The sequence below is a fragment of the Rissa tridactyla genome, chromosome 3, assembly GCF_028500815.1.
Source record: "Rissa tridactyla isolate bRisTri1 chromosome 3, bRisTri1.patW.cur.20221130, whole genome shotgun sequence".
Classification (NCBI taxonomy): Eukaryota; Metazoa; Chordata; class Aves; order Charadriiformes; family Laridae; genus Rissa; species Rissa tridactyla.
In genome coordinates, this window is record NC_071468.1 from 78,006,708 (window position 1) to 78,116,794 (window position 110,087).

The 110,087-nt window shown below is 40.1% G+C and overlaps 3 protein-coding genes across 8 annotated transcripts; 1 reads left to right on the forward strand and 2 right to left on the reverse strand.

Annotated features, from left to right (window-relative positions):
* Positions 1 to 10,421: 10,421 nt before the first annotated feature.
* On the reverse strand, positions 10,422 to 23,873 carry QRSL1 (glutaminyl-tRNA amidotransferase subunit QRSL1). Of its 2 annotated transcripts, XM_054194813.1 has the most exons (11): positions 23,727 to 23,873; positions 23,310 to 23,469; positions 22,036 to 22,134; positions 20,544 to 20,640; positions 18,610 to 18,786; positions 16,211 to 16,386; positions 15,973 to 16,085; positions 14,224 to 14,416; positions 13,709 to 13,826; positions 11,373 to 11,578; positions 10,422 to 10,879 (listed from the first exon to the last, which is right to left on the reverse strand). In XM_054194813.1, the coding sequence occupies exons 1-11, from the start codon at positions 23,748 to 23,750 to the stop codon at positions 10,668 to 10,670; spliced, it is 1,575 nt and encodes a 524-aa protein (XP_054050788.1). In that variant the 5' UTR covers positions 23,751 to 23,873; the 3' UTR covers positions 10,422 to 10,667. The 2 variants fall into 2 exon arrangements, with proteins under 2 accessions (XP_054050788.1, XP_054050789.1); XM_054194814.1 differs by lacking the exon at positions 23,727 to 23,873 and having other exon boundaries at positions 23,321 to 23,450.
* Positions 23,874 to 23,920: 47 nt separating this feature from the next.
* On the forward strand, positions 23,921 to 48,773 carry RTN4IP1 (reticulon 4 interacting protein 1). Of its 5 annotated transcripts, none has more exons than XM_054194815.1 (9): positions 23,924 to 24,323; positions 26,316 to 26,467; positions 27,277 to 27,345; positions 27,587 to 27,711; positions 32,897 to 32,945; positions 34,498 to 34,634; positions 36,688 to 36,871; positions 38,242 to 38,334; positions 44,550 to 47,369. In XM_054194815.1, the coding sequence occupies exons 1-9, from the start codon at positions 24,065 to 24,067 to the stop codon at positions 44,697 to 44,699; spliced, it is 1,218 nt and encodes a 405-aa protein (XP_054050790.1). In that variant the 5' UTR covers positions 23,924 to 24,064; the 3' UTR covers positions 44,700 to 47,369. The 5 variants fall into 5 exon arrangements, with proteins under 5 accessions (XP_054050794.1, XP_054050790.1, XP_054050792.1 ...); XM_054194817.1 differs by lacking the exon at positions 44,550 to 47,369 and adding an exon at positions 47,382 to 48,628 and having other exon boundaries at positions 23,925 to 24,323; XM_054194816.1 differs by lacking the exon at positions 44,550 to 47,369 and adding an exon at positions 48,640 to 48,773 and having other exon boundaries at positions 23,926 to 24,323.
* Positions 48,774 to 51,430: 2,657 nt separating this feature from the next.
* On the reverse strand, positions 51,431 to 91,504 carry CRYBG1 (crystallin beta-gamma domain containing 1). The gene is made up of 22 exons (XM_054195693.1): positions 90,223 to 91,504; positions 85,076 to 85,126; positions 83,177 to 84,641; positions 82,915 to 83,091; positions 81,466 to 81,513; positions 81,236 to 81,354; positions 79,739 to 79,901; positions 78,542 to 78,681; positions 75,661 to 75,787; positions 75,296 to 75,331; positions 74,744 to 74,886; positions 74,362 to 74,488; positions 74,125 to 74,270; positions 67,736 to 67,862; positions 67,509 to 67,541; positions 65,642 to 65,751; positions 65,241 to 65,370; positions 61,366 to 61,505; positions 58,878 to 59,001; positions 57,536 to 57,694; positions 54,549 to 54,711; positions 51,431 to 51,661 (listed from the first exon to the last, which is right to left on the reverse strand). The coding sequence occupies exons 1-22, from the start codon at positions 90,969 to 90,971 to the stop codon at positions 51,573 to 51,575; spliced, it is 4,566 nt and encodes a 1,521-aa protein (XP_054051668.1). The 5' UTR covers positions 90,972 to 91,504; the 3' UTR covers positions 51,431 to 51,572.
* Between the last annotated feature and the right edge of the window lie 18,583 nt (positions 91,505 to 110,087).

Below are 110,087 nucleotides of genomic sequence, written 5' to 3' on the forward strand. Positions count from 1 at the left end.
TACGACCTGCTTCAGCAGAATAGCAAGAGAAATTATTTATCACAAAGTGATGTAAGTATTGGTCTTACCCTTGTAATGCTTCATGAGGCTCCTGGAAGGCAACCTCAAGTCTGATGGCTGATCAAGCTTTCAGAAGGGGTGCCACGAGCACAGAGCCAAGTCAGTTCTGAAAAAGATCCGTTTGAAAATTATATCTTTGGTTTCTCTGTGCAGCTGCTCTTCCTCACCAAAGCAGAGAAAACCGGTGCCTCCTACCTACTGGTAAAGATTAATATATTGAAAAATAGAAAAACATAACAGATGCTATAAAAGTGGCATATGGGTAGGGACCTGACATTGTCAGACTTATACAAACCGGTAGCTATCTCCAAAGGCTGTTCATGAATAATGAAGCTAATTTTCAGATTTCATCTTCATGTTCAGAGAGTTCATAATTCTTCAGAACTGTTTCTTGCCAGTGTTCCTTAATGGTAATTACAGATAAAGGTTAGTGCTTGCAGCAGGTCTTAAAAATGGAGTAGATCAACAGAAAAATTAAGCAGTATTTAGTCTTCCTGTCCCCCACCCATCCGTTGTGCTAACTGATACTTAAGGCAATGAAAGCAATTTCTGACTATAAGAACTGGAGTTTGAGACGAGTTAAATTCTCATATCTCAAATAAGATTGAAATATGCTCTAAAATGGCTTCAAAGTGTTGCTAATTCAATAGCACATTCACTCTCGTAATACTATACTGCATGGAAATGTGGCGTTTGCTTAGTGAGTTTGAAAGCCACAGGCAACGGTTTAGGGAACATCTGTGCTTTCAGAGTGAAGAATGGCAGGAGAAGAAAGTTTTGGACACCTTTGTTAGGCAAACATGCACATTACTATGTTTACTGAGGTGTCTTCTTGACAACAGCACATCCATTCCATTTACACTAAGTAGAACCAGTTTTCTTTTCACTTTCGAAAGGTTTCCTCCACCATCTCTGGTCTAGAAATGAATTCTATGTTTATTGGCCAAATTTATTAAGAAATCTTGTTTTTAAATAGAATAAACTTAGTGGCAAGGAAGTGTCAGACTGGAAGAGCAGGAGTCAGAGATGCTCTACATGAGAAGCGCAAAGGTTGCACAGAGAAGAGCAACAGTTCCCTTAAGTTCCTCTATGCCATAACTTGTCTCAGGGTCTCACTTTTAAAGAAGAAAGGGAAATAATTATCTCCTTCATTTTCAGTTAGGGCGCTAGTTCAGCGCGAGTTCAGCTGAAGTCTGTTTTTCACCAGGTTCGAAGCATGTTAGATCACGTCCTAACACTTCAGCGCTCCAATTCGGTCTCACTGAGATGATGGAACTGGAGCAACGCACCTCCCTTTCATCAGGCTGTTTGCAAATGTAACTGTGCTTGAAGAATAAATGCATTAGGATATTTTCCTGACTTGCTTGCAAAAATAATTTTCTCCTTTGGCATTCCATTTTGCCTCCCCTCATTTCTTAAGGCATGCTCGCAAGTGCCCCACCACCATCCTTTCCTCTTGTAGCATGTACTAGAAAAGAGGAATCTGATTTTCAAGAAAAACATGCCAGGTGGGAGAAATAAACTCGGTGCCTGCAATGTCTCAGTAAACGTTCTGGGGACAAAACAAAGAGCATGTTTGTCTGAGAATACTGCGTTTCACTGAGTTCCTCCCCCGGGAGAGATATTAGGAGGTACAATCTCCTCTCCCTTTGGCTGCAGATCAGTACGGTCCCTTTGCTCGTTGTGTGAGGGTGTCCCTCCTGCCTGGATGTGCTGTGGTCCTGCTGGGCTGCCCTCACGTGAGAAGGTCTCACAGCAAAGGTGTGCAGCAGTGTTGGCTACAACACAGAGGGAAGGGGTTTTTTTGGCTTTGAGGGTGATTCTGTCAACTGGATGCTGTAAGTCCCAAATCAAACCGGCATGAGCAGAGGTGGGTTCTTGTTCCTTCCTACCTGAGGGTGTTTCGGCTTGTTCCCCAGGGCAGACCCCATGCCTTGGGATGTGTTATCATCTCAACTGCATAGTCAGTGTTTCACATAGCCCTCAGGGCTTTTATACATTCTTCAAACTCACCGTGTGCATGCTACTATGGGTGCTTTGAACCTTGCGATTGATTCAAGACTGGGATGGGAAATGAAGAAACACAAATTTATCATTGAGTCCTCAGAAGCTGAGAAGCCTAAAAAGTCACTATCATTGCTACGTTTGAAAACTGGAAGTACAGATCTATTAAAAACCCTGTCCTGAGAAATGCCGCTCTCCTAAACTTGATATTAACTTTCCTATGGTCAATACTTCTGGAGAGGCACCAGGTCTGCCCTCAGGTCTCTCCAAGGACAGCCTTTGCCCTGGTGTGTAGTGGGCAGCCCTCTCAGGGGCAGCTTTTTCTCCTAAATATATATTATCTGACTACCTGTGTGACCAAGCTGATGAAGCCCAGCAGGCAAGCTGGTGTCCTTGGGAGCAAGCAGATTAACTCAGAGCCAATGCCTCCCCCTGAAAATCTTTCTGAGGTATTTCGTGCTCTCCCTGAGCCAGGCGGTATCGGCAAATTCTGTATTGTCAGCGCGGTTGTGTAGCACAGGGGACAGACGCAAGTATGACCCGAAATGGAAGACCCAGAACGAAGCGTAACTTACAGCTCAGTTCAACAACATGGATATCCCCCTGCCTGTCGCATTCCTGACCGGGGCTGCAATGGAGGATTTTGTGGTTTGTCTGTTCAAATACTGTGAACTTTTCCTCTATAAAAGAAATGACACTGTTTTACATGCTGTATGAAAAAAGCACAGCATAAACTTTGCAACACAATTGTGCTTTCCCCCCTTTTTTTTTGAGTTAATAACTGCCAAAGTGCTATGACTTACAGTATCTTTTCAAAGTGGTAACATCTTCCCTGTTGAAGCGATGCCAGAATTTTCCTCCATGGTTTATCCTGTCCACTCCTCTAGGGGTAAGTCTTAATTTTAAGCATTAAACAAAATTCTACACTTTGTGTATGAACAAGAAAGTAAGATAATGCTCCCCCCACCCTCCCCCTTCTAGCCCCAGTTGCAGTGACCATCTGGAGACTTCCCCGTTCAACTTTGGATGAACTTCAGCTGAAGTACGAGAGCCAGTTTGGCTCCACACAAGCTGTTCCAAGCCTCATTGTTGCTATTAGCAGTTTGTCTTAGTGACAAGGCTGCATTTTGCCTATTGAAGGTTTGGTTTTAGTGATTCAGCGTGTTCCCATTGTTTGCAATTGAGAGCAGATCATTCAGGCTCTTATGCTTCCAGTGCCGTGGATACAAAGCAAAAAGGCAGCTCTTGTTCACAATAGCTTATTATCCTGGGGTGGGTTTTTTGTTGTTTTTATGGGTTTTTTTGGATAGATGCACAATAGTTGCAAGCTCTTTTCAGGGGCAGGTTCTTTTCTTGATTTCCTTGTACAGTGTTTATTGCAACGGGGCTCTGTTTGCTTGTAGCCTTCAAAGCAAGCCAGTTATGGCATAAGGTGAGGACCAAACCCCCAGTTTTTTGTTAAGGGTGGCTGCAGCCTGTATCTAGCTGTTGTCAACAGGCAGTGCATTGTCACCATTTATCAGGGCACAGGTGACACTTGCAGAGGCTACATAGGAGAAGCTGGATTTTATTGTTCTCTAAGTACATTGGCAACAACAGCTTGGAAAATGATTGCAATGAGGATAAAATTATGGCAATAAACAAAGTTATTCCAAGGATACATTCTTTGCTTCTGATTACATGAAGCTGGGAGTTACTGTCAAAACAGCAGAGTGGTATTCTACAGGAAAAACTGGAAAACACAGATAATTTGAATAACAGTAACAAGAAGGAGTGTAGGGTCATGAACCTAGAAGCTTAATAATGAGCTCTCAGCTCATACCAGAAATGCTTATCTGTTGTAAGCAATGGATACAGAGAAAGCCCCGAGTGCATTGGTTAATCATAAATTGGCTTTGAGCTACCGCTGTGGTGTAATGTGGCTGAGTAAAAGACAAATGCAACTTCAGAGCGTTCGGGGGAGGAATTTTTCGAGAACGACGGGGAAATAGAATCATAGAATCACAGAATGGTTAGAGTTGAAAGGGACCTTAAAGATCATCTCGTTCCAACCCCCCTGCCATGGGCAGGGACACCTCCCACTAGACCAGGCTGCTCAAAGCCCCATCCAGCCTGGCCTTGAACACTTCCAGGGATGGGGCATTGACAGCTTCCCTGGGCAACCTGTTCCAGTGCCTCACCACCCTCACAGTAAAGAATTTCTTCCTGATATCTAATCTAAATCTACCCTCTTTCGGTTTGAAGCTATTACCCCTTGTCCTACCATTACACTCCCTGATAAAGAGTCCCTCCCCATCTCTCCTGTAGGCCCCCTTCAGGTACTGGAAGGCTGCTATAAGGTCTCTCTGGAGCCTTCTCCAGGCTGAACAAGCCCAGCTCTCTCAGCCTGTCCTCATAGCACAGGTGCTCCAGCCCTCTGATTATTTTCATGGCTCTCCACTGGACCTATTCCAACTGGACGTGTTCCAACAGATCCATGTCCTTCTTGTGCTGAGGACTCCAGAGCTGGACACAGTACTCCAGGTAAGGTCTCACAAGAGCAGAGTGGAGGGGCAGAATCACCTCCTTTGACCTGCTGGCCACGCTTCTTTTGAAGCGGCCCAGGATGTGATTGGCCCTCCAGGCTGCAAGCGCGCATTGCCTGCTCATGTTGAGCTTCTCGTCCACCAGCACCTCCAAGCCCTTCTCCTCAGGGCTGCTCTCAAGCCATTCTCTGCCCAACCTGTATTTGTGCCTGGGATTGCCACGACCCAGGTGCAGGACCTTGCACTTGGCCTGGTTGAACTTCATGAGGTTCATACAGGCCCATCTCTCAAGCCTGTCCAGGTTCCTCTGGATGGCATCCCTTCCCTCCAGCGTGTCGACTGCTCCACACAGCTTGGTGTCGTTGGCAAACTTGCTGTGGGTGCACTCAATCCCACTGTAACGCTGTTTTGCTTGTAAAACTGCACCTGGAGTTGTCTTTACCATATTTTTCACCCATGTTGGAAGACAGATGAATTCAGCTGGAGCAGGTGCAGCGAATGCCAACAGAGATTAGCACTGGACAGTCTTAATATACAGGAGTAAACTGGAAGAGCTTGACTTATCCATCCTAGCAAAATAAAGGCTAAGGAAGAATGCAACTGTGCTCTATAAATACAAGAGTGAATTAAACACAAGGAGTGAGAAGGCATATTTCAACAAAGGAACAATATTGCCTTGAGCAAATAGGTGTGTATGGTTTGCCTGTGATCAAAGTTCCTAAGAAAAGGTTCTGGAATACTAATAGGAGAAAGAAACTAAAACACTCTTCAGATAGATTTTAATACATTTATGGAGCTGTCTGTATGAAATAGTTACCTATAAAGAGAAATTGAAACCACGGGGTCCCTTTTACATTGTGTTCCTAGGGTTCCTGAAGTAACTTGTTAATAACATGTTTTAATTTTGAATTTTGTTAAGCAAGTATTATGCCAGGCATTATGTGTGCCTGAATAGCACTCACCTTGGGACTAAAAGCTTGCAGTTGCAAGTCTTAAATATTCTGGTCTTAGACTAAATCAAGCAGACTCTCTAGTTTAGAGAGGTAGAATTCATAAATGTACCCACCTTCAAAAAATTTCAACTTAGGAACATGAAGTTGGAGGCCCCTCCTTCACCAGAATACTTCTGCTTCTTCATCCCTGTGTCCTTTCTCTCTTTGGTCTTCCTAAGTCTCTGGCTTCTTGAATGAGTTACCAGTTCCTATGACACTTAATCCTTCCCCTCTTGCATGTGTTTTCTGCCTCCTGGTGTTTCGCAGCCCTCCTAGACAACCATTCTGTGCTTCTCTGTGTCTCTTCCCAAGTAGAACTGGTCCCCTCTTGGGTCACGCAACGAAGCGCCTGGTGCTCTTACTCCATACACTGTGGTGCAGGAGCTTGTCTCTCCGTTGGGATTAGTGTTGGCAAACTACAGTGGCGACCCAGCAGCTGTCCCAGGTCACAGCACAGTGCAGGCAGGTGCCTGGCTGCTGCCAGCCAGCGCTCCCCACCTCTGCTCCTGCTCCCTCAGTGCTGCATCTTTTACACCCGCCTGCAGCAGCCTTTCAGCCAGCCTTTCCTTTGCCCCGTAACTCCAAGCCCTTTTTCTCTCCCACCGCCCTGCACCCTCTCCTGAAGAGGAGAGATCCATCACACGCCAGCAGCAGTGGCGGCGAGGCAGGCCACACAAATCTGGTCACCAACCAACCAGCGTCACCAGTGACATGCAAGAACAGTCCCCCTAGGTAAACAAATATCAGTTCCCAGCACTTTGAAGTCCACTTCATCACACGTAGTCTGGAGAAGCGAAGGCTCCACAGAGACCTTATTGCGGCCTTTCAATACTTAAAGGGGGCCTACAGGAGAGATGGGGAGGGACTCTTCATCAGGGAGTGGAGCGATAAGACGAGGGGTAATGGTTTCCAACTGAAAGAGGGGAAGATTTAGATATCAGGAAGAAATTCTTTACTGTGAGGGTGGTGGGGCACCGGAACAGGTTGCCCAGGGAAGCTGTGGATGCCCCATCCCTGGAGGTGTTCAAAGCCAGGCTGGATGGGGCTTTGAGCAGCCTGGTCTAGTGGGAGGTGTCCCTGCCCATGGCAGGGGGGCTGGAACTAGATGATCTCTAAGGTCCCTTCCAATTCTAACCATTCTGTGATTGTACGTTGTGCTGCAGCAGTTGCTTGTGACTCTCAACAGCATTTACACCCTTATTGTACCGGTATGGGACCACAGAACAGGCTGTAGAACTGCACACAGGACCAAGCAGAGCCACCTGGTTGGGTTCCTGCTGCTTTCTCTGAACGCCCTGTACCACTGAGCTAAAAACTGAGCTAAAACCACTTTTTATTGCTGTTCAACGGTGAGCATGGGAGGATGCCCATGCTGGGTGGGGAAAAGCCTTTCTTCTGTTTACAAAAAAAAAGGTTAGCTTGGATTCCCTTAATTGAATCTGGACATTAGTCAAGCAAAGGTGTGGTAAGCTAATTAAGATGGTTGCGAGTGTTTTTAATTTCCTGCCTCTTTCTAACATTCCTGTAATTGGATGCCTTCCTTTTTATTTGAGAGACATACTGAAAAATGAGCAACTTAGATTAACCTTTTTTGCTTTTTTCCTTTTTTTTTCCTGCCCTCTCTGATGGCATTGCGGGCACCAGTTTAACATGAAGTATGACTGCTGTATAACCCTAGCAGTCTCTTAGAATTTTAGACGGGCTGTGCCCACATCTTCATCCTTTTTCAGTTCCTCGTCTCCTGTATGCGAGTTCAGTGGTATTGCTCTCAGTATCCTGGGGGCCAGAGCTGAAGGGGGGTGGGGGTGGGGGGCTGGGACACCCCTTTCCCCGTTGCAGCTTTCCAGATAAATCAGTTCCTAGATGAATCATAAAATTGATGGAGAAGTGACTAGCACTGTGGAAGGGGAAGCTACAATGAAGTCGCAGTAACTATTTGTCATGGTTTGGGCCAGACAGGCCACGGAGACTGGCCCAACGCCTAAAAAATGAAAAATGTAGGAATAAAGTAGCAGCAGTCAGCTTAAATTTTGCTTTGACTTTCTTCTTACCCTAAGTCTGTTAAGGAGGGTGAGGGAAAAAACACATATATGGAAACTGCATAAACTGCAACAGCGGATGGCAGTTGTATTTAAAAACATCTTACAGCAAAAGCAATGTCCTTAATGGTTTCTCAGTGCCTGAAGAAAAAAAAATTTGCGACCCCAAACTTTTAAGCAGATTGCTCATTTGCTAAAGCTCTAGCTTTTGTTTCCTTCAGGAAACACTGGAATTACCTGGGCTCCCTGTGTGCGAAGGTTACACCCACCCCCTGCCGTGGCTAAGCTGCAATGCCATAAAACTTTCAACTCTATCATTTCAGCCAATTGTTTTCCAAGGGAGCTGTACAAAATGTTTGTGTAGGCAGGGTGGGTTTTATCTTTTTTTTTTTTTTTTTTACCCCGCAGAACTTCCTGTTCTCTGGAATTCCTCTACTTCTGTAACAAGGGGTTTTGAGAGTCTAATTATCCATCACGGAAACTTCAGTTTATAACTCCGCAGCCATGACTTGACACTGGTGGCAGCTACATAAAGCTCTGCTCAGAGTTTCCCGTCACAACCACGATACCTACAGGTAAGCCAGGGTGTTAAGCTACTTCAGGAACTGCTGAGGGGGACAAAGTCAACTACTTCAAAATGGTTTTCTAATATGAAGACAGCAAAAATCTCTTAGATACCCTCTTGAACAACTCTTGCATACATCCTGAAGCTGCTCGACCATCCTGGTTTCCAAGCTCTCACCTCTGGCTTGGTGAAATTCCAGCATTAGATAGGAGAGGGCAGAAAGAGCATCAAGCCCCCCAAAAAGCAAAACAGCTGGGCGTGGGAGCAAGATGGGATCCTTGTTGGGGCTGCCTTGAATCTAATAGCCCAGAAATTAAAGTATCTACCCAGGAGTTTTGTTTTCAAGGCTTTACAACTTTGAATTCAAAGACGGGTCTCAAACACTAACATGCAGTTATGAACTTTCAGAGTTGCAGAATGGATGTCCGCTTGTCTGGTTTGTACCTTCCCTACTGCTTATTTCACTGCACAGTTATTCTACGGTCAGAAATCTTCCAACAGAAGGAACTCTGAAGGACCTGTGTCAGAACAGCCAATCGCTCTGATCACCCGAATGCTCGTTTAGAGGATGCTGGAGACTGGAATCAGAGCCCTGCTTTAAAAAAACCCAGAAGTAGTGCAGATATGGGAACAGTGCCCCTTCACCTACCCCTCCTCTACCTGCCTGGCAAACGTGGAGTGGGGATCTTTGCTTGATCCAGTTTTTCCATCGGATTTCTCTTAATATCAGGGGAAGTTTAAAGAGAAAGATTGCCAACCATAAGCAGGCATGTTCCTCTGGGACAGAAGTCGGGCCAGAAGTCAGGCCAGAACTAATTTCCAAGGGAGAGCACAATTCTCCGCCTCTTCTCTTCTGTAACACTCCAAGGCTCCCCACATCCCTCTGGGAATGCTCTCCACAGTCAGCCTTTTATCTCAAACTCTGGGCAAAAGATACTCACCCTTACTTTTAGAAACAGCGAGTGGCAGGTCTGGCTTTGGGATGTGACTGAATCAAAGAGCAGGTATTCCAAGCATAGGTCCAGGTATTCCAACTTGGACAATGGATAACCTCACCAAGAGCTCTGGTCAGTAAGCTGCTAGAAGACAAGATGCGCACAGTGACAGTATGATTAGAGCATACCTCAATTATTGAACAAGACAACGGTGAAAATAGTCTGTTGGAACCCCCACTAACAGAAAAAGCAAGTTTCCAGAAAACCGTTCTATGAAAAGCCAGATAGCATCAGACTAGAGAAAAAAATGTATACCTTGTTTTTTTAATATTTAAATTAAAATTTTAATTTTACTTCTCAAATTTTAATCATGTGGTATTTTTAACCATGTACCATTTTAATCATGTGGGAAAGGTATTGGAACAGCTCACTTTGAGGTGTGGAAAATTCACCAATTCACTTACGATTTTTAGAAATAAGGTGTTGGGTTTTTTTTTTTTTTTATATAGGTGACAGTATGGTCTAAGATAAGATATAATTGAGGAAGATTCTGTATGTTACCATATTGGACTACATCTCAATCGTTTTCACTGCCTTACATTTTTTACATTTGTGCAAGCTGTAAACTATGACTGAAAGCAAATCTGATGCAAAATCAAACTTACCAACTTACCCCTCATTTTTTTTTTTTCAACTTTTGAAAAATGGAAATTACACCATTCAAACAGATTATTAGCTGTTTAGTAGATCGTCCAGTCTACCAACATTATGGTTTGGAAATTTGATTCACATTACTATTGTGCTGAATGGCCATCCATGAAGGAATAGGTAGCAATTACTCTTATGGAGAGTTACACCGAAGAAGATAAAATGAATACTTACTAAGAAAAAAAATTAAGTGCTGATTATAAAGACCGGTGACAAAGGAAGAAGAAAACAACTACTCAAGGACTAGTAGACATCTTTCCCCAGAAGAGTAATCTGCATGATTTGTAAACCTGGAAGTTATTTCACCTCTTGCATGAGATTGTGAGAAGGGATTTTATTTTTTTTTTTTAATTAACTATCTATATGTTATTCTCATTTCCTTTTTTATTTATCTGTTGGTGCATGGATCCTTGATACCTTTGTTCCGTTAGAGCTTGTCTGATTGCTCCATTACAAAAGTCTACGCTCCAGAAGGAAACCAGCCCTTAGGCAACAATGCAATTTTCACAGGAAAGTTCAGGTCAGTTCTTTAATGGGTCAGAGACCTTACACACCCTCTGGGGATGGAAAAAAGCACTTCCACAGACATAAGATACATAATTTCAACTTGGTGTTTTTAATATCAGTTAGAAATGGTTCTTAATAACAGACATATTTACTTAATGATTCACTTTGCCTTGATTACATAGTAACAAGAGCTGTGACGATTCCATCCTGCATTACTGTATATGGTCTTCTTAAAATGGATTATTATTTCTGCATAAGAGAATTAACTGTAGGGACACATTTCTAGACCATCTCCACAGCCTTCTTGCTTTAGCTGAACAGCAAGTCCCATGTTATGAAAAAGACGCAGATTTCTGATGCTGAAAGACATCGTGGTTGTGCCTCTTCACTTCTTCTAGCTGGATCATTGGGAATTTTACTTGTTTTTCAAACCATTTGGCTACAGTGAGAAGCTGCTTCTCCTGGAATGAACGTCCAATGAACTGAAGCCCAATGGGCAAGCCCCTCTCTGAAAGAGCTGTGGGAACATTTATGGCTGGCAGTCCTGAAAGAAAAAAAGAAAAGATACACATGCAAACACTTACTAATAAACAAATCCACTTGGAGTATTTTTTGTAACAATTCTACTCTTAGAATTGTTTTTATGTAGTAGAAGAAGAGTAGTTAAAAATAATTTCAGTCAGTGAACTAACGATACTGCCAAGTGATCACAAGAAATGAATCAGAGTGATTTAAGGAGTCAGCATCCTCTGAAAAGACACTCAACTCTCCTAAGAAAGAGATTTTGGTCTCTGGAACTTGAAGGGATTCATCATAGCAGCCCTTATCCAGCTCCCAGGTGCCTCATTTTAAAATCTCGTCTTACATTTCATAGCGTTTCATAAATAAGCTATCCTTATACCAGGTTATTGCTGTTAAGATTACAACACAGAGGGGAAATATCCTGACTCTGAAGAAAAGGTTAAATAGCTGAAGCGAATGGATATTAAAAATGACTAGGCAGGGGAAAACGTAGTTGAATTCCTGTCCCTACTCACCAGCCATGTTTGCAGCCTGTGTTAGGATGTCATCTTGCGCGCTGCGGGTTCTGTTGTCTTCTTTGATGAATTCCCTATATGGTACTGCGTCACTCAGAGTGGTAGGAGTGAGTAAAATATCAACACCGCCCCCGAAAACCTTCAAAAAGTCATTCGCAATGAGACGTCTGACTCTCTGTGCCTTGATAAAGTAATTTTCATAGTTCCTAGAAAGAAATACGGACATGAGGGCCTGAAACTAACTCAAAAAATACAGAACTTAATTTCTTAGTTACTGTAAAAAAGACAAGGCCAGTATTCCTTCCAGTCAAAAGACTAACGCTGGTACTTGAGTTTTTGATATGCCAGAAGCTTAGTCATCAAACATGGTGTTTTATGCTCTCATAGCAACGAAGCTGTTAGAGAAGGAAGAGAGGAGGGCATACTGCTGAAGAAAGGTGAAGGGAAAACAAAACCCTAGTTTACAATAACTAACTAAAAATGAAAACAATGCTTTTATCACCTTTCTGAAACTAAACCGTGGATTGAATTTCACTGCAGGGCAGCACAGCAAAGCCTAGGAACAATACGGAACTAAGCAGGCTTGGAAAATAGCATTAATCATTTAGGATTCAATCCAGCAAGATACTTAAAGCATGTGAAAAAGCCCCATCATCTACGGAGGTCTCCATGTGGTCTATGATCTCTAAACTGTCTCTACACAATTCTGAAGCAGAAACAAATTAGTCAGTTTTATGTCTGCTGTTCCTTTTAACTTCATAATGCAGAACTGGTAAACGTGGAATCCTTAAATTCAGAGAAGTTCAGTTTCAAAAGCAATTGCCACCTAAAACCACAGCTATTCTAAAGAAAAAAAAAAAAGAGGGAGAAGTATTAAAAACTGCTATATGCCAGAGTTTTTTTAGATAACACAACTGAAACTGCCCATAAGCCACTTTGTAAGAGTAATCTAAGGATTTATGTTTCTGAAAAACAGCAATTAAAGTCATTATAATCAATAATAGACATGAGATTCAAGGTAAGAAGTTGTGTCATGGGAATTAGCCTTTTTTCTACAATCATTTCTGAAATCATCCTAGCTGTTAACTTCAGAAAAACAGTAAAAGGAACAAAATGGACCTCAAACAATATTTTAAACTGGAAAGACTATTTTGGGCTTAAATGAAAAAATACTGTTAAATCAAACACATGCTCTCTGTTAATTCTGATACAATGTTGACAAGCTTCCATTGCTTCCTCAACAACCACCTAGTTATTTTACAAATTTCAAAAAAAAAAAAAAAGTGCAAAATGCAGTATTTGCAAGAGAGACAGGTGTTTTTTCTCCACTATTTATTCTAAGAATGCTTTCTGAACCCTGGGTTCTGTTCTTCAAAAGTAATTTACTGTGGACAGGAACAGGACTCTCCTGTTCAATCTTGATGGAAGCCAATTGTATATTTCTTCACAGAAGAGTGAACTACCTGAATTTTAAAGCAGCCTTCGGAAATCTGATCGGGACAGTTGTAACCAGAAGGAGCACACTTGGCAGGAATATCGGCATTCCATAAAAGATGATTGTTACATACTGACTGACAACATTCCTGTCTCTGAGAGCAACTAGAAGCCACATGCGATAAATACTCTTGCTGACAGAGCTCTTTCTGTAGCGCACTTGCTTTGAGACTAATTACACGACTAATATTTCTGTTAGTATCTGAACAACTTAAGACATAGAAAAACAGCAGTTTCACTAACATAAATTAGGAATGTTGGATAAGGAGTGAAAACTAGGAAAAAAAAAAAGTCAAACTGATCCATGCACCAGCTTCTCTACGTGAGCTGGATAAAATCCTGTCTCCTGTAAAGACATCAGCTCAGGATCTTTGCCACAGCACCTTCCTTTCCCTGTATACTGAGGCAAAGAACTGTGGTTAATTTAATTGCCGTATCTTCTGGCTTTCTCTGGAACAGCCTCAGTAGAACGTACCAGCAGTTTTCCTATGCAGTTTTAACGAGACTAGCAGCTACAGAACTTTTAACACTATGACAGTAATGGCTTTAGTATGATTTCAATGGAATACCATAGGATAGATTTTTGCTTAATTTAACTAATAGGTGCCAACAATACTGTGGTAGGGGAAAAAAAAAAAAGCTCACTGGTAAGACTAAGGGAAAACATTATTTTTCACTATTAACAGTTGACTAGGTATTATATAGCTAAAGCAATAATAGTAATACAGGTAGCTACTAATATAAGGACAATTTTTTTTTTCATGTCATCATGAACGATTCATGACCATTTGCTTAAAATATCGTTAATTTAGCAAATTTGAGTTTCAAGATGTTCTGCTTACTGTTTCAATAAGAAATAGTTTCCTGACAGAATTCTTCCTCTTACAACATCATTAAAGCCTTCTCTTCGTGTTGCAGCATACATACTTTCTGTGGACTTGTTCATGTCAGAACGGTGTCCTGAAAACAAAAACCAAATTGGAAATTAATACTTTTTGTAATCCTTAAGATTTGACAGCATTAGGTAACGTTATACATAGTAATAAATAGGCCACTGTTTGCTGCAGTCTGACACGCTCCTATTCTGGAAAAAAACCAAAACACATTCCTGTTTTATTACAGAAATATTGAACAGATTTTAAGCCCAGACACTTTTGTGTCTAGAAATGAAATACATTACAATATCTATTTATTTACTCTTTTTTATTTGGACAGGTTTTTCACTCTATTCCATCTTGGAGAAATAACACCAAACATTCAACCATGATAAGCACCTCTACTAAAACTAATAATTTTTAATGGCATCCAGCAATGTTTCTATTGTCTGAGAAAAAAATAGTTTTTTCAAAGGCCTTACCATATTCCAGTCCATCAAACCTGGCCATATTTGATGCCACTTCTGCTGTGCACAGCACGTGATAGCAGACAATTGAGTAACGAGTGTGTGGTAGACTCACTTCAATTACTTTAGCACCCGCATTCTTAAAGAGGTCGGCAGCCTTTGACCAGAGAGCCAGAATTTCACTAGAAAGCCCTGGTGCATGATATTCCTTAGAGAAAAACAAGAAGGGGAGTGATTTTACATATTGGATTACTTCTAATGGCAACAAAAATGCAAATACTCCTTGCTAAAATACACTGAAACTATTACCTCACCACTATATGATTTAAAGTACTTATTAAAGCTTCTTGCATCTATTAAGTATTATACAATCCAGCGGTATTAAATTAACAGGATTCAGCCTTCTTAAGAATATTATGTTCATCTCAGTAGGATTAACCCACGTACCACAGACCGTGGAATTTCAACAGTTTCTTCTGAGGAAGAAACTGCCCAGTTGTCCACTTATTTGTCTATTCATGGAGACTACACTGCCCTTTTCTGCAATTCGTAGGTAGAAACTCTTCAGGTTTAAATCCTAAATACTAGGGCTACTGTGAAAAGGAAAGATAAAAAGAAGTTACGGCCACAGTGTATCAGTAGCAACTGGCATGAAACAAACAAAACAAGCCACCAAAGAACTACAATCAAGGGGTTGGGAGAAGACTTAGAAAAGCTACGTTCCTGTTTAAAAGGTAAGTTAAAAATATTCCATTCAAATTCTCTATTTTTGAAGATACTTGCTTTAGTTCTAACCCACAATACCAGGGTCATAATATTCTCTGATTTCTGAGTAGCTGTGACCCATGTTTAGTATATGAGTGTATGTGTTTAGGAGAATCTGTAGTAGTAGAAAGCAACTGTCCAAAGGATATGGATAATGAACCAATACCACTATTTTAGATTTATCAAAATCTAACCAGTATGCAGCTACTCTGTTTTCTAGGCATACATTTTTTGCATTTCACAGATCCTGAATAATTAATTGGTCAGTGGACATCTCTGTTTACCAAATTAAATCTTTTGGTATACCTATTCTAGCACAGGATTAAATACGGAAAATCAAACTAATAAATGTTATTCACATTGTCTCTTTGAAGGCAGAGCCTTTACTAAATTACAATAGGCAATTAAAAATTGGCTGAAGTCCCACAGGTTGTGCCTAAATTACAAGTATGCTTATAGTTACAAACACAATTGAATTGCATGCATCAGAAGCCAGATTACAGTTGTCTTTCAATCCCTATTAGAGCTCTACAAACCATAACTCCTTGTGCCACTCGATTGCCTTCAAAATTCTGCTTCGTATTAACACAGTGCCATTTAGACAAGTATCTCACAGTACCGCACAAACCAGTACTAACGTCACTGTACGAGAAGGCACTAAACGCAACTTTTTTGAGGTTGTACAGGTGACTGATGAAAGAGTCAGAGAGATCAGACTGATGAAGAAACAAGAGAGAACCAAGAACTGAAGTGCCCTGTTTCCCTTGGAACTTCCCGAAAGTGTTTCCCACAACGATGACAGAATGTGCATATGCTCACTCCGAATCGCCTGCACAGACAACAGAGCACATGCTGCTCTTTTCCACGAGCTGCTTGTACTGTCTTCTCTGTTTTAAATGGTGAGAAACTGAGAGGGGGTGGGCAAGACACAAATATTTTTTTGTTAGGTGTCCTACTTGCTGTTCCTGTCCACAATTGTTGACAGGATTTAAATGTTACCTTTGGAATTCCTATCGAGAGCTTGCTGACGTCAGGCAAACTGGGTAGTTCAAATGGCTTAAAGTTGTCCTGAATTGTGGTAGAGTCTTTAGGATCATGTCCAGCAAGTGAACCTGAAATATGACACGACATATGAAGAACAGAAAAAAGCACACTGGGTAGCCAGAATTCAACTTGTTTTGAGACAATGTTGTAAGCAAAGACATGTTGTATACAAAGACATATGAAGTAGCAATACCTAACACAACTGCTGCGTCATCCACACATCTGGTTAGGATTCCAGGCACATCCATGGAATTCACTAGAGGAATGAGACCATGTCGAGAGATCAGTCCATATGTTGGCTTTAAACCTACTACACCGCAGTGAGCAGCAGGGTTTCTGGTAGATCCTCCTGTGTCTGACCCTAAGGCTCTATGGTTTCAAAAGGATTATCATTAGTAAAATAATTCAGAACACTTCCAAATAATAAAAATGCCTTTAAGATGCATGGATTTAAAAACATGTGAATTCTTCCACATTAAAAGTCATAACCCCACAGCCTCAATTTTAGTGTGCTCCCTATGTGTGCTTTATCTTTTTTCTCTTATTTTTCTTAGGGCCTCTGAATTAGTCATCAGGAGAGCCCACTTCTTTCCACAAAGCAGAGGCAGACAGGCAGAATTTAGGCCATCTGTATGTGGCCCTAAAGATCTACTTCTGCCTTCTCTGATGGTCTGTTCCAATTCTGTGGACTCCAAAAGATATGTCTCATATGATTTAGCAGATACATTTCAGACACTAATATCTTATTTATTCAGTAGCCAATACACTCTGAATACAAATCAATAGCAACACAGTACACTTTATGCTCCTAACAATAGGCCATACTTTTCAAAGTCTAGGATGTTTTTCCTGTTTCCAAATTTACAAAGCATAGCATCAGAACTCCCAGTTTAGAGTAGCTTAGGTGTGTTTTTAGAACGTGGTATTTAATTTTTTTTTAAGTTGACTTTTTTTTTTGGTTGTTGTTCTTTCACAGGGGAAAGTTTGTTCTATCTAAACTGAAATGTTTATAAAGAACTGTAATGGAATTGGAAATTCATATTGAAATGAAACTTGCTCTTCCCTTGTTTTGAATAATTTTAATTCAAGCACCGTTAAAAAAAAAAAAACAAACAGCTTTCATCCAAATCTTTGCCAAAAATAAATCAAACTTCGGAAGGAAGTATAATTTTTATTGAAGCGGATATGTAACTCTTCCCATAGGAATCTGTTTCTGAGATGGCTCAACCAATTCAATTGACTTTGATGAAGTGGAAGTTTTTCAAAGCTTTTGTGTTGATATAAAACATCTTCAATTTTGTAGCATTTCTGTACATCCAAATCTCAAATTGAAAAAGACAAAGACTGGCAGCATTCCTGATGCTTGAAAGAAACTAATAGAGTGGATATACAATAGGTTACAGGCAATGAAATAGTTGGATGAAAAATCTCCCTGATCAGACAAAGTGCTGAGCAGTACAAAATAGGAGTTCAGCACACAAAAGATGCCAGACCATATCAGGATCAGGCCAGTCTTGCTCAAGACAAGGACCAGCAGTCCTTGAGAACGGCTGCACCGAGTTCAGTTTCAACAGTATTAAAATATTGAGTAGACTACATCTTAGCAAAGGGCAATGAGATGAAGAGAAGGATCATTAAAAAAAAAAAAAGAATAAAATAAATTGAGTTTTGTATATAAAAACATTGTATTTGTTTTACAAAAAGCTGTAATCAACATTAGCAAAAAAGTCTGTGCGTAAACAAGGACACAGTAACTAAGGAGCATTCTTGAACATCTTCCAGTTAAGAGCACAACTGAAACCATCTTCTATAAAATGTGCTCCACTATGTAGCTCTAAAAACCTACATAAAATGAAAGGTGTAAAGCTTTAAGGATCAGATTTTTTTTTAACAGTTGGGTGGGGAAGACACAGACAACTGATTTGCTAAATAGTGTGTTGTTATTCTGTGCAGGTAATAATAGTTGTAAAAAGAAAAAAATATTATTTTGGCTTGTTTAAATACCTTTAAAATAAAAAAAAAAAACCACCACAACACAAAAACCTAAAACTGTCTTCTAACTTTTTAAAACAGACAAGTTTGTAAGTATCTGTGTATCCTTTTGTTAAGTCAGTGATTTGAAAGCTTTCATATTCCGAATCTCATGTATTATTACATAACTCTGCTACAGAAACAAAGGAGGGGAGGAAAAATTCTTCCCATTTGCTGAATTACATTTAAAGCAGGTATTTGTGTAACACACTGAGGAAGAGGATGCATCACAAACTCCATGTTAATTTTAAGAGAGTACGTGGGAATAACAATAAAACTCTCATTCCTTTACTGCCATTATAATTTTATTTCACAAAGTGTAAAGTGGTCACATCAGTATGCTGAATAACACTCAAAATGAACAAGCCTAAATGTGCCTACATAGATTGATTCTGGCTTCATGATATGCCACACAGAAACTAGGGATGCTGAAATAAGTTCTTGCACGCCAGTGCAAATATCCCTCACGTTTCAAAATAGATAATAAGAAAACTATAAAATTCAAACCTTGCATCATATTTTGAGACATTTAATAAAAAACAATTTTAAAAAGCCTCTTACGCAAAACATGTGAAAGATGACACAGCAGCCGCACTGCCTCCTGAGCTCCCTCCTGTTATTACCCAGTTAGACTCTTCGTCCTCAGAATGCGATTTTGAGACAGATTTTTCCTTGTACTGTCTTGAATAACTCCAGGGATTTCTGACTGGTCCAAACACCCCATCCGTACTCCCAGATCTGAGATAAGTCAGATAGGACAAATACAGACAGAAGTGACAGACGACACACTGCATTCACCAAGTTTTTTTCTTTATCCAATTCTTCATGCTTCAACCTAGCAAATTCAATTTCAACACAAAAGGACTGGTGTACATAAACCCTTGTGGTATCAACTTCGACAATGTTACACAGAGCTGTAAAGTTTATAGATCTTCACCCCTTTCCGACACACAACCTGAACTCTCTTTCTAACTTCTGTTAATGCCACTGAAAAGAATGTAATCACAAAACCATAAAACTGATTTAAGCTACGTAACAGTAAAGCTGCAGGTCTGCTTCAAAACAAAGGTCTTCTGGTTTCCTAACCCTGCATTTGGAAAAGGCAAAAGAAGATGACCAGAATCTTGTGGAAAACCATGCTGCTAGAGAGAGAGGGGAAAAGCCCCGCACTTTTCTGTAAATAACACACTATTACTCACTCTGTAGCCCTCTCCTGAGGCCACAGTTAGCTGGTTCAGAGCGCCAGACTGGCTTCTCAGAAACTGGTTTTAGTCAGCTTGTGGTCACCTAAGTGAGAGCTGCCACCAGAAGCAAGGGTGGGAGTACTTTTCTCCTTCCTCACAACCTTTACCCCATGTTCCCCCGACGCCACGGTGCCAGTGTTATCAGCCAAATCATCAGACAGAGCAGGCAGTTGACACAGCAGTTGAAAACTAACCTTATTGAGACATCATTACTTTTGAGCTGGATCAGCTCCCTGATCAAGCTCATGGTGCAGCCACGTTGCTGATAGCACAAGAGACCATGCAAACACACACCAGAGATGAGAGGCCAGCAGTGGGAGAAGCCTTTTTAGGAGTATCCTGTGCTTTAATGAGCTTAGACCAGTTGTGATACTGCACAATCAGTTTTTTCCATGCTTTTTCCCTGCTCTTCCTCTAAAGAGTGTCTCTTCAACACAGAAATTACTTTATCCAATACAGCCAAAGTATTTCCACCCCATCCATGTGAATTCCCAACCAAACCTCTGTCTTCGGTTTATGTAAAATAAAAACAAAACCAAAACACAACAATTATCATTTCTCATATGTAACTGAAGTCCCAGACATTCCTTTCCAGAACCCACCAGTTGTAGTGACAGAGACGCCCATCCATAATGGCCCAATGCTATTCCCTGCTATAGCTTGGCTGCCTTCACTGATTTGCTGGAGAATTAATTTGTGAGAGCATTTCCCAACATGCTCCTGACAAAAAATCATCAACACTAGCTTAGGCAATTTAAAGTGCTGCTCCAGATTAGCCTGTTTACAGCAAATCAGCCGGTACTCGTACAGATTACTCCAGTGGCTGAACGGCAGAGGCAGTGACTGCCATTGGGGGCATGACAATAATTAGCTAAGGGCAAAAACCACCAGTAAAGAGAGAGAAAAAGGCAGCAATTAACTGGTGTTTTAACCAATTCTACTAACACACTACTGGATCTGGAAGAAGTCAGCTCACCCTTTGCCTTCTGCAAAGGCTATACCACCTCCTTCTCCTCAAACACAACTATAGTCAAACACTACGTTCATAAAACTCAGCATGTATATAATTAACACAACAGTATAAATCCTCAGTGACAAACTGATGCAGCTCTGTATACACTTCACAGGTAAGTATTCGTTATTTTCTAACCTCACAGAAAGAGGAGTTAAGGATTACAGGTAGATCGGAACAGACGGTGTGTACTCTATTTAATGTGCAATCACACATTAAAAATAATAAACATCACTCACCCCATTGCAAATTCATCTAGGTTTGTTTTTCCTAAAAGCACAGCTCCCTGATCCAGTAACTTCTGAACTACTGTAGCATTGTAAGGAGAAATATAACCTGAAAACAATGAGAACAATTAAGATAGTGATTGGTGAGATACAGCTGTTGTCATTATTTGTGCGTAAGAATTGCCAGTTCACAGTGCCATATTTTTGCTTCAAGATAATATGAGGAATTTACAAAATCTAGCAAAAGTAAACCAAATGCTGTTTTGTTTGCAATGTCTTTTTTTTTTTTCCCTCCAAAACTTTCAACACAATAATTTCTAGAGTGTGGAGCTAAGACTTCACATAAACAAGTTACCACAAGGGTTGCAAATTACTGCATTCAGCCAATTTGCAGGAACTGTCTAAAATTAGAAGAAATGAGAAACAGCTCTTTACAGAGAAGCGCTAAGCTATCTTGAGTTATCTCCCATTGCCATGATATATAGAAGCATATGGTTAACCACAAGCTGAAATACTACCTGGCTATCCTGTGATCAAACGTGTGCACCCTTGACCACTTAGACCTTACGTAAATCAGGATGAGAACCATGCCACTTACACGAGATCCCTAGATAGCAACCTTTCGTGAATATTGACAGGGGTTTCTCCACCCCCACCCTCAACAGGAATAACAAGGACAACGTCGCTCGTAATACTCAGCCATGACATTCCAATCAACCACAGTAGCTCTGAGAACATGCTTTAAGGAAAAGCATCTCAACTAATACAACACTTTTTTAAATGGCAAACTCATATTTTGTCTTCTTCTACTATTAAAAAACCCCATAATCAGATTAGCATTCTGCTAATTTAATTGAGCCATCTTCCACAAAACTTTTCAGGTTTTGTGCAGAATAAAAGAGATAAGGAAAGTTTTCTACTTTTTCTTTTACTATGAAAACATTCTAACACCTTGAAAATGTCCATGGCATGTTAATAGAAACAATGAGCTTAGGAAATTTAAAATATTAAAAAAGCCCTATAGAATGTGTCTGTATATCAGGAACATAGAGAAAATAAATGTCTAGTCTTCCTACAGCCATATGAAAAAATACTTAAGTCAACAATTATCAACAAAACAAAAAAAAAAAAAAAAAAAGACTGTCTTTGCATTTTGCTAGACAGAACAGCAGGAAACAGCTCTCCCGTGGACCTAAAAGTACCACGAAGCAAAATGTGAACTACAGACCAATTCTATTTTAGCATATGGAGTATAATAAACATCGCATTGTTAAAAGCATGTAACTATATGAATAGAGGAGATAATGTGCTTACACAAGAAACAGATGCATCTGTAATGCCAGATGAGCTTGGCAGAAGAAATTAGATAAACATATTTTCTCAAATGAGTTCAGCTCATTTTTTGAAAATAGATTTCTGGAAGACTCCACTCCATAAACCTTCTAAAGAGAAGAGCAAGAGCTCTGAAATGAGATCTGACTTTACATTAAAAGCTCTACTGTACCTTTTAGCATGTTTGATGCACATGTTGTCTCAATGCCAGCTGTATTAAAGTTGTCTTTTACTGCAATAGGAATTCCATCTAAAACACCCAGTGGCTGACCTGCATTAGAAATTATTGCAAAGACAACAGAGATTAAAGCAAAGCGTGCTATACGTATAGTCTTCTTATCAATTACAATTTATTTTACCTGTCCCTTCGGGTGTTTTTTGGAAGCAAGGATGCTATCCACTTCGCATTTTAATGGTTGTCTATTACATTTTCAACAACAATCTTCCATTCTAACTCTAGCATTGAGCATTCTACCCAGCCCAGACCTGACCCCACAGATCTGCAAATGTGTCTAAGCCTGAAAGACAGGCAGCTGCTTTCATGTAGGTTAGTTATCCCAAAGGAGTGCTCACCTCTTCAAAAATGACTACGTAATGCTTATTTGAGCCATAGGTGCTGACTAAATCTACTCCATCCCTAGGCTGGGAGACATAAATTCTGCCTACCTGACATACACAGTAGCTATGATCTAAAAAAAATTACTGAAGCAGAGAAAATCTTCCCTAGATGATCAATTATCCACCATCTAGAAAAAAATTAAAATAAAATCACAACACCTATGTCAGGAAGAAAACACTCTGGCTGGCAATTTTCTTAAGCTGTCAGAGGACGGCAAGTGTCACCCAGGACAGAAAACAAGTACCCTATTAGGTGAAAGTTTCCCTTTTCTGTCTTCTGGGAAACACAAAGAAAAATGAGAATGCTCAGCCTCTAAATGCAGGTAACAGGGTTTAATGCTGTTCTGTTCATCAACAAATAACTGCAACTAATGAAGTTGCTCTACTTTCATTTGCTTTCTTAATTTAAAACCTGACAGGCTGAGCCAGATGTCTGTCCACCTCAGCCAACAGGCCTGCAAAAGACCACTGCATCCTCCTGATCGTGGTAACCATTGGCCACCAATTTAAAATAAACTGCTGAGGGAAGGAGGAGGCAACCTGTAGCAGTACTGTTGAAGAAGCACAGAGCCTGTTTAACGTGCAGTAACTCCCTGGTTTGGTCTAGATCTTTGACTTCTGAAGTGAATACACTGCCGAGTGCCAAGCATGTACCCACAAGCATGTACCCACCAGCATGCACCCACTGATGTCTTGTCCACAACCCTCAGCCCCCAACAGTCTGCCGAATACACTTACTTTAAAAAGAAAATTTGCTTCATCTAACACAAAGAGCTCCTCCGCAACAGTCCTTTTAAAGGACCTGACACCAAGTACGCGCGAACGTACCTCTTTTGTACCTTTTCTCTGACTCTTCAGCCTGCTTCAGAGCTGCTTCCTCCGCTACAGTAATGTAAGCATTAAGAAACCTGGTGCTTTTGATGAGGGCAAGGCACCTCTGGCAGAGCTCCGTGGGAGTGACATGGCCTTCCTTCAACGCCGACGACACCTGAAAGCGCCAAACCAGCTGACGCATCCCACTGCGGGGCGTTCAGGGGCTACAGTGCTATCCCCGACGCCGTTTCGGGACGGGCTCCCCCCCGGTCCTTGCCGCGCCCGGTCCCCCGCCGCCCTAGGGATGGTGGACGCGAAGGGGACGCGGCGGTAGGCCCACTCGCTCCGCCGGTCACCTTGCGAGCCCGCCCCCCTCCTCGTCGTGCCCTCCCGGCACCGCGGCGGTTCGCAGGGAGGGCTGACACCGCTCACCTCTCGGAGGGAGGCGCGCAGCATGGCGAACCCCCACACTCCCCGCCGCCTCACGCCCGCCGGCCCGCCGCGACCCTTCTCCCGGGACGCCGGCTGGGCGCCGCCATCTTGCCGCAACACCCAGCGGCGCCATTGGCCGGGCCAGCAAGAAGGCGGCCCCCCATTGGCCGCGGGTGCCGCCGGGGCGAGGAGGAGGGTAGGGCAGGCCGAGCCGGGTCTCTGTGACTGAGGGCGGAGGGGAGCGGGAACTGCCGCGTCCCAGACCGATTCCGCGCGGGTGCCCGCTGCGTGGCTCGGACCGGCCCGGCCCGGCCCGGCTCGGCTCGGCTCCCCCAGCCATGCTGTCACGGGGGGCAGCGAGCGGGCGGGCGCTGCGCGGAGCGGCGCGGGCGGGCGTGCAGTCGCCGCCGATCCGCGGCCTCCGCGCCTCTCCGCGGGCGCGGTCGGCCATGCCCTCCTGGGTCATAGACCGGTACGGCCACAACGACGTGCTGCGCTTCACCCGGGACATGGTGTTCCCCACCATCCACTTCCCCAACGAGGTCATCATTAAGGTTCACGCCGCCAGCCTGAACCCCATCGACCTTAGCATGAGAAGTAAGTGCCGGGCCCGAGGGGCCGGGGCCTGGCTGGCGTGATGGCAGAGGGTGTGCTTAGGAGCACGGTTTCCACATGTCCCCCGGCGTCCAAAACTGTGGAGACATTGTCACCAGCCTGCCCCGGGAGGCACCTGTCGCGGCGGTGTCAAGAGGGACCCCCTTGAAGCACTTGTTGCCCCCTGTCCCTGTGGGAAACCCATCTCTTGGACACTTACTTTCCCAAGTTCTTAGGATAAAAACGGTACAAAAAGCCTTTCTGAAGAGGAGAGTGTGTGTATTGCCGGGGGAAGCTTTTAATCTGAGTGACTAATTGCTGTCCTCTGCAGGCTTGAAGTTCCCAAGTCAGCTTCCCTTTGACAGTAGCATAACCATGGCAGGGTTTGCCTCCTGGCCTTCTCCCCTGTCCCCACCATCTGGGTGGTGGCACTCTCTTGACCAAGAGACTCGCCCTTCCAAGGAGCAGCCATTTCCCCTGAGATGTCCTGGATTTTCCCATCTCTTTGAGGTGAATGGGACTGAAGGTCAAAGTTGGCTCAAAGATGGCACGTGTGACCTAGTCCAGACCATGCTGTTTGTCGTCATGTGTCTTCATCCTGAATTGTCATCTGAGTACCTCCTGTCCTCTACATCTTTGACTGACTCTTTGTATTTGACCCATTTAACCAGTTTTTTCCTCGATTTCAATGTCCAAAATAGAAGAAGGAAGTTGCAGTAGTAGACAACCTTATATTTCATGTTGAGAAGTAATCTTGCATATCAAATAAGATTCAGGAGCGCATGCAGAGATACCTGCAGGCAGCCTACCGACAGAGCTGTAATTTGTGTTTGGGGTCTCTACATTTTTAAAAATCTTTGTATATGGTTGTGGGTTTGATTATGGGACATTTGCTGTCTGAGGATTCCTGTTGAATGACTCACTTGAAGTGCAACTAGTATTTTGAATCTGTAAAAGTATTTGGAAGAAACTACACTTTGATCCTGCTTTCAAGGTGCCTGCTTTTGTGTCTCTCTCTTTTCTTTTCAGTATTAAAACTCTAGCGTAATAGGGCATCTAGGCAGACTTGTCCAAACACTTGAAAGGGCATACATGCCCGAATGCAGACTTTTTTTAGGCTGAGCAGAGTTTTAGATGGGTAATTCTGAGAGTTCACAGCATTTAGCTATTGCTTACTGGGCCCCAGCCAAAACTGTGCCACGCACCAGGCTAAAAACTGAGCACTGCAAATAGCTAAGTACCAGTGCTCAGCCTGTGCCCTGGACCTGTTTAGTTTACTTAATTCCCTTCAGTGGTGCCCAGTGACAGGACAAGAGGTAACGGGCACAAACTTGAAAATAGGAAGTTTCACCTAAACATGAGGAGGAACTTCCTTACTTCGAGGGTGGCAGAGCACTGGAACAGGCTGCCCAGAGAGGTGGTGGAGTCTCGTCTCTGGAGACATTCCAAACCCACCTGGACGCGTTCCTGTGCAACCTGCTCTGGGTGACCCTGCTCTGGCAGGGGGGTTGGACTAGATGATCTCCAGAGCTCCCTTCCAGCCCCTACCATTCTGTGAACAGAAGTTCAGGTTACTCATCTTAGGGGATGTGCCTTAATATTTTTTACAGTGTTGCTCATGTTGCTTTTTATAGTACTTTATTTGAAAAGACAAATGGAGTTCTTGGATTTGTTGCTTGGAGTTCTTTTGGATTTGTAGCTACATGATGCTGTTGGAAAATAGAGTATTTCCAGCAGATTTAGAATTTCTGACAGTGTTCACCATACTATATATTTTTATAATGGAGAGCCGTTTCATGAACAAATAAGCCAGAATGAGATTTGCTCTTTAGTTGTAAACTCTGTAAAAATATAAAGTATTGTGGATTTTTTGCATGCTTAATGTATAACAGAAATGAGGCACATTAGGTACAGACAATGCTTTCTAATTGCAATTGTCCAATTAACAAATGAAAACACAGTGTGGTGTGTCATGGTTAATTTCATGTTTTGCAGGTGGTTATGGTGCAACTGCACTAAATATGAAGCGAGATCCCCTGAAAATCAAAAGCATGGACACTGAATTTCCACTAACACTTGGTCGAGATGTCTCTGGTGTTATTATGGAATGTGGACTGAGTGTGTCTTATTTCAAACCTGGAGATGAGGTGGTACTTCCAATATCTCTTTTTCTAAAATGTATAGATAAAATATGCTATAAGATGTTCAGCTTTCATTTTCCTCTTAAGAAAATTCTTTTTCTTTAATGTTGTTACACTCTGAATGAGGACAATCTGGCAGTAAATTTCTAGAATGCTTTCTTCCCTACTGTTTTTTCTCTGAAAAATGTGGTCTTTCCCAAACTTGCTTCTGCAAGTTAATTTCCCTTCTGTTTTTTAATTTTTGGTCCATTTCAGTGGCAGCAAGAGAGGAATTTATTTATTTATTTATAAGTGCACACTCAAGATGCTCCTTCATTTTTGACTCAAGACAGAATTCTAACAGGAAGGGATTAGTTGTTATTTTTTTCTTGAGTAACTTAGGATAGGAACTCTGGCATAACCCAAGAACCACTTCATGAGTCCCCACATAAATACTGTTATTGTTTGCTTTCACCTTCACCAGTTTGCTTTCACATTTCACCAGTTTTAGTATAGAAGTTCTGATTCTGCTCCCGCTAGCCTCATCCCCTCCAATGTGGGCTTTCTTGGCATGGAAGTAGTTTGGGGTTTTTGAAAAATTATGTCTTGTACACAGTGTATAGTACAATTTATTTACACAGCTCTGCAGTCCTTCATTTAGTCAGTCTTGTGATGTCTTTTGTGTAAAGAGTAAGCTAAACTGGTTTCTGTTAAGCAATAGTAAAGACATTCTGCAAATTGGAAAAAAGATTATTTTAACGGAGAAGACTTTTCTGTGTAGGTATGATCATGCGCTACGTCACAAAAATTCATAGTTGTTTTCTGTTTGGTTTTAGGTGTGGGCAGCAATTCCTCCATGGAAACAGGGCACTCTCTCAGAGTTTGTGGTAGCTAGTGGAAACGAGGTAAACCTTCATAAATGTGGCTAACAGACAAAACCCCAAAATTTTAGACTGGCATTTTTTTTTCTTCATTGTCTAAGTAACTGTTTATTTCTTAGTGCTTGGATTGATTTAGACTCCAGGTAGTTATGAAGATAATTGAAAATGTGGAATACACAATCTGCAATACAGTAAAGCTTGGTTGAATATTTCAGTGTCACGTAAGATCTGCTGTGTGACTTGGATACGGTTGCTTTTATTTCAGGTGTCTTTCAAGCCAAAGTGTCTCAGTCACACAGAAGCTGCCTCCTTACCATACGTAGGTCTCACAGCCTGGTCTGCAGTTAACCAAGTTGGAGGACTGAACAAAAGTAATTGTGGTGGGAAAAGGTAAGGAAATAGTTCTGATGCTAAAACTTAGTGTTTCATTTTTACACTGATTAGCTGCTTCTAAAACATGTCCAACAGTGATGAAGACTGTTATACCATGATATTCACAAAGACCAGCTGGCCTGAAGATGCTAGGTTCAGTCTACACAACTGCTGAGGGAGGCTTCTTTCAAGGGAAGTTCAGACAAGGACCCTCACTGAAGTGTCTCTAGTCACTTGCTGCTCTCCTTCTCTATATAGTGACTACACAGAGGTAGTCCAATGTGTATCTAATGTATAGGACTATATAAAGAATTTCAGGATGGTATCTCTAGGAATTTATAGGGACTTTGCCTTTCTGCCTGCTATGACAGCTCTCTAAATGCAACATCCTCTCTTTGAGTTATTTTGGCAGCTCACAAAAAGTCCTCTCAGCCACAGAGGTGGGGTTCACTCAGTTCCTACATATGTGGGCCATTTGGAACAGAGTGGTTTTCCAGCTTTTTAGAAAAAAATGAGCAGGTGACTGTGTCTCATTTGACCTGTAGAAGTTCTCATCAGAACTTTGATGAGGTCAGGAATGCAGAAGAGAAGAGGAAAACGTGCAAGATGAGCAGCCAAATCAAATAGAAAAATTGGCTTTGTTTATCGGCCTGTTAATCTGACAATGGCAGATGGAGGACAGAAGAGAAAAAATGCATTGAAAAGATTGGAGCAGATACCATTTTTTTCCTGATAATTGAAATTTGCAGTTATTTTGGCCTATGGATGTTTGTATAAATAGATAGCAAAATGTTCAGAACGGAAAGAAGGGCAAAAGTAAAAATACTGGAATTGAAAAATAATCATGAAAATTACTATGCTGCACCAAAAATTTAGGTCAGAGAGTAATTACTGGTCAGCAGGACATATATGCCTGACCTCTTATCTTAGGTGTTACTGTTGTAGTGCAACACATTGCAAAGGACACTAGATCTATTTAAATTCTTCATCCGCATCTTCAGCAGATAATTGAGTGAGTGGTTGTTCATATGTCACGGTAAATTTCATCATGAAAATATCAAGTTATTGTTTGTTCTAAAGATAAACAATGCTTTGAGAAAATGAAATTGCAAAATTTAAAGCAATTTCAAAGAAGCGTTACTGAAATTACCTTCCAGCTAGTGACAAAATTCTAGATACGTTGCTGCCTTTTTTATTTTTCAGTATTTTGACTTTTTTATTACCTTAGGTTTCACATGTAAATAGAATTAACCTAAAGATATGTTGATAAGCTAGCCTTGTTTAAAGTATCTTTCCAATCTTCAGGTAAGTGGTTAGATTGTTAAAAGTGAAATTCAAACTGCATTTATATCGTGTCTTTACATTTAACATTTACTTTTATGTTCCAAATAAATATTTAGTTGCTCTGTCGGCAAAAAACAGTTTAATGTACTTACAAAATTATGATGTTTCCCATCTAGAAGTTTTGAATTGTAAAAACAGCAGAGCTGTATAGCAGAGCTATACATTACTCTCTCAAGGCAATAATTTTAAAATACAAGAATTTACATAATGTTTCTTAATTTCTTGAAATAATTTAATGTTTGGTAAGAAGTTACCTACATATGTGATTTTATGTTGGTCTTTTTGTCTCCTGTAGGTGTATGTAAATAGCTATGTAGAAGGGTGTGTATACACACAAGAGTGTGTCTTATTTTGAAAGAGCAGCTGTATTCCTTGATGAAAGCTACTTCACTGATACTTTATTGCAGTGTTAAGACATCTTAGAAACAGCGAGATTTTTCTATTGGTGTGTATTGTTTTCTTTGCCTCTTTAAGGTGGAAGGGTGGGCTAACCAGACATACTCGCTATCAGTCTGTATGTTGATCTGGCAGGAGTATCTGCTGCATCTGCGCACACTTTCACAAATTTTGTTTTCGCAAGTTACCTGAAGTGTGCTCACATTGTTCCTGTCTCCTACTTCACTGTAACTCCAGTCATTTCTCCATAACTTTTATGCTGTGCAACTGTAATTTATGTTGGTATTCTTGCACGAGCCGAAAGTGAATGTTCTTGTTATCCAAAATGTTCAGAATGACTCTGTTATTTTGGAGTTCTCTGTGGATAAGGAGAGCTTCTCATATGTGCCACTGTCCAGATTCAGTAGAAAAGAGATTGTTTGTCCAACAACAACTGTTAAATATCTTGCTTGCTCTATTCACAAAAGGCATGATAAAAAACCCCAAACCTGACAGTTTGAGAAGTTCTTGAAAACATTTATATTAATATTATGTAGAGGTCTTTTACATAAATACAGAGTCAGTATTTTATTTGTTTAAGTATGCTGGAGAGAGGTGCTGGATTTTGTTACTGTAAGCTATTAAATGTACTCCTGGTTTTTATTGTTGCAATGAAAATTTGAACGATATAATACCTCTAGAAAATATATTTTTTTAAAGTCTATGTGTCATTTCATCATTTTATCTGTTGAGAAGTACAAAGTGAGTGTAGATCGTAAAACTTCTTGATAGGATAAATGCTTCTTGATACAGGAATAAATCTCTTAGGGACATTTTGTTGGCATAATCAAATGCAATTTAATTTTATATTTATATATACAAATTTATATAATATATGTTATATATAAATTTATATACATACACAATTGATATATTTATTCAATAAATATTTTTATTTGGCATGTAGCTGAGTCACTGAAAATTGTTACTTGTTTATAATCTGGAGGAAATGTTAGTCCTTGATCTGTACACCCACTGCCCACCCCCTGTGTCTTTTGGTGGAGGGGAGACACCGGGAGCTGAAAGTGCTCCTGGCTCTCTGACGCTAGTTTCTGACCACACCATAGTTCCAAGCAGGGTCCAGGCAGAAGGGCTAAACTCTCAAATCCCATGGCATGCTCATCTGGAGAGATCTGCTGACTCTCTGATTATTTCAACCGCCAGAGCCTCATATGGGGCTTTTTGAATGCTGGCTTGAATTATGTGCCTCTGTCAAAAGGGAGCAAAGCCTAGGGTATGAATGTTTGTTTTGTTCTTTCGAGAGAATTGGTTCTGTTGGATCTCTCTTCAGATCAAATATTTCATTAGTTTGTTCCCTCGTGCACATGCTTATATATTAGTTTACTCCTGACCTCACCTTTGCAGTGAAACAAGTAGTTTATCTGATATGTTTTCTCCTGGCTGTGTTTTCCCCAGGCAATGCGAACAAAACTGTGCTTTGGCACTTTCCACCATCTGTGGTCCTTCAGTACCGTCCTAAGAGGTCCTGCACCTTCAAACCCTTCCCCACTTCCTTGTGTTGTGCCAAACAAAATGTCTTGCTGTCCTCAGTGCTGTAAAAATGCTGATCTGTTGAGCTGCAGCACATGGACCTCCTGTGCAGACGTAGTTTGTCTCTGAAGCAAAGAGCTTTCTTAAAGTCACAATATACGGAGAGGGTTTTAAAAATTAGAAGGTCTGGGAGAAAATAGCCCACATAACATAGGATCAAATCAGATCTGGAAAGTATTTCTACTGAAGAATCTCAAGGGCTTTTATTGAAGGAGAAAATAAAAAGAAGTCCTAGCCAAGCAGCCTCCCAAAACTGATATTGTTACCTAAATCCTTGAGCAAAGAGTACATTTTAAAATGACAGCTTTCTCCCAAATTTGTAGTGGAAGAAATGCCCTTTTAAGCATGGAGTAAAATTGGAAGGGCAGTTTGACAAGGTTTTTTTGAAAGGATTTAATTGTAGCTGTCCTTTGTAAGGATAAAGATGGGCTTAACCCAATATCTTGAGTGTAGCATCCCTGAGCCTTTTCAAGTATCACAAAATTTAAATATGAATGTTGCTTCAGGCATGTGTCCTTAGAAGCATGGTTCTGAGGATAAGTGCAGATTTAAAAGCTGCGGGCATTGTGGTTTCAGATTCTTAATCTGAATTTTGCAGCTTGGATCAGTGAAACAGGAGGGAACAGAATCTGATCAGTTACAAAAGAGGATGCATTTTTAAATGGATACTGTGACCAAAGCCAAGTCTCTTAGGTTACTTCAAAGAATTTTTGTAAACTGAGACTCCAGGTTGTATATTACAATTTTGCACTGTGAAAAGCAATTTCCTTCAACATCTAGCACAGTAAGATTTAAAACAGGAACACCAGCAGCTTCTGAAGATACTGAAATTTTTCTGGCAAACAGAAGTTCTGAGAAACATGATGTTCCCCAAGCCTATGCCAAGACTTCCTCTTGGATCTTCCTTTTGGCCTAGAATTAGCAAATGGGCCCAAAGTCCAAGTACTGTTAGTAACTTCGGCAGCAAGGCTTTCTTACTAATTCACTTTCTGAAGTTGAGTTATTTAATAAAATATCCAGATGAAATTTTAGAACAGTGATTAGGCTGCTAGCAGTAAGGTTCTCACACAACTAAACTTGCATTAATTTTTATGACATTTAGGGTAGTGCGTGCAGTTAAAATGAACTCTCACTTGCTAATAATTTGGTAATTTCCTCTTTCATTTTCTTCCTTGTCTGCCAGTTTCCACAACCTGGCATTTACAGGGTCTTGTAGAGATGTAGTGAACTAGAAAAATTCTACTGCCTTTTTTCTGAAGAAAAAGGCAGATATCTTCATTTAATAGAACTTAAACTTGATTATGGTGTTGCTACTTCGTTGCATTTTTGTCTTTCTGTTAGATAAATATTATGCAATATGGGAAAATTATGTTGTATGTATTCTGAAGTTCCCAGTCTCCCTAAATAATGTGATACTAAACTACTTTTAGCTAACAACAATTTGTATAAAATGTTGGTGAATCAGATTTTTTTTCTTTAGGAGATACAGCAGTGGAGTCTGGGAGACAGAAAGACTCGTAATTGATTTTGTCCCAAACTGAACAATTATGTTTGAGCAAGTGAGGGACAGGGGTTTTGGGTGATAAATGTTACTGCCTGACAGCTCCCCTGCCTGGATTTAGTGGAAAGCACATACAAGGAAGTCTCTTTGGCTGTGCTGAGGTAATGCTCTTGGCATAGGAAAGATGATCAACAATGTTAAGTCACATTATTGGTTATCTGAAGAGTTAACCACTAAGTAACATTGAATGACAAATACAATCTTTTGCTTAAAATAATTTGGTGTCAGCGATGTATAAGAAGCATTAGAATACATAGTTACTATCGTGTTTATTTAAAGAACTTTTTAATATATTTTAATTTTGTTTTACAGAGTATTAATATTAGGAGCTTCAGGAGGAGTTGGTACTTTTGCTGTACAGGTAATATAAACCAGCATGCCCAGGATCCACCTTCAAACTATTCAATATGAAAAAAAAATTTAACAGAAGGGAATTGTGAGAAGGAATAGTGAAATAGCAAGCTACTGATCGATCTGTCTGATACATCTGATCGATATTTCCAAAACTGAAATATTTTCAGGTTTATTGCTTTTGATTTGTTATGTTTTATTACTTTAAAGTAGGAAGCAGGGACTTTCAAAGAAAAGAGTGGTGAATGTAGGTAGTGAAAGATCACATTTCACAGTTTGCGTGCAGGAAGTCTGATTGGTCCAACTTGAAATATGTAGCCTGTTTCCATTATCTTTCAGTCCGCTCTGCTCCATAAATATGAAAAGAACTTGGTGTATGCGTAGATTGAGAATGTATCATCTACCATAACTGTTGTAGGTGGTCAAATGATATGAGAGGCACCAGGCTTTTATGTGCAGTATATGTAAAGAGCAGTGGTTTAAGATTAACTTTCCCTCACTGTCTTTGCCCTGCTGCCCTTTTGGCTGTCTTCATTCCAGTAGCTTTCAACTTTGGAGAGTAAACGTGCTCTTTTACTGATCCATTTGTTGTGGAACATCCTCTTTTCATGATGTCGTTTAATTTGGGGATTTTGATCCTAATTGCTGTCATCTTACGCTGAAACATCTTTCTCTTGAGAATAGGAAAAAAATGTAGAAGTTCGGCGATTGCATCACTGTGTTACATGTTACTAGACCGTAAACAGTTGTTTTAAAGAGGCTTACAGGAGAGTTTCCAGTGGTATGCTGTTTGCCTGATCCATGGTAAAGCACGTGGCTAAATTAGATCAGTACGAAAGGCTGACCAGCCACTGACTAGTTGTGATTTCTACCTGATTAATTGTGAGTAAGCTACATTAATCTTTTTTACATTTATTCTGGATTAATTAACGTGAATGAAAAATGAGATTACAAAAGAGATAAATAACTAGAAAAATCCTTCACTTTGCTATAGCTTTTGGAGTAGAAGATAATCTGACATCCTCCCTGTGGTAAATCACAGATGACTTCCTTCTTTTTCTCATTATTAACATTTAAGCTATTGAAAGTGAGATAGATATATGAAATACTTAATGAGCAGGTAGGAATATAAAATATTTTAATTTGAAATATTTAATAATATTTAATGGTTGATCTGGTGACAGTTTTGTGGATTGGTATCTTGGGCAATACCTCTTGGTATACATTTAGCTGTCAGATTCAGATGGTAAACTGAGTATTTTATTTAAAGTCTTATTTATCCAGAGACCTGATATCTGTAAGTGGCACTAAAAAACCACCCTCCTTCCACTACACCAACTCCCCCCTCCCCAAAACCTCCTTAAATATTGATAAATTCTAACCACTGTTTGTCTGTGGGATGTGTGACAAGTTACCCTGTGTTGGAGCCTAGTCTCCCCACTCCCTACTAAAGGTCCTCATTTATTATATAAATATAATGAGACTTTGGCTTTTTAAGTGGTTCTCAATGTTTCACTCAATTTTAAACTCTGGACTTTTGTTTTTTTTATACTTGTTTTTAGCTACTGAAGGCCTGGGGTGCTCATGTAACAGCAGTTTGTTCTCATGATGCCAGCACGCTGATGAAAAAGCTTGGAGCAGATGATGTGATTGATTACAAATCTGGAAATCTGGAAGAGCAACTTAAAACATTACCCTTGTACGTGTTTGTGTTGCTTATATTGAGATGAAGGAGTTGGTGGTCAGACCTTCTGCCTTTTGGTTACTTGACTCCAGTCTATCAGAACTCCCTTTTTTTTTTTTTGTTTCTTCCCCATTTCTGAAGTGTTACTTTGTAAAGCAAATTCATCCCATCCCTTTTTGAATGCAGTTTGCCAAGTGAATATCCCAAACACAGATTTCATTGTAAGACTAAGCGAGTTAATTGGGCTTGTGGAGGCAAGTTCACTTTCACATGGTTCTCTTCAATGACTGTGATTCGAACAGTTCTGTCACCTTCCCTCCAAGGTTCTTGGAACATTTACAAAGCATGAATAAATTAAAACAAGTCTCAGAAATCCTGTGTGAGGTTAGCAAATAGTAAAATTTATCTTCTAGAGGGAAGAACTGTGTCATGAAGCAGTTAAGTGACTTGCCTGAAGGTCTTTACTCCCAGTTGAGTTGCACAGTGGCTAAATTTCTCTTCTGTACCATTGTGTGTGGCTGTCTATGATAAACAATTACACCTAGCTTGTCATAGCTGTGTTTAAACTAGCTTGAGGGTTTTCTCTAAAACTGAAGTCTTTTTTTGTTTTGTAATCTTTCCATCTGTTTAAACTTAGTCTACTGTGATTTGTATTTGAATGTGTTATTTACACTGCTCCTTTTAGTTAGATCACATTAACTTTCTGGGAGAGGAAATAGAAGCTGTTCAATCTACGAAAGAATCTTACTGATAACTATGCTGAGAAGCCATGTGCCCTTTAACTATGGTGTGGTTGTCAGCAGGCCTGAAGTCAACTGTGAGGTTACTGTCACTGACCGTATGGGGAGGGTGTGCAGCAACTAACTTAGCAGTTTGCAAGCAGCGCTAAATTTGCCTTTGTGCAGTTCAACATCTTAAATGCTAAACACCCATTCTAGCAAGTGACCCTTTTTAGGAGCTGTCAACAGCACTGTCTTAGGGTACAGTTTTGTGATACGGGTAAGACCACTGGAGGAATGGTCTTCCTTCCCTCCCCTTTTCAGTTGTACTGACTCTTCAGACCCCAGAGTGGGCTAGTTTTTCCCGGAGCATTAGTTTTCATGATTTTAATTTCTCTTGTTGGCAGGTAACTGTTAGGTTGACTGAACTGTAACATGAAATCACATCCTTGGAAGACAGGCAGGAAAACTGTCTTTCCAGAGATAAGAACTTTTCTATTTAATTTGCTTATTTTCCCTCTTATTTGTAGGTTATTTAGGTTAGACGCATGTGTATATGCATTTCTGTTGCAATCTGGAGATTGCTGAAAATATACAGATGAAAAAACTCACGTGCTGGGATAATGAGAAGGAATGCTGAAACTGTGGCTTGTTGCCAGAGGCTGCATATACCCGTTCATGGAGGGAAGGAAGGTTTTAGACCCTTTGCATTGTTAGGTTCTATGTCGAATAGGTAGAAAAGAGCTGCCAGTAGAGGTAAAATGGCCCTCAAACAACTTTTAGAAGTGAAGCTGAGAATTGGGTCACAGGAAAGATGTGAGCAGATAAGATGGAGTAGAGTAGAGAATATTTTTTATGTAACTTTGGCCACTGAAACTGACTTTCACGTGAGTACAGCATGTACAGGAGATGTTCCTACTCAGGGCGTGAGTCCAGACTAGTTTTTACATGCACATACCATATTGTTCAATGCTAGGACTAGACCTCAAGACTGTACCAGTAGTCTTAGTGGGAGGGCTGAAGAGATAGAGTTCTAGAAGGCTTTAAGCAAGTACTGAATGTAGTTGTGCATCTAAGAGTCTACTTTTTGGAGTTTAAGTGCAGTTTAAGTTATCTAAATAGCCTGTGTCTGCTGTGCAGCAAATGTACTCCTGTTGAACAGTAAAACTGGGATTTAGCGGAAATCTTGGGACTTTCTTGCCGCTGTCTTGCAGGCAGATTATTTTATTGCATTGGAGTGACAGATAGAAATGTAAACTATAGCCAGTTTCTGATATGAATTAGCGTAATTATGATGAAATTGTTTTTCCCATATCATGATTTTAAACCTGTTGTTTACATGTCTGCAGATTTGATTTCATCCTAGATAATGTTGGTGGATCCACTGAGAAGTGGGCTCTAGATCTCCTGAAGAAATGGTCAGGAGCAACATATGTTACCTTGGTGACACCTTTCCTGATCAATATGGACAAACTTGGAGTGGCTGATGGAATGCTACAAACAGGAGTCACTGTTGGTTCCAAAACTGTAAAGGTATTTGACAAAATCCTATATATTTTAATATGATGTAGTAGCCTAGTGGCTTCCTTTGTGGCTTGGATGCTAGTCATGTGGCTCATCTAGAGGCATCTGGTTTATTTTCCTCATATATCATTAAGGATACTTCAGATGCATTTTTATTCTTTCCTTCTTTCTTGTACTGAAAAAAAAATGCATTGGGGTGGTGCTGATTGGTGTATGTGGTAGTCTGAGGTGCTTTGAAGTTTTGCGTCTTTATAGTGCTTTTCATTGTGGCCTTTTCCATATGGCTTCCCTAGTGAGTCCTGCTGACAGCTCGCGTTTCACAGTAAACAGAGCAAATCCCTGCCTCATTGAAGTCAGGGTAATTTTGCTGCTTGCTTTAGGCTGGTCAGGCTTTCTTTCTCTCAAAACATTGTTCCATGACTGATTCTCTTCATCCTATTCCAGCACCAGAGAGTAATAAAATTGGTTGAGGGTGGCTAGAAAGTCTTTTCATCTCTTTCATGTTCGTATGTCTGGATGGTGATACTGATTTTTCTAGTTTTCATAAGTGGATCTTAAAACGTTCTGCCAGTGGCCAGATCAGTGAGGCTTTTGAGAACTTTTCTCTTTCTTCTCTCAACGTGTGTACTTGCTCTCCAAATGAGTGCTTTTCAAGCAGTTGCTATGGTATTCCTGTAATGGCATGGTTGAATGAGATTCTAAGTCCTGCACCAATACTTTCAAAGGAAAGCTCAAAAACAAAATTAAAAGGCTGGGAAGAAATAATGTAATATTATTTCTCAGTGTGCATGTTTCCATGATGAGGAGCATCGTATGCCATGTATTAAAAATCATCTCTCTCTGGCAGATGATGGCTCTTTTTCCTGTAATGATCTACTCAGAGGAGGTGGTCTTGACTTGAGCTTGTGAGTTCTTCCCAAAATGCTTTTCATGGGAGCTGCCATCTGTCATTGGATGGTGGTACCTTTGGCAGATGGGATTGTGGAAAATTTAATCACTGACACTGAGGTGGAAGGTTCTAAATGTCACATCGGCTGGGTTTATTTCGCCCTCTTTGTGAATGTAATTATATAGCACCATTTCTCTCTTACGTAATAAATAATGCTGTTTCTAGCTGCAGAGTCAAGGTGGTTGTTTTTCTCAACTAGCTGACTTGTGCAATTGGACACAAAATTCACCCTGATCCTATTGCGGTAATACAACATCCCATCTGTACATTTAATCCACATGCTTAGTGACTTTTTTTTTTTTTCAGAAACTAGCGTATAATTTCCATGTCTTTTCCTTCAGTTACTTCTCTAGCGCTTCTGTCATTAATTTCAGTTCCAGTTTCAGTTTCCTCTCATGATTTTCTAATATATTTGTGATCTTTCTTGCAGCATCTCTTTAAAGGAGTCCATTATCGGTGGGCATTTTTTATGCCAAGTGGCCCAAGTTTGGATGAAATAGCAGAACTAGTTGATTCTGGAAAGGTATGTCAGTAATGGTTATTTGGGTATTTGTGCTGAAAGAGGTGCTGCTTTGACTCAAAATGGTTGTCGTTCACAGTTAGGGAATAAAACTGTTATAAGAGTCACAGTGAGGAAAACTAGTTAAGAATTTACTTGCTCCAGTTTCTAATTTCTACCTTTGGCATGGAATTTAGGAGTTCATAATCGTTAAGACTGTTCTGCCTTCTCCCTCTCCACCCTACCTGTTTTTAAAAACACAAAGCTTACCGAGTTATGAGGAAAGAATGTCCACTGATTGTTTATTTTTGCCGGTGGGAATCATTTAGCACGAACTTAGTGTTGAAAATGATATGTTTTAAGAGGCCTCATTTGGTTCATTTGGTCAGGATAAACATGACTGCGTGTATCTGCATATGCAAAGTTGCCTAGCCTGGATGATCAGGAGTCCTGCCCCTAATGTGCGCAGAACTAGAATATTCAGGTTATTGCAGGTCATAGACGATCTGCATTGGCAGAGTGGTGACAAGAATCTTGTGTTTCATTATTTCAGTGCTTCAGAGTATAACGCTTGCGCTAATTCAGCACAGTGACGTGGAATATTGTGAGCGTTCATAAGCTTTCGGGGAATCTCTTAGTGGCCTTGGGGGAAAGGCATGAAGTGGCAGATAGCTTATTGCTTTTTGGATCTGAATTCAGCTTTATGAGCTTGTTACAAAATGTGTATGAGAGTGAGCAGTTGATTGCCAGTTTATTGGACTGTGTGGTGCAGTGTCCTCTCTTGGATAATTTCACGTTGCCAAAATTCCCAGAGTTGGGAATATGGACAACTGCTGTTAATCTTTCTGTGTGGTACCTAAGCAGAAGAGGAAGCAGAGTCTGTCACGACCGCTGGTAAATCCCAGCATGTGAACTGTCAGGCCATCTTGTGCTCAAAATTTGTGCATATTAATAAATTTAGATCTCTCAGAGTTTGAGCATTGATCTCCTTTTTCCCTATGCATTGTGCTCCAGAGTTTGGAGAAGAGTCAATAAATTGCTGTCGTACTTAAGGCCTGATTGCTTCCATTTGCCACCTCAGTGCTGCTGATAGGAATAAAAATTTTCCTGGATTCAGCCGCTCCTTTTCCTCTGTTGTGTCCAGTGTGCTGCTGACACAGCTAGTAGAAAGTCTGTTGCCTAAAAAGTTACCTACTCATAAATAGAGGCTGCATCAGCAAATAAGCTGTGAGGAAGTGTGTTCCTGGCTACAGCTTTGCACCACTCTGCTTTGCATTATGTCCAGCACTGTAGGCATTATCCCATGGTCTAGAAAGAAACCCTAGGAGATGCTCCTCATCCTGTGATTGCATCCAGTCACACTACTAAATTATAATTGACTAAGAAACAGAAACGCCCTTGTCTTCGTTCTTACCGTTTGTCCTGATTCTTAGCCACTCGCAATTTGTTTTGTGTTCCGCTCCCACCTTGTGTGCAAAACAAATGCAGAATATGCCCATGAAAGCCTCTTGAGAAACACCTGTTTATGCAATAGAGATAGGGCTTAATTAGTGTTCTCTGCCTAATAATCTGGACAGGTGAATGGTAATGCCATTTAAAATGTACGTCATACATATATAAATGTCCCGATGTACTTTTTGTTGTAAGATGATCGCGAGGACAAAGATGTTTGCTTGGTCTTTTATTCTCTGTGCAAAAACAGGTCATAATGTCAGACTGTTTATCTGCATAGTCATTATTCTAGCAGCATTTTACTCTATTTTGTAAAATGTTGTAAACACCCGTGCTATCATCAGTATTTTATAAGACACAGATGTGTTGTATTTAGACAGATGTTAAAAAGACTATGACCTTTATTGTCTAGGCACTAGAGTTCTCTTAAATGGACAAATCATCCATTCAGAAGAGCAGGTGTTTGGAAAAAAGGCAGGAGAGAATTACTGGAGGAAGTGTACCATAATTTCCTAACTAAGTGAAAAGAAATATTTATGTTTGACTAGGAAGGAATAAATGAGAATTGGAAAAAAACAAAACACAAAGAATAACCGTGTAGCAAGAAGACTTCGGGAAACCAGGAAAATGAGGTCATGTAGTTGAACTTCTTAGTTTTGAGTGAATACAGTTTTGAGTAAGGAAGATTTAGTTATTTTGAAATTTCAGTGAATCGCCTTTTCTGTTACAGACGTGAGATTGTATTAAGTGTGAATAGGAGAGCAATTGGAGAGCTTCTGAAAATGAGAGGCTTTTTTCAGGAAAGTGTAATCATGAGGGGCGATTTAAATGAAGGAAATTAAAAAGAGCTGATGATTTAAAGAGATGATGTTACAGTGAGTGAAGCTTTGAAGAGTATATACCCCTGAAGCAGTTACAGAACATACTGATTTATCAGGGTTTTTTCTTTTATTTCTTTTGCAGCAACACAGGTTTTTAGTTCTGATGAGTGAATCTTTTGCGAAAGCAAAAGTATTCTCAATCCTTCCGTGGATGAAGAATGAGAAAAAAGGGCATTTTGTTTAAAGATGCCCGGTTTTCACATGGGTGATCTTTGCAGCAAGGAATAAAGATTTGCAAAATGTCAGCTATGAGGAGTTCTTTCAACAGCCTTTTTTAATGGGGAGGAGGAGAGGATTTGATGAGCTGGTAGTGCAAGGAAGGAGAGTAATTTTCCTTTTGTAATTTACCTGCACATCAGCTCAGTTCTGAGGGTTGTAAAACCATTTTCAGTTTATGAGCTGTTTTCTCTGCCTTGCAGCTGGACATCTTGCAAAGAGGCTGTTGTAGGACGGAGCGGGTGGGAGGCTGATGCCTCAGAAGTGGGCACAGAGGAAATCAAGTATTTCCTCATGAAATTTTAGAGATACTGGCTACTTTCTGAACTGCTGGGAAGTCCCTGTTGTGAGTTGAACTCCGCCAGTTAATTACGAGCCAGTAAAGACTGGCTTAATATGAGTTGATGAAGTTGGGGATCTCTTTCCATGGCAGAACGTTCCTGGTGAATTACAAGGTTCTCATCTAAAGACAACTGAAATCAGCAGGGCCTTGAGTTCAGGACACAGATCTGCTGGCACCCGGTTTGCTGAAGCATTGTCACTGGTCTCTGCTGCCAGCATCATCACTGAAAGGCTTCTTAGGAATCAGTTTGATGTATTTGTGGTCAACATTGTGGATTTAACGTTGACAGTCTTGGTTTTTGCTACTTTTTAAACTTTTTCCTCCTTTCTAAGCATGTGCCATTTAGTCCTTGTGAAAATACACCAAGCTCTCATAACTTACGTTGCCTGATGGAGGCTGAAAAGACTCCTTAGTGTCGTAAGGGGGAGCACTAAGTATGTTGTATGGACCATGATAGGACGTGGGTTAACATGCAGCTCTACAGAAATGTGAAATTCAGTGCCATTTAAATGCAGTGCGTGTGTGTGTGTGTGCAGTATTTCGGGTGGCTTAATGCTCTTTTCTTCCGATGGGCTGATGGGTAAAAGTTGATTTTGCAGAAGGAAGGCTAAAGGACAAGTAGAGTCTCCGATCATGAAATGATCATTCTCTGTGTTGTTTGCTTTCTAGATAAATGTTACAGCGCAGGCACAAATAAGAAAAACAATTGCATGCCTATATTAATGTAATTTGTGCCTAGTGTTGATGATACATTTTGCTGAAGACACCAGATGCTTCGGACTTAGCACCTGCTGCTGTGGTTTGGAGGACAGGACGTTGACTGTTCTTTGGCTCTGCTGCTGTCTTCCTGTGCGACGCTGGGCAAATCACAAAACCTTTTGCTAGCGTAATTTCTCTATCTACTAATGAGGACTTTATCTACCTTTGGTGATTTGCTCTGAGATGCCCTGTTAAAATGTGGAATTCAATTGTTTTCTATTGCTAGTCTTTACTATTCAGGAAGTAAATAACATAAATGGATATGGTCATCCACTTTGATATTACTTGGGTTTTGAGTTGTTTGGATGGCGATGATTTGAGATGGCTTACATTCCTCCTACTAGCATAGGTTATCACGAATTCTTGATTCTATCTTAACCCATGTGTATTGATTTGTTTCCAATTCATCTTGTTACAGTTCTGCAAATAACTTTTTCCCTGGCCTTTGTTGCACAATTGTTGCAGATTTCTCTCATCTGTATGAGTATCAAACAGCTAATGTAACATAGTGAGTCCTTGAACGTTTTCCAAATCTGGCATCTCTGGATGTGGCCTTCTCTGCAGTAATCCTAGTCTTTGTCTTTATGGCTGCGCTGAGGTATCTTAAGGTAGCCAAGGTGACTCGTCCTTGGGTGGTGCCTGCTTCACTGTCCCTCTCTGAAAAAGGACACTAGGGTAGCAATTCTGTACTTAAATGTCTAAATTGACTACAGATCAGTCCTTCTCCCCGCTCTCTTTAGTCACTCACACTCGTTCCGACGGCCATCTTTCTCCATGCTAAATTGCAAAGCTTGCACTTTTTTTTCTTCTTTTTTTAAAAAACTTTATGTTTTCTTGTTGCAGTGCTTTTGCTTGCCAGGTTGGTTGGCTAGAGCCCAGAGATGTTGATCAAGGAGAGGTTGCCAAAAGCTCTGTTCAGTCCGTTCTCTTCCAAAGGGAACTTCTATCTGCATTTTGTCACGGCCACCAAAAAAAACCACTGTGATTTTTATTAAAACACATCTGCTCCTCTTCCTCCAGGACATGGTAGCTTGCTTATGCTCTTTATGAAAGTGCTGTGTGATTACATCAGAAAATGTCTGTGAAGAAGACTTAATGGAAATTTTGCATACTGTGGAGAGATAGGGTCTTGAATATGTAAGCTCACATAAACCATGATGAGGTCTGGAAAAAATTTGTCATATACCAGGGATTTAATCAAATGTTTTGCCTCAGCCTGATGTAATTGCATATTCTGTCAAAAGTCAGTCCTAGTGTTCTGAGCTCTAGTCTCCTAGTGTAGGAGGGAATTATGTCTAGCGCAGTGGTGAAATGTGGCGTCAACAGGACAGCTCTTGTCTGTCGTGAGTTTAATTTGCTGAGAGCTGGGGAGATGCAGGTCATGTAGGACTGTTCTTCTAATATATATATAAAATACATAATATGCTTTCATCTATAAGTATATATATACTCACATATATATATATATATATATATATAAAAAACTGTACATAAGTTTGTTCTGTCTCAATTATATGGTAGCAGTAATTACCAGCCTACATATGAGGACAACTACCATGAACATGACTGCTAGGGGATTCCAGAAGAGAGAGTTGCTCTTTCCTTTAGTTAGTAAGTTTTTTGGCGTGGTTCAGTGGGTAACTAAACCCAGGATCTTCCTCACTTCTACTAATTTAAGCTTGGGCTAGGCTGGCACACACTACAGTTCTGGGCTTGTTCCAGTTTCTTACTGCTCTTCATTGTGTTCTATAGAAGCTGTTCCGCCAGGGCCAATTAATGAACTAGAGATTTTTTTTTTAAGCCTCTTCTACACTCCAGACCATACCCTGATAGCCTGCTTAACTGGGATTTGTCTTCTGGTATTTTAATAATTGTAAATGATACTCATGAGTTATTGTGGGGTACTGTCAGAGGCTTGATGTGAAAGAACGTACCTTGCCTTGAAAAACGTGCAAAACCTGGTAATAACACTTGTTTGTAAGATGCCTGTGGGAGTAGACCCCAGGACACATGCTTTCCATTCCCACGTCTTAACCACTGCACCACCATTGTTCTTATGAGCATATGAGACTGGATCGGGGGATCATTTTTACTTCTGTTAGGTATTTGGGATAGAAGTTATCACGTATCCTTTAATGTGCTGTTGGATGAAAGTACGTATTCTCCAAAATATAAGTTAATCAAAAATATAGTACTGTATAGTTGCAAAGCTACCCATACAACACATGACCAGAGCCAGATGTTCCAGAAGATAAGAACTTTAATCTTTGTCTTCAGTGAGGGTTGACCCCAGAACATAATGATGGAAAGCAATATGAAGCTGAGCATACATTGTTGCACACCACTTTAAGAGGAAGGAAGGCTGAAGAAAGGGGTGGGATTAAGACCCAAAGAACATGGAACTGGAGTACAGCAGAGAAGGAGATGCTCAGCTAAAGGGAAGAAATGACGGGAACAGCAGTGTCCCAATACAGTATGTTTTCCATGAGATGACAATAAAGTGCTGAACAGATAACTAAATGTTTAATTACAGGACAGGGACTGTTCTTCATAATGATTTATGTTCAAACCTCTTCTTGTCATTGAAGGGAGACTTACTGAAAGCCAAAGGAGAGTATCAAGCTCTGCATTTGTGCTCATATATACTGCATTTGGGCATGGTAGTAACTTCTGAAGGAAGACAGCCTTTATCTTCTAACTCAGCTAGTCAAAATGGCAAGCCCTCAAGAGGATTTTGAGGTCTGGTGGAGCACATCACAGCTCTTGTTCTGTGCACAAGCAAGTCTTTTCCAAAGCATGTACACATGAGTGTGCTCATGGCTGCTTACCAAGGCGTAAGTAGGGTGCGTGCACTGGGAGGCAGCAGCCGGGAGGGAGGCACTCTGCAAAGCAGGACTGCCCTGCGGCTTTGACATGGCCATCCTTTACAAACCTGGGGGAGAGCCAATGCACTGTCATTGCCCTTGGAGGGGGGACTTAATTTTCTTTTCTGCTTTGAGCTAGGCTTGCTCTGAGGGCCTCTGAGGTCCGGTTGTCTCTCTCCTGAGGATTTCAAGGCTCTAGCTCTCCCTCCAGTGGCAGGAAGCAGCTCCACACTGAGTGGAGCGACTTGTTGCTAATGCGAGGGTCAAAGCTGTCTTCCTTCCCTTCATGTTTTCTCGCTTGTCCCCTCCTGATAAATTCAGACTGTCCTTGCTAACGCAGAGATAGGGCCCTGCATGGGTGGGCTTTGCCATTAGCAGGAGCGTGTTCCTGCTGACCAGTCAGCTCCTGCCAGTGCCTGTTCGCTGCCTGCTGCGTTCAGAGCTGGATTGGCTGTGGTGCCGCTTCTGTGCTCTATGTCGGATAGCCTTAATCAGCGTCAGCAATTACTCTCTCTATTTTTCCAAACACATGAGTTCATTTCAAGAGACCTGAGATTCATTTCTATAGTATGTCCTGCTTCGGAGAGAATGAAGAGGAGGAAAATACCTTTCAGGCCCAGTCTGTTTTCAGATAAACATTTCAATGCGGGTGTGTGTAATCCTTTCTCTCTCAGACTTTAGTTTAATCCCTTTTCCCTGAACAAATAGGTGTCCTCTGGCAAGGAACTGATGTGTGGCTGTAAATAGGCAGTGTTTTTATTATCCAGTTAATCTCCATTTATTATCACACATTCAACAAACAGCAGACGCTCCCCTACTTGTTTGTCTGTTCACAGGAAGAAATTTTATCTTAGTCAGTGGATTATGGTAAAGGCTGAGTGAATCACTGTGCTGCAACACGGTCAGCCCTTTCAGGGTTATTCAAACAATGGGACTGACCAGCCAGCCAGATAAAATGTTTAATGCTCTAGATTGTCAGGATCATCAATTTAGTATTCATGTCTCTCTATAGCACTGCCTAAAGCCAGCGTTTAAATGGAGCTGGAGGTTACATCAATGTAGCAGATGGGCTTTGAGCGTGTGGTGGCTGCAATACACACGGTGTTTTGAACTGTGAGGCTGAATTCGGGGTTCCTCTGAATCCCTGTGTCACCACTTTTCAAATGCGGTCCTTTGAACTTTACCTAACAGGCTGAGGACATAACATACCTCGCTCTGTCAGGGTTATAAGCTGCAACCTACGATAAATGACTGTGGGTAGCAGAACATTAAAGGGCCTTGTTCATTTTTTTCTCAGTTGCTGCACGTGTCTGAAATTAACTTCTGCCTTTCCCTGGAATCCCTCGTGCAGCTGCACTGCTTGCTTCCCTGAATATCTTTCCCTTCCTCCCAGCCTCTTGCCCTGCTCGGGTCATCCGTGTCCATGCTCCAGCAGCCTGAGTTTCTGTATTCTCTCTTTTTTTTTCTTAACAGAAGCACAGCTTTGTATGTAACTGCCATTAACAATAAGTACTTGTACAAGTGCCGCGCTTGTGTTTAGCTCACCAAGGTTGCTGCATTGTTTTGTTCCCAGGCTTCTGCTACGAAAGCAAGGGTTGGTCTTCATCAAAACAGTCACTGCTGATCAGCAGCACGTTCCTCCTGCTGATAGTCACGGCAGCTGCAGTTTACTCGGGTGCTCAGTTTACCCAAAGCCATGATCTCATTCAGTGTTTTTGCTGCTTTGCTGATGCCCGAGATGACATCTCCATTCTGTGCTGCATGCTGACCAAACGTGACTTTGTCTTGATCATTTGTGCCCCCTATTTGTCCCCCAGGTGAGGAGCAGCAGGTGTTGCGCAGTATCTTTCTGGGCTCCTGTGCCGTGTGTTACTATTCCTTTTGCTAGAGGTTTGTTTACAGGGATTGTCCTGGCAGAACAAGGGGAAGAAATTACCCAGCCTTGCACCCTGCAGCAGGGCAAGTTTGAGGCAAGGTTGAATGTATTTATTTGCACAGTTGCTCTCCTAGTGATTTGGCCGCTAATTCTCACTTTTTCTTTGGAGGGGGTTCACTCATTCCTACTTTTCTGCCATGTAAAGTTTCACACTACTGCCAAGCTTGCTTTGACAAAATAAAATGGAAAATTTAGTGACAAGAATGGGCGATACTGCAGTGTAATAGTTAGATTACTGATGATTTGGATTACTGTTACTATATAAGCAAAACCAGTAGTTATTTTAGTGCAAAGAATGGGCTTCAAGGTAAGGCACTGCGCATGAATAGAAATAAAACTGAGTTGAGAAAAGGACCTACGTGAGCACAGATGACGACAAGAAGACTGCATTTGTTGTGCTGTTGGGGAGGGTGCTGGGTGGTCAGTGCTGCTGCTGGGAAAACGGGTGCGTATGAAAACCTTTTCTTGGTAGTGCTGCACTTCCACCTTCTAAGCAGCATGTCCGAGTGTGTACCCCTTGCCTTCTGGGAAAAGCAAGCAAGCCCTCTGAAAGATGGCACTGTTCTGATGCTGGCAAATTGTGCGTCTCCTTATTGCTGTTGTATTCCTTTTCTGTTTAGCAAGATGCATGTCCTACCAGGAGAGGGCAGTTGCCACCTCTGGAGTATTCATCAAGACAGAGTGCATGGTAGTAGCTGCGAGGAAAAAGCCTGAAGGTGTTTTTTCACTGACACAAGTAACAAGGATCTTTTTCCAGCGCAGTAAATAGGGTGTTTGGTTCTTTGTTACTTCAGATCTTCATCACTGTGCGAGCTAGCTGCAGACTCATCTACTGTTAATGTTTTCCTCCGATAGGAGGATTAGCATCAGCTCGTCAGTGTGAGAACATGCACTGGGCTGGTGGTAAGGCATCCACGGCAAGAGACCAACCCGAGGGGGTAGGCAGGATCTTTGGGAGGGGGTGTGGGAGGTACTTTTGTACACAGAGCTTATTTTAGCCTTTGGAAGGCTGATGCAGAACTTGACAGTAGAAAAAGTCTCCTCCCTTAGACTGTCAGCAACAAGTCTTTTTCAGAAGCAGCTGGGATTTCTTACGCCTCTGTCGGTACACGATGATGTCTAAAGAAAATGCTCATAGGGTTTTTGGACTCCTTAGTTAATGGGGACAGTGAATAGGGTTGTTTCGCCTTCAGTATTAGAAATGAGTCTAAAACAATCCAGAAGGCTACTCTACAAAATTAATGCCAAAATAGCAGTTGATGCAAGCTGGGCTTAATGAGGTATGCCTATTGGAATACACAGTGGCTGAATTTTCAAGTGTATCTAAATGATTCAGCAACAAATGTTTGTGGACTCGTTTTTTTTGTACTTCACTTGTGGCCAAGTCTTGTAAGGGTACTGAGGCACGTACTGATGCAAACAGGCACTAGTTTCATAAGTATCTTTAAACACCTGACCTCTTGAAAATCTTGGGTTTAACAAGAAAAATAGTAGACAAATATGAGAAACAAAAAAAAAAGTTTCTTCCTTTTCCTCAGTGTATCATTATGGACAACAAAAAGCTGAATCACAATGTCATCTTTTAAAGGGACTTAAAAGTTAGAGCCTGGCATGATGACTTTATTGTTAAGAGTCTCCAGTGAGAGCTCCAAACTGGGCTAATAGAGATGTTTCAAAACTTGGGGAAAGAGCAGCAAAAAGCCTTGTCCTGCATGCAGAGGGGTCCCTGAAAAAAGTTAAAAGCTAGTGACTACATCATTTGGCAACTTCTGCCCTAAATACTATAAACTTCCCCTCTTTCTCCATACAGTTTTGAAATGTGAAGGTGAGATGTTATTTTATTCCTAATGTAATGACACTTTTTTCTTTATTCTCTAGATTCAACCAGTTATTGATCAAGTCTTCTCTTTTTCTGAAGTTCCAAAGGCCTTTCTGAAATTGGAAGGAGGACATGCACGTGGAAAAACAGTGATTGATGTAATTAGTAAAAAATAAAGTATCTGTAATCATTATTCTGCCCTCAGTCAGTCCTTTACTGGTAAATTACGCTTGAACATGAATTGGTACATAGCATTTGGTTTCCTTAAAAGCTCACAAAGGGTGCATAACTAAAAAAAAAAAAGTGTTGTTTTAGCAAAGCCTCTTTTATTCCTTCATACTCTGCCTGTTAATATGCAGTCAAGAAATGTCCTAATGTCCCTTAGGTATTTCAACGTGATAACCATGTTAAGAATGTAGTTGTGACTTTTGCGGAACACCCCTCACTCTTGGGATAAGAGGAACAGCCAGCAGCGTTTTTGGTTTGGAGATCTTGGAGCTTTTATTTTCCAGATATTTTAACTAAGTCTTGAAGTGCTGAGGCACACCCTTTATCTAATTGTCCATATAAAGCTTGTGCTGTCCTTTTTTCTGTGGCCTTTCCTAGTTCTGAGTAATAATATATATTAATAAGGTGAACAATCTAGTTCATTCTCAGAACCTGTACGCTTTTCCTGAATTAAGTAGTCACGTTGCTGTCTCAAGACCAGTACCTTAATCTTAATAGGGCAAATCTCTCATGGCATAACTAATCTGAGCAGAAGCACAGAACAAAATCAATCTGTAACTGATAATTATTCTAATTATGTAATTCCCAGCACAGCATTTAGGCAGGTAGGCTAGTCGTGGTTTTGGCAGTAATCGGGAGACCCTGTTCCTTCCACGCCCCCTATCGCTGCTGGTGGTGGTGAAGTGCTTTGAGGGGTCTATGGCTGTTGGTCTGTTTTTAAACTTACCATTTAGCCAGAGATGGGCTACAGACTTCCCCTGCAATTATGCAGGTACGTTGAAGGAAAGTGGTAGCCTCTTAATGGAGAGCTGCACGTTTACTGTGGTGCAGCTACGGTGATGGAAAAACCACGTCATGCTGCGCTTCCACCAGGGGACAGAAGCAGCAGCCATGTGAACTGTGGCCCCACGTACAAAGGCGCTGAACACGCGCTTGTACAGGAGAAGCATCCATTCCTCAGAGCCTGCAGCTATTCCACACCGCGTATTCACTCCTCATTAGCCAGCTGCTGCAGAGGGATTACAGACAGAGAAAGGCACAAGACAGGAGCAAAACTAACTGTAAAAAGTCAGCTTTCTCCCTTTAAAAATAATTCCAATAAAAAGTTACCTACCTTAAATTTATTTGTAAAATGCTATATTATATATATAGCAAGAGCACATCAATATGACAAAGTACCACTTTGGAACTAATAACAACACATTTTCTATGAAGAACTAAAAGCAGCACATTTCAGAGCAACAAAACTTCAGTACGTCTGTACAAAAGGAAGAAAATTAGTAAGGCACTTCCTTTAGGGTGGTAACAATAAAAGCACCAGTATCCTTTGAGGCAATACAATAGTAATGAAAATGTTAATTTTAAACAGACTTACTATGCAAGACAAAGGCCTGGATGCTCCTAGGAGCAGCTTGTAATAACACTGGTCTAAACCAGAACAAAACACAGCAGCATAGTACAAGACTGGGTTTGTATTTTACCTTTTTGCCAACATTATTATGGAAAACCAGCAAGACCAGATTAAGAGCAGGGCAACAGAAGTATTTCTGCAATCATTAGTGTATCTTACTTGTCACAAGCTCTTTACTAAACCAGTAACGCTTACTTCGAACGGGCCTAGCCCTTGTGACGGGGCACGTACCCAGGTTTGGCTATGCCCCCTACTAGAGCAGTCTGACATTTCTGCTCAGCAGCAAACCAGGAGCCAGCAGCCCACCAGACACTGCTCTCCGACATCGCCAGAAATACCTGGGAGTCCCACATTCTCCATGGTAAGCCCAACCGTCAGCGGCTGAAAAACTTAGTAACCATGGTGCTTAGGTGCTTTTGCAGTCATGTAGAGTGATACTTTCCCTAAGAATTCTTGTTTTCTACCTGATTTTGGAGTTCGGGAAGACTGTACTTACTGGAACTGTTCCAAAGGGTAAAAATTTGACTTGGCAAAAAAGTAAAACAGCCGTAACTCAAAAAGTTAGGCAGCCTAGAAAATGGGCAAGTTCTTCACATTTCGATGCATCCTTTTGCCACCCTTCTCTTTTTCTAACAAACATCTACTAATTTACATAGTCTCTCTACATGAGAAAAATCTAGAATTTTTTAATTTAGAACTCACTATATTAGCATACTAACTATATTTGAAGGCACATGTTAAAAACTCTTTGGATGTGCTGTGTGCTAGCAGTCTTTAAACTTTCAGTAAACATAAGTTTGTTCCAGTGAAACAAATATATTAATTTTCAGTAGTGAATATTTCTCTATATTATAGCCCGTAGGTCCAAGTTGCTATACCCACATACACATTGCACTCCTGTCCTTTATGAAATAAGCTTTAATTATTTTTTAGCCCTTCTCTCAGTTGAAAAAAAAAAAAAAAACACCTTTAAAAAATAATTTAAAGTTATACTTATTCTCTATTCTGGATTAACACAATTGTAACTCCATGGGGTCTTTCCCACCTTTAGTTCTTCTATTCTAGCCCGAGGCATAACTACCACTCTTTATCTCATATTGAGTTGTGATGATTTAAAAAAAAAAAAAAAAAAAAAAAAAAAAAAAAAAAAGAGAAAAAAGGTTGAGAGATACTCAAGCTTTTATAGAGATAATAATCTTAGACAGGTGAAATCATTCTGTTGCTTGTTCTTTTTAAAATTGCAAAGAAAAGACAAAACTCTCATTGCTGATCCTGTATCCTTCAGAGATGGCAGCGCCAATCCTAGTGTCCAGAATAGTGGCCAATTCAAACATCATCTTTGCTTGTTTGGGTTTATACAACCAGTGGTTCCCAACACTGCGTTAACTTTTCTTCGTTGACTGCGTTGACAACAACGTGGTCACGATCGTATTGTGCGCCCCCTGTAAAGAAAAATTTCAAAGAGTGTAGATTATCTTTGAAATAAGAGACATACACGCTAGGTTTCAGGGCAACTCTAATAAAGTGCTGGTGTAGACAGTTTCTCTTCTCAAGGCACTGAAAAGACAAACTGATTTTCATCACTGCCTGCTATTGGAATTAATTTTGAAACAGGGGAGGCTGCCTCCTCCTCCTCACCCCTTCAGCCACCCCTCGGCTTTTTCAGCCCGGATGGGAAAGGAAGGAAACACTGCAATGCAGTCAGGTGCAGCTCCTTTAAAACTGTCACTTCCCAAAAGTCAAACTTGGCTGTTCAGGTTCCCCTCAACAGTTGTCACTAAGGATGATGTTTACACGATGAAAAAAGTCCTGCTGCTAACAGACAATGCGAGCATGACCACACCAGGGATGAGGTCTGGTACTCATTTACTCCTAACCATTGTAATCCTGTATTTTGACCAGCTGCATCACAAGTCACCACACACAGAATATCACCCGATGTTCAGCTGCTTGCACTGGCAGCTGAACATACCCGAATGCAACACACAACCCTTTCTCAGAAGGGCTTAATTCACTCACGTGATGCAATGCCAAACATGTGCCCATAGAAGAGCACCACTAGTATCCTGACTTAAGAAACTCGGAAGCAAAGAAATGCTTGACTGGAGCTGAAAGTCAGAACTGACATGTTTTTCTCCAATCTAGCACACAGTGCAGAAATGTAGGACACGTGCATCTCGTGTAGCACAACACACCTGCAGTGGCAGGTAATATTCCCATTGGAAACAGTAACCTGAGCCAACCATTTATACAGAGCACCAGGACACTCTTATGGACACCGTCTTTCCTTTCTGCACCTCGATAGCCTCACTCTCCCGGAAAGTGCAAAAGACAGCCTGGCAGCTGACAGCTTATGATGGGCGTTAACTGATATGGATTCAGCAGATCTCCGAAAGAAATATGCTCGGCACCTGGAGTCCCGCATGGGCAGGCATAATTAAGAACAGCTCTTGTACTAAGAAAATGCCATCTCAAGCACCTTGGGTGATCTCCGCTTCAGGAGTCTGGGGGAGACCTTCTGGTACCGCTGTCCCAAATCAGAAAGGGCTCTGAGAAGGTTAACACCAACGTGATTTCTCTCCTGGCCATCACCAGGCAATTACTAAAAAGCAGTAGATACACAGTAGGAATACTTGCAAAGTTCCTCAGAAAGAGGGAAAAAAAGAAGGGAATATCAGATCAAACACTCCCACGGGAAAAAAGCCTAACCAGCGGCTACAAAAAATAACATCAGCTACATAGCTCAGTTATCACTGCGAGCACAAAAAATATTTTGTAAGCAGTGTTTGACAGAATATAAACATGTTACAATGGAAAAAGATGGGATTTTTTTCAGTGGAACGAGAGACTATTTTCTTTGCTAGTGCGGTGCTCTGGACAAGGCTTCGCGCTATGCCAGTATCTCCACCAGGTGGCACCGGTAACTGCCCCGCTGAACAGCTACATTCACTTGCTGAAGAATTCGTTAGTGCTCGATTTGTGGTCGAGAATGGATCAGCAGAAGTGGCAGAAACAGGTAATGTTCCTACTAGGCTTTCTCAAATAAAAGCTAAATGTACCTAGTCTTTCATATTTACCTTACACAGTCACTTTTTTCTTTAAACTAAGGATGCATCTATACTTTCATCGCCAGACCTATCCATTGTGAAGTTCTTCAATTATAAATGCAGAATACATAATTGTTTTTAACACGATTAACTGAAGACAAGGCAGCATAATAGTATTTCTGCTTGTTTGGTGCAACTCAGAACCGACTTTAGAAACAGGTATGCAGAGTCACCGTGACTAAAGGCTCTCCCTTGAACTGCAGTCTTTTTGACAAGTTTATAATTAATCTATCACTAGCTTTTTACGTCACTAAAGAGACTTTGTGACTATTTGTGCCAGTGTTGTGTTATGGTCAGACATCAGATAATGCTTTTCTCACAGTTCTGATAGTCCTGCCCTTTTTAGTTCTAAAGTACTGGCTGCTGACTCTGTTTTTTGGTTTGGTTTTGGGTTTTCTGGTTGGGTTTGCTTGGTTTGTGGTTTTTTTTTTTGGTAATTGCTGTAATTAATGTCACAGCATCAATGCAATATTAGTTTTAAAACAGCCAAGATTAACAGCTATAGAAAATGATTACTCTCCCCACCCAAAAATGCAGTTATCTAAGAATATCTGATTATGCTAATTCTGCTAATCATTCCATTTGCTGCTTTTTCAGACCTTCTACAAAACTGTGAAAACGAAGTTTAGAAACACTATCTACATGAATCAAATTTCTGTGACAAAAGCAACTGTAAAACACACATCAAGTGTGCACAGACCTTAGGCTGCTATGGCAGAATCTCACGTTCGCGATAAAGGTATAGCCATTAATAAACAAATGAAAAAAAACTTTTTACATCCAATCACATCAGTGTACAGCAGTGTACAGCTTTCCCAATATCCTTTGGCTATTGCATCTACAACTACTATATAAGAAAATTTGCTCTATACATATTAAAGTTAATGAGAAGCTAGGTTTTTCTTGCTTCAGCATTTTTAAATAATTATATTCACATCACCCAGTGCCACCTAAAATTAACTGAGGATATCTAGAGTGAGTGGACACTGGGAATACAAGATAAGCAAGTACTGTGAGTTACTAAACTCTTATGTAGGAAAAATGAAATTAAGTCCTAGGGCCTGTATAATTCAGGAGGTCAGACTAGCTAATCGGGTCTTTTTTGATTCTAGATTAAAGTAACTATAACACCATCCTTAATTTATAGGCACGTTTAGTGCCTATCCCACTGTAAATACCGTGTAATTAAGACACAATGTAATGAGATAACACATTTGCTTACCTTTGATATCTAAAACCAGGTTGGGTTTCATCTTGCTGTAAATCCTGCCATCAGGACTAATATGCCAATATTGTTTGTCTTCATTCCGCTCAAATGACAGACCGAGTTTAGAGCCAGGAGTTATAAGATTTCCAACAATTGTCAAGCAGCAGTCCTCGGCCATCTGTATAACCAGAAAGGCAACAGCAATTATTCAAAAGGCCTTACTTCTAGTATCCACTGGTTTTTGATCAGATAGGAGAGATGTCAGCAGGTGCAAAAGGAATCTAGGAACTACTTTCCCTAAAGGAATGTATTTTTGCCCCAAACTCAAGACTATTTATTTTTCTTTTGTTCCTGTTTCTGCTGACACTCTCCACTACACAAGAACATTAAAATAACCATGCTGTATCAGATCAAAAGGTGCAATTAGCACCTGCCTCCAGCAGTGGCCAACAACAGATGCTATGGGAGATTACATTCACTCTGCTCTTGGGTGCAGGATGTTCCTCGTAAACTCTCCCAGTCTACAGCAATTTCCAGTCCAGAGACTTTTCCATGCAGAGCTGACACTGTTAGTATCTGGAGGGTTTCTGTCCCATATGTGAATTTGTTACCCACTTTCCACTGAGATCAATGTAACCCTTTTACACGTACACCCTTCTGTATCGTAACGCTTCCATGGCAAGCAGTTCCAAATCTTAACTACTACTATTACAAAAAAGATAAAATGAAACAATAATTTGATAGGCAACTACTAGTTTTATTTGATGTTCTCCTCACCCCTCTTCCCCTCCCTACGTTTGCAGAAATTTCAATCATATCATCCCTCAAACCGCACCCTTTGCAGGCTAAGAAGTCCTAGCTATTTTCTCTCTTCCTTGCATAGGAGCCCTCTGTCTCATCTGGTCATCCTTTTTTTGCTCTTTAATTGTTTCTAGTTCTGCAATAACCTTTTGAGATAAAGGACATAACTGCACGGTGTAGAGTGTATGAATTTCACAGTGTGTCACAGTAGTATTTTCCTCTTTGTTCCATGTTCTTTTCCTGGTCATTTGTATTACTTGATGTCAAAACTCTGCAAATGTCTTTATGGTTAAAAAAAGAACTGGCAAAAAAACCAAATCAAGCTTGCTTGAAAAGAATATTAAGGCTGTATTAACAGTTAATTATTTTACGTGAACAGTGATTTTTCAATAGATCACCATAAGCCACCTCGTAACTTCTGAATAGACTTCAGCGGCAGATTAAACAAGGTTATCTGCCATTGTTGATACAGCCCTAAATTATTAAATATGTAGTTTTGAAGAAGTAGTACTTCTTACTATCATAACCTAGAACTGAAGTAAGTTGATTTAGTTCTGCTGTTCTGAAATTCTCATCTGTATCTAGGCTACTACTTCACCCTTCTCCAAGAAACTCATGAAGAGTGAGGAGACCTGAATTCATATCTGCTATTTGTATCTGTTTCTGACAAAACAAGCAGAAGGACTTTCATAACCTGCTTACTGGTTACCCACCTATCTAAAACAGCCCTTCCTTGAAGACCTCAGCATACCTCAAGGTACCGTGACTCACGAGTCAGTGAGATGACCCAAGCTTACAGGAGGAAAGGCACAAGTTCTTCCAGTAACCTGTCTCTGCCTACATGCACGCGACTGCCCACCCACCAGCTTAATTTTCTTTTTAAAATGTGGTGAAAACCAAATTTTTTTTGGTGCAAAATACATTTACTGATATTCAACAGAAAGATGGCAGAGCTCTGTAAGAGTTCGGTAATTTAAGATCAATGCTGTGAGCTTGCACCCTGCACTAAGCTACCCGATTGCTGTACAGCACGAGTGTGTATTTTCTGTACATAGAAAAACTGCTTTATGAGATACAGAGACAGGGACAAAAAACAAAAGCATTTATCCAGAGCCATGTAACACCACACTGTCGCGATATGAATACTTGCAGTGAAATGTTTGAGAGGCGCTAGCAAGACAGAAGTCTTTTGTATGCGATATTAAAGCTTTTAGCTTACTTGGCACCATTTTGCTGTCTGCATAAATCTCTTTTACTACCGCATGTGTCCTGTAAACATGTCCAAACAATGCCTTAGCTTATTAACAGTAAGATTCTTCCCTCCAGCATAGATGACATAGTTATAAATGGCTCCTTTGAAGTTATACAATCCTATAGAAAAAGTTCACATGATTCTTTGCTGTCAAGCTGTTTAACAGTATTAAAGTAACTTAATTTTCTTTGGCTGGCATCCCTACCTAAGACTGTTCATGCTTAAACATTATGAACTGCGCATACCTCTGCTCACCTTAATGACAATTCGCACACGATTAGTTTTATGGACTGTGAGAAAAGTAGGACTTCATTTGGAAACTTGTACAGAGGAATGGAAAAGGGATGAATTTGACAAATACAGGGATAACCACTAAAAAAACTAACCAACCAAAAAAACCCCAAAGAGTGGGATTTTATCTTATAGCTTGCCTGAATGCAGAAGAGGATATAACCTACATTACACTAATTGACCCACCACAAGGTACGCGTGGTTAAAAATATTATCAGGAAGGGTCAGCATTTTAAAAGGTCTCCCCTGCTTTGACACTTCTGTGATATTTTCACCGTGGAGAAAGAGGGCATGAAAGTGGAAGGAGCTCATCAAGAGTAGACAACGATCTCCTGGTGTTGATTGTACTTATGAGGCTACTATTCTTTAGGGGAAAAAGTAAAGAATAACTAAAATCTCTCAAAATTTCAATTACATCAAAAAAGGTATCTTACAAGTAGTTTATAACACCTGAAAAGACAGAATTCAACAAAAGACATCAACAACAACCACCAAAAAAAACCCCTACCCAAAAAACAACCCCTACAAAAAGACTGTATTACAGCTGAAATGGAATAAGCTTATAAAATACATTAAGATGATACAGTAGGAATTGAATTCAGAAAGCCCTACTATTGGAGAAGAAAAGAAAAAATTTCACATTGAACTTGAACCTCACCCGGCACCTTATGAATCCATCCTGATAAACCCAGATTTGATCATCTGAGTCTGTATCTTCTGCAACCTGTATTCTGAGAAGATTCAGATTGTCTAAGTTTCCATCAGCTGACATGAATTTTCCCGTTTCCTTGTTTCGAAGCCTGAAGTACACGCGTTTCTACAGGAAAAAAAAAACATAACTCTAACCACAGTCTCAGCACAGAACACATCCTGCTCTGATTAACTTCAGAGCAATTACTGTTCGGTGCTGAACCCCACGCCTCCCTCTTTCTTTCAGAAAGCTTAATTTTCCATTCTAGAATTTAATTCCAAAGTCCATAAATGTCTAGGACAAGCCAAGCTTGGAGAACTCCCCATTCTGCATGGAGAATTTTAGACTTTCCTCTGCACTCAGATCAGCACATGGTGGAAAGCTAAGAATTTTTAATTCAGAGCAGCACCAGCTTCTCTCTGGTAACTTCTTGCATAAATGCTCTTAGCTTTCATTAAGGATGTACTCGTGCAGTGCTGCTTATTTCACTGGCAGCAAGTATTACGCTGCACATTCATGCTGCTGCTTCTTACACATTAAATTTCTGTTTAGACAAGCTCTCAGCCAGGGCAGTCAAAATGCATTATTCCTAACTCTGTTTAAGGCTATACAATGACAGCAAGCAAATGCATTTGGTTACAGGTACAAGTAATCCGTGAATTACAAAAACTTGCTTCCTCAATAAAATAGGGCTCAGCAAGACCCTCAAATATTAAAGCTCACAGGACTGCTGCAGCATTGGACCAAAGCACATGGTCCTTTTTTAGAGAACAAAACGAAAAGGACACCACGAGAATAAATTTTGCATTAGATATGAAAATTATTCTGCTATGTAATAAGCAGGGAAGGACTTTACTCCCTAAATCAACACAAAATCACTACTAATTGAAGTATCCAATTTTGTAGACCGACTTTCTTGTTGTTCCAAAAATAATGCAGATAGTACAGACAGTACACCAGTGACCAGTGTGGGTGCTAATTATAAAACAACTTAAAATAATTTATATACAGTAGTTATAGCCATTATTTGTTAAAATCATTTAGCCAATCCTTATATGCTGTCTTCTCTATTTTGGTTTAAAGTATACTTAATGAACAGTTTAAGAAGTAGAACTGCAAAGCCATGTAGCGTAATCAAATAGCTTTTATTACAAGCGAAACCGTAGAGCAATTTCTTTACACAATTGCCACTACTGAAGCTTATGACATGCATCAAGACCATAACATTGCTTTGAACTGTGTAATATTCCCCCACCCCATTACAAAATATAAATTAGTACTTGACAATCTCACGTCAGAGCCTACTCACCTGCAGTAAAGGTCTCAGAGAACCTATCTGACGATAGCCACTCATTTTATGCCAATCTGGAATTTCATTTGGTGATAACAACATCTGACGCCCCCTATAATTACTATGCTCATAAATTATCCATCTATGAGGGGAAAAAAAAAAAAAAAAGAAAAAAGACAGAATGCTTTTACTGCCAAATCCTGCTTTGGAATCAATAAATGGGTTTAACAGAAATTTTCCCCACATAGTAGTAGCATTTAGCTTTGGAAAGGCAATGACCTTCTTTTTAACTCAAAAGTAATAAAATCATGTTCGGATTTAGATCAATAGCATTAAGATGAGTACACTGGAGTTCACATTTTAAAGGCCTGTTATTTAAAAATTACAAGCTGAATGAAACAAAGCATTTTCTTGCCTTAAAGGGAAAACCCAACTTTTAAGTATCATCTGTTTTCAGGAGGTACTCTGACTCCTCAAGGAGCATATATGTATATGATATATATGCTGTATATGATAGAGTGCTGCATGTGTAGAACCAGTAGTTCTGTGTATCTTAATTTGCACAGGCCTGACCCACATGGGAAAGAACTACTAGGGATGCAGACTGAAACAGGCAAATACTGGAACTGCAACAGGGTGAAGTTCTCTAGGGTATTTTGATAGAGGTTTTATTTCAGAACACCTTTCCTCTTTCCAAATACCTGAAAGAAAAAAAAAGAAGGGAAAAAAAGAAAAAAAGAGAGAGAGGAAAAAAAGGCATATAGAAAAATTTTGTTTAGCATAGCCTACCACACATCCAACCACACTTACAATCAGATTGAGAGCAACCTGTCAGAACCTGACTTCTGCTTCTCTGCTGTTGGCACAGGCGATAAATTCCAACTAGACTTTGAAATAGGCTGCAATGCAGTGAAATTCCTTGAGTTTTCTCGCACTGAGTTGTTGGGACTGTCCAAGAGCCATAGGTTTTTGAGTACAAGAACACTCAATATGCACATTTTCCCTGTTATCTCCTTTCCTCCAACTGATTTGTCGGTATTTGTCTATATCCTATATCCAGAAAAAGCACACTCACCTTAATTTTGCTGCTTTTCACAGCCTAATGCACATCTCTGCCCAGGTATGAAATTAAGAGAATTGTAAATGGATGTCTCTTAGCAAAGGAAGAGAAAACGAAAACCCCTTCACGAAGAGAGGCACTAGGGGCAAGGACCCTCTGAAACCTGTATTTTAGCACATTTCAGCAGCTGACCCTGCTAAAATGAAATCAGAATTTTCATATCATACTCTATACGTTTCCAATGATCAACCAGAAAAAACATATCTATTCACTGGACAGGAAACATGCACAGTTCACAACTCCGTTACCCAGAATCATGGTAACCACGTTCTTGGCAAAGAAGTAACTTGATGCTTGAGTTCATGTTATTTCATGTTATGCAAAGTGGGAATCAGCTATATTGTGGTTATGGTGAAAGATATTGAAATCTCAGGAGACTTCAGAATACGGAGCATGTACCTTCTATTTTGACCTTTACGTTTCAAACTTCAGTTCAGCGTGCTAAGGAAACCCTTTGATCAGCTTATACAAACGGGGAAAATGGTTTGCTCTACAGATCTGGTATTAGCTATCCACTTGAGGGCAGTCTTAAGCTATCCAACAGCATCTCTCTAGCACACACCTTGGAAATTTACCTCTCCAAAAGAATACATTTAAATGCAAAGCAACAGTAACATGGATCTATCATTATAAAAAAATAAGTCACTTTCTTCAAGTTACAAAAAACCTGAACATATACTTGGGGCAAGTATCTTGGAGGTAGAGGCTAACAACAGGAAAAAAAGAAAAAGAGAAATTTAACAGCACTAGAAGAAGATAGCACAGTAGTTTTCAAAAGACTTCCAGACAGTTTTTAAACTTCATCACAGACTATTTTTACAAGATCTTCAAAAAGAAATTTAGAGAACACAACTGCTTAAAATAGCTAAGGAATTTAACTGATAGATTTACAACCCAGTTCCTGAAGTAAAAGGGATTATTACTAATGCCAAAAGGGGCCAGATCACGATCTGATTGTACCATTGTGTCCATAACATCAGGTAAAAGGATGAACGTGAAGACTTGTTAAAACATTTGAACTTACAACACAGATCACAAATTGAATGATTTTATTATTTTTTTTTTATGACTGAGATCTAAACAAAGAGCACAGAAGTTGCTTTTAAGGATGCTGTGCAAGCTGGCTTTTATGATACGGCGTGAGAGAAGACACTAGTTTCCTTGTGAGCTTTATTCAAATTTATTTAAACTTCTAGCACAGGGCACCAGTCAGTGATAAAATTTTATTGAAAGAGGATGTGAAAAGGTTCTACAAGAAGAAACTGCATTAATGCACTACACACATTATGACATTCTAATTTTATGCTCCTTGCTTTCTAACATCTGTATTTTTTCTGTTGAATAACTACATCATTCTAAAGAATCAAAAAGTGATTTTAAACTTACATGCCGCCAAGGACTTGAACTGAAGCTATTCGAGGATTGTATCCCAGGAACTGGAGATTTAAGATTTCCGTACTGAATTCAATTTTCTTTCCTTGGAAACCCACCTTTTCAAAAAGAGCTATGCACGGCTCAGACAGCTCCTGCAAAAGGAAGATGAGCACTTTTATAGGATGTTAGAACTCCAGATGCTAACTGTGAACATCATTACTCCACACAGCCCTTTTATTCCAGAGGCTTCCTCTTGATTGTTTAAGATCAAAGACCCTGAATAATGTTCTTGCTCTGCAACAGGTTACTTAGAAGAAAGTTTTAAAAGTAGTAATAAAAAGCTCTTATACAAAACACGCAAGGAATCTTCTCGCATGACACGTAAAACTTCCTTATCTTAAGGCACACACAAATGTCTCTGTAGTTGATTCTTGCATAGTACCTTAAGTATGTTTTTAAATACATTTTAATTAATGCCATATCCCTCTTCCATTGCACTAAACACCACTCATTGTAGGAATTTTCACCTTCAGACCTGCACACACAGTAAAGATAATATTGATTTCTACAGCTTCAAATGACGCCAGCCTTGCCTCACTGCTTATCACTTGCTGCTCTCATTATTAACTCTTGACGTAGCTTATGGCAACATCAATCTCTGACTAGACAAAAGCATCAAGATTCGTTCTTCTGAGGTGAAATTCACAACTCAAGCAAAAACCATAAAATCTGAATCCTCCGAGTTGCTGTGGGGAGGTGATTCTTCTCCCTCTGTCAAAACACTTCTGGTGTCAAAGGGATTCTGCCCACATGAAGCCCCCTGCATCATTTAAATGCCTTCTAGGTAATGAACCTTGGACTCAATTTTTTTTTCCCCATGTGGTAAGGTGCCTGCAGTGGACTGGAAATAACCTCTCACAATTAAGGCCTTCCCTTGGAAGCTGGGAGGTAAGGGTTTGAAAACCCTCCGGGTAAAGTCAATTAAGCCTGAGTGTCCTGGTGTTAGTTTATGCTCACAGATAGAAATGACCCTGACACTCCCTTTCTTGCAAGTCTTCCAGTAACAACTGCATAAAGCCAACGCCACAGCCAGAAGAGCTCCTTCCTGCTGGCATATGTTCAGCATGCTCGAAACACATCAACTGGATCAGGAACGCCCGACATGACGCGAAGTCTCGACAGACCCGCATCAGGCCTCAGGCATGGAAACAGGCCCTCCAAGGCAGAGGGTGGCTCCGTAGATGCACGGCAGCGGATATTCGCGCTTCCGTGTGACTTTGTTAGGCAAGACCTCATGTCTACCAATTTCTAGACAGTGCTTAAATTCCTCTTTAATCTTCCTTTAGATGTTTAAGGGCCCAGATGACAACGTTGCATGAGCGTCACCATTATCCACGCAGCAGTCCAGGTTATCACTCAGCAGCTGAGCTATGCTCCCTGATCGCACCCACACTGCCAGGCTGTGGCAAATGCCAGAAGACGTCTTCCAACTTACACCAAAATAAGAGTATGCTCATCCCCACCATGAAAGGTTAACGCCAGTTAGACTGTCATGCGTCATCACAGGTAAAGAGCCCGCCAGGAGCAGTAAAACCGTTATGATGTGAGGTGCCTGCGACCCCTCAGCCCTTTTACAGACCTGAACCTGCACTCTGAGACTCACTACTGGCCAGGCAGCAGCCCTTGAGCCATGTGCAACGCTTCAGGAATAACCTACTTACAAAGAAAACACACAGGCAGAAAAGGCAATCCTCCAATTTTCGGCCACAACTTCCACTCTAGGCATTTTTTTTTAGATTGAGCAGTACCACTGTTCTATAAAATGTTCCCCACAGAAAGAAGTGCAAGGTCAGCTCACGAGTTTTCTTTCAGTACTTCCCATGTAGTCCACTGTACAAAGCTGGTGCTCCCCTGTTTATCTACATTCAGTTACTTCACAGAGTTGCTCATTAAAAAGAAGTATTTTCAGCATGACTGTTCAAGCATAAACCACATTCACAGGTTTGGTTTTTTTTAATCATATGTTCAGGAAAAAGAACATGTAGCCAATTCAAGAAGGAAAAATGCTATTTTCTATCTGCAGCACAACCACATGGAGCATGCAAAGCAAGCACAATCGAGCAAAAATGCAGTGGTACAAAAAACCAAAACCCCTGAGCTTATGAATAAAAGCCCTTTTAAGTTTCACTTTCAAGTTCATTGAATATCCCTTTCATTTCCTTTTTTTATGGTTCCTTCGAAATGGAAGGAACCTTCTCAAAGGGGAGTTAAACTAGATAAGTATAGTAACATGACATATTAAAATTGCAAAGGTGCTTCTTGTACAGAAATGTCACAGAAAAATCATGAGGAAAGTTATGGGAATGGCAGATGGTGGGGAGGCATTAAGATTGGCACTGCCAAAAACACAGTGCCAAAATAAATCTGACAGGTGAAACCAGTATTTAGAATAATAAGGTTCAAGCTTATGTGAAATTATGAAAAATGAACAGTATAATATGATCATTTCCACCTAACGTCTTATTCTCTGTATTCTGGTTTACTAATAAACCACTGAGCAAAACAACCCATTTTCCTCTTCTCTGCAGGTAGGAAGCCTCTGAAGAAGGAAGCGGCAGCACATGACTCGCAGGCAGACGCAGCTCCATGCTACTGTCTGACGTGATAAATTGTAGGGCTAGAATAAGTTTCAAAAGTTTTAAGAACTTGAAGAGGCACAGAACTGGCATTGGCTGTTTTAACACAGCTGTTTCTGTAACAAATAATAAATTTTCCAAAAGCAAGCTGATCATTCCAACTTGAAAAAAGCATTTTAAACCCAAGAACTCAATACTGACATGTACAAAAGAGCCTATTTTAGTTCACGGTGATCACCCACCAAGCTTGGCTAGAAACACTTCTAATACTTTTAATAGGATCGTTCTACTGGACAGCCAAGGAGTTCAGAAGGCAGACATACTTGCTGCAGATGTTTGTTTACGCTGTACATCAAAATGCTCCAGAGACATGAAAGAGGATGACACATTTTAGTTCTCCTTTGTCAACTGCTACATCACTGACTGGTTACCAAAATTACAGTGGTGTGCAATAAAGTTGCCAAATTCAAAGAGAGTCAATAGTGTACTGCTTTTTAAAAATGAGTGCCATCTCTTCATATTGCCGTAAGTTCCTGGATTCTTGACCACATTTTGCTAGTAATTACTTTGATCTTAAAAGATATTTGCAGATTCCGTAAGTGATCCATCATAATGATTGGTTATAGGCTTGAGCAAACTTGTTCTTTGCCACTGATGAGTTACAAAATATGTAAATGTTGTTTAGTTTGTATCCACCACACATAACAACAACACTGTCTGGTGTTGCTTTACTTTATCTGGAAGGGTGCATTATTTCATGATTAACTCAAATTGCATTTCCTTGATGATAGCAATAGTGGTTTATAATTACATGTACTTCATGCAAAGTTGCTTAGTTAAGTCTGCTTTTTTAATATGCATAAAAAACAAGGTCCTCAGTACAGATGTTTCTTCAAACTGTCCTACTGACATTTTCTCAACCCACTCTAAGTGGTCTCTCCTACTGGGAAATAAAGAGTCTATCTGACACATCCTTGACTCCTTTTACAGAAGGCCTTTTTATAAGCTGTTATTAAGAACAGTGATGCCAGGCAGCTGCTTCTGTGATGTCCTCGCCTTCGCAAAAACAGCACAGAGGTCAAAAAAACTGACTGCAGCTAGGACATTTAACTGCTACTGCATAGAAAATAAAAATAAAAATACTCCTCTGCTATCTGTGTGTCCCTAGCATTTTTACTGTTGCAAAAAATGGGGAGGGCAGAGTCAGTGTACTTAGCTTTACTTTACAATATTTCTAATAGCTTTACTTACAATATTTATAATCCGTAAAGATTTTAGAACTGCTTGGGGTGAACAACCCATTGCCGTCAGATCAGGATAGATTCCTTCTTCTAACACATACTGGTTACCAGAGAATTCTTCCTCGTCATACACTACGCAGCTGCAGGAAGAAAGAGAAGAAATTGCCTCTTAAGAATTCTATTTAAGTAAAATGATGCTAGTGTTTCTCAGTCTTTAGCAAGAGCTACTGACAGAGACTGTATTTACAATGTTTTGTCCTGAGAAGCTGAAGACGGATGTGTAAACTTCAAAGCATTGTTCTCTGTAACTCCCCATATGCAAAACCACTTCAGGTATTAGAAATCTTGTTGCTTTTTTACAACTTTTACTATTGTAGCGATTTTGCAATATTCACTCAATATAAAACTTACCTGCCATCTAAAATTTTTGAAGACTTCACAGCAAATGAATCAATACATCTTGTGGTTTTTTCAAATATTTGGCAGTTACCCTTGAATTCAGGCTCTGAAAATAACTGGACCTTTAAAAAAGTTGCAAACATAGTTTAAAACAATTCATTCTTCAACCTTCAGTAACATGTCTCTAGCATTACTTCTATAACTAGATAAAAACATACTTAAAACACCCAGGTATCCTCAGTTGCATATATTATTTGTTAGCTCTTCAGTGTTGCAATCCTTCTTCAAGATAGAAAGGTAACAATACCAAAAATTACTTCCAGCTGTAAATCACTCAGTAATATACAAAAGAATTAAAACATTAACAAAGATAGCTCCTTGGACTATCCGCTAGAGAAGATTTTTAAATTCCCACAGAATAGCCAGAATAGGCACACCTTTACTAAAGGGCCATGAGTGGTTTTATTTTATATTATTAATCCATTTAATCTCCGAAATACGTACTCTTCCCACTAAATGAAAACTGTCTCTCAGATCATAAATGGTGCATAATCTTGGCAAAGTACTCAGACAGCATGCCAACAGGCATAGTATATATTCCCAGGGCAGATGGGCTTTATGTGCCTGTTACAGCTATAGTTACAGTCATGTCAGTGCTTCTTTCTCTGCTCGGAGGATAAGAGAAGATACATCAGACAGAGTCTTTTGTCCTCGTTAAAAAGAAAAAAAAAAATCTAAGCAGCAAACCTGCTAATTTGCTTAGAGGATAATTAACCCTGATCACACAGAAGTCATTCACATTATCGCATGCCTACCAGCTTTATTCACTCTTAGCAGAGATGCAAGTGTGGGCATGTACAGCGTTCTCCAAAGAGGAACATGCTGACGAGGGATGCAGTCTGTTGACTACAAGCCATTACTTCTTTGTTTCCTTAGGATAAGGTCTTAATAGGCGCATAATATATAGTTGCAAATAATTTTTCATGCACATAGCTGAAAATAAGCAGCCTTGAGATTTTTATTCCCCACAGTTTATACATTTTCCTATGCAGGAGATTACAGAAAGGCATGCTACTAATCAAGAATACAAAACAAGACAGCTAAGACTTCTCTCCCTAGTTTCTAGTTCCATAACACGCTCACCATTTTGACTGAAATGAAAATAAAAGTAACTTTGTACAGAGACAAACATGAAAAGGTTCAGAATTATGAAAGGATGAAAAAAGCCGCCCATTAGTCTCACTGTCAAAAGTACGTATTAGGTCTTGCACGCAGGAGACAGTCCAACGTAAAAATATGTTAACTCACTGAACAGACAAGTTCTCCCTGCCGTTTCCTTCTCTTAGTTATTGACAAAGATGGCATTAACTTTTAAGCACAACTCAGCAGTATTTGTGAGTGAATGAGACTCCCTTCTACTGCAACCACCATTAGCAGAACTGTTAAACAAAGAACTGGGTTCAAAAGGAATTAAGTCACAACTGTACCATGAACAACATCTAACTTGCAGAGCCCTCACCTCAGCAACAGACTGCGGGTACCTGCACCTCTGCACAGAGGGCTGCAGGCTCCAGCTCCTCAGAACAATCACCAACACCCCCAAAAACAGTTCACTTGCTAAACCAAATCATTGCCTGTGACCTGAGAAAGTTCTGATGGCAGCTGTGTATTAAATCCCACCTTCCTTGGGCCTTAATGTGCCGTACTTAAGAGGTTTGGAAAGCAGCCTTCCTTCACCTGCAGTTCTCACTCTTTGTCTGACTAGTCAACCACCTGTGCAAGTACCTGGGTGTTACACTAGACAAAAAACCATTTCTTTATTTATACATGTTACAGATAGTACACAGTATGTTTCGTGCACTTATGAGAAGTATCTTACCTTGACTTTACCCCTTTCGCTTCCAACAATATCCTGCATAAGTTTGGAGAGGACAAAAAAAGAAAAAAAAAAAACCAACTTTTTAAACAGTGATAAAATAACAAACATACAAAATTTTACTATTGATTATTGTTTAAAGAATGTAAATAAATTGAATTTGATAGAAAAAGTATAGCTCCAAACACTTCAGAGAAACTTGAAAAACAAGTATAAAATGAACTCCTTACCATAATGATCGGCTGAACAGACGATATTTTGCAATTCTTTCCTCCCCATGCCTCAATGCTGGGATATAGCCCTTTAGACAGTATATACTGCTCCCCTGTAAACTCAGGATTCTCATAAGCCACCCATCTAAGAGAGACAGAAGAAGAGGGTGATGGCTAGAAGTCACACTACTTTTCCAAAATACAGATGTGTATATTCACTACTGTCTTAATGTAAGAACAAATAAAAAACTTTTCCCCCCTCAAGAGCCAAAAGGCGATGCCTTTAAAACCCTAAACCACCACATGTATCTGATACTCCAAAACCCATGCAAATTTCACTTCCATTCACCCTATTATGTTGATATGAATCAGAGTGAATTAGCTAAAGCAGACCACAAATTCAAATACATCATCTGCTAGATATCCTAAAAGCTGTCTCCAGTAAGAATATTTTGAGATGTTTCACAATTCTACTGTTTTATCTAGATCAAGTTCTTCTCTAGAAAAAAAGACAGATATCGGAATAGAACTTTTTGGATAAAACTAACTTTCAGAGTCATCTTGGCAGTAAAGATAGGAATACTGATTTTTTTTTAGTGTTGCCTGTACCTACAGTTCAGTTGTGTTTAAGCAAACACACACCCCAACAGAAAGCTGAGCTGCAACAACAGGCATGTATGCTAATGAGAGCAGACTGCTCCCTGCTAGGAAGCACAGACATCAGCAGGAAGAACATCCTTGAAAGTTAAGCATTAAAACCATCACAAATTTGACCAGATTAATGTATTTAAATTCAAAGCCATTATTGTATGAATGCTCAGTCAGATCTCATGCCTAACACAGGCCACAAACTCAGATTTCTGCATCAAAACCATAACTTCTGTCTCAGTCAGAATATGCCTTTTTTAAAGACATTGAACTTTTGAGATACACACTTGAAGTATTAGAAAAGCAACCAAATCACTACATATATATCTCCAATGTTCAGTTGTCCCTGGAGTGCTTTATTTCTAATCTGAATTATCTGCTATCAGCTAGTCTTGCTACGCATAGCCTACTACATTCAAGAAACCTTCTATTACGGCATTCTAACCCTGACTCCATACCGAATGCCCAGATAAAGCATTCCCACATCAGCACTACCTTTGGTTTTGTGATAACCTGCATAACTTCTGCTGCCTTTCGCTGCTCGACTTCCCAACCTTCCCCATAATTATATTCTGGCTCTTTTTTAAACTCATCCTTTTTTTTCTGTTGTTTGTTGGTTTTGTGGGTTTTTTTGAGTGCTGATATTACAGCTGGCCCCAGTAACAGCTGAGTCTCATTCATTTTATTTATGCAGGGATCAAGACATCTTGCTGGTTCCTGGTTCTACAGGATAATCTTCTACTCATAGTCAATTTTTAATTTTAGCCAACAAGTATATGCTAGGTTATGCCAAAACCCACTTTCAGTGCAGTCTTCTTATAGTTTCAACAGTAACAAAAAGTTTCACATCATAAAGCAGTAAAATGATACGAAACTTATAATTTGCAGTGGATGCTAACTCTCACCAGCTAAATTCACCATAAAATGGCCTACATGTGTCAAGCAACTGGATTCTATTAAACTGTAGTTTTATTCCAAGAACAAAACGCCAGAGTCTCTGCAAATGTAAGAAGTGGGATAACTTCAAACTGAAATAAAGCTGCATCAACATGTATGTGCTGAGAGTATGAAATTTGTATTATTTATCCATGGCAAACACTCATATTGTGATTCACATTTATCACTATTCACATCTCTTGGTTTGCCTCAGATATAATCAATTATTCTAACTTGTTATGCACTAATTACTTAAGGCATATTTCAAGGCACATTTCAAAATCACCTCATAGTAATTCATCAAAGAGACATCGGTATGTACAATAAATTGAGCAGGCAGTTCAGATGTCTCAGGTGTGTCTATACCTGTATGCCACATATATCAAAAGCTGTGAAAGTGAGGTTTCCTTAACCAATTTCTTCAGCAGACATTCATTAGATTTTTCAATGCACAAATGCCAGGATACAACTACAGTGCATGACAGTTTAACTTGACTGACATCTATGCAAACAAGTGTTTCTGATATTAAGTGAATGATAAAACATGCCAGATGCCTCCTAAGAATCTCTCGGTAGCAGTTATTTCGTTTCACCCCATCTAAAAAGAAGGCTGAGTATAGAAGTAATCAACATATCTCACTTTAAGCACATGTTTATGTTGAAATCAATGGGATTTAAATAAGCAAGTACCACTCTCCCATGCAAGTCAGCCCATACAGTTAGAGAGTCAGGGCTTACAAGTGACATACTTGTGCCTTTACACTACCTTCAGAAGCCCACAGAAGCTGCTGAGACTAGTAATAACAGCAGCAAGGACAGGCAGCTGAATTTGGTACCAGCTAAACCTGTCAGACCTCATGACTATCCCCTAGGAAGGAGCAGTGCCTTAATCCAACTTCTGAGTAACAGAAAGGCCTGGAGAGCAAGTCATGGCCTCCATATCTAAGCAAGAGCGTCACATCCCAGCTGCCAGGCACCACAAAAACTGAAGTACTGCTCTGCAGCAAGGCAACAACAATCCTGCCCCACAGGGAGCTAATTCTCCTAACGCAACAGTTTTTGTAACCCCCAGCCCTACAAATTGCCTTAGTTAGGCTGAGCAACAGCCTCGTCCCAGGTTGCTGGCAGGGTGGTGCTGGAGACCTTCGCTCCTCTGCACCATCCATGTCCCTGGAACCACAGATGGAGAGAAAAGTGTCAATTATATATTGTTGATACTATTACATGCACAGTATCTTTTCCCAAACCCTTTTATATATGATATCTAGGAACCGCACCTCCAAACAGGGTCTAGAAGAACAGCCAAGAAAAGAACCCAGAGGCAGTAACTTGCCAAATATCAGCTTTGCTCATGGTTAGCCCAGGATTCATCTTACCTAACTTTACCTTTCAAAACGTTGCCCATTTCTCATAACGTATGCTCTTCCTAGTGTTAGCTGAGAGGGGTAATACCCCCTTTTTGCATTGCTCAGACTCATTTTAGGACAGGACAGATTACTTAAATCCTGGAAGGACCTTCTCTCTCAGCTACAGAAGAAATGGCAACATCTTCATTTAACTAAATGCCATAGTTGTAAAAAGTAAGCTTTCAGGCACAGAAGCAGTCCTTCAGGCCTGAAATAGAATTCACAATCTTTAAAGCTTAAATACTACACAGAGACAATGGGAAATCACTTGCAGATTTGTAGCATGATTAACAGAGGTAATAAAAGTCTGTTTATAGGAAAGAGAGGAAACAGGTTCTTTACATACCCCTTCGTTCTTGTGGTTCCTAGTACCCCAGGGACATGCGAACTTTAATTTCATGAATCCTTGAAAGGTTTTTTCAAATGTCAGTTCAGCTCGGTTCAGAGATGGAGGGAAGATTTGTTTGAAATGTTCTCCCACGGGGTACCCAAGGGCTCTTGCCCTTTTCAGCTCCCAGGGGAGGTTTGTTCTTGTACCTTGTGTCTCTTTAGTTTCACCCATGTTTCCTTCCCCAGTGCATCCAGATTAAATTTAATATATTCCGTCTCCTGTATATGAACTACTCATCACCTAATGACTTCCTTAATATCACTATCCATATGTACACTAGAAGCAGCCAAATCTGCACTGTGGACTAGTAACTTAAAAATTAGGGGAAAACCAGGCTGATTACAGGACCACAGTAAAACAAACGCCTACTTAAAAAAAAAAAAAAACAACAACAACAACAAAAAAAACCCCAACAAAAATCTGAAGAAGTTCTTCCACTAAGTTCAAAAAGTATCAACTAAAAGACAGGGGCTTTTTCAGTATATCTACCAAAAGTTTGGTGTGTTTATGGATAAAGAAAAGGCACACTTCAAATGCAATTCCTGTTATTTTGATCACTATTAAATACAAGGTTGAAGAGTTATTAAGCAGAGAGGAAATCAAAATTGTACAGCAGTTGATTTTAGTACTTGCTTAAACTTGTAAAGGGCGTTACTTGTTGCTAGTAAACACTTCCATTTTCCGACACTTAAAACTCTGCCAACTTGAAGGTAAAGATCAAACCCTACTTAAAAGAAGAAAGCCCTCTCCTATTTTCAGACAGCCTGGATTCCTTTTCTCCAGCCCCAACAGCAGAAGAAAAAAATACTTTTGATTTTATGTTTGCCCAATCTCTGAAGAATGATGAAGAGCAAAAGATGTACCGATTTTTCAAAAGTCAATCCTCATCACTTTAGGATTTTTTTTTCAAGATGTCTTTACAACAGATTGAGCAAACACATTAAAATATTGCTTGGAAACATTCTTCAGAAACACAATAGCCGAAAATTTTCATGCAGCTAGCGCTCAGTTAACTCAAAATGGAGTATTCACTCCCCAAATACAGAGCTGGGCTGTCTTCAGCATACAGTCTAAAGATGCAGTTTAGCTTAGAACTTGTTCAGTAGTATCTGTGCTCTGCAGTGTCAGGCTTTCTTTTCTTTGATATACCCTTTAAATTACAGAGCAATCAAATTAATTATGTGGGAAATACAGATCATCTGTTATCCGTTATCATCTGTTATCTGCTTAACCCAGAAACCCGTAGTTAAAAAATTGCTATGAAAGGTTCAGGGCTTCTTACATTTTTGAGATTTTTTTTAATGAAGTCTTTTCAATATGATACCAGGAAGGTTACTTCGAAATAGTATGAGAAGCTTCTATTAAATCTGTCACAGTTCACTATGACATCATGTACGTTACAGTCTAAACAGCTCAGGAAATTGCTCAATGGATTATTCATCACTCGATGACTGATTTCTTGGAAGGAAAGATATAAAAATTGTCTACCTGAACAGTTACTTAATACTTAAAATAAAGCATTTTATTACGAAGCATGACTTAATGTGAATCACTCACCGTTTCTCACACATTAGCATTTAGCAAGAACACCACCACAAAACGCCCAAACACTCACAACCTCTTTCGGAAACAAAAGGGTCGTACAAGACTGGTAAGAGTTGAGTGCTAGTCACCTGTTATGAACAATGCACCTAAATTTTTAAAAAGCTTATTGCTACAAATGACATCTTTAAGAGACTACGAGGTGAGATTACAAGAGCACTAGCAGAGTCTGTGGGACAAGAGTTTTGTTTGTAATGACTTCTAGCTGCCTTTACCATCAGAGCATTAGAGTCGCTCTTAATGACTAGAATACTCAAACTCGATTCCTATCTCAGCTGCAACAGACACATTTACTAGAACAACTACACAAAGGGTGTGATAGGTAACCCACAATTTGTTTCCCAACCTTCAGAGGGGACTCTTTCCCATGAATCTCCCTTGCATATTACAGAAGACAAAAGGACACAGTGGCTTCAAAGGTCACCAGGAAGAAAAAAACCTGCTGTCGCACCATGTTCATGTACAAATTAAAAGCATTCCTCTGGAATGCACTGAGCTTGATTCTGCAATCTTTATCCAGATAAAACTTGCAGAGATATCACACACATAACACACAGAAAGATTTAGGGTGTGGCTGGGTAAGGCAGAGCTTTCAGCAAGTCACCTACATATACCAGGCAGGGAGAGAGACTGCACATCTCATACTCTTTTGGTTCTACTACCTTAAGTAATTTTGTATGTTTGGAGACATGATTGCTAATACCTGTTTGTATTTCCAAAACACTTTGATGCAGACTGCAAGGCTGTGAAACTCAATCTGCAATTGATGTACTAAACAAATCAAACAAGTCTATCAACTTATCAACTGTGTGTGCCAACTCACATGGCACAGAGAGTAAGAGTTGTTAATGACCACGACAATGCAAAAGTTTTGGGAACCATTGTGTTAAAAAAAAAAAAAAAAAAAAAAAAAGAAAGCAACATTACTTTTCAGAACAGTTAAAGTCTCCTTAAGTCTCCTTAATATCAGAATGTCTTCGTGAGCATGGTAAGAGTTATCTCCATTTTACACACAACTGAGAGAAAGAGCAAGGAATTTGCCCCTGGTCAAACACAAGAACCCTGGAAATTACCTCTGTAACAATTTTGCTATTGAAATGCTTAAAAAGAAAAATAAAAATACAGCCATGAGAACATGCTATTTCTACCTTCCTGATGAAATCTCATCTCATACTTTCATACTTTGTGTATCACATGTCAACATTTCCTGGGACCATCTGATCTTATCGTGAGAAGAAAACCAATTTACTATACATATTCACAAAAACTTCTTTTCACATTCTGCAGTCAAGGGCAGAAAATTTTATCTGAAGACTCCACACAGACATTAGAAGTCAGAGTGCTGAAAAACATCTGCAAATACTATCAAATTCTAAAAAGAATAGCACACTTTAAATTACACAGGGATTAAAAATATCACTTACACGCCACTTAGCACATTTATAGACTGTGTCCTCAGCCCGTATCCAGTGTCTTTCAAATTGGAAATAATTCCTAACACATTAATGTTGGAACCCTTTGATCCAAAGTCTTTTTCACTGTACATTATCATATGGGAGCTTGTGAAGTCCTATTAAAACAAAGAGAAGCATCATAAGGAAAATGCAACAGGACGTCTCACTGCACTCAGGAGATGCCTACTACATGTTCTTGGAACTTACACCAACAATCGGTCGCAGTGACTGCAACTCTTCATCATAGCCACCCCAGTCTGTCCAATCCCGATACGCTCCTTCTTCCAGCAAGTACTGATGGCCTTCAAACCGGGGCTTCTCATAACCGACCCAACTAAACAACAACAACAGAATCTGCGTGTGAAAATGGACAACTGCCACTCCATGTTGTTATGGAGCAGATACAGATGTGTGAAATTTGTTCTTTCGCTGTGAACGTTTGCAAGTTTAACCCAGGCATATCTCTAAACCCAAAACCTAGGGAAACAGGGAAAACAAACAAGTACTGAATTTGTCCACTGCAATTTCCAGCCTATGGAGTTACTACCTCAGTGATGCGGAAATATTGCTGCTGTTTTCCCACACTTACACTCCTCCCAGTACTTTCATGGATCCCACTGATGTAAATGGAAGTCTTGTCTTTTCTTCTGATTCCTTGTCATCAAGCGTAAAGATCTCTGATTCTATTTCCACATTTCTCCCTTCAAAGAAAGGCTTCTCATAAATGATTACCTGTAGTGGAAATGAAGTAAAAGAAAAGTTGCAGACAGCATGAAAATACTGACAACAGACAGTTTCTTTTGCCATGACACATAAAGAGAAGGCACGATTATGAAACTAATTAGTGGGATCTCTCTATTGTCTTCAAGATGTCTTTCCCTCAGAGATGCAACATGAGGGCTTGAATGTTCACTACCCATCTGCATTATCCAGATAGCTGTTAATGCTGTCACATATGTGACATCACATATGATGAATGCATAAATGTGACAAATTGCAGTTTCATGGTGTGGTCACATACAGCAGGACTAGCCACTAAACCGTCAGTAGTTGGTACACAATCAAGATATATTTATCTACCCATGTTTAGTTCATGTGTTATAAAATACCTTTAGACAATCGAATAAATATTGACTTTTACCTTTGGCTCTCCACTGAATTCAACTTTGCGACCACCCTGTTAAAAAAAAAAAAAGAAAAGAAAAAATAAGTTGCCTAAACTTAGTCAGACAACTTACAGGCAACTATAAGAGTCATCAACTCTTCACAAAAAGACAGAATTAAGATGAAGCCTTCCTTGAAGAACACAAGTGAAAATAAGAAGGCAGATTAAAGGCAGAAATGGATGCAATCAATTGTTGAAAGTTCAAGAATTTTATAGACTAAAAATTTTGGTTTTTAAAGAGTTACTTTTTTGTTAGCCTTGAAAAATCTAGCCACCTTAACACATTATTTCTAACACATAAACACAGGTCACATAACTTGCTAGTAATAACAATATTTTACCATTTTCAAGGGCCTCATAGACCTAATGTAGGCTTCTTTCTTCTCCCAGAATGCTAAATTAGGATATTCACCAGGCTCCAACATTAAAGGGATTCCCTGGAAACCAGGTTCTTCATAAATTAGCCATCTAAAGCAAGGAAGAGAGGAAAGCAAAAGATAAAAACCCCAGAACACTTCTGAACAGTAAAGAACAAGACAATGTGCTTACTTTAGAAAAGACATCATTGTACCCCCAATAAAACTTCATTTCTTTACCATCAAAATTGCCAAGTACAAGCTGACACACTGCCAAAGTTCTGTGCCCGTGCAGGAACCACCAATAACGCATGTGTTTTGTTTGAATAGGCAAAAAAAAAAAAATCAGTACAAAGGAGAGACAGTTAAGAATTTGACTGCCTTATCTGAGGGGAACCCAAGTTTTAAACTGAAGTTTCAAGACTTAAGCTTACTCTGTATTATTTTTACAATAGTTTTAAAATATGCAGAACCAATTTTCAAGAAGTTGAAAGATCTCTACCAATCTAGACTTGGATTTGTTGCAAAATCTGTTGAATAGAGAATTCTAAACTTGCGTTACTTACTAATACGTAGCAAAACCTGACAACTCCTTAGAGATCTACTTCCACATGGCTTGTATCTGCTAATAAATCTGCTTTGAAAGACATGACTTCCAAAATTCCTGACTGGGACAGCAACAGTAGCTTTTCAAAGCTTTTTCAAGAAAATCTTAACCAGTAATCTGACTGGAAACAAAGAAACATACTGCTGATCTCTGCATAAGAATGGCAATGTATTTCTTCCAGTTAAATTTACTGATCTCTCAGAAGTGCAGCATGGAGCAGTATAAAACACATCCTGAACAGGAACGTTTTAGCTTTAGTTTTATTGCTGTCTACAGCTGAATGTTTGATATATTGTGTGTCTGTAGTCACAACGCCCAGTAAACCCTCAACTTCACTGCAAGAATTTAAACACATGGAAGACCAAAGAGAGAGCACAAGCAGAAGATAAAGGTGCATTGACTCATTTTTGTTGGCAGCTTTTAGTAAACAGCAATTAACCATGAACACTGGGAAACCTTAAGAAGATACAACCACACCCACATGGCAAGGTGACTCAGAATCAGAGCCTCCTTCAACTGCCAATGCAGTGAACTATGTTATGCCTGTAAACCAAAGGAAAGAAAAAAAATCCTGCAAGACGCAAAAAAAGCTGCAACAGCTTACCGAATTTCTCATGCAAGCAACTGGCAGAAGCAACTTCTTTCTACACGGGACTAATGAACTGACATCCGAAAAAGGCCAGGCTGGATGGGGCTTTGAGCAGCCTGGTCTAGTGGGAGGTGTCCCTGCCCACGGCAGGGGGGTTGGAACTAGATGATCTTTAAGGTCCCTTCCAACCCAAACCATTCTACGATTCTATGATTATTTTTCAACTGTCTGTTTTGCTTTCTGGTGCAAATATTAGCCTGCTTTCCCTCAGGGGATCCAAATGCAACAGAGTGAAATTACAACTGTAAGAGTTTATACACCTTTAGCACAAAGAAACACTGTCACACTGATGCAAAATAAGGACCAGTCTGAAGCCCGAGAGATGTACACAGACTCTGCTTCCTTTCCAAACATTTTGTAATTTCACTATTCGCAGAATGCTTTTAACTGAGGGACAGAAATAAAGTGGAGAGGTCGATAAATCAATTAATAATCAACCTCCAAATAATATATCTGATTTCATTACTCTCGGCAGATGTGTAATTTGGATTAAGCTTGCCATTCAACAGAAATAACCTTCTGTCAGAGAACAAACTACTTGGACATCTTAAAATTTCCCTATATACCTGAGTGCTTCATTTTTTCCACAAATCAAGGTGTAAAGATTTAATCAGATAAAATACCCTCTACTGAACAACTAAAACGCCCCATCCATCCTGTGGCATATTTAAATATATCTTTGCAATGGTATGGAACGCTTCTCTTTAGTGGGGCAGTTTTTGACAGTTAAATAGACCACCTGCAGCAAGGCAAATGCTATCAGTGGCCCAAACATAACACGGCCAACAGGTAACAACCAAGGTCTGTAAACCCTGTAAAATGTTCTGCAGGACCCAACATCATTGAAAGCGGTTCCACCCTCTCACTTTTTCTGAAACCAGCCTCCCTCTTCTGCATACTTTTCCCAGTACCACTTTGAGGCATATTTTCAGTACCGATTTACAAGTTTGTTTATCAAGTTATCAAAACTACCACTGGTACAGTGTCTGGATTGCTCCTGAGAGGTCTCCTTTCTCAGAAGGGCTCCCTTAGTTCATGATATACACTACACGCATAACTCAAACGGCTAGATGTTTTCAGGTGATATACATACATGTCCTAAACTTCGCCATAAAAACACTGATTAAAATGCACTGTGAAACACAAGAATGCTTTCCAGAGTTTACACATGACGCCAAGTCTTCCTTTCTAACACAAGAGCTTGAGAATTCTCTTCTCTTAGTACAATGATTTCAAGTTTAGAAGAGAGCAAGCAGGAAATGTGGTCTTATCGTAACAGTTCATCCCCCCACTCTCACATATGATAAGTTTGCCTGAATGAGAAAAAGCAGTAGAGGCAAACTCATTCCTTTGCTACAAATACACAAGGGTTACTCTGTCTTTACTACACACAAGCAGAAGAAAAACTGGCTCCAACACAAAACATTAAGAGGTCAGCCTCTCCAAGAGTCAAGCATTACAATGATGTACTAACGCTACTGTCAACAAATACTTCCAAAATGTAGGACTAGAATAAATACAGCCTGCTTGCATGTCTGATAGGTGTAACCAATGGTTTAAAACAAATTCCTTTCATAGCAGTACACGTTCATACAGAATTACGCACTTACATGCCCCAGTGTACTTTGATAGAACAAGTCTTCTGAGTGGTGCCAAACACCCCTGTTTCTTCCGTGTCGTCAAAAAAGGAAGTCACGATTCCTAAGCCTTCAGGTTCTGTATACAAATCAATTCGGCAAACCCTGTAATCCTGAAAAATAAAGATTGCCATAATCACTTGATCTGTGCTGCAAGTTCTGTAATTAATGCAGGTAACTAAATCAGTGTTGAAACATCTGTTTATTTTAAATTGTTTCCCCTCTTGTCAATTACTACTGCTATTAGATGCCTATAATAAAAGCATAACTAGGCCAGTTTTCCTGTCTCTGTTTGGACCAAGACAGTCAGTAAATCTATAATCAACATTTACATTGTTTACTTTCTGCCATCTAGGAATGCATCTTCTTTCATCAGTTAACATCTCCTCTAGCAAATTAAATCCTAACATAACACCAACCAAGCCATTCTTGAAGACAACTGCAATTTAAACAAGAATTGTAGTTACAAGCAATATATATTCCTCCTTTTTCCTGTCCTAGTCAAGTAACTTAATAGCTTATACTTGTTTGGGCAACCTGCAAAAATAACTACTTAATAGCAGGTTAAAAGTGCATGTAGGAAGGCTGTTCCACCACGTGTGAAGCTCCCTACTAAGTTTGCACATACAGGGCTATTTTTTGAGTATCAAACAAGGTTTGGTGTTTGACACTGAAGTTCATGTTGAATGGAAATCTGGTGAGAAGAGAGAGGGGAGAGAGAGGGGAGAGAGAGGGGAGAGAGAGGGGAGAGAGAGGGGAGAGAGAGGGGAGAGAGAGGGGAGAGAGAGGGGAGAGAGAGGGGAGAAAAGAAAAACACACACACATGCTTTTGAAAAATATGAGTCTGTGGAATTACTGATGTTTTTCCTGAGAGATTGACCAGGCTAAAAAGTATATGCTGTACATAGCATTTTGGAGGCTATTCTAATGAAAACCACCCAGTTTTCTTCCTGCCCTATCCTTCCAGTGGATGTTACTATAATCTCCATTATGCAAAACTCCCCACATTTATTTTGTGATTAAACAAGAAATTCAACATGGAAGAGTGTTTCATGCATTTACAACTCATGTTACACTTGTGTCCTAATACACCAACCACTCTTTGTATCAATACAAACCATCACCAAACATTAACACTTACACAAAGTTTTCTTTGTTTCTATTACTTGCCTTAACAACATGTCTTATTGAACCAATCACTGCAGGCTTTAGAGATTTGCATTCATTTTGCTCTTCTGAAGTATCTGCACCCCAAATATCTGGGAGTTCCAGCTCTCCTTCTTCCAGGGGAATAGAGGGGCCTTCAAAATTTGGTTTCTCATAGAGTACCCAGCTTAAAATAAAAAATTCTCATTATTAATGCTGCTTGTCAAGTGTAATTTGGAAAAATCATGATCCCATTTAACAAATCCTTTCACAAGAAGTATTACTTCCAGACCCTTCCCGCCACCCCAATACAGCTGATGCAAGCCATTTCTGGTCTCTGTGATATTTTTAAAAGCAATGATAAAAACAAAGATGCCTACTGCTGACTCTGTAATTCCATCAAAAACTCCTCCACCTTTTTAAATTGATGATTTGGGGCAGCAAGGCTACTGTCTATGAATACCAGACTTTTGCATAAGATACTAATCAGGACCAATTTGTAGGTCAGAAAATGTTGACACGGCAGACTTCTGTGTCATGTATAAACACACAAGCTACTTGGATCCTGTGAACAGAAGCCTGGAGTTCCACAGGGGCTGGTACAGATCTGCCAAAGGATGATAAGACTGCTCAGAAGACAAGCACAACTTTATTTTTAACCGCAGGTTTGAATATATAACTAGATAAAAACTATATCCATCTGCAAATATAAAACCCTCCCCTGGAGCTCTCAGTTAAAGAGGGGAGCAAGGGGGAAACACAGTCCTCTAGTCCATGCTGGAAAAGACTACCTGATTCACACAGATCAAAAGATTTTCATTCCAGTTTTCTGAAGCTACACAGCAGTGTGCTTCCCAGTGCTTCCTACTGCAGCTAGCCCTTGTTTCTGCAGCTTCCTATCAGATCAATACTTTTGAGAACCTGCTATTTGACTGTATTATAGCCTGACCACAACTTAACTTGCCATGCTATCCACACTAATAATGGCTGTTCTGTTAATGCTACGAAAAACGTAGGAGATCAACTTGCTTTGAATTACTCTTAGTCAATCTAGCTTTTAGAGAAAAATTCCCTCTGGACTCATGAGAGAAACAATCACCTCTACAGCATCACCTTATACTTTTGGATGTGGAATTAATCTCTTGCATCCAAACTCATGTCAGACCTGTCTTTAAAACCCTTTGCTAGCCTTTTAGCCCAATCCAAATAATATGCAAGCACCCATAAAGGGGACAGGAATCAAAAGGCAGCATAGCTGGACAGAATCTGACATTTCATCCCATCCCTATGCCTGGTGAAATGGTGCACCCCTCCAGATGGTAACACTCACTGAATTTGTCAGCAAGATAAGTTTTCTGACCAGAACTTCCTATTGCAGAGGTAAAATGCCACATTTCTTGCTCATAGGTATCTACGTTACATTGCCATTTGCAAGGCAGACTTACTGTGAATTACATACTGGTTCTGTTTCTAAAGATTTTTGGACAGACCAATGATAAAGAGTAAAAATTAATCTCTTACCATCCTCTGATGACTTTAACTAAAATTGTTGGTGACAGAACCCAAGAACTGCAATCCGGAACATCATGGAAAACTTCAATACCATTGTTTTGATAGTCTGATTCACAGTATATCACCAGCTATGTTAAAAAACAACAAAACAAAACAAAAAAACACCAACAACATATAATTCTATCTTGCTATGCTTTAAATATAGAGAGGAACAGTAAGGATCATAAAACTGATCTTACCTTGCCAGGTCTGGGATTGATTTTACTTTGTCCGTTTCTTGAAAGTGCCTAATAGTGGCGAGAGAAAAGTCACAAAAAAAACCAAACCAAAAACCTCAAACCAAAAATGTATTCAATAAAGAGGCTCAGCTATAAAAAACGAGCTAGTGAACCAAAATAAAAACTAGTCTGAATCATAAAAAGTCGATAACACTTCAACTACACCTACTTACTGCTTCAATTCCTTCTTCCTCATAAAAAGCAGTATCTTGCAATAAATGTACAAATTTACACACTTGGGATTTTTTTTTAATCTTTTTAAACTGAATTATCATCTCACTGAAGCCAACTAACCTCAGACTTGAAATGTTTTAAAATCCTTCTAATCAACTTCCTATACATTCCAGGGGTTTCATACCAAGAGACTACTTTAAAAATTGGCATTAATAAAGCACACGCTGTACAATGATAACAAGAGTAATGGAAGCTTAAACGTCTGGTAACCATAAACCATGAAATAATTTTGAGGGAATATATGAAAAGACTGAAGAGCATGATGGTATATGCAAGCATGAACTAATTAGCAAAACCCATTTTGTGCTGAACAGCTTGTAACAAGATAGGTTTCTCCAAAAAGTGCGAAACACTGTGCAATAAGTGATAGAGTAAAATGCCAAGAACAAATAAAACACATTGAGGTATACAAAATCTAAACCAATATTGAAGTCAGTAGTAAATTATATGATACAGAATACATGGGAAAGTTATGGTTGCATTATGTCATCTTAAAACAAATAAAAAGAGCATTGTAAATATGCATTTAGTTTCCTAGCAAGGACAGGAGTGCTCATTCTGGGACAGGGTCTTGCTCTTCTAGGAACTATTCATACAAACAAAAAACCACCTAATAGGTCCTGCCCCTAAAATAGGTTGTACCCTAAGATAACCAGCAACATGTGCAAGGAACTAATGAGAACATATTAGTCAGCACACAAGGGCAGCCAGTGGTCTCAGGACAGAGTTCCTAACCACCATCAGATTTTTGTAGGTATCATCAGAACACGTTGAAGCATGACTCGTTTTTTAGCCTGTGCTTCAATTCCAGTTAGAACTTGCTCTGTGTTTTAAGGAATACTAAAGTCATTGTTTTGGGCTGCGCTTACTCTTTTCCTTCACATTACCCACTAGCCGTTGCATCCTTATTTTTTTAGTCAGTGGAAGATGCACAGTAGGTACGCATCATACAAAATAAGAGCACCATGATGAAACACATTCATGTTAATAGATGCCATCTCATTTTCATGTATAGCCAATATCAGATGGTACCAGACCTACATTCATCTCTATGTATTTGTAATCTATGTATGGCCCTAAGAGGGAAAACAAAACAAAACAAAGTATGCACATCATCCATAAAAATATAAAAGCTGAATAACCTTCCAGACAGATTTTAAATGCCACAATACTTACATCCACATCTAATAAACCAGTGGGGACATTTGATTCATATCTGCTTGTCCCTAACCAGCTGGCAAAACTTTTCTCAGGGTTCCCATAGTTGGGCATTTGTAAACTTAGTTCTTTTTTTGCACTATCTGCTTGCATGTACTTCTCCACAAAACTTGGAAACTTCATATCTGAAAGAGACTGAATTGCAAAAATCAAAATTAACAGGCATTCAGCAGGTAGACAAAAATTTATGTGGTTGCGTTTCATGAATGACCTTTATTACCTCAGATTTTTGAGGCATGCCGAATGGCCCAGAAGCATCCTGTTGTAAAGGAGGCATCCCCGAGGAGTCAGTTGTAAAAGCTGTTGTGGTGTTATTTACTGAGGTGACAGAAGAATTAAAAAACTTTTCTTTAGATGTAGAAGACAGCAAGCTTGAGAAGAGGGAGCTTTTTTCAAGCCGGGATCTCTTAATTTCACCATCTATACCATCAATGTTCTCTTTTCCATTTGTTTCCTGAGTAAAGGCAGGTTCCTCTCTATTACATGATTGCAGGGCTTTGAATATGATACTCTGCTCTGTTGATGCACGCTTGGGCCTGACTCTGGCTATCGTTTCCAGGCTTTGCATTTTAATTTGTTGGGCCGGTAACAGATCCTGTGTTTTTTCCCTCCTCAATCCCAAACCAAAAGTAAATACACTAGGATCAAATACTTTCTCTAAGTTGTCTTCATGAATGGGAGGCATTGCAAAGTGGGGGGCTGGGGACTTGGGAAGCTTTGACCTCTTCTTTTTCTGGGGTAAACAAACCGAGCTGTCCAAGTTTTTTATTGTTTCAGCAAACTTCTTCATGTCGGATGGGGAATCAAAAACGCTGTCATCTTCAGCAGATCCATTACAGGTTTTGCCTGGGCTCTTCTGTGTATTGATGTTGTGCTCTGATAGCAATATACTGTCTTGACTGCTGTCATCATACTGTAGTGCTGCAAAGCTCAATTCTCCCAGCTTTGCCTTTTTATCTCCATTTTCCATCTTCTTAAATTCTGATCTAGAAACCTGATGAGATGGTACAGGATATTTACCTTCACCACTAGATGATAAAACCTCTGCGTTTGGGAGGACCTTTTCTTCATTTCTGTGGAATTCTGAGCTTGTGTTATTCCTTTGGTAGGAAGTATCTTGAGCGTTTTCATTTTTACTGGACGAGTACAAAGACAGTTTAAAAGGTAAACTTTCTTTTTTAGCTGTGGTTAATTCTGGATCAGGTTGCTTCAGAGAGACACTACTAGCATCAATTTTGCTGCTTTGGTTAAAAAGGGATATTGCAGCTTTTACCTTAAGTTCTGTTGTCTTCCCAATATCCTCAGAAAAGGCAGAGCCTTCTTCATTTTTGCCTTTTAATTCTGCAGTGCTTTCTTTCTCTGCTGTGCCATTCTCAAATAACTTCTGGCGACTGCTTTGCTTATTTAATGTTTTATCAGGCTGTTCACTTTCCTTAGGTTGTTTTCCAAATTTCAGCTTTGCTCTGCCAACAAACGTGCTTGGTACAGTGCTATTTTTTGAAGCAGGGATGTCAGCAGGCCTCTGGCTCTGGTTAGCGCATTTATTTTCAAACAATGAAATTTTGTTGGCAATGTTGCTGTTAGTTTTATTAACTGGTTTTTCAAGAGTATCCTGCTCACTTTCTAAACTGTCTTGATTCGTAGACGCTTTAAAATTCAGCTCTACATTCTTCGGTTTGGCTGGACTACAGGAGGCAAAGCGATACAGAGTTACATCTTTGATTAATCTTGAAAAGACTTGTAACAATTTTCAAAGCAATAAAATGTAGCATTATAATGAAATTTTCCATAGTCATATTCAGTTTAAAATTTGGTATCTCAAAAGTAATTAACTAAAAAAAAAGGAATAACTATACAAATGACAAAAAAAAATATACACTAAATAAGGAGAATACATTTCAAACATGTACACAGTTCTTAAATGCTCGGTAAAACAAAAAACACAGCAGCCTACAGCATCTGCAATTGAGGCAGAGAACTTAACTAGTTATGACTGACAGACATTAAAATTTAATAGTGAATAGGCAGAATAAATTATACGCATGAATTCCCTACAGAGTTTAGGAAACAAATCCCAATTCATTAAGGTGATAATGAGTTGGTTAACATTTGAATATACTTCTCCAACAAGTTTTGAAGACATCTGCCCAGATTCTTTGCAGTCTTTACACTGCAGAAGCAACCTTGAATGGAGCAAAAGACCTCTTCTGGCCTCATTAGTGCTGGTGGAAAACGTAACTGTCCCCAGTCACTGCATCACCACCTGGCTAAGCAGACACCAGATGCAAGGACTCTCCCATTTCCTTCAGGTAAAGTCAACCAGCAATTTATATTGTGTAAACTAACCCTGCTGATTTTACAGGAATTGAATTAGAAACACAGAAACTTCTCCATCACAGTGGATAGAGAAGTGCATACAAGTACATAGCACACAGTACTCACGTACTATGGCAGAAGGCTGATGACATGCAGCTGAGTGTTTTAAGCCTCCTTCCTGGGCACGTGTCTTCAAAATTTATCAGTCAGATATAAGGAGCGTCAAGGAGCCTACCATCACTTCAAAGGCAGACCTGTTCTCCAAAGAGGAATCTGGAGACACTCAGTGGTGGGAGAACAGGCAGAAATTGCACTACATGAAAACTGACAATGGTGGGAGATAAAAGAAACTAGCGGCTACAATCTCCAGGGCCTCAAATGCTCTGTCAATCAATGGAGGATTCTGGTATCTAAGTGCTTTGTTCTTTTTTACCTACACAAACTGTGTTCACTGAGCTCTCAGACAGCTCTTTAGCCCAAGAAAGAAGTGTAAGATACAAGTGAGTTAACATGAACAACCCCAAAACTGAGATCACTCCTTTCTCCTCTTCGTCAAGAGATCCATTGCAAGTAAGAAAGTAAACCTTACTAAAGCAAGACTCTCCATTGTAGAAGCTTCCTTCCTTGGGAAAAGCATGAAGAAGAAACTTACCAAAATAACAGAAGGAACCCAAAATCAGCTGCCTATGAATCTATACAGAAAGCAGCTGTTAAAAATCACCACGTCTTTTTGGAGAAGACTTCCTGACAGTGCTCACTGTAACTACCAGCCTGCTCATGTTGGTTCACAACAGGAAGACTCTTACAAAAAATACATGATCAATAAAAAAGTAAATATTAAACTTAAAAATGACTGACCATAATTCAGGTAGGTGCTAATAAAATACCCTTGGAAACAGAAAAAAATTATTCCTGAAAGAGGCAAGAAAGGGAGGGAACTATCGCACAGCATAAGATTAAATATATTTAAAGACACTACTTTTCATTTGCAGCATGACTGTTTTTCCTAAACTTTTCAAAGTTAAATTATTATATTCTTTTTCTTTTTGGAAAATGAATACAAGTTGCAAGGGACCTCTAAAGGTCAGCTAGTCCAACTTCCTGCTCAAAACAGGGACAACTTCAAAGTTACATCAAGTTGTTGCAGGCTTTGTGTGACCAAGTTCTGAGTATCTCCAAGGGTCAAGATTTCAAAGCCTTACCAGGGAAGTATTGCAACAGGTCAGCCACTGTCACTGTGAGTTATTTTTGCCTTATATCCCATTGAAATTTCACTGTTGCAACTTGCAACCATGACCACTGCTGTCCCTTCACTGCACACCTCAGGAATGAATCTGGCTCTGCCTTCTCTATAGTACATCTACAGGTAGCGAGAGATGAGAGGTGTCTACCCGTGTGCTTCTCTCAGTTGAACAAATCAATCTCCTTCAGCTTCTCCTCATATGTGATATGCTCCAATGGCATAACCTTCTTAATGGCTCACCACTGGACTCATTCCAATTTGTGAACATTTCCCTTGTACCAAGAGAAGAGAGTTGGAAGAGGAGGGAGGGGTACAACTCAATATAATGCCCCAGATGCAGCCTCCTGAGCACCAAGTATCTTCTCCTGGCTATGCTCCTGCCAATGTAGCCTTCATCTACTACAAGGATGCACTACTGACACATGCTGAAATTACCGGTTCACCAGGACCCTTCATGTCCTTTTCTGATCAGAAGAAGGTACTTATCCTCTCCTTCTACCTGTATTTTCAAGAGGTATTGCTAACGGCCTGGTTATCTTAACAGACTCATTTCCATACCATCCTTTTGTCAGCCTGTCACTTGCACTACTATGTGTATTTCAACATAACAAAATGTATCTTCCTAATAAAATCTGTCTCTCCCTGAATGCCTTGACACAAGCAAGTTTAATGGTTAACACTGATTGTTATCAGCCACACCTAAAACCTGTTTTAAATGAACAGCTAACACCTCAAAGGTATAGTTTCAAGCTTTGCAAATTTACCCAGAAACAACCACTTCAGCACTTGGTAGTTTACATTCTGCAGTATTTCTGCACAGCAGCAGCAAAACAGCTGAGACCGAAGAGCAATAGAAAGTTCAGCCCTGGAGCTCCATCCACTACAGCAGGCCTCCACTAACTCATCTTTCCATTACACCTTTTTCCACACCTAGAAATACTGGTGTTAAATACAGCCAAAAGATGCGCCTTATTGCAAGAACTGAGTTTCTAAGCTTGTTTAAAAGGAAGGCATGTTGTTTGAGTATCCTTTAACCCTCCGTTCTAGTATGAGGGGAAAGCATTGAAAGATGGATTCATTTAACAGTGCAAACTCTTTCTTACAAACAACCCAGTGTGGCTGATTCCTACTACCCACTGCTGATCTGCAATGCCAGGAACAAGCAAGCACAAGAGAAATACTGATGTCCTCTTTGGCTAAACCTTGCAGCTAACCTGTGGAAGCAAGCAGTTAAACCTCTCCCAATCTAGTCGTAAATGGAAGGTGAGTCACCTAGTTGAAGCATACCGTCCAAACGACCACGTCAAGCATGTAACTGATGTCAAAAAACATTGATGCCAAAACATCAGATTGAGGTGTGCAAAGAAAAACGGCACATTAACAGAGCAGAATAATTCAACAAGTGGGCATAAATGCAAAGGCAACTACAAAACCATGTCTGAACATCAAATATGACAACTGAAGCCAAGTTTTCCGCTAAGCACATCAAAGTAACTACTGCCTGAGGTTTTATTTGCTGATTAAGTGTACCATCAACTCAGCTTAGTCTCAAACCTGATAGGTTTCCCTTTCAAAAGCTGGAAGCAAAGTATCCCGTGACTTCCAAGTTGCCCAGTACACAGACATAAAAGGAGAAAAGACAGAAAATGCTATCATCACTTTCAGGGAACCAGCAAAACCAACTTGTCTTAAAAATTGTTTTTAAAGAAACTTGATTCCCAGAATCGGCACAATGTCATTAGGAAGAAACATTTTGCATTTTTAAGTGAAAACTACTCTGATTATACAAAATTCATCTTACAGGAAGCAAGCAAGTCTGTGAGTAAATGAGTATTTTTCAACCCGAAAAGGATTCATGTGAAGTATCTAACAGTAATTTTTTAACCTTTGAAAATGGAAGAGTATCTTTTCTCTAGTTCAAAGCAATATCAAGAGAACAAAACCACACCTTCGTCTAGTAATGGCACCATCTTTTCATTTCCTATTTTACAGCAGCTTAATCCCCATGCAGGCTTATAGTTCGTGGGTTCTGATGAATGACTACAAATTATACCAGGTAATCTGACCATATCAATTTGTCTGGCTAAAGAAGCTGCCATTGCACAGTTATCAGACGTACCAGGAACCCTTCATGCAACACCGTGGTCCCCACCCAGGGCTAAAGTTCCTATAGCAGCAGATAAGGCCAAGACAGAGTGTGCCACACACCCCACGAAAATCAGGTGAATTAGAACAGGCTGTTTATTCATTAAAATTAAATCTGTCAGAAAGGATACTTGTCTATTACTTTAAGAGTACAGCAGAAGATAACTCACTGTACAGCAAGCCAAGGAGATACCCAGAAAAATGAAATCCAGCTACGTGAGCATTTAGAACATCATCATCACTAACAGTAGTGACCCAAAGAGAAAAATATGAAAGCTACCTTTCCTTTGAAGTTATGAAGACACAAAAATTTAGAGTTTAAGATTTGTGATCTATACTGCCAGACGGCAAAGCATCACCATGTACAAAAATACCACAATTTAACTTTCAGTACTAGGTGGTTTTAATTCAGTTACAAATGAACAAATCAGATGTAGACCATTACAAACAGTGCAAAGGAAATTGTTCCTAATGCTCCTATGCTTCTCAGGTGTGGGAAGCATAATTGGAAATGTATGTGTTTCTTAAGCCATAATATCGAACCTTCACATCCTTCTAACACGGCGGAACAACAATTCTGAACACTCAGTGTACCTCGTGTGGACCTACAGAATTCAATGTACTCTGACACCTATAAATGAATGTACCAGAATGAGGAAAGCAATAGCGTATAGTACACAGCCGTGATGATTAAACAATAGAAATTATGAATGTAATAAAATGATTCACCATAGAAGAGAACTGTAATAGAATCCAGGATATCAATCACGGCACTCATACGAGTGATTACAGTGAAAGTTATAAATACATCCACTTCTTTATAATCCTAGAGGAAAGCACTGATCACCTCTGTTTGACAGATGAGAATTTCTTTGAGTTGTAAAACCAAATCCTGCAAACTAATATATGCATAATTCTGCAAATGCCCGATGTTATTCACATGCATAAAAATTTACATGAGTCATCCTGCATATACTTATGAAAGCAACTATACGTATTCAAACTTCTGGAGTGTGATCTATCGTATCATTTGAAGGATCAAGTTCTACAGTGCATCCCACATTTCTTCATAAAATAATAGCAGAGCTTATGTTGTTTCAAAGAACAACTTGAACACATTCCTTATTCAAAGATTTTCACATACAAAAATCTTCAACCACATCCTCAGTTGGTTTCAGATGGCAAAAACTACATTAAGGTCAATGACAGCCGAGCTAATCTGAGCAACAACAGGAGCACTGACAATGATAACAGAGCAGCTTTTATGTATGTTAAATTATTCCATATAATGGAATTGACATACAAAGAAATTCCCTGTCCATAAGAAAAAAAAAAATAGAAAAAGAATTATTTTTCTAACACATGTAAACTACAATGCTTATTAAGTGGTAACTGTAATTATGATAAATCAAAAAAAAAAAAAAGGCAGTTCTTAATTTAAAATAATCTAGATAGATAACAGATACATAGCTAGTGTTCCTATAGAATCCTAAACACAGATACAGGCAAAATTACAGCTACAGGGATAAGGTAAACTAGGTAAACTAGTTTATGTTACTTACAGGCTAATCTTTGTCGTGACTGTTCTGGAAGCATCCAAACTCTTCAGCTTTGAGCTGTCTAAATCAGAATTTGTCTGTCTCTCAGCTGACATACACAGGTCTCCATTTTTAATCCCATCAGTACGCAAGAAAGCTCTTCCATCCGAACCATTTCCATGCTTTACTGCTTTGGTATCATTTCTGCCTTCAGCAAACGCCAAGGCAGTGTCTTCTGTCTTATCGGCCAAAGAAACTTTGGGAGACTCCAAGCTGTCTTCCCCAGAAGCCACAGGTATAGCTCCCTTTTCCACTGAAGTTCTTTTTGTCATGGGGTTACTCTCTGGTGATGGTAAAGGTTGCCTTTTTGAGGAGTAATCTTTTACCTGACCCTTCAAACCAGTAGGGGAAATGGGGACAGCGTCCGACTGATTCTTTTTATACGATCTTCTCCTTGCAGGGGTTGTGTTTGAGATCTGCTGCTTGCCTTTGTCAGCTTCAGTTTTACATGCCCCTTTGTGAGCAGATCCAACTTTTAGGTCCTGATTGTTACCTGGGGATGAGAGATTCCTTTCAGGAGTCTGTTGAGGAGACTTTGCTTTTCTTTCCGAATTTATAACCTTGTCTGAAAACACCTCAGAAGCATCATCCTCAAAAACGGATTCCTCTCTTGGAGCAGTGTCAGTCTGGTTTCTGTCTCCATTTGGAATGTCACTAGACGACTGAGATTTTCTCCTTTTCCCAGATCTTTTATTAGCAGATTTTTTATCCATTGTGTCCGAGTCACTACAGTTCTCTTCTGATGTAACAGTCACGGGTTCATTAAGAAGCTCCTCTGTTTTTCTTAGATAGATATCAACCGTTAACACTCTAGCAGAATGTGTGTGTTCACTTGCTGCAGATTCCAACTCGTATGGCAAATCCTTTGGTTTTGCATGCCCAGGCTCCTCAGACGCCCACGTGTTCACAAGCTGCTTGTGGCTTAAAATACTCTTTTCTAAGTCTTCACTAGACAAACTTCTCAAGCTTTTTATAAAATCTGGAGTCGTGGAATTATTTATATCTGTGATGGACTCTTTCTCCAGTTCCAGGGTTTCCACATTCAGGCTACTCTCAAAGAAAGAGTTTTTAATGGTTTCACTGCTGCCACTCCAATCTGCTGACCACTCGCTGTCAGAAGAGACGCCCCTACAACTCCATTCCGAAATGGTATCGCGATACGGTGGTCCTACTTCCCCACTAAAATTATATTCCTGCGTCTCAGAAATAGCACTCACGCTTCTCACTTGCTTCTGTACCTGAGGAGCTTCGTGTGCTTCCTTTACATGCCTACAGTATATTGGCTGCGCTCTGTGAGGAGAAACTGACCTCTCCCCTTTCCGATGTGAAGCGTGTTCTATTGAACTTTTGACATTCTTTCTTTTCCCTGTGCCAAACAAATTTCCAAGTCGTTCTAAAACTGGTTTCTTTTTATTCTCTTCTCTGGACGAATCTGGAAATTGTGAGGTGGACTATAAAAACAAACAAACAAACATTTGGTTAATGTTAAATTTGTTTCTATAATACATTTGTTTGTATTAGCACTACCTATAAATTAAAAGGACACAGTGAATTGGAACAAAACAGCTTACTGAACAATACTAGCTCTCAAAAGAGAGCAAGACAAAACACTCAAAAAACAATTAAAATCCCAAGATCCTTCTGTATGTTTTTGCCTGTGTTTGTTTATAAGTATGCTCATCTCGCCGTACAACACCAGCAGTATATGTCCCAAATCTGAAACTGTTGCACTATTAGTTAATGTCACTCAACATAATACAGGAAAGCATCACTCTGCAAGACTGAGGACAAACTGCTTGGTCAAAAATTTCCTTACAGAAACAAGAGTGGGGAGTTTAACTTTTCCCTCCATACTGGCAGAGTTAGTTTTGACACTTGTAATGGTAGAGAATAGTTTCAAAGGTGTAAGTTGTATTACAGTTCATACATTTCTTGTTAATGAAGTCCACTAAATACACATCTTGGTTTTGGCCCAGAAAACCCAGAACTATAAAAGCCACTGCATCACTCAGTGAGCGTTACTGGGTCAAGCACTGCCCTGGATTACTCTGGGTGCAAGTTTTCCCTTACAACTTCTAATTAACATGGTAAACAGGAAACACGCAACACCACTGCCGAGTACACATGTACATTTGCATTTTAATATAGTCGCACTTTTTACATGCCGGTACGATGAATACTTGTTTGGAGATGTCTATCCCAAAAACACCCCGAGTTATTTCCCCACTCCGCCGGACCGCAGCCCTCCCCAGGAGAGCGCGGATCCCCCTCAGCGCTACGGACACTGATGCTTCGCCGTCTTTTTACACTTGGGGGACGTCGGGGGGTTTGACGGGGACCCCCCGCTAGCGGGGCAGGTACCGGCCGGGTCCCCCCCTCCCGCCGCCGCCGCTTCCTTCCCCGCGGGGAGGGCTACGGAGCACCGGACCGGTCCCACCTCAGCGCCCGCACCCCCGAGCCCACAGGGGATCCGCGTTACGGGGAGGGAGAAGCCCCCGTTCCCACCCCCCCCGCCCCCGAGACTGCCGCCGTCCTTCCCCATCCCAGAACGGGACGAGCGGGAAGAAGGAGCCGCGGCGGACTCTATCCGCCCCCGGCCGCGCCGCATCCTTGCCCGGCTCCTCCGGTGCGGCCGCCTCGCCTCGCCGCCAACGGTCCCGACACTCACCGCCCGGCCCGGCCCGGCCCGACCCGGCTCGGCAGTCCCTACACGGAGCTGCCCCTCACGCCGCGCACCCCGGCGCCACCTGTCTGGGCGCTCCGCCCCCGCCCGCCCCCGCACCGCGCCTCGGCCCGCCCCGAGCCACCTCCCTCGGCCGCGGAGGGAGGGAAGGGCGGCGCTGCCCAAGGCCGCCCGCCGCCCCGGCCTGGCCCCGGCGCGCCGCCCGCGGGCCGGGGCGGCGGGCGGCCCAAGCCTCGGGGCTCCAGCTGTAGGGGGCCGGGGCGGCGGGCGCCTCACGCCGAGGCGTTTCCCCTCCCTCACCTGCCCCCGTCCCCCCCTCCGGGGCGCCGTGAGAATGACTCCGCCGCCTAATGGTGCCGGCCCTCTCCCCCCGGGGCGCTCAATTAGTATGTAATGTTCAGTGACTGCTAAACTAGTCCTCTTCTAATTAAGGCTTAATGACTTATGCGGAGTGGAACAGCTTCGGCAGGAAGGACCACGCAGGTCTCACCTGGGTGCTTCTGAAGGGCCCTGGTGCGGAGGCGGGAGAGACACCAGGTCAACCCGCCTGCGGCTGGCCAGGCCACCCGGCCCGCAGCGTGTCTGGCCCTGTGGCTATTGAAGAAAATAAGGGGTTTTTTTATGGTTTTTTGGTTTTTTTGGTTTTTTTTTTTTTTTAACACGGTCGCTTCCTCCGCCGGGTGAAAAAGTATTAAGTTAGTTATTTTTGCTTCACCAGCAGACTAACGTTTGGCCTCTGTTTCCAAAACTTCCCCCAAAATGTGAGTTGCGAAACATCATCTCAGCACAAGGAGAGCCCCACGGAGCCTCCTTGCTGCCAGCGGAACGATGTGCAGCAGCGAAGCTTGCCCAAACACGTGAAAAATACCTGAACTGGGGAATATGGAGCCTTAACTTACCATACTGCAACCAAACAGAAATCCACAGGAACCCTTGTCTTCGCTGACCTGTCTTACCTGTGTTACTTAACCAATAAGCAACTGTACCACCAGCGAAGTCCCATCTCCACACACATAGTGATCTTCCCCCAGCATCTTTCAAATAGGCAAGTCTACGATCATGACCCTAAGCTTGAGTTTTTGGGTTCTTGGGTTTGTTTGGGTTTGGTTTTTTTTTTGAGAGATACTGAAATGATCTGCAAATGAGAAAATTTTATGTCTGTTTTTTCCCTCCCTTTGCCGACTTCTTTCAACCAAAACGCTCAGTTAAATAAAGAGCAACATTGAGGGTTGCGTTGAGTTCGTACAGCTCAGACAGTTGAAGTGGTTTTGTGATAACAAAAACAACTATGAATTTCCCTATCAGATGCAACAATCATGAGTAATGCAGCCCAATTACTATCTAATTTCTTGATGTTATGTATGTATTGCCAGTATTAACTAATTATAGGGAAGGGATAAGGAGACAGTAAAGAACATTGCTAGCTAAAAAAAAGTAAAAATACAAAATTTTCAGTAACACCTAAGCCAATAAGCAATGAGTGACACTAATTTCTCTGAAAATTCACAATAACTAAAAGTGTGAGGAGGATGCCTATATTGTTCCTATTAAAAACCACTAAAACACCAAAATAGGGGAAACCTAACTTCATTATGGTGTCAATCTGCGTATTAATATTTGGATGCATAATGTCAGTCCTCTAAATTAGTTGGGATTACATTATCAACCCGACAGTCATTATTACACTTGCAGTCAAGTTTTGGGTTTGCAAGATTATGCTTGGAAAAAATTACTTATTTGAACTGTGGATCTGTATTTCTCTCTTCCCAGCAGCTGATTTTCATAAAGTCCATGGGAACTTAATTATCTTTGAGACGTCTCCCCCTTTCAAATGGAGTTTAAACTGTCCAACAAGTTCAAAAGGTGTTGGATGGAAGGGAGGAGGGACAGCCAGCCAGCCAGCCAGTCCAGTCACATAGGCCTTGTTTCCTCAGGGAACGAGGCTAAAGATTTTTTCTTGATCTTGAAATAGCTGCCCTATGTAAACTGTTTTGAAGTAATTTCTTCATACAAAGTACCTTAATTATATACAGCTCTTTCAAAACACATAAAAGGCCAGGTACTTGCCCTGAAGAGCTTGTATTTTAACTCAGATAAATGTAGGTGAGCCAGTATTGCCAGTGCAAGAGGGCACAGAGACCGAGCTTCTCAAGAGGCTCCCAAGTGGGGCCCAGCCTGACAGAGCACCGCGCAGGAACGCTTGATTTCCAGAGCACCGCACTGAAACGTTTGATTTTCAGAAGGCGAGAAGTATCCTTGCTCTGCAGATCAGGCTTCCTCAACGTGTCTCTGCACAAGTATTCTTACCCTTGAGACATGAGCCGTTTCAGGAATCCCTGATCAAAGGCGTTGGCAACTGAAAAAAACAGAGGACTTGCCTATCCGTTCCTTGGACAGCATGGAGGAAGCTGTTTCAAGTACACTGCATGAATCTTTAAAGCGCTGTTCTAATCTGAAAGCAAAACGCCGCCTTCTTAACCAAGAAATGTAAATCTTGTTTGTATTTGTATTCATACCTGTTTATGTTAGCATTAAAATATTTCCTCTGTTTTTGGCTGGGGTTTTTTCTCATTAGTTAATATAAGTTGCCACAGCCAAACCCCTAATTTAACAACGTAATTAAACATGTGCTTTGCTGGTCTCCAGTGGAGAGAAAGCATAAGCTACTGTGATTTGTTGAATCAGAACTTCAGGCTGTGTCTCAAGGGATCAATTGGATGTTATTTTCTTAGATTAGTTCATCTGAGTCATTTGAACATGACTGAAAACAGTTCTTGGAGCACACATTATAGAAAAAAGTAGTAATTTTACTAGTCATTAGCAACTTTGTGGTAGCTAATAGGTGGTAATATCTAGTGTGGACAGTTCTGTAATTTAAACATTTATTTGCTAGCATATGCTCACCTTCAGAGAGGGGAAAAAAGCAGTATTCATTATTTAGTGAAGAGTAAGTTTGAGCTTTATCATTCACTAGAAGGTCATAAATAACTTTCAATAAATTTCAAGTAACATGAAAACCTGTGAGACCCTTCTATCTTGAACAATTCTAATAATGTAGGACCCTTCTAAGTTCATACTGGAATGCCAGTAACTTTGGGTATCTTTAAATCACAGTATCGTAATTCTCACAACCACGAGAAACAGAAAGCCTCGGAGTTCCAGCAGTCACGTGGTACCCCAAAAAGTGCATTAGCCAAAAACATTTAAATAAATAAACTACTACTCTTCAGGCTCTAGCATTCTGCAGCGTCTGACTCTCAAATATTCAACACTAGCAATGCCAGGCTTTGTTAGGCTGAAAATTCATCTGGAGTATTGCTGCCACAATGTGCTGAAAAATATTAGTGGGAAAGCTAGAAGGAAGGATGTGCGAATCAAAGCTGATTTGAGAGAGAAAAGTCTGAGAAGCACAAGACCCACTCGAGTCCCTGTTTCAGGTCCTACAGAGAGAAGATTTCATACCACTTTCCTACAGGTGAGTGCCCTAACTACTGGCGGGGGGGGGGGGAGCTGTAGATGGAAATAAAGGCTTTTGCTTGTTTAAGAAGCACAGGAAAAAATTTATACCTAGCAAAACATTTGACGCAAACCAATTTTTTTTTTTGTGATTCACTGAGGGAAAACAAGCAATTATATTTCAAGTTAACCTAAATGATTTCTAAACTTAACCTTGCCGTCAGTCAACTAGATTTAAATTACTTCAATTCAGTAGAGTAATTTTTCCTTGTTTATGCTGACCCTTCACAAAGCCACAAAAGAGGGGTTACTGTTATGAAAAGTACAACTTACGTTATTTTAGCCCACACGCTGCCTTCTTCCAAATACCAAGAGTTTGGCATATACACACTAAACGTTTTTAGCATTTCTTTTAAATGTATTAGATTCTAGGTTGACAGAGTCCTCTTCCGAGGCTGAGAAAGAAATACACTCTAAATTTAACACATCCACTCTAGCATGGCATTTACTCCCTGCCTCTTCCAGCTCTTTGCCTGCTACACTTAAGAGGCTGTAAACAGCAATAGCTGGATTTTAAACAATTGCAGCTTTAGCTGAATTCTGTGTACACGGAATGTAGTTATCTAGACTGGGGAACTTACCTGAATAACCAAGGAGCTATGAATGTAGAACTGTTGAGCAGAGCGAAGTGAAACAAACAAAAGTTTTCTTAATAGTCATATTTTTCCACAAACTGTATTTTCTATTTTCTACTAATTCAGTATATTTTAGCAAAGCAGTCCACATCTTCAAGAGAACAAGACCTACCTGCTTCCAATTTATTTTTTCACTGTAAAATTATATTTTTAGTTCAAATGTACACTGAAAATTTACCATTTTCCAATAACATAGAGACTAATGAGAATACTGAGACTGCGTGTTTAACTGATTTTTTGAAAGGACATAATCAGTTCAAGAAGCATAGATGTAAGTATAAAACCCATATTATTTCATAGGTGCCAAACACAGAGATTTAGATATTGGATGTATCTAAAAAACCCCAGCAAAACTGAAAGAAGCAAATCAAATAAATAGAAATCTTTTGGAAAAGCTCATGAAAGACAAAGAAGCATAAATAAAAATTGAACAGATCCTTACATGAGTATTTAGGAAAGGAGGCTGATAAAAAAGAGCAGGCATGTCAGAAAAGGCATGCCTGTTCCCATCTCCTCTTCCCCAGAGCTAGTTATTTCCATATACTAAAATCTTTACCCCCTCCCCTTCTGTCAACAATAGCATCTGTCAGTTAAAGAGACGCTCTATAAAACTAATGGAGATCAGTTGATCTTATGATTTTAAAAAATTAATCGCCTATTAACCCAAAGATTTCTGGTGGGGTTTGAACAGAGAAAAGAAGAGAGTGCTGTTTGTCTTACCATGATGATGATAATTCTTTTTGCCGTTTACAGAAGAATAAACAAACTATGGTGTGTGAGATGCAGTCCTGCGTGTCATTAACCAAACCCCTTTTCTTAGCAATCCTCCCACGCTTTAACCCCTTCTTTCTTCTGGCAGCACTCAGTTAAAAACAAGCAAAAAAGGAAGTAGTATCTGACTTGAGCCTTTCCAACTGATAAGTCATTTGGCAGACAAATTATAACTATGAAAGGGACTCAATTAGAGGATAGGAGAAAGAGCTGCAGAAGTTGTGGCAGCAAGTCCTTCAGTAAGCACCTCTACAGAAGCAGAGAACCTGTTGCAAAGAACTATGAAGTTAGTGTTGGGCAAATGCCTTACGTGCATTAATTAACATGCAATACTAGAATGTAGATATGCAACAGTAGGAAAAAATATACCACACACGTTGGTTCTCACAAACTTGATTACTGTTTCCCGATCCACATTTAAGATGGCTAAAGGAAAAAAAAAATCACTCATGCCTTTATTCAACAAGAGATTCATTTATGCAGGCATCCTTGGTTCTTCGGCTTCCTGAGTTAGTATATTAAATCTGTATTTTTCTAGCGACTTGTAGATAAATGATACTAAAAAGGGATTTGAAGAAGTAGAAAACAAGCAGCACCAAAAGTAGGAGGAGGGATCATTCAACAATGAAGAACAGAGAGAATATTTAAACTCTTCTGAACTTGGAAGGCTTCCCAAAATAAAATTGTATGCAAAAAATAGCATTAACATAAATTATTGTACTCTTAACTCTTCATGTTTCAATGTAAGAGAAAGGGAGAAAGTCTGATATAAGTTAGCCTCACGTCTTTGCCCTCAGGATTTCGAGTCTTGCTGCTGGGTCAGAGCTGTATCATTAGATCATCTGCTCAGTGTAAAAATTCAGTGAGACATCACCTCTTTTGAAGTAAAGAGTGAAAATAGACAGATTTTATCTGTGTTTTATTCTGAGACACAGGAACTTGAAAGTACTGTTTCTGTTGAATAATAGAGGATAAATGACCAAAGCATTTTGGAGGGGAAGAGAGGGGCTTGGAACTCTTTCAGGTCTCCCTAACCAGAAGCCACAACTAGTAAGTGTAACCTCTTTCCTTTTTTTCTTTTTCAATTGTGAATGCAATTCACAATGATGAAGAATCTGTTGTATAAATGGTTTTGCATTTACTAGGTCTCTTTCTTCTAGGTTTGTAGGTCTCTGTTCTGTTTTGTGAGAGCCTACAGTGTCCTGTCACTTACTCTAAATGGTGCATATTGGTAAGTATAGATTTAACATAAGTTGTATAATTTAGATCTTTAGATCACGGTAACACTTCCCAGTTCCTTTTTGAATAAGTATTTATGTATAACTACTGGAGATAGGAAATTGGATCCTTTTGCTGCAAATCTAAGAACGTCTGTACGACAGACTAAACTATAAATCTCTGGAAATCAGCTCTTTCTTAGGCACCATCAATCTTGATCTCTTCCCCTTCCTTTCACACAGAATTATTGCTGTCAATAGGAGCTCCACAGTCCTGAAAGTGTATGACATTTGAAAAAGTCTTGCAGCATTTTAGAGCACATGCAACAATTTCATAAAAGCGTCAGTAAATTCCCTGAGCAACCCAAAATTAGGTACTATTACAAAGACTGATAGTTTTACTAATACTACTGAACTTACCTACAGTCAAACAAAAACTGCTGGTTAGCAGTTGTTTTCCGTTCTGCATTGTTCTCATCTAAGAAAAAGCATTTTAAGTAGCAATCCGAATTTATTTATTTGCTAAGCACTTAGGTACAGTAAAACTGATATATATTCCCAGAAGAGAAATTATGCACACGGAAAATACCTTTGAAATCAGACTGTGGAAGTTGTACTAAAACTGTCACACTCATTGTAATCCTTGGATCTCATTCCAGATACTCCAGTCCATCTTCTCCAGACTGTTTATACATTTTTATACCAAATGATTATGGGACAAAGAGGAAATAATCCCAAGGGGCCACATATATTATTAGCCTTTGCCAAACACAGCACTGATGTGGCTCCTCTTTGGCTAGCTTGGGCAACTCTACATGATTCTGCAGGTAGCTCAAGAGCAAGGCAGGATTTCGAACATGTTCCTGTTCAGTCTTTCTTGTTAGCTAGCCCTAAGTGCTCAGCAGATGAAGGATATAGATTGTCTCACTCTCTGCTTGCACTAGGTGGGAAACCTAGGTCCTTACCTGCAGTTTTAATTCAGTTTAGGGAAAATATGCCTAGGAGTTAGTTTAACTAACTAAAGCACCCAAGTGTTTCAGTCTGTCAGCGGCTCTAGCTCTAAAACTCTAAAAAAGTAACTTGTTGAATCATTTGAAATTTAGAAAATTGGGATTCTTTTCACTGGGTAAAGCAGACAGTCTGAAACTATGAATGCAAAACTGAAAGTCTTTTGCTAGTAACACAAGGACTTTCCCCAGGTCAGGCATAGTAGAAGATGGTTGTCACAGGCGAACAGGGCAAAAGGCAGAAAGCCATCCTTCTGAGCACTGTGCTGTTAAGGTGAGACTGAAAAACTGCAAAAGTAAACAAGCTGCAAATTGGACTGCTCATCTGACCAAAGACAAATTTAATAAGCAATGAAGTGAACTGCATGTTTGACATGCTTGCTTTGGGAAGCTGATGTGACGGTATTGAAACAGGAAAAAATTACTGTGTGTTTATGATTCTGAAAATCATTCAGTAGGATGAAAAATGACAATATTTAATCAAAGTGTATTTAAATATGAAATTAACAGAATCTCTCTGCTCCACAGAAGTTCTCATTAAACAGATAAAAATTGTGGAATGTAACTTCTATTCCACATTATGCCAGGGTACCATTTGGTACCTTTAAACAAACAGAATCTTTCAACTGAAATGTGTCGCCAAGTCAATCCCCCAACATGAAGGCACCCAACACAGCAGCTGCTTTGGAAAATTTGGGCTTGATAGTCTATGTGCTTCAAAGAGTGCTTTTGTAAAATGGGTAAAGTGTTTACACCCCTTGATAACTTCTTTGATGTATAGATTTTTCATCAGATGAAGACTACTAAGTACAAGGAACTATTATTAGTAAAATACCTTATCCTGAATTTATAAAAATGGCTGGACATCTCATTTTACATTTGAATTACAATGTTATAATTTAGCATTTATTCTAAATAACAGTGTTCACCTAAGGCTCCCAGAATTCCCTCAAACTAATTATTATAATAATTATTACAGAGAATTGCCTTGTTATTAATTAGAATAAACTTTATAAAACCAGTATAGAGAAGATAGGAATGACTCAAGACCCACTGGTTCCCTGCAGTGCAGTGGGCAAAAATTAAATCAAGTGGAACAGTCCTGCAAACTCTTTGCTCTTAATCCCACGATTACATCAGTATCGCCTAATATTCACCATTAAGCAAGAGAAACTTCTAAGAGAAAATGTTTTAATGAAATGCATTTATATTCTGAGGTGTGTTTATTTTAGGCTCCGAACAGAACTAATTAGTATATAAAACATTAAAATAAACAATACGTGTCTGTCCAGAAAACAGATTCATTATTACTTCTGAAGAAAAAGGGAGATGTATGTTTTCCTGCTATTACAGATATATTATTACAGACATGTTGCATTATCCTACTGTGCACCCAAACTACTAAATGTTAGCTGCTAAAGAGATATAACTACAACAACATTTAAATTTCACGAGTGGATAATTGGATGAAAGTTCAAATTCCTACCTGGTATTCTTAAAAAAAATAATCAGATCTTACCTCTAAAAATATATTTTGTGGATTAACAATAATGCAACAGGGAATTGGATCAAACTGGATGAAGCTATGCTGTTCAGAAATCCCAGCATTTCCAGGAAGTGTCAAGAAAAACACAGGATTACTGATTCTGCTCTTGAATTTCTGAATAACACGTTAGTTTGCACACAGGCCAACCCAACATACTCCAGGATTGGCATTGGTGTCCATGGCTTAGAACAAGAGATATTACAAAGGTACTTTTAAAGCTAACCCTTAAAAGCATCATGATTAACCAAACACAGTTTTAACTACAACAGTTCTAGTGTTGGGCTCAAACTCTTTTAGATCCTTTCTAAATAAAATATGGTACAAACACTCCATCAGCAGCTCTTGGGGACCACTTTGCATAAACTTACTCCATTATTTGTCACTGCTTGAGAATATAGGAGGGAGCTGGTTGCCTACCATTAAAACCTGGTAGGTGACAAGTGCTTCCTGTGCGTAGAAGGCAGGTGTGTGTCTTCTCTCCTGCTCCTACTCTGCCGCTTCCTTCCCACGCCTTCTTGGCACCTGGTGGGAAGGGGGTGGGAAGACAAATCTCTGCTACTCTGTATGGTTTTCCTCTAGCTACCTACCCTTTTCATCTGCAAGTGACTCCATCTTTTGTCTCTGGTGCAACTCAGGCTTTCCCAGCCAGCCGCGTGATGAACCTGACAAGTCTCTTCAGTTTCCCAGTTGTGCACAAGGCTCTGAACAGCAGCCAGCAACAAGCAGGGTGAGCTTCTGTTTCACTGGGCGGCTGCTTAGGAAAAAAAACCCTCACAAACTGTCTATACCTTTCTCATGTTCGGAAAGGCTTTTTTTCAATTCCAAGAGTCAGAAATTTATCTGATAAAAATTAAGCCTTACATGCCAAAGAGAAAACATACCCTCAGCATTCCCAGAAGCAAAACAATCAAAACTCCCCTGAAGAAGAGGGAAGGGAATATCCAGAATTACCACTGATAAGCCTTCTAAAATCACCAGTTTATCTAGATGAAATACAAAAAAAGTAAACAGATCTTAATGTTCTTTTTATCTAAATTCTGGCTTCTAAACATTTACAGTATAGTTTGTTCAGATTTTTCAGACTTTTCAATAGCTAACTTTTCAATAGCTAGACTTCTCAATACCCTAGAAATCAAATCAGTAAAAAAAAAAGGAAAAATAAGGGGAGAGGGATTTTGAAGATGAGAGGGGAAAAGAGGTTATATTATATTTGCATGTCATAAGGTATAATTTAGAGGAAGTTACAACGGCATGTTCCATTATAAAAAGCAATGTTTGTAGAATGAAACATTATATTTAAATCTTTAGATATTGTTTGCAGCCACAACAAACTCAAAGCTTACCTGTTGAAATGTTACCCACCGTGATTTTGAAAATTATCTGAGCAAAACTAGTTTGTAGGAATGGTAGATTTCTTTTATAATCTCTAAATCTCACTTAAACAGTAATTTAGGCAATTCTTTAATAAAGTGGATCACACTTTGCTTTTGCAGATCTTGAGCTATGGCAGATGAAGTGCTTGTTTTAAAAGGATAAGTGAAGGAGCATTCCACCTTATTCACTATAAATCATTTCTCAAGAGAATAAAACCAGAAAGATGAAGTTTTTCATGACTACCCTTTACAAACCCATTATTATACTGCAGCTGGAACTACAGAGCAATGAATTACACATATATCTATATACATATACACATTCCTAATTGTCATATGCATTATATAGCGTATAAAGTGGCAACAGCCTGGTCAGGAGGAATGAACTATTACTAAAAGCTTTGTGTCGCAACCGTCTCAGATCTGAGGGCGCACAGGTGTCCTGTGCATATGCTGAGCCACCTGGTCACGTAGCATGGCAAAATGGAAATAGGGTTACGCCCAAGCAGAGAGCACAGCTAGCTGCCAAGGTCCTGAAAAACCATTCCAGCTCATTGCACAAGCGTGGAAGTGGTACAAGAAAAGTATGATGTAAAACCCTCTACAGCTCTCCGCGTGGATCACTGCACAGTAGCCCAGCGCGGAGGCCAGAAAAAAAAAAACCCTGGTGATTCAAAGAGCAACTTCACAGGACTGTACTCACCAAGGGAAAGAGAAGGGAGGAGCATGCCCTCTGGGGAGAAGGCAGTGAAATGTCTGGTGTCATCCCAAGAAAGAGTTACATAGTAGCATGAGCAACACCAGCGAAATGTTGAAAGGCTCTGTAGCTAGGTGTTTGGCATGATGATACACAAAGGTGGGGCAGGTAAAGGACGGCCACTGATAACGCTGGACTGCCTGGTGCACGCTCCCATGTCACCATTACCAGACTCATCACATACTGTCCATGCTTGATCATTGACGACAGCCCTCCTTAATGCTTTGCAACGCATGAATGGCTCGTTGCCTTCCCTGGGCAGTGCCACTCCGAGTATGTGGCTATCCATATTATCGCATTCCTGCACAGCGCAGTACTGCACTGGTTTTATTTTGTCACTGCTTGGGGGACTGTAGGTTATTCAGCAATCCAGCCCTGAAGACCTCAGCATTGCCACACATCCTGGATCATTGCTCACTTGTCTGTATTTTAAACCATCGCTAACCCTCTCCAACAGAAACACAGTTTCACCCATTGCATCCTCTAAATTTGTTCACAGTATTACATGGAGCGTGCAATAACTAAGATGACGTTCGATTCCAAAGATAGCTCAACGTGAAGACTACGCAGGATGCAAGTCCAATGTAAAGCTGGACATATCCTTTTTGTAATTCTCCTGTATCAAGGTGGACGTGTTGAACTGCTTGGAAGGTGAGTCCTCCAAGTAACGTTTGTCTTAAGTTGCCAGCCAAGAGTAAATAAATGCAAGCTGTCTGATACATGTTACGGTTTGGGGTTTAAACTGCATGTAAAAAAACACCAGCAATCTCCTCAATAAACTGTGTGAGTGCTTGAAAGATGTCTATCAGAGTAAGAATTTACTGGTATTCCTAATCTGCCTTCAAATTTATTTATATTCTGAAGAGGTGGAGGGAACCTTCTTGCCTCAGTACAGCCATTGCCATCTTGAATGCCAAAGTGCTAGACTACAAGACAGATTCCTCTCGCACCAATATTCCAGGAGCTACGTTTTTTCTATGGAAATGCTACGTTACTCCATGCCATCTTCCCTCCTGTCTTTTGCACTTCTCTTCTCTGAGGCCCATGTTAGTTGTCAGCTGTAGTCCTGTACACCTGCAGGCCTGTACACCTGCAATCAACCATAGTTTCAATCCTCTTATGCTAAACTCCTCACCAAAAAGCAGCAGAAATACAAGAGAGAAAGACGTTTTCAAGGTCTCTCTGAACCAGCCATAAGAACTGGACATAACCTAGATGTTATTTTTAGGAAGTAAGAGAGTTGGTGTCTTAAGCCAGGTTGGAAATAGCAAAATGAAAACCTTTTTAAGTTAATACAGAAATGAATTTGTGGTTCAAATGGGGATAAGAGGAATAATGAGCTGGGAATATGGAAAAGAGTGGACTGACAAGGAAATTGCAGTGATGCCATCAGTCTAGTCAGCAGAATGGTATTTTATTAAGCAGAGAAGTAATTTTGTTGAGCAATACTCAGAGAAGTTCTGTCAGGGATAGCTGAGAACCTCTCTTGTGCTCTAATTAGCCATACATTTCCAGACTTTTTGGACGATAAAAGGACGAGCACGTCTTTAGTGAGCTGTAGTACAAAGCCAAAGCATAATAATCAGATAGTTTTACAGTGGACCTGATGTCCAAGCTTTTTGACATTGGGACTTCTCAGTATTTTGTTCTCTGTCGACACAGTATGTTCATGTATAACTAGCTGTTGCATTCTTCTGTCTTCATTATTAACAAATGCGGTTGAATAGAGGGCGCCTGGCATTTTCTTCTGTGAAAGAATCATAGGTTTTTATGCAGACCATCTCTGCTGCAATGCTATGAATGCTTGCTGTGTCCTGGGATATATGGGCAGAATGCTTAACTAAAGGGACATATCATTATGGATACTCTTAACTCAGGAATTCTTAATTCCGTTGTGCGCCTTGGACAGATCAGTCCTGTTAGAAAGAAAACTCTATTATCAATGGCTTACTTTTCTGGGGATGCAACTACCAGAATTGTAGTTCTTTAACCAGAGACATAAAATAAACCAGACTTGGTAAAGTCCTAGAAACGCATAAACCTGATATCAGGTAACTGAAAGGACTTAAATAACAGAAACAGCTTATTTTATCTTCTGAACATTCCTACTTACATTTTGGGGTTTGCTTTCTTTCCTGTCTGCTGTGAATTTGCTCAATACACAATTAATTGTTCTTGCTTTGGTTTTTTGGTTTGCTTTGGTTTTTTTGGCTTGCTTTGGTCCAATCTTTTCAGTCTCTCCTCTCTGGTATCCCTCTTGTCCCTTCTCTCTCCTCCTATCGAGGCCTTGACAAAGATACAAATAAGGCAATGGACATGCAATTATTGTAGCCCAAAGCAAAAGTGCCCAATATACACAAATTCACGTCACATTTATCTTTATTTTTTTCTTTAAAGCAGCTGTCTAAGTTCTGTGAGCCCGAGAAGCATTCCCAATAGTGATTTACAATTACGGATGGCTGTCCCAGTGTCCTGATTCAGTATTCCTAAAGGTGCCACAGTACCCATGTGCTTGTATAGGGGCTTTGCTACTTCTGTAGTTTTTAGTGTCAATGTTGAGAAATATTTACATTAAAAGACAGCATCATAAGTTATAAAAACTGAAAGAATTAACAAAAATTAGTTCAGTCCTCTGCCGTTATTTAGTACTCTTCTTTAGGAAGAGCTGGCCTACACATGGGTTCTTGCTAGCAGGTGGTATTACACAAGGACTGTCTGTACGTGCTGGGGCCAGTTTAGCTTTGTTTCCATGATTCTGAGCACCCCTTTCTGTCAAATATACTTATGGCAGTCAACACTGCCATTATGTCGCTGTAGACCATGCTCTTAAATATTCTCTCAATGGAAAGCATTTCAATAGAAGCTGTCTTCAAGTTATTCCCCCTGTACTTTGTGGGTTTTAACGTTTCACCATGTCATTTCAGGTTACTGGTTTATGATGCCACTCACCAAATACTGTGGACAAGTAATTTAAGATACAGTGGCTTCTCGGAGCACAAGTGTTTGTGGGAGACATCACTGTGACTTAAATGGTCAGCATTTAAATTCTGTCCCAGTTCTGTATTTCATGATGATTTCAGTACTATTTAAATTTTCTTTGCTTCTTATTGGTTGTGGTGGTGTTGTGTTTTTAATTATGAATTGCATATTTATCAACTAAATAATTCTGAAACAATATTTCAGTATTAATCATCGTAAACTATTGCAAAACATAGCATGACTAAGAGCTAAGCATCCTATAAAAACTTGAAAAGTTTAAAGGACAGAGCAAATTAAATATTTGCTAAGTGTAGTATAAATACTTTGTCGACCATGTAAGAAATGCTGGCATGGCCAGCACAAAACGAGGCATTCTTTTCCCTTCCCACATCTCTCCACCCTACTCTACTGGTTTGGTTTGAAAATGTGATTACTTTTTTTTCCCCCCATGAATTTCAAAGTAAAGACTTTGGTGTTCTTCTCCTATTAACATCACTTTCTTGCCCAAACCACAGCATGGTTGCAGCCCAAGAATAGGAACAAATTGCGTAGATAGGATAAAAGGAAAAAAAACCAACTTAGATAAACTATTACAGCTTTCTCATGTTTTCCTAGACATTTTAAACCACAATAAGGAATTAATGTGCTGGCCGGCACAATAACATCCTATTAAAATCCATATTAGAAGCCATACAGACAATGAATACTGTAGCTATTCTGAATGTTGTCAAAGACCTCTCATGAGATCCATGCTGCATCACATTTGATCTTCTTTCATTCTTTCTATATACCATTCTCTTCAATTCATACAAATACATCAGGACAGCAATCCCAAATCCCTGCCTTATGGATAATATCCCCCAAACTTTCTTCAATCCATACCTAAATATAAATATACATCCATACGTATATATCTGTATACATGTATAAATATAAATGTAAATAAAATTCCTACACATATTCTATCCTGTAAAAATCTCCATTGCTGTATTTTTTGATTCATTTAAACCAAAGAAAACCAAAGATTTCCCATAAATCAGTGCATTAGAGGCATATAACATGGTGGTGCCTGTCACAGGCAGATCTGGCCTTTTAAAGAGGTTAAAAGTTATGCTTTAAAATTTAAAACACGGGAGGCTACTGTCTCCTCTGCAGGAATGACAATGGAGAGCAATGTGATTAAAAAGTAGCCCTACCGGAGTGAGCACAAGCGTGACTAATCAAAAAGGGAGTAAGTAAATGTCGGCTTTTTGTGGTGATTATCAAGGGATTTTGTCTAGTAACAAGGGGGAATTCTTGGTGAAAAAAAAAAGAAAGGAAAGAAAGGAAAAAATAAAGGAATATTATTTAACTTGTTCAGCCTGGGAGGGAGGTAGGAAATGTGACCATTGTTTCAGGGAAACAAGTTACGCTGTGGGGAGGAAGGTGACTGGAAGCATCCTGTGGTAGCAATGAACTGTCTGCGCTGAAGATGTGGTACTAGTGAGGCCTACCACCCAAATTTGGTGACCCTTGCTATATTGCCCACACGAGGAATTACAGTAATTTTACCAGTTAAAGAACACAATAGTTATACTGAAGAAGAGGAAAACAAACAAACAAACAAACAAAACAAAACAAAAAAAATCCCAACAGATCAGCGTGTTATTTTATACAAAAGTTAATTAGACAGATAGAAACTCTGGCAAGAATCCGGATGTCCAGCACGGCACTGAGCAGGCTTTTTCCCATTTTTTTTTTCAGGTGATACAATAAAACTTTGTCTTGCTGCAACATTTAATCAGCTGGAAAGGTATAACCTATTCCAAACAGTTGAGGACCTATCCCGATTTTAAGAGAAAACAAAACCAAACCACTCCCCTGTCCTCACCTAGGCCCCTCTTAGGTGACCGCCTTGCTATACCTGCCCTTCATCTCAAAAGAAAAAAATCCTATAACGTCATACAATTTTCCATCCCTTTTTCCCCTTCAGTCTTTGCACAAGGCAGCTTAAGGCTCTCCTGAAATTGTTGGGTTTTTCTACTTTGAGAAAACCTACACCAGCAAATGTTCTCGCCCCCTGCATGACTCACATTGTAGGACTTTGTCTGTAAGGTTTTGTTTAGCTTTTGGATTCCAAGCTGGAGAAGGACGCCTTCTCTTCTTTCGGTCTTAAGTTTTGGGAGGAGATTGGTTAACCACTGAAAGGCCTTATCTATTAAACATTGTGGTGAACCTTAAGGCAAAGACTTGTTCTCCTCAGGGCAGCCTCCTCTCACCTATCCACAGCCTGATAATTTTGTTGCCTGTTACTTTAGAAAGTGGCTCACCTGCCTTCTCACTTATTTGATATTGGAAATCTATCAAACGGCAATATAAAATGCTTTGTTTCCACCATTTAAAACATCACTCTGGGAGGTGATTTTGTAACCCTGTGGGATCCCAAATAGGCTTTGGGCTTTGTTATTTCTTGAGAAACGAAAGCACCGTAAGGAGAAGCAGTATGAGGACCTGGGCTGGATGTCTTGCAAACATTTCTCTAAGCAAGGCAGAAATGAAATTAAAGAAGCAGATGAGAAATTCTAAACTGAAAATATCCTACACCTTGATTAACTATCATCTTGAAAGATAAATTAGAAGTGCAGGAGGAATCAAGGATCTGCATATCTGCTGTCTCAGGAATATGGCAAAGGCAGCGATAGAATAAACTTATTTAATCCAGTAATTTGACACAGAATCAAAATGGGCTTCCACAGCCACACCTGGGTGTTAGAAGTACTCCACCCAGTTTCCTTCGTTAAATATTCATGTCATAGGACTGAATCTTTGTGTGAAAGGCAGTGGCTGTGTTCAGGTAGCAAGTAGGTGTGAGAACTCTTATCTAGATGGAGAATCCTGAGAAACCCTTAGACAGGTACCTTGTTATAGGTCTGAAAATATGACTAATCAACACCTGAATGAATATAAGAGAGACAGCATTAGAGCACATAGATGTGACTTAGAAAAAAAACAAACTGTTTAGACCGAAGTATCTCACATGGAATTTTAAAGTCTAGATTTTTGTGATCATTATTCCTACTCCACAGGAAATGTATAAATAATGAAGGATTAAGAACTCTCTTTTCATTCACTCATTTTACTATCAGCAGAAGTCAATCTAAATTTGAAATTGTTCTCTGCAGGAATAAATGCCTTTCAGCTTAACTATATGGAAACCTATCAGCTTAAAGCCTATTTGTCTTTAACTACATAATTTAAGGTCATTTGAGTTTGCCATATCACAGGTAGGACTCCTTCTCAATTGCTATTAGTATTTTGTCCCTGTTGAAGCTGTACAACTGCAGAATATACATTTATCTGCAATCT

Bases quoted from the DNA above. Each gene is read 5' to 3' on its own strand.
- QRSL1 (XM_054194813.1), bottom strand. From the start codon at position 23,750: ATGCTGCGCGCCTCCCTCCGAGAG. The intron at 16,086-16,210 runs GTATTGCTACTT...GTCATATTTCAG, and splicing joins TGACGCAGCAGTTGTGTTAG to GTTCACTTGCTGGACATGAT. The intron at 10,880-11,372 runs GTGAGTAGGGAC...TTTTTCTTTCAG, and splicing joins ACAGGCTGCAAACATGGCTG to GACTGCCAGCCATAAATGTT.
- RTN4IP1 (XM_054194815.1), top strand. From the start codon at position 24,065: ATGCTGTCACGGGGGGCAGCGAGCGGGCGGGCGCTGCGCGGAGCGGCG. The intron at 27,712-32,896 runs GTAAGGAAATAG...TTTGTTTTACAG, and splicing joins AGTAATTGTGGTGGGAAAAG to AGTATTAATATTAGGAGCTT. The intron at 32,946-34,497 runs GTAATATAAACC...ACTTGTTTTTAG, and splicing joins TTGGTACTTTTGCTGTACAG to CTACTGAAGGCCTGGGGTGC.
- CRYBG1 (XM_054195693.1), bottom strand. From the start codon at position 90,971: ATGGATAAAAAATCTGCTAATAAAAGATCTGGGAAAAGGAGAAAATCT. The intron at 78,682-79,738 runs GCAAGTAATAGA...TTTATTTTTCAG, and splicing joins CAATAAGACATGTTGTTAAG to GATTACAGGGTTTGCCGAAT. The intron at 65,371-65,641 runs GTAAGTTTTATA...TTCTTCCTGCAG, and splicing joins TCAAAAATTTTAGATGGCAG to CTGCGTAGTGTATGACGAGG.